This window comes from Pseudophryne corroboree, chromosome 11, assembly GCF_028390025.1.
Source record: "Pseudophryne corroboree isolate aPseCor3 chromosome 11, aPseCor3.hap2, whole genome shotgun sequence".
In the NCBI taxonomy this organism is placed as follows: Eukaryota; Metazoa; Chordata; class Amphibia; order Anura; family Myobatrachidae; genus Pseudophryne; species Pseudophryne corroboree.
Window position 1 is genome coordinate 231,763,398 of NC_086454.1, and position 144,179 is coordinate 231,907,576.

At 43.5% G+C, this 144,179-nt stretch overlaps 1 protein-coding gene across 1 annotated transcript; it reads right to left on the reverse strand.

Moving 5' to 3' along the window:
• Positions 1–29,685: 29,685 nt before the first annotated feature.
• On the reverse strand, positions 29,686–89,939 carry LOC134968720 (uncharacterized protein DDB_G0271670-like; the record flags this gene model as incomplete). Its single annotated transcript, XM_063944222.1, has 6 exons — positions 29,686–29,883; positions 32,014–32,094; positions 32,184–32,276; positions 45,657–45,779; positions 88,853–88,884; positions 89,033–89,939. Coding segments are annotated over 6 exons (1,434 nt in total), but the record flags the coding sequence as incomplete, so codon positions are not given.
• Between the last annotated feature and the right edge of the window lie 54,240 nt (positions 89,940–144,179).

Sequence of the window (144,179 nt, forward strand, 5' to 3'; positions counted from 1 at the left end):
TTAATTTATAATTCAGCAATATATTCCGAAATCATAAAGGTATCTTTAGCCTTAATAAAACTGCAAAAGTTAATGTATGTAAAATAACTATTATGAAAAGCATTATCAATAATTGTAAGGATAATGTACATGCATAATGAATGAATGTGGCTCTGGGGTATTAGCTTACATCCTGGGCTGATTGAGTAAAGAGAACTTATGCATTTTAATGAAGGAAAAATTATCACAGAGCGTACATGCGAGCTGACGACCATCATGTTAAGATGTTAAATAGATTTATCTTACATCTAGGACACAACTAGACTCAGGGCAGCGCCAAGCAGCCTAAAATATGATGTGTAAATGTGGACATGCTTTTGCTGGTTCTCTGAAAAGATAATCTTCTAATGAATACATTAATCGACTGTGTAATAGGTGGTTCACAGGGCACCAGTCTAAAAGCTGCTACTTAGAAAGAACTATGTTTTACAATATGTGTCTTGTATTACGGCTTTTTATTTAACCAGTTTCCTAAAACATAGAATAGAAAAATTAATTAATTAACTAATTAATTAATCATATTTAAATAAGCCTTAGGCCAGTGATATCCAGGGCCAAATGCATCATCACTTGGAAAGTGATAAAATGGAGAGTGAAAAAGCACCAGCCAATCAGCTCCTAACTGACATTTTTCAAACACAGCCTGTGACATGGCAGTTAGGAGCTGATTGGCTGGCACTTTTCCTTTCTCCGTTTTATCACTCTCCAAGGGATGATGCATCTAGCCCCCAGTCTTTTTAGGTTGAATCATGGTGCATGGTAGCCTTTTTTTCTTAATAAAAACCTTATTACATTGGAATAAATAGAAAATAACTGCTATGATTTCTAAAGCTGGGTACACACCTTACGACGATGTGACCCAGCAAGCCGGCAATGAACTATAACAATACATCGCATGCACCGTACATGCTAAATGATCTGCTGTATGGCGGCACAATGTATTGTTACATGCTGCATGCAGTGCCCAGTTAAACCCTGTGGATGACCCTAGGCAGTCAAAGCCTATGGGCCCACCTCGCAAATTATCTCCTAATAAGTTTTCAAATTTACCAACCAACAATCTATGTGGCTAGATGCATCATCGCTTGGAAAGTGATAAAACGGCGTGTGAAAAAGTACCAGCCAATGAGGTCCTAACTGCCATGTCACAGGCTGTGCTTGAAAAATGGCAGTTAGGAGCTGATTGGCTGGTAATTTTACACTCTCCATTTTATCACTTCCCAAGCGATAATACATCTGGCCAATGATCTGGAAACTGTAATGTGAATCTGATGTCTATGATTTATGTACTTGAAGTTGTTAATGTGTACATTACATTAATACGGAATTTTTCTCTATAGAGTCTTTGATGTAAAGTATATATGTGTGACGGACACTTTGCGGGTTTTGTGATTTGGTTTTGGATCTGGATCCCTGATTGTGTTTTGGATCTTGATTGGTTTAGCCAAAACCACTCTTTCTGGTTTTGGTTTTCATTTTGGATCTGGATGTGTTTTTAAAAAAAACACATAAGAACAGCTAAAATCACAGAATTTGGGGGTCATTTTGATCCTACTGTATTATTAACCTCAATAACATTTATTCCCACTCATTTCCAGTCTATTCTGAACACCTCACACCTCACAATATTGTTTTTAGGCCAAAAGGTTGCACCGAGGTCGCTGGATGACTAAGCAAAGCGACACAAGTGGGCGGCACAAACACCTGGCCTATTTAGGAGTGGCACTGCAGTGACAGACAGGATGGCAGTTTTAAAAACTAGGCCCCAAAGAGCAAATAATGCAAAGAAAAAAAGAGGTGCAAGATGGTATTGTCTTGGGACCTCCAACCCACCCATATGTTGTTTAAACATGACATGCACAGTTTAATAAACCCATCATTTCAGCTACAGGTGGTCCCCCTGGTAAAAGCTTGCCAGCTTCTCTGAATCATAGCTAGCTACAAACATACCACCTCCTTCTTTGATGACTTTTCACATTATGAGAAGAGAGGAAGAGGACAGTGTCAAGAAGGTGATTAAAAATTAGAGAGGCACACGCAATCAGGAACAACACAGAGGCTTTCACTTCCACTCCTATATTGGCGTGGAACAGAAAGGACTTTAACCAAGCAAATATATAATTATTAATTACCAAATTACTAGACAAACTGAAAAACTAGGGGCCAAAGCATCCAAATTTGTACCCCCTTCTCCATTCTCAGGGATTAAGATAATCTTGGATTTAATGCTGGGATGCAAATAAACTGGTGTATACCACATGAACAAGATTGGATATTTACCCCTTCACGGAGTCTGGAGACTTATTTTGTGAAAATCTTGTGGGTTTCTTTTTTTTCATATTTTTTATTGTATTTTTATTTACATATTTTGTGGCAGATGCCTTATTTTTGTTTTTCACAGCTCCCAGTTACAAGCATGTGAGCATACCTGTGTGTCTTGTTTATTTTATTCATATTTTCTTTTTAAAAGAAGCAGCCCCTTAGATGTTTAAGCAGCCCTTCCTGAGCCCCCACAGCAGCCCCAGATGGGGCAAGTTGAGTTTGGGTGGTTTCGATACAGTACTAAGAACGACTGTGCAGTGAATATTTTGTTATTGAGCCCCTGCCCTAGTGGAGTTCACCACTCTACAGTCAAAAATCATTTTATACTATAAGTAGGAATGTGAGAGGAAGCAATGCTAACCTCTGTGCCCACAGCATGCCTCAGCCTGGCAAGCCAGACATTTTCCTGGCTGCAAGCCACCGTGAGACTCCATACTGGGCCTTATTCAGTAACTGTTTGTACCTCACAGGAGCTCCTGGCCCATCTAGATGCTGCAGTGCAATGCAATGCTGATGCAATGCAATATCACTGAAACTCTGTTCTTCTAAAACCGCGAGGTCTTGCGATAACCCTACACAGCCCTTAGGAAAAGAAGATCCCTGTACAAATAATGCGCATATTCTAAATAAATAATCCCAAAATGTGGAACGTCAATAATAAATAAAAATTAAGGTTGACTAATTGGAGCCATTCATTTGAGTGAGTCCCTACAAGGAAATAACTGAGAAGAACCTCTCTCTAATGCTCCGGCATAAAATATCACTTTTACCTATTTGGCAGTTGTGCTGGATTATGATTCAGTCTCTACTGAGTCACACTGACATTGGCCACAAATGTGGTCTCTCCCCACTTTATTTAAAAACACTTTGTCAATATAGCAATTTCCATTTCCACCTTTGCGGCTATGTTTTCACAAATATGTTTGTGATGTTGAAGCTTGTTTCATATCTGTTATAGGCTTTCATTTACACTAAGGATCAAGTAAAGCAGCACCCCTGGAATTATACGGTAGCACTCCTGGATTTATACAGCATAGGCAGCACGCCTGGAGAATTACACAGCAGAGCAGACAGGCAACAGCACCCCTGGACTTAAATGGCAGTGGGGCAGCATCCCTGGACTGATAGGGCAGAGGGTCAGCACCCCTAGAATGATGTGGCAAAGAAAAGACGTGCAAGATGGAGTTGTCCTTGGGCTCTCCCACCCACCCTTATGTTGTATAAACAGGACATGCACACTTTAACAAACCAATCATTTCAGCAACAGGGACTGCCACACAAGTGTGGCTGAAATGATTGGTTTGTTTGGACCCCCATCCAAAAAAAGCAATTAATCTCTCCTTGTACAAACTGGCTCTACAGTGGCAAGATGTTATCCTCATCCTCATATTCCCCCCCCCCCCCTTCAGTGTTTACATCCTCACAGAGAAGTAATATTCAAACAAAATCACATCATATAGGTGTCAGTGGACTACTTATGCTTTTACCTAAAGTTTCTGAACTTGACAATGACTTATGATGAATGCGCTGCAGGTGACATATAAGGGAGGATGTTCCTAGGTGGTTAACGTCCTTACCCCTACTTATAATGGATTGATAAAGGCAAAAGATGGCTTGACACCTGTTGTCCGGATTTGTGGAGAAATAATTCCACACCGAAGAGGCGGCATGACAATGGGCTTTTTCATCCCATGGCCAACAACTGTCTCCACTGGTGCCTTATTCAAACAAACCACATCACCATCAGAATCCTCATCGTCAACTTACTCTGCAGTGCCAGCTACACCCATATCCTCCTCATCATGGTGTACTTCTACAGTGACATCCTCAATCTCAATATCAGCAACTGGACTGGCGTTGCTCCTCCCAACACTTGCAGAGGGCGTGCAAATGGTGGTAGGAGCCTCCTCCTCCCATAAAGTTTTGTGAAGGTCAGGCCTAGACATCGCAACCGCAGACAGTGCCAGCACCCCTGTATTTTCACAACACCTCTGTAATTTTACAGCATACAAGACAAGGCCAGTGTACATTTATTTTACTGCACCCCAGAATTTTTGCAGCATACAAGAAAGGGCGAGTGTACATTTATTTTACTGCACCCCAGAATTGTTGCAGTATACAAGACAGGGCCAGCACCCCTTTATTTTCACTGTATACAGGAGGACAGTACCCCTGCCCCCTGTACAACACAGTGACAGCCAGGACAGCAACACCCATGTACAGCTGTAGCACCCCTAACAGCACATGAAACACCAGTGACAGCCAGGACAGTGCCCCTAACATCACAGGTATACCACAATGACAGGGGCAGCACCACTACAGAGCACACATTGACCCCACCCGACACCACCACCCACAGATAGACAGAGGTCTGTCTCCCTCACTCTCCAAGTCCAGAGTGAAAATGGCGGCAACACGCTGATGTTTATATTGAATCCAAAACCCGCGAGAATCCGACAGCAAGATGATGATGTTTTGCCTCATTCTGGTTTCCGAGTCTGGCGGGAAGTCCTGAGCCAGACTCGGATTCTGGCTCGGAATGGGATGTTCGGGGGGCTTCGGTTCTCTGAGAACCGAACCCGCTCATCTCTAATGTAAAGTTTTAATTTCTTGGAGTTAATTCATTTTTTTCTATCTTTTGGAAATACTTTAAGAACGCTTATCATTTTCTTTCAAGGTCAAATCAATATTATTTTGATCCATTGTCACGGGGCCCCTAAAAAGCATGGGGCCCATAGGCCAGTGCCTACTTTGCCTGTTTGGTAATCCGGCACTGACTGCATGGTTGTGTTGTAACAACACCACAATTGGCTGTGAAAACGTCCCATTAGACATGCAGCACATCCAATGGGATGAGTCAAAGAACTACAGCAATGAATGAAAAGGTTGGACATACACTGTATATGATGTGTATGATATATAATTACAATCTGCATTGGAATGATATATCGTATGATATATTTTATAGTTTGTACACAGCTTTAGACTACAAAGACAAATTTTACATTGTTTTTTTAATGGTGCCTGAAGTTTCTTTTATTACCATATTGGAAAATATTTTGTTTTGATTTCTTTTTGTATTAAGGTCTAAGAAAAATACGCAAAAAATAAATTTTCGTGCATTTTTCATTTGTTGCAGTTATATGCATAGCACAATTCCATAAAATGACTCCCAATTGTATATTCTAGTTATTATGCATTACTTTAGATGAATATATGTACTTTACTCAAGGTCTAAATAAAGTGTTGGAATTAGGATTTAAACTATTTGTAATCCATTCAAATTGGTGGTGGTAGAGATCCATTTTAAATGTCTTTTATTATGTTTATTTTGAAAGAAACTATTTTTACTCATTCCGCACAAGCAAATTTTATAATTTTGGTAAAAATGTATGATAAAAAAATGGATACAGATATTTTTTTTTATTGCCTGTCCATTAGCTAGGAAAAGTAAACAAAATCAATAAAAAATATGTTTCCATAATTGTTACAATAGTTACTTTTATACATTTATGGATTATTTTTGAATAGTACCTTGAAATGTATTCATAATCTAGTTTATCCACCAATAGGAATGCCAAGTATGCATATTTTAATCACAATCTTTGGGAGTTAGAGTGGCAGTAATCATGAATATATATTTTTTCCACTTTTGATTTAATAGATTTAAATGGGGGGGGGGGGGGGGGGGGGAGTTTAAACAGTGGAGGTTTTTTATAGAAATTATAGAAACTAAAATAAATCTTCCTTATTTGTGTTATTAGCAGATTCAGTGCAAAATTCAATAATGAATAACTGCAATCGTGTGTATTGCTAAATCCATGTAATCATGGATCTAATAGTATTGCCTGTCAAGCAGGATTGGCTCAAGCAGGAAGTCCCTGATCAACCAATAGGCTGATCAGGATGCAAGTGATGATAGCAGGCAGTGCTGGACTTCCCAGTACGCACATGAGACGCATGCTTAGTGGTGTTACTAGCGGTGGTGGAACAGCAGTACCACTGCATTAGAGTTTTTCAGTGCCCGAATACAGCTGCAGCTATTTGGACGCAGAACAAAGACTATATACTCCATGATGCATCAGAGGGAGTCTCAGTGCAGTCCAGCAGCCAGGAAGATTAGGTTTCTATTAGGAAGAGTCTTGGGAGTGTCACATGTGCAATCTGGAAAAGGAGGTTCTTAGCCCACAATAAATTAGTTAATGGGGTTTAATATGTTTAATGGGGTTGATGCAATGATTCTGACAGAGCTGTCCCTGGCTGTGGCGGGTGCCGGCTCCGGGCTTCATGTGTGAACTTGCGTGAGTAGCGAGATCCTGCACGTGTGCAGTGGAGCCGGCTGAGCAGGTTTTCACTCACCGGTCCCCGGGTTCGGCAGACACAATGTTTATACATCTTGTTGATGTCACATCTTGCTTCGCCTCGGCACCGAGGTGAAGCAGGAAGTGTTGTAGCAACACGATGCGTGCCGCTTTAATACATTCCCCCTGTGTTTAAAAAATGACAGGAGCAGATTGGTTGGTAGATTATCTTTCTCTACTTCATCTCTCTCCAAGACTTACTACATCTGCCCCTCATCCTGGGATCATATGGTGATATAAAACTATTTCTGGTGGTATCAGAGAGAGGTACTCAGTTATTTTTGGATGCTGAAAACAGTATTAGAAAGTTAATGAGTGACCTGGATCTAATTAAAGTGGCTCCTTGCCCTGAGTTTATACATCAGGAACATTTTAAACATAAAGTTGTGTTATGACACCACCATATATGCCATATCTAAACTTGTATTGTATTTGCACCACCAACAGTTTGTGCTGCCTACTTTATGTCCAGCAACACCAGCCATATATGTACAAATGACATTAAAGGTGGTATGAAGCTAAAAAGAAAACATTCTATATTTTGCTGAATTATTTTGTACTAGCCCAACTTGTTCAGCTATGTTTGTTTGTTTGTTTGTTTGTTTGTTTGTTTGTTTGTTACCCTGATTTTCTGCCTTGTTTTTCTGTTTGATACATGAGATGCTTTCAGTAACATCAGTCAGTATACATTATTCGTCTGCGGGCCATAGTCTAGAGCAGGGGTTTCCAATCAAGGTCCTCAAGCCACACTGTCCAGGTTTTAAGGACAGCCATACTTAAGCACACGTATAGTTCCACAGCAACTGGATGGCCTAGAGAAACTAACCTGTGAGCAGTGGCCTGTTGGTTTATTACAGCAACAGGTTTCCCATTAGACTCTGAGCCCTGGGGTTCCTAGTATTATATTTACTGATCCCAATAATCTGTCCCTATCTAGCACACCTATAATTTGTTCAAATTTATTTTATACTTTTCTTTTCTTGGATGGACTTTATGTTGACTTTTCATCCTAATATACAATGTATGTGAATTAATAGTTGATGCCTTTTCTTATTTGATTACACTGACTTCCATTCCTTGAATTAACTCACTTATATAATTGAATCCTCTTGAAGCGATGCTTCCACTTTCAATCTTTTGTAGCAAAGAAACCACTATTAAAAAGACTCATGTTGACCAAAAATTCCAAGTTTGCTGGACTTCTCAGTTTAAAGAAGACATTGAAAATGTACAAAATCAGTTTTGTGCTTCCAGATTCATTTCTGTTCATTTTAGTTTTCTCAGTATTCTGAATGGATGTTTTTCTAATTTACTGGCACTCAGGCAAAAGACATATTGGTAAACGTATGAAGAAGTTATAAGAGTGGAGAAGGTGGAGAAGTTGCCCATGGCAACCAATCAGCTGCTTTGTATAATTTTATAGTATGTCAATTATAAATGTTACTTCAATGCTGATTGGTTGCCATGGGGTGAGCCAGGCTCACTTCTCCACTCTTATCACTGCTTCATATATTTACCCCATAGTTACTCATTGACAGATACTTATAAGAACTAAAATTTCTACCAATAAAAAACAGTATATACTGTAGAATCAAAACACTCTTCCCATCCACAACAAACCATGGACTCATATCTACATGGATTTTATCTCAGATTCACTTTGTAGTTTCACAATATTCTAAGATGGCCAATTGTTTCCCGTTTAAAGGTCTTCCTACTGCTTCTATCCTTGCATATTGTAATATTAAGGTAATTGTTTGATTACATGAGCTTCTCTCAGACTGTAGTGATCAGGTTGTAGCCAAGATTTAAAGAACATTCTGGAAAACCTCCCAGTCCAAAAAAAAATCCATCCAATGGTCTGACCCAAAGGAATTTATTAAACCATTGAGGAATGATTGAGGTCTTATACAGTATTTTAGTGCATCAACAGCACTGAAGAAGTATACTAGTGTTGGGCATATTTGCTCACAATAATCATATTTATTATTCCACTGACAAAATTCCTTTTTTTAGTATGTATAATACCCATTCTCTGTTTTGTCATATATATATATATATATATATATATATATATATTGGGATTGTGGTCACAACAGGGGCAGTGGATGTGAAAGTGACTGTTAGGCCACACAGAGAGTCCTTAATCAGGATGCTGGGAGTAATGCTAAGCGTGAGGTACAGGTTAATGCAAGAGCACAGTGGTGGTAATGCAGGGGATAACATCTAATAGGTGTCTCACCTCAGAATATAAGTACTGCATGTGTGCAGTAGAACATCAGGTTGGAGGTTGCACCTACCTGCAGACTCTGAAAGCTTTATTTGCTAAGCATAGGGTAATGTTGATGCCCGAAATCTAAAAGGATAATGCTTTTACTAACCGTGATTTGCTAGTAAAATCATTCCACTTTTAAAGTTCGGGCATTAACATGATCAGTGCTGGACTCCAGATCCCAAGGCTTAGGAAATAAGTCACTGGGTCTTAGTTCCTGGAGCGCATGCAGCATAGTATGCAGTGCAGAGTTCTGCTCTCCCAACATATATATTATTATGAGCAGAACAGTGAGCAACTGGTAGTGCTGGATACTGAGGAGGGATACTTAGACTTGGCTGACTACGCATCTGATGATTGTCCTGCTTGTCTGACATCCAAGTATTGCTGAATGCATTGACTGAATGCATTGCAATTTAAAATAATTTGTTACATTTCGGTCCATGTTCATGACGTTATCAGGCCTCCTACTTAAGCTATTCTGCCTTTTCACAAGACTGTTTACCTTAACTTAACTGAACTCCTGTACCCTGGGGTGGGCTGTACCAGGTGATAGAGTGGCATATACCTTACCTGACATTATCAAGGTTAGATCCAGGAATGTGAAAACTGAGATGCTGCCCTGCCCAAGGGCCTCACAGGGCAGTGGAACATAAAGAGCAAGGACCTTTTTTTCCTCCTCTGCTTTTCTTTAATCTAGGCAGTTTGTGCACTGGTCATTGCTTAGCTTCATTGTGACTTACCTCATGGTCAGCTCAGCTGTGTATCCTGATGACTTCAGACTTCTTAGCACCTTTCGGGAACATACTCAAATAGCAAAGTCACAGAAAAGGAGCCACAGCACTGCTATTACTCTTTTTAAATGGATCTCTCAGCCGTGTATTATAAACTTATACCAAAATGTTCCATATGATCCAGATAGTTCATCAACCGTGAATGAATCTCAAATAAAATCCTTTATTCTTAAAAAACATTCCTTTTTAAAACTCATAGGGTGCAGTTCGGGTTTGACGGTATACAATCCTGGATTTCAGATGCACATAGAATAGAGGTCACCAGATCCTCGGGACGCCGTTGTTAAAAAACGGTGCTTTCAAAGACAGGATTTACTTTACCCGCTGACGCCAAATCTCCACCACTAGCTGTCCTCTGACTGTGAGTCTCTCAGCGCTGCAGCCACGCCAGGCTTCTCTGCTCCTCCTATGAACAAACAGCAACCAAATCCACCTGCTGCCAATGCGTTTCTACCTTAATAGGGTCTTTGTCATGGTGCCTTGACAAAGACCCTATTAGGGTAGAAACGCGTCAGCAGCAGGTGGATTTGGTCGAAACTGGTCTGGAGGTAACACAGTCTTACTTAAAAAAATTATAGGATTCCATCATTAACCTATGTGAACAGTATGTTGTTTTGAATTATTATAAAGTAAAGCACTTTGGCCATAAATATAGACACCTGACAGTTGTTTATCGACCTATTTCCTATGCATGTAGAAACATGGTGATAAAAGAAATGTCTGCTCTAGTGTAGATATGCATGGCTTTTCCTTCTGCCTTTGATCATGCATGTCCTCAGAGTCAGGTCCTAGATAATGACCCCTGTTGCATAGAGATCCCCACTACATCTGTAAATGACGCATTGGGATGTTTTGCTTGGTGGAAGTCTGCTTCCCAAGCAAAATGAGGGTTTTATTTACTCATTGAGTAGACAACTGGCTGGCTAACAGGACTCAGTAAGGAATATACAGTACTGGAGTGAGAAGCCCCCAAAGCATGGGCATAGCTACCATAGGTGCAGAGAGTGCATCTGCCATGGGGCCCAGAGCTAGAGGGGCCCACCTTCCCTGTAAAAGTTACATTTGTTATATACCATTGGATGGAACATAGGGGCCCATAGAAACTTTTGGCTTGGGCCCTCCAAATATATCTAGTAACCCCCCTGGACCTGCTCATTGTACTGTGGTTTAAAATGAACTGGAGGGCATTATACTATTACATAATATGAACTGGGGCACTGAAATGTGGCACAATATGAAGTGGAGGCACTATAGTGTGGCATTATATGAAGTGGGGCAGCACTGTAATGTGGCATAATATGAACTGGGGTCACTATATGTTATGATGTGAACTGGGGGTAGTGTGTGACAAAATTTGTACTGGCAGCCCTACAGTGTGATATAACGTCAACTATGGCACATGGCGGGACATAATATTAACAACTACTGGGGAGAGGTGTCTCTCTAGAAGAATTGGGACAGGGGCCCTGTCAAAATGTTGCTTTTGGGGCCCACAAAGTTCTGGCTATGCCCCTGCCCCAGAGAATTTACAACTTGCTGTTTTTTTTATTGCACCTAGTAACTTTGTTGCTTTAGTTTGCACTGTGAATAATAAACAGCACCATTCAAGCTAGCTGAATTCATATGTCTATTGTATATAATATCAAAACTTTGTCATGTGTATAATATGACACATTCCAAAGGTATTCAAGAAAAGACAGCATATCATGCACAAATGTCAAAGCACATCTAACCCAAAAAAATTGACTAATTAGTACTCTCACAGCCCAGGTTTATAGTACACTGAGGTTGATGTATCAAGCGGCAAAAAGAGCAAAGAAGTTGACCAGTGGAGAAGTTGCCAATAGCAACCAATCAACTTTGAGGTAGCATTTATCAAGTATATTCTGTAAAATGATAGGTAGATGCTGATTGGCTGCAATGGGCAACTTCTCCACTCTTTTCACTGCTTTATACATGAACCCCACTATGTCACCTCTCCCTGGTCGGTACTGAATTCTATAAAGATTTACCTTCTCATTAATCTCCTGGTGCTATCATTAGGCAGGTCTACACAGTCGTGTATTGGACAGCTACTTACTGGTCGATCTCCAAGATACCACCCTTCAGAATGGCATGCCCATATTTCATGATAATATTATAAAATGAAGTCTATGTATATGAAGGATGAGCACCTCCAATGGAAAAATCAAATAACAGGATTGGTTTACAGAAGAAGTGTTTACTGGTATATGACACACATTTTTAACTTAATTCATTCATACACGAGGTCAGTATCTTGTCAGCGGAGAACATTAATAAACAAAAAGGAGGCTGAACATTTTGATAAATTGGCTGTGTATTAGGGCAGTTTTAGCAAAATTACTTCACCCTGAAGACACTACTGAATGCGCAGAGATATAAAGACAAACACTCAGACCTGATTAGAGGAAGGGGTGGGTGAGACAGTTTGGATGGGGTCTAGCCAAGCAGACAGTGAAGAATGACTAAAACGCAGAAATTAATTATTGCGGAGGAACCTTTTTTTTTGCTACGGGTGGACTTGTGTAAGGAAGGCCTCCCAGGTTCCTGCAATCTTTCATTGTCAGGAGACGCCAAAAGATTGATTCAATTAAGATTAGCAGCGTTGGGGACGTGGCAGAGGATTCGTTTAGATTAGAATTGTCTTTCTGAGAATCTTTAAGAGCTTCTGACCCCTCCGCGGTCGCCAATTTCTGCAATGAGATTAGAAGACGACATTGTGTGGTGTTAGACTCTGCAGGCACAATTCTACTAAGGAATGCAATGTCCTATTTATGACAGTTTGTAGCAAGTAACCAGCCCTCTGTAATTACTTACATTATTTAATTATTTTCATGGCTGATTTAAAATGTATTTTGATAAGAGGTATTACAAGGAATTAAAATGAGCTACCTACTGATAATACAGTTTCTAAATTTATTTTTGTGTGATTAAATATGCAAATCAGGTAAATATTTTCTTTTTACAGGAATCTTTAAGCTTAACATAGGGCTCCAAACATTTTGACTTGCTGCAGGTAAGATGGAAATGTATTGTCTTATCGTTCCTTGAATGTTAGAACAGCTGTTTAATCACAGAATTAATCACTGCATGCTGCTAGCTGCATAGTCTCGTGGTTCTTCTTCCCATATTCTTAATCCATGGCTTTAATAAACATTAGCAAAATTTAAGTTGCAGAAGATTTTTTGATACTTCATCTGTTTGTTTATATTTACGTTTATATAAACCATTTAATGTGAGCAAAAAAATGTCCTTTATTATGCAGTATGTTCATTTGCAGTATATAAGGAGCAGTGACAGCCTTTGAAATAGCTCATCATTACAGCTGAGTAGGCGAGGCCAAGGTTACAAAACTGATTTACGTCAGTAAAAAAAAATAATTAGTACATTTTCCATGCAGAATACTTTGTATGTTTTGTTTAAAATACAGTACAGCTTTACATTTGTTTAGCTCTGTTCGAATTTAACTCTTGTAGTACCAGCCCAATTGGGATTACGTACGATTTACCAGCAGACAGAATGATGGCTGCCAATATCCTGACAGCAGCACCTCGCCCGCCAGAATGCTGGCAGTGGGGCAGGCACTAAGAATCCCCTTGCAGGATCTTTTCCCACTCTATGGGTTTCTGGCTGTCGGCATTGGCAGCTGTTGGGATTTCGGTGTCGGTATCCTGAACGCCGGGATCCCGACAACCGGTATTTTAACTGCAACCCCCCAATTGTATGTTTTAAGAGTATCCCTTGAATTACAATATCTTGCTCTATTCTTGCATAGAAATGTTTGTAATATATTTTTATCCCACTGAGAAGCCATCTGCTGAGGTCTGTGTACCAATATATTTCCGTCAGGTTTCCTAAATTTGCATTTCCAAGTTTGTGTACTTGCACATTTATAAAATGAAGTTAACAAGCCTGGGAATCCTTCTGAAAGAGGCCTCCAAACTAGCAGATGTACAGTAAGAGTGGTGAAATGAGGCTGAGAAGCCAAGCTGCAAGCGATGTGCGTCGGCTTTTAAACCCAAACAGCTGACTTCTTGGTCTATTCTTATAATAATAATAATAATAATAATAATAATGATAATCATTTTATTTATATAGCGCTCTTTCTCCAATAGGGCTCAAGGCGCTTAACAGATACATAGCATAATATAGAACAGAAAATAATGAAGTACAGAACAGCTTTTCATAAAATACAGAAGCATGAATATACTAAAAGGGACATTATGGAAATGCTTGAGTAAACAGAAAAGTCTTGAGTCTACTTTTGAAGGATTCTATAGTTGGGGCCTCTTGCACTGTGTGGGGAAGTGAGTTCCATAGAGTTGGAGCTGCATGACTAAAAGCTCGACCCCCAGATGAATTACGGGAGCTTCTAGGTACTGCTAAAAGTCCTTCATCTACAGATCGCAGTAATCGAGTGGGGCAGTATGGGATCAGAAGCTCCTTCAGGTACCTTGGGCCCTGGTCATGTAATGCTTTGAAGCTCAGTAAGCCAATCTTGATGATGATTCGCCATCTTAAAGGCAGCCAGTGAAGGGAGTAGAGGATGGGTGTTATGTGGCTAGAACGGGGCTGGTTGGTTAACAGCCTGACAGCTGTGTTTTGCACCAGCTGTAAGCAGTGCAATTATTTTGCTGGGAGACCAAGGTAGAGGGCATTACAGTAGTCTATTTGAGATGATACAAATGCATGTATGACTTTTGGCAGATCATCTGAGGGAATTAAGTGCTTGATTCTGGCTATGTTCCTCAGGTGAAAGAATGAGGATTTGATTGTGGCTGATATCTGATGTTTAAGTGTCAAGCCACCATCCAAGACAACGCCAAGATTCCGCACACGATGGTTTGTAATTCTGAATCCCAGAGTGTAAGTCCAGTTGGTTGGCTATGCTGCAGTCTTGTCCTTTGATGTTGCGGTCCTATCATAAGGGCCTCTGGTTTATCCGGGTTCAGTTGCAGCCAACTGGTGCTCATCCACGCCTGGAGCTCAGCTAGACAGCCATTTAATGTTGCTTTTGGGTTATCAGTGCCTGGAGCAAAGGACAAGTACAGTTGTGTATCATATGCATAGTAGTGGTAGACCAGGCTATGGCGCCTGATTATTTCACCCAGCGGGAGCATGTATACTGCAAAAAGCATGGGGGATAGTATAGAACCTTGTGGGACACCACATGGCAATGGCACTGATGGTGATGAGTATACTCCAGACAATACTCTCTGTGACCTGCCTGTGAGAAATTATTTGAACCAGCTTAGGACTGTGCCATCCAGTCCACAGAAATGTATCAGTCGCTCAATCAGCAGCCCATGGTCCATGGTATCAAATGCTGCAGAGAGATCCAGAAGAATTAATATTGAACAGTCACCTCTGTCTCTTGCCATCAGAAGATCATTTAACACACACACCAGGGCTGTTTCAGTGCTATGTCTTCTCCTGAGTCCTGATTGGAATGGATCATAAATTTGCAACCACTTTCTCAATAACCTTTCCTAGGAAAGGAAGGTTTGAAACCGGTCTGTAGCTGGTCATGCAGTCGGGATCTAAATTAGGATTTTTAAGAAGAGGTATAACAATTGCTTCCTTGTGTGTTGCTGCAGGTTTTTAGTTTTTTAAGAGTTAAAAAAAAATAACACGTCTCTCTCCCTTCAAAGTGTCAGCAGCACTAGCATTCAGTGCAGAGACTGGTAATGGCAAAAAGCCACTGGGTTCCACTGATAAAAGTGTTTACCAGTATTACACTTTGAAAGGATGAGCTGAGGAAAGTATTGCAGGGGCAAAAAAAATCCATTTAGATTGACACATGAGTTGCGGAATCATGCTGTGAATGACACGGTTGGTTGTATTGCTCTGGTCGGTCAAAGCATCAGGAAAACCACTTTTATTGGTTAGAATTAGAAATAATAAAAATGGTATTTATATACCTTTTTTTTATATTTGCATATACAAAACATAAGATAAGTGGGGGGAGCTGCCATCTATGATGATGCACTACTATGCAAAGTATTATGCTGCTGGATTCATTGCCATTATGTTGCACACCGCACTTTAAATTGTATTAAAATAATGCATTCCCTTTTTGCTATTACTGAGTGGTGTGCTCGTTTATATGTGGACTTCTACGTATATTGGATTATTTATATATATATATATATATATATATATATATATATACTCTTTCCTTTTTCTTGCGGCCCACACAAGACTAAGACATTGATAATTCGGTCCAGTTGGGATTTTTGACATGCCTGTTCTAGACCATGCGGAGCCTAGGGCCTACATTTTCATTGGTGAGCCCCATAAAAAAAAATACAACCGAACTGCTTAGTTCTGTCTCCTGTTAAGGTAATTTTGTATTTTATTCTGTAAATGAAAATATGAAGCACTTTGAATCCTTTTACTATTATTACTATTATTATTATTATTTTTATTATTATGTCTCAGATTAAGTATATGAATGTAAAGCATTGTTCCTCTGTCCGTTGCCTTTTATAAACCAGACTGCATACTCTTTCCTGTATTTTGTGTCTTAATTCAAGAATAGTGTACTAAGTACTTTAGTTACAATAAGTATTTTACTGACCCCTCTATACCTTACACTACATCACTATTCTTTCTATACCCTACATTAAATCACAACTCCTTCTATTCCCTACAATACATCACTAGCCCTTCTATAACTGCCACTTCATCACTACCCTTTCTATACCCTACACTACATCACTTCCCCCTCTATAATCTACACCACATTACTGACTCTTCTATACCCTACACTACATTACTGACCCTTCTATAACTGCCACTACATTACTGACCCCTCTATACAGTACACCACATTACTGACCCTTCTATAACTGCCACTACATTACTGACCCCTCTATACAGTACACTACATTACTGACCCTTCTATAACTGCCGCTACATTACTGGCCCCTCTATACACTAAATTACTGACCCTTCTATAACTGCCACTACATTACTGACCCCTCTATACCGTACACTACATTACTGACACTTTTGCAACTGACACTACATTGCTGACCCCTCTATCCCCTACACTTCATTACTGACCCCTCTATACCTTACATTACATTACTGACCCTTCTATACCCACCACTACATTACTGATCCCTTTATTCTTTACACTACATTACAGACTCCTCTATACCTTACACAACATCACTATTCCTTCTATACCCTACACTACATCACTACTCCTTCTATTCCCTACACTACATCACTAGCCCTTCTATAACTGCACTTCATTACTACCCTTTCTATACCCTACACTACATCACTTTCCCCTCTATACCCTACACCACATTACTGACTCTTCTATACCCTACACTACATTACTGACCCTTCTATAACTGCCACTACATTACTGACCCCTCTATACAGTACACTACATTACTGACCCTTCTATACAGTACACTACATTACTGACCCTTCTATAACTGCCGCTACATTACTGGCCCCTCTATACACTAAATTACTGACCCTTCTATAACTGCCACTACATTACTGACCCCTCTATACCGTACACTACATTACTGACACTTTTGCAACTGACACTACATTGCTGACCCATCTATCCCCTACACTTCATCACTGACCCCCTCTATACCTTACATTACATTACTGACCCTTCTATACCCACCACTACATTACTGATTCCTCTGTTCTTTACACTACATTACATACTTCTTTATAAACTACACTACATTACTGACCCCTCTATTCTTTATACTACATTACAGACTCCTCTATAACCTACACTACATTACTGAACCACCTTGTTAATAAGTATCCCCTTATATAACTGTCATTATGCAATGCAAACACCTCCCGTCTCCCCAGTACCTCCAGACAACCACACCTCCCCCTTCACCTTTTTTTCTGTAGACACCTTTACACTATAACCAACATTACAGTGCTCTGTGCTCATCAGCTCCTCAGTGTTTTGCTCCAGGTAACTAATCCCAGTGTTCTCGCTCCATTATTCAGACAGCGTTGCAGCACTGCCAATGTTTAGCGATGCAGGAAGCAGGGCACCTCATTACAGTAATGACACTGCTATCAGGGGCTGTATGCAGGGCCCGGCCCGAGCCTAAGATTTTTTCGAAAGCAAACCTAGAGTTTGACGCCACTTAGTGGACCCCAATACCACAGACACACATATATTCCACCCTGTGTGAGATAATAAATAAACAAAAAGACTAAAAATTGGAAATGCGTCCTTTTAGTATGGTGCACTTTGCACTTTCTGTTTGGTTCCAGTGGCAGCTTAGTAGTCAAATCCAATGGTTTACATCAGTTTTGAATCTAGAAGTAAAAGTGACATGAAAAAAAGCGCTTCCTAGTGCAATAAGTACAAATTCCCACAGTGAAAAAAAAAAGTAATGAGATGCACACGTACCATGTGTGTAGGCAAAAAGTTGTAATGTTTCCATAGCATACAATTAGGTAATATTTAAAACATAATTTATTAAGTGCATGTCCAAACATACATTTAAGTTTAAAATATGAAGTTTATCTGGATGTAGCAGGAATGACAGCAACAAAACCTTGAACAATCCAACTGGAGGAATCCCTCAATGCGTTTCGTCCATCACAATTACTAGGACTCCTGATTTCTTTATACCGTATATCTTATTAGCTGCATAGTTGGGTTACTATTGAGGGCATGATGGGACCTGTAGTGCCCATGTCCTGCCTGTCAGACCTGTTTCCCTCAATACAGCTCAATTAATACCGTTACCTTATCCTCTATGACCTGTGCAAAAAGTACTTTGTCTTTCTTTCTGAACTGTTGGATGTATGGGCAATGCATTGAGAATAAGGCTATATTCCAAAAGCAGTACAGGGATGTACTATTACTTACTATAGTGTTAGTGCCCATGTTGCCACAGCTGTGTTGTGTCCAGCAGTGGCCTGGCGTCCTCTGCTAGCTGGCCCTGTATGCATCAGCGTAGTCAGCATATTGGTCGGGCCAGTCCTGGCTGTATGGTCACTGCCCTTTTTGAGCATCAGCTAGAGGGCAAACCAGGGACCTCACCAACATCCTAGTCTTTCCACCCCCTCTATTAAGTACAGACAGTAGGGTGGGATAGAGCAGAGAGGCAGCAGCTGAGCAGCTACATGGAACAGGAGGGGAGGTGGAGCCATGGGATGGACTAAGGGGTAGGAGTAAGCAGAGAGGCAGAAACTAAGCAGCTGCATGGAACAGGAGGGGAGGTGGAGCCGTGGGACAGACCAGCCGTGGGCAGAATTGAGCAGAGGACTGGGATGGACATAGAGTCAGCAGCCAGCACCTGCATGGACCTGGAGGTGGGGTGCAATGCATCAGAGACTGAGGGGCTGGGCTAACTACATCTGTGCAGTTGCAGATTACAGCACTCTGAGAGATGGCCCTGTCAGACTGACACTTGAGCTGCCATTTATGCCCTGCTATGGTGTCCCCAGTCCAGACTGTCAAAGCTTAGTGCTAGTAATCAGTACCATCTTACCAGCTGTGTTGGCCCCTGGGCAAAGCAATGCACGGGGGCCCCTACCCATCCTCCAGCGGTAGGGGAGGGGGTGCTATCAGTGGCAGCTTTGATGGGATACGGGCGGTAGGGGGTGTTCTATCTTATGCTCATTAATTTCTGATAATTACCCCTTTACTGCACAGTTGGTAGGAGATGGGGCAAAAGGAAGAACACCTAACTGTAGAAAGGAGCATTGGGCTGAATGAAGTAGCCCCGGTTCACAACTTCCAGGGTGGTAGGGGTTGCGTAATATGCAGGGGAGGTGTGGATGGCGGAGTAGGCTTAATATTCATAATTTTCCAGTGGGAGGCAAGCTTGCTTGTCTACAGATATCTCCAGTTCCAGGAAATAGATTTCTTAGCTTTCAATAGGATAATATAAAACTGCATACCAGGCGTGTGGAGCTGGAGCAGTGACCAGCTGTTGGGCGGCTGATATCTCTGGTTCTGGGCATAGTAAAGACAAGCTGTCAATGTCCACCAAAATGGGCGAGGTCCAGCTTTTGGAGAATACCCTCAGAAAAACTCTAAGTCAGACAGAACCCGAGATATCTGGCTGGGAAGAACAACTAACAAGCTTGGATGGGGACCACTGCTTAGAAGTCAGATATCACCGGTTCCCCTGGGACGATTTTCAGTAATCGTGTACCCCTGAAAGAAGGGGACCATCTGCTATCAGCCTAGGGCCCTTATACTCCTGAGGCCCTTGGGCAACTGCCTATTGAGCCCACATGAAAAGACAGCCCACTTTTTTTTTATGGCTGTGAAAGATAGTACTGGTAATACTTTGGGAAAGGGAGGGAGTCAGGATTATTTTAGTATTTAAAGGCATCACTATTTTTATGCCATTTTTTTCTGGCGCGATTTTTGGTAATTAATAAATTCATACCTTATCATATCTGGAGACTTGGATCCTAGAAATGAAAAAAGAAAAAAAGAGAATCAGGAGGGCAACTGCTGCAAAATATTTTTTATAATGGCACTTTTACAACTATTAATCAGCTATTAAATTCCGCAATTTGTAAACATTAACCCTTTATTACCCATAATTATAATTATAATTATTATTATTATGATAATGATGATGATGATTATTATTATTATTATTATCCTTCATTTATATGGCACCACAAGGGGTCTGCAGCACCTTATATAGTACATAAATAGAAACAGAATGAACAAAACCACAAAAAAGTGACTTACACAGGCGTACAGAACATTAAAGGACATGGACATAGTTTATAAGGGATGTTACCAGGATCCCCGGCACCCTGGGATGCCAGAAGTCAGAATACCGACAGCAGCATCCTGAAGCTCAGGGTCAGTGGCGCACACAGGGGGGGATTCTGAGTACCCAGAAACCCCCCCTGACAGACCAATTTTGTTCCCTCACACAATAGAGCCACCTGTCGCGGCCCGTGATTAAGCTCCGCCCCTCAAACATTGGCTCCACCCCCTTTTCAACACCCGCAAATCGTGGGTTGTGCACTGTGCAGAGAGCGCCTGACCTTGATGTGTTTCCATGCTACTGTGATGTGATCTCTCATCGGTCATCCTTCTCCAGGGGAAGTCAATGCTGCTGCTGTGTGCTCATGCTACCATTTCCCAGGGGTACAGTACTTTATTTAATTCCTCCTTGAGTACAGTTTCAATCGTTAATATGTGTGTGTGTATATATATATATATATATATATATATATATATATATAAAACTGGTATGGTCGGCACTCCCTTCACATTAAACAACTGCCCCGGTGCCTTCCTTTCAAAGCATATACAAACTGGTAGTCTTCTAGAGAGGGGTATGCATCCTTCCAGTCTCAATCCATAAAGAACCAGGCGGCACTCCAGAGGAATTGTGAATAACAAAGTGTAATGAGCAAATTAGTCAAAGAGGTGGCATAACTCAGCCAACGTTTCAGCGCCACGCAGGGCACTTTTCTCAAGGCTGTATGTAGGGGTCCCTGCCTCCGCTGCTTGGTCCGCTGAACCTGGCGGAAGAACAATAAGTGAAATGGCAACATGAATTAGTTAATGCCCTGTGATCAACAACAAATATATGGTGTCAATAATAAATATCCTGAAGTGTGTAAAATATCTATGCGTGTAGAACGTGTCTAATATCCACCAGAGCAGAAATTAATTATGTCGTGACTCAGATGATGGTGTAAAAAGTGCATAATATAAAACAGTTAAAAACAAAGGTAATCCAATAAACCAGCAATGTTGACAAATGCTATAGGGACTGTGTTAGTAAAAATTACATAGTAATGCTGACCCTATCGGGTCTGAGAGACATAGAATATTACATATTAGATAATGGCTATATGCGACTGCTGGCTGCTCAACCATATGCAATACAAGTAAATGGAGGTTATAACATGATGTAAATCACCAATATTATCAATAATGATGTTATATAAGAGGGATTTAAACGTCAATTGCTGTACGTATCAAAATAATGTGTCATGATCTGGGTCCCTTTCACTGGCTATTTGTAGGACACTATACCAGTGGCATCGGTCCTATACGTGGTGATCGATTCATAAGAATGTCAGTGCAATATACCAAGTATGGAAAGAATAGTATCAACTATGTTGCAGTATATATGGCTATTTTTGGCTCGGAGTCAATTCAAGCCAAGACGTTGCTATACAAGTAGTATATAGACGATCTGTTACTCTTTTGGACTGGCACTGCGTCAGAACTGGCTGATATGTGTACTGGTATTAACAACAGAGACACTCCGATTAAATTAACCATCGAATCTAGTCAAACCACAATACATTTTCTGGACGTTAAAATCGACATAACTGAGGGAACAATTGCCACGTCTGTATACCACAAACCCACGGACCGAAATACTTTATTAATGTATAACAGCTTTCATCCTCCTGCATTAAAAAAGCGGCTCCCAAGGTCCCAGATGTTGCGGGTCGCCAGAATTATGAGTGATAGAGATCATCTTGAAGATGCACTCAATCAAGTATCCCTACTATTTCAGCAAAGGGGTTACGACAAAAGACTGTTGGAACGAACCAAGCAGGAAGTTTTGACGATTCCTAGGAACAAGTTATTTGGCTCCCTGAGAAGACAGACTGACAAGAAGGTACCCTTTATTACACAATATACTATAGCCAGTTCAGTCATCACCAGGGCAACAAGAGCACTGTGGCCCATTGTGAATACGGATCCATCACTACCATGTTTCCATAACACATCCATCATGCCATGTTACAGCAGAGGGCGCAATTTGCGCGACATGATCGTGAAAACGGATGTCACACAAAACAAGTTGATGTGGCACAAGCCGGGGTGCCAACATTGCCTTTCCTGCACAACATGTAAACTCATGGACACAGGTTCCGTTTTTATTCATCCAAAGACTAAGAAGAGCTACAAAATTAAACATCATGTCACCTGCACTTCACAATTCGTGATTTATGTCATTTCGTGTCCATGCAATTTATTGTACGTGGGACAGACTATACGCACCTTTCGTGAGATAATGGCTCTCCATCGGTCTGTCATTAAGGCAGCCTTAGATGGCAAACCAAATGAACAGCCAGTGGCCCGCCACTTTAAACAAGCAAAGCATCAATTGCATCAATTAAGACATATCATTGTGGACCACATACCGTTACATACGAGGGGAGGCGATCGAGCTAAAGCATTAGCACAAAGGGAAATTGAGTGGATACATCGCCCGTCGTCTCTTGCACCTGAAGGACTTAATCATATTGCTTGGAGTGTGTTTCTTTAACTATGATGAGACTGGTTGTACACTATGTCTTAGTAACATAACATATATACTGCAACATAGTTGATACTATTCTTTCCATACTTGGTATATTGCACTGACATTCTTATCGATCGATCACACGTATAGGACCGATGCCACTGGTATAGTGTCCTACAAATAGCCAGTGAAAGGGACCCAGATCATGACACATTATTTTGATACGTACAGCAATTGACATTTAAGTCCCTCTTATATAACATCATTATTGATAATATTGGTGATTTACATCATGTCATAACCCCCATTTACTTGTATTGCATACGGTTGAGCAGCCAGCAGTCGCATATAGTCATTATCTAATATGTAATATTATATGTCTCTCAGACCCGATAGGGTCAGCATTAGTATGTAATTTTTACTAACACAGTCCCTATAGCATTTGTCAACATTGCTGGTTTATTGGATTACCTTTGTTTTTAACTGTTTTATATTATGCACTTTTTACACCATGATTTCACGACATAATTAATTTCTGCTCTGGTGGATATTAGACATGTTCTACACGCATAGATAATTTACACACTTCAGGATATTTATTATTGACACAATATTTGTTGTTGATCACAGGGCATTAACTAATTCATGTTGCCATTTCACTTATTGTTCTTCCGCCAGGTTCAGCCGATCAAGCAGCGGAGGCTGGGACGCCCGCGGTTGCCTAGTTATCAGATGATGTCACTTCCTGGTAACGAGTCAGGCGAACTTACCGGAAGTCCCGCCGGACGCCGGCTCCCGCTGTTCCAGCGCACGGTCCGATGCACATCAGCACATAAAGGTATGTTTGTTCACATTGTTGAGTTTGTTTGTACCACTGCATACAGCCTTGAGAAAAGCGCCCTGCGTGGCGCTGAAACGTTGGCGGAGTTATGCCACCTCTTTAACTAATTTGCTCATTACACTTTGTTATTCACAAGTCCTCTGGAGTGCCGCCTGGTTCTTTATGGATTGAGAGTGGAAGGATGCATACCCCTCTCTAGAAGACCACCAGTTTGTATATATATATATATATATATATATATATACACACATATATATATATATACACACATGTCACATATATATATATTTTTTTATTATTATTATTATTATTATTATTATTTTTTTCTCAAGATTGTTTTTCCGGCAGTCTAAGAGACAAATTAACAAATTATAGCAACTCGTCGGGTGTCCATCTACCACCTAGCGGAGTGTAGTATATGTGTGTATATATATATATATATATATATACTGTATACACTGCTCAAAAAAATAAAGGGAACACTTAAACAACACAATGCAACTCCAAGTCAATCACACTTCTGTGAAATCAAACTGTCCACTTAGGAAGCAACACTGATTGACAATCAATTTCACATGTTGTTGTGCAAATGGAATAGACAACAGGTGGAAATTATAGGCAATTAGCAAGACACCCCCAATAAAGGAGTTGTTCTACAGGTGGTGACCACAGACCACTTCTCAGCTCCTATGCTTTCTGGCTGATGTTTTGGTCACTTTTGAAAGCTGGCGGTGCTTTCACTCTAGTGGTAGCATGAGACGGAGTCTACAACCCACACAAGTGGCTCAGGTAGTGCAGCTCATCCAGGATGGCACATCAATGCGAGCTGTGGCAAGAAGGTTTGCTGTGTCTGTCAGCGTAGTGTCCAGAGCATGGAGGCGCTACCAGGAGACATGCCAGTACATCAGGAGACGTGGAGGAGGCCGTAAGAGGGCAACAACCCAGCAGCAGGACCGCTACCTCCACCTTTGTGCAAGGAGGAACAGGAGGAGCACTGCCAGAGCCCTGCAAAATGACCTCCAGAAAGCCATAAATGTGCATGTGTCTACTCAAACGATCAGAAACAGACTCCATGAGGGTGGTATGAGGGGCCGACGTCCACAGGTGGGGGTTGTGCTTACAGCCCAACACCGTGCAGGATGTTTGGCATTTGCCAGAGAACACCAAGATTGGCAAATTCGCCACTGGTGTCCTGTGCTCTTCACAGATGAAAGCAGGTTCTCACTGAGCACGTGACAGACGTGACAGAGTCTGGAGATGACAAGGAGAACGTTCTGCTGCCTGCAACATCCTCCAGCATGACCGGTTTGGCATTGGGTCAGTAATGGTGTGGGGTGGCATTTCTTTGGGGGGCCGCACAGCCCTCCATGTGCTTGCCAGAGGTAGCCTGACTGCCATTAGGTACCGAGATGAGATCCTCAGACCCCTTGTGAGACCATATGCTGGTGCGGTTGACCCTGGGTTCCTCCTAATGCAAGACAATGCTAGACCTCATGTGGCTGGAGTGTGTCAGCAGTCCCTGCAAGACGAAGGCATTGATGCTATGGACTGGCCCGCCCGTTCCCCAGACCTGAATCCAATTGAGCACATCTGGGACATCATGTCTCGCTCCATCCACCAACGCCACATTGCACCACAGACTGTCCAGGAGTTGGCGGATGCTTTAGAACAGGTCTGGGAGGAGATCCCTCAGGAGACCATCTGCCACCTCATCAGGAGCATGCCCAGGCGTTGTAGGGAGGTCATACAGGCACGTGGAGGCCACACACACTACTGAGCCTCATTTTGACTTGTTTTAAGGACATTACATCAAAGTTGGCTCAGCCTGTAGTGTGTTTTTCCACTTTAATTTTGAGTGTGACTCCAAATCCAGACCTCCATGGGTTAATAAATTTGATTTCCATTGATAATTTTTGTGTGATTTTGCTGTCAGCATATTCAACTATGTAAAGAACAAAGTATTTAATAAGAATATTTCATTCATTCAGATCTAGGATGTGTTATTTTAGTGTTCCCTTTATTTTTTTGAGCAGTGTGTATATATATATATATATATATATATATTTATGTATGTATAATGTGTATAAATGTATGCATGTGTGTGTATATACTATATATACTGTGTGTGTGTGTGTGTGTGTGTGTGTGTGTGTGTGTGTGTGTGTGTGTGTGTGTGTATATATATATATATACAGTGTGTATATATATATATATATTTATTTAGTGTACCGTGTGCACCACACCAATTGCACCCATTATAGAAACGCCAATGCATGTTTAATGTTTAAAGGACCAGGTATATACTGATTCACCTGAGTCTCAACCCACATGCTTGGCTCCACCTCTCTCTGGAAACCCCCCTTGCAAATCCTGCATTTGCACCTGAGGGTCCCAATACTTACTACAGTATAGCTTCCTTAACCCTAACTCCCCACCCCCTACCCCCGCAGCCTAACCCTCCTCCAAGCCTAAACCTGATTTCCCGTTTATGAACATTTCTTCAGCAGTCATAATACTTAAATAAGCAGCAGGGCAGCAGAGCTTACCTATACCATCATCTACATGTGTAGGGTGCAGATGACGGTATAGGTAACGGTAGTAAAAGCACATAAGGGAAGAGGATATACTTATGCAGATATTGACAAGGTTTTCCCTACAAAGATAAACAAATCTATCCATAAAATAAAAAAAGAAACACTACGGTATCTGTTGTAACACTTCACTCTTTCTCCACTTCAGAAATGGAGAAGAGCTGTAGTGCAAGGACTTTGATGACGACAAGAGGATTTCAGCTGGGTTGGCTGCGAAATCCAACAGTCAGAAGACTGACAGTGGAATCCCAATGGATTGTGGGTATTTCACCCTACCCCTAATCCTTACCCTAACCTACCTCTCCCGCAGCCTATCCCTAACCCACCTCTCCCGCAGCCTAACCCTAACCTCCCACTTCCACGTCCTAAACCTAATCCTCCCCCTAGTGCCTAGTCCTATCCCTAATCATGGTACTTACCTCCGGGATCCATCGGGATTCTGACTGCAAGGATCCCGCTGACAGTCTTCTGTCGGGTTGCTGACTGCTGTGATTTTGACAGCATCCTTATCAGCTTGCTCAGCCTCCGCAGTAGCCCTGTGATACGTGAGTTGGTTTCATTTTAAAGATGCCAACCTATTGAAGGATGGAGGCATGTGAGCTTAATAGGAACTGCAGCACATGGTGTGTGGAGTGAATGAATGTAGTTGGATGCGTAGGAACATTGGGGGTCATTACGAGTTGATCGCTCGCTAGCAACTTTTTGCAGCGCTGCGATCAGGTTCAAACTCGGCAAAAGTGTGCATGCGTATGGACCGCAATGTGCAGGCACGTTGTACGGGTACAAAGAGGATCGGTGCTGGGCGATGGATTTAACGAAGAATCCACTCGCACAGCCGATCGCAAGGAGATTGACAGAAAGAGGGCGTTTATGGGTGTCAACGGACCGTTTTCTGGGAGTGTTTGGAAAAACGCAGGCGTGTCCAAGCGTTTGCAGGGCGGGTGTCTGACGTCAATTCCGGGACCAAAAAGTCTGAAGTGATCGCAGCGGCTGAGTAAGTCCAGAGCTACTCAGAAACTGCAACAAACTTTTTTGTGCCGTCGGCTACAAAATCGTTCGCACACTTGCAAAACGAAAATACACTCCCCCATAGGCGGCGACTATCTGATCGCATCACAGCAAAAAGTTGCTAGCGAGCAATTAACTCCAAATGACCCCCATTGAGTCATTAGTGATAAAGTAAACGTGGAAACATTGCTACTCCTTCAAACCTCAGCAATTGTTTTTTAGTCGATTTACAGGAATCTCCAACTTTTTAATATATTGAGACTGGCATTCCCAAGTAAAGGGGCATTTTTTATCAAATGGTGAAAAAAAGCCTTATTGCCATCATCAACCGGAGTTTATGATAAATAATAGTGTTTTTTCATTGAGTCTGCCATTACTGAACCTAAAGCTTAGTACACACTAGATTATATGTTGCCAGATCCCGTGGATCGAAGCGACATATTGGGTACATCATCTAGTGTGTACCCATGCTATGTGAGCTCCCGCAGGTCTGATGGGGGATGTCGCTAGCAATGACATGCTGGAGAATGCAGCATGTCACGAGGCTCTTCGCTGTCAGACCCGGCATTGGCGAATGTGTATGCACTTTTTGTTATTTTTTATTTTTATTTTTTTAGCAAACAAGGAATACAGAAAAATGGATGGAGGATTGGGAAACAGGGAGGAGAAATCCAACAGTCACAAATAAGCATTATATACACATATCTGCCTGTATTTATGATTAATAAATAAATAGGTAAATAGGCCCCATTGGCTGGAGGTGTTCCATATTAGTGCACTTTTAATCCTCAAGTCTTTGTATATCAACAAACAATGGCAAATCTCTCCTGTAAGTGGGTTCAGCAGGGTATGCAGTACACATGGGCACCTGGGTCCAGGGGGACCCACATGACACACCCTGCCCCCACTGAATATATCTACTATGTGCTATCACGAGGGGGAGGACCGCTCAGACAAATCACACAGGCACCCTCCCCTAAGATGACTCTCTCTACAAACATACTGTACATATACAGTACAGCTGCAAAACTACATATATAGAACAACTATATTTGGATACTGGAATTAAACCTGATTGGTTCATATTATGCTAATTTAAAGTCTATTGAAATACGTATGATTTCTATAGGAATCCTATACGCTGATGCCAGTTCATTTTTCCTTACATAACTAGCAACAATATTATACTAAAATATCTAGTAATAATGCATCTATTTACATTGTAAGCATAATATCCGGTGAAAAGAAGATAAATAAAATAGAACTTTGCTGTAACGGAATAACTATCCAACAAAGTAAAATGTGGATACATTATGTATGTTGTATATGACCAATTCTTTATGATATAATAGTTTGATCTAACACTGCACCTGAGAAAGTCATTTACCTCATAGCTTCTTTCTCGCCATGAAAATCTGTTGTCGAATATTTTTTTCCTTTTCAAAGAGCTTTTTAATTGGTGGCTTTAATCCATGGCTATAACAAAGATTTGGTAACTTCTGTCACTCAAAAAAACAAAAAGCTATTTATTTCTCTAAATACGTGTACTTATATACATAAGAACACATTCTTCACAGTTCCTTGTAATTTTCCCCCCGTAACGTTTTCAGCAGGACCCTAATATGCCCAGGCCCCCTGGGAGGAACGATATTCAGAATGCTACTCCTTCTCATTGTTGCATTATGTCACATTACTGACGGCTCCATTGTCCCTCTGCTGAAAGCGGAGGCTTTTTCAACACATCTACTGATTTTTCTCTGTACAGGGCCATCCTATTGATCCATTCACACAGCCTCCGCATCCCATAACACATTGCTATACAGCATCCTACACATTTACCACTGCTTGATTTGGTACCAAGGGCCTTACACCTGCAGCTTTAACAAACGGCGTAGAGGTTAAAAATTATTGTGAGCCATTTAACGGGTGGATTCAAAGGTCACTCTATTGTGCTAGGCGGCAGAATAATACAGATTGATAGTTTGTTACAGCTATCCGTCCCATTTACTTGTGAAACTTTCTCCACATGACCTTTTGGTGTCAAAACATCCTGACTGCCGGCCCTGTGTTGCCATTTCAAAAGGGGCTTAATTATTGGTCTTTGTTATTAAGTGCACATTGATTGGGTAATCTGGCTACATAATGTGTGATCATTAGGGGTCACAAAACAGTTATTCCAGGTTAAAAAGTGAATTGGCCTCGTAACCAGATACTTCAAGTTTGGCCTTTGAAGATTTTTTAATTGTGTTGGTGAGAGGATTGCTATTGAATGTTAGTGTAAAAAGGACATTAGAAAAGAAATCAAACAGCTGATGTCCATAAAATGTCCTACTTATTTTAGAATAATATGTGGTATAAACTGTGGAACACTTTTTTGAAAGAAAATGTTGACTATTGGAATAAGAGGAATGGTTAAAAGTTGATGCCAGCAAGCCAAAATAATTTATATCAGAGAATGTCTGGCCTTAATAATGATGAACATTTTTCAAAGTACTCAAGCCAAATGATTCATTTTCAGTATTTAGAGGTAATTATCAGCAGTCTCTGTTCAAAGACCCATTTTATTAAATACCAAAGGTATTATACCAAAATATGATACAATGTGTTTCATTACACAGATGTTTCTATTCCGCTCAGTGTATCAGATGCGGAAGAGGCCATTTGTAAAAAGACTGATTGTTGCAATGTACAGTATAACATGTATAAGATGCATTGTGTGACTGACAGAAATGATTTTGAAAACTGGTGGATGAAGCCAGAACAGGGGATTCAACAGATGGCCATTAGAGAAATCTTCCTCTATATAAATATTCATTCTTAGGCTGGTTGTCCTTTTGTCCCTTCATTTAATAACTAAGGGGTTCATTCCGAGTTGTTCGCTCGGTAAAAATCTTCGCATCGCAGCGATTTTCCGCTTAATGCGCATGCGCAATGTCCGCGCTGCGACTGCGCCAAGTAAATTTGCTATGCAGTTAGGAATTTTACTCACGGCTTTTTCATCGTTCTGGCGATCGTAATGTGATAGACAGTAAATGGGTGTTACTGGGCGGAAACAGGCCGTTTTATGGGCGTGTGGGAAAAAAACGCTACCGTTTCCGGAAAAAACGCAGGAGTGGCCGGAGAAACGGAGGAGTGTCTGGCCGAACGCTGGGTGTGTTTGTGACGTCAAACCGGGAACGACAAGCACTGAACTGATCGCAGATGCAGAGTAAGTCTGGAGCTACTCAGAAACTGCTACGAGGTGTGTAATCGCAATATTGCGAATACATCATTCGCAATTTTAAGATGCTAAGATTCACTCCCAGTAGGCGGCGGCTTAGCATGAGCAAATCTGCTAAAATCCGCTTGCGAGCGAACAACTCGGAATGACCCCCTAAGAGCGTAATTTGAGACCTGATCTAACTCTCTCTGCACATGTTATATCTGCCCCACCTGCACTGCACATGGTTTTGCCCATTAGAGAAAAAGTTTGCTGCTGCGATTAGGTCTGAATTAGGCCCTAAATTTGGTATTTTAAAAAAAGACTTAAAAAGCTGCACTACTTATAAAAAAGCATTATATGTACATTTTGCCATTGTTCCACACAAGAGGTACCACCTCTGTATTGTGAACTTAGCATATAGTGGGACTGATTGGATGCTAATGGCACAGCGCTGCGTCTTTGTACACAGCGTCTGTGCGAAAATATGCAAAAGCCACAGGAGGTGTCTTGTGTATAAAGACTCCCACTGCTGACTTTTGTGATCAACTGCTGTGTCTGAAGACGCAGTAACCGATCACCTACCTTAACATCCACAGGCCTTCTGACATCTGAGTAACCCACAGGATATTGGGATTTCACTGGCCCTGCTTGCACAGAAAATGGGGCTGACATGTCCCTGTTTTCTGCAACACTCTACCTTCCTGCCCCCAAATGACTGCAGACTGTCACTCACCTGTTGTGTGCAGCCGCACTGCGTCCAACGTTATAGGACCAGATCTGCACATATATTTATTACCAGTTATTTATATAGCACACACATATTCTGCAGCTCTTTACAGAGAATATTTGGCTATTCAAATCAGTCCCTGCCCCAGTAGAGCTTACAATCTATATTCCCTACCACATGTACACACACACACACACACACACACACACACACACACACACACACACACATACATTCACGTTAGTTGGGAGCCAATTAACCTACCAGTATATTTTTGGAGTGTGGAGGGAAACCAGAGTATCTGGAAGAAACCCACACAAACACAGGGAGATTATACAAACTCCACACAGTTAGGTCCATGGTGGGAATGGAACCCAGGACCTCAGTGCTTTGAGGCAGCAATGCTAACCATTACACCATCCATGCTCATGCGTAGTGTTGCTACTGTGCATGTGCAGATCACAAATATCTGGATACTTGCTTTGAACATCGAATTAGCATCCACCTCTGAATCAACCCCAGAGTCATTGGTGCAGGAGATTTACATTTTATTTGCAGTGAAATGTTTACTCTCTTGAGGATGAGCGCTGTTTCTGAAATATGATTTTGCATGCAAGACCGTAGTTTTGTGTCCATACTTAGCCAAGCATTCTGAAATGCACCAAAATGTTATGAACATGATCAAAAACATCCCAAAATAAAGCTGTCCTTTAATATGGGAGCTAGATGGCACCACTAACCGTCATCCAATGTCTCACAGAACATCTCTCTTGCATCTCATTAGTCTCAAGGCGAGTGGGTTGTTTATCTCGTTTAGGCAGCGCCTCTGTTATCTTTGGTGTGAAATTTAGCTTGACAACAATTAATGCTTTCTAAGCAGGGCTCAGTATACAGAGGGTTTGTGTAATCTGCAGCAGGAAGCCAGAGTGTCTTCAAAGCCTTCTGTACTGCAGACAAAGATGTAATGCTCCATTGTGTACAGTGGCAGTGGAAGGGTTAATTATCAGAATGTAAAATATTCATATATGATTGATCCTCTTAGTTTAGCACATTCACTATAAGCTGTGCAGTTTCAGACCTAATTTTACTCATAGTAAGCTTAATGGGTGAAGCCAACTGGGTAAGGCCTATTGTCATAAAATATGCCACACAAACACTGAAGAATGAGTCTTGTAACAATGTAATTTGCAACTTGCATATACATACAGACATCCTCATATACACACACACACACACACACACACACACACAGCCACCCCCATATACACACAGACACATACACACACACACACACACACACACACACACACACACACAGCTACCCCCCATATACACACAGACTTCCTCATATACACACACATACAGGCACTCCCATATACACACAGACATCCTCATATACACACACTCACACACACACACACACACACACACACAGCCACACACACAGACATCCTCATATACACACATACAGCCAACCCCATATACACACAGACATCCTCATATACACACAGACATCCTCATATACACACACACAGCCACCCCCATATACACACAGACATCCTCATATACACAGTCACCCCCATATACACACATACATCCTCATACACACACACACACACACAGCAACCCCCAAAATACACACAGACATCATCATATACACACACACAGCCACCTCCATATACACACAGACACCCTCATATACACACAGACACCCCCATATAGACACAGACATCCTCATACATACACACACACACACAGCCACCCACATATACACGCAGACATCCTCATATACACATGCATACAGCCACCCCCATATACACACAGACATCCCCATATACACACAGACACCCCCATATACACACACAGACATCCTCATACACACACACACACACACACAGCCACCCACATATACACACAGACATCCTCATATACACAGTCACCCCCATATACACACAGACATCCTCATACACACACAGCCACCCACATATACACGCAGACATCCTCATATACACATGCATACAGCCACCTCCATATACACACAGACATCCCCATATGCACACAGACACCCCCATATACACACACAGACATCCTCATACACACACACACACAGCCACCCACATATACACGCAGACATCCTCATATACACATGCATACAGCCACCTCCATATACACACAGACATCCTCATATACACACAGACATCCCCATATATACACACACACAGCCACCCCCATATACACACAGACATCCTCATATACACACAGACATCCTCATATACACACACACAGCCACCCCCATATACACACAGACATCCTCATATACACAGTAGAGATGAGCGGGTTCGGTTCCTCGGAATCCGAACCCGCCCGAACTTCATGGTTTTTTTCACGGGTCCGAGCGACTCGGATCTTCCCGCCTTGCTCGGTTAACCCGAGCGCGCCCGAACGTCATCATGACGCTGTCGGATTCTCGCGAGACTCGGATTCTATATAAGGAGCCGCGCGTCGCCGCCATTTTCACACGTGCATTGAGATTGATAGGGAGAGGACGTGGCTGGCGTCCTCTCCATTTAGATTAGAAGAGAGAGAGTGAGATTGATTTGAGACAGAGACACTTGATTTACTGGAGCTTAGGAGTACTGTAGAGAGTGCAGAGTTTAGTAGTGACTGACCACAGTGACCACCAGACAGTGCAGTTTTATTTAATATAATCCGTTCTCTGCCTGAAAAAAACGATACACAGTGACTCAGTCACATACCATATCTGTGTGCACTGCTCAGCCCAGTGTGCTGCATCATCTATGTATATATCTGACTGTGCTCACACAGCTTATAATTGTGGGGGAGACTGGGGAGCAGTGCCAGTTATAGGTTATAGCAGGAGCCAGGAGTACATATTATTAAAATTAAACAGTGCACACTTTTGCTGCAGGAGTGCCACTGCCAGTGTGACTGACCAGTGACCTGACCACACTGACCACCAGTATAGTTAGTAGTATACTATATTGTGATTGCCTGAAAAAGTTAAACACTCGTCGTGTGACTTGTGTGGTGTTTTTTTTTTTATTCTATAAAAAACTCATTCTGCTGACAGACAGTGTCCAGCAGGTCCGTCATTATATAATATATACCTGTCCGGCTGCAGTAGTGATATATATATATTTTTTATATCATTATTTATCATCGAGTCGCAGCAGACACAGTACGGTAGTTCACGGCTGTAGCTACCTCTGTGTCGGCACTCGGCAGTCCATCCATAATTGTATACCACCTACCCGTGGTTTTTTTTTCTTTCTTCTTTATACATACATACTACATCTCTTTATCAACCAGTCTATATTAGCAGCAGACACAGTACAGTAGTCCACGGCTGTAGCTACCTCTGTGTCGGCACTCGGCAGTCCATCCATAATTGTATACCACCTACCCGTGGTTTTTTTTTCTTTCTTCTTTATACATACATACTACATCTCTTTATCAACCAGTCTATATTAGCAGCAGACACAGTACAGTACGGTAGTCCACGGCTGTAGCTACCTCTGTGTCGGCACTCGGCAGTCCGTCCATAATTGTATACCACCTACCCGTGGTTTTTTTTTCTTTCTTCTTTATACATACATACTACATCTCTTTATCAACCAGTCTATATTAGCAGCAGACACAGTACAGTAGTCCACGGCTGTAGCTACCTCTGTGTCGGCACTCGGCAGTCCATCCATAATTGTATACCACCTACCCGTGGTTTTTTTTTCTTTCTTCTTTATACATACATACTACATCTCTTTATCAACCAGTCTATATTAGCAGCAGACACAGTACAGTATGGTAGTCCACGGCTGTAGCTACCTCTGTGTCGGCACTCGGCAGTCCGTCCATAATTGTATACCACCTACCCGTGGTTTTTTTTTCTTTCTTCTTTATACATACATACTACATCTCTTTATCAACCAGTCTATATTAGCAGCAGACACAGTACAGTAGTCCACGGCTGTAGCTACCTTTGTGTCGGCACTCGGCAGTCCATCCATAATTGTATACCACCTACCCGTGGTTTTTTTTTCTTTCTTCTTTATACATACATACTACATCTCTTTATCAACCAGTCTATATTAGCAGCAGACACAGTACAGTACGGTAGTCCACGGCTGTAGCTACCTCTGTGTCGGCACTCGGCAGTCCGTCCATAATTGTATACCACCTACCCGTGGTTTTTTTTTCTTTCTTCTTTATACATACTACATCTCATTATCATCCAGTCTATATTAGCAGCAGACACAGTACAGTACGGTAGTCCACGGCTGTAGCTACCTCTGTGTCGGCACTCGGCAGTCCGTCCATAATTGTATACCACCTACCCGTGTTTTTTTTTTTCTTTCTTCTTTATACATACTACATCTCATTATCAACCAGTCTATATTAGCAGCAGACACAGTACGGTAGTCCACGGCTGTAGCTACCTCTGTGTCGGCACTCGGCAGTCCGTCCATAATTGTATACCACCTACCCGTGTTTTTTTTTTTCTTTCTTCTTTATACATACTACATCTCATTATCAACCAGTCTATATTAGCAGCAGACACAGTACGGTAGTCCACGGCTGTAGCTACCTCTGTGTCGGCACTCGGCAGTCCATCCATAATTGTATACCACCTACCCGTGGTTTTTTTTTCTTTCTTCTTTATACATACATACTACATCTCATTATCATCCAGTCTATATTAGCAGCAGACACAGTACAGTACAATAGTCCACGGCTGTAGCTACCTCTGTGTCGGCACTCGGCAGTCCATCCATAATTGTATACTAGTATCCATCCATCTCCATTGTTTACCTGAGGTGCCTTTTAGTTGTGCCTATTAAAATATGGAGAACAAAAATGTTGAGGTTCCAAAATTAGGGAAAGATCAAGATCCACTTCCACCTCGTGCTGAAGCTGCTGCCACTAGTCATGGCCGAGACGATGAAATGCCAGCAACGTCGTCTGCCAAGGCCGATGCCCAATGTCATAGTACAGAGCATGTCAAATCCAAAACACCAAATATCAGTAAAAAAAGGACTCCAAAACCTAAAATAAAATTGTCGGAGGAGAAGCGTAAACTTGCCAATATGCCATTTACCACACGGAGTGGCAAGGAACGGCTGAGGCCCTGGCCTATGTTCATGGCTAGTGGTTCAGCTTCACATGAGGATGGAAGCACTCAGCCTCTCGCTAGAAAACTGAAAAGACTCAAGCTGGCAAAAGCACCGCAAAGAACTGTGCGTTCTTCGAAATCCCAAATCCACAAGGAGAGTCCAATTGTGTCGGTTGCGATGCCTGACCTTCCCAACACTGGACGTGAAGAGCATGCGCCTTCCACCATTTGCACGCCCCCTGCAAGTGCTGGAAGGAGCACCCGCAGTCCAGTTCCTGATAGTCAGATTGAAGATGTCAGTGTTGAAGTACACCAGGATGAGGAGGATATGGGTGTTGCTGGCGCTGGGGAGGAAATTGACCAGGAGGATTCTGATGGTGAGGTGGTTTGTTTAAGTCAGGCACCCGGGGAGACACCTGTTGTCCGTGGGAGGAATATGGCCGTTGACATGCCTGGTGAAAATACCCAAAAAATCAGCTCTTCGGTGTGGAAGTATTTCACCAGAAATGCGGACAACATTTGTCAAGCCGTGTGTTCCCTTTGTCAAGCTGTAATAAGTAGGGGTAAGGACGTTAACCACCTCGGAACATCCTCCCTTATACGTCACCTGCAGCGCATTCATAATAAGTCAGTGACAAGTTCAAAAACTTTGGGCGACAGCGGAAGCAGTCCACTGACCAGTAAATCCCTTCCTCTTGTAACCAAGCTCACGCAAACCACCCCACCAACTCCCTCAGTGTCAATTTCCTCCTTCCCCAGGAATGCCAATAGTCCTGCAGGCCATGTCACTGGCAATTCTGACGAGTCCTCTCCTGCCTGGGATTCCTCCGATGCATCCTTGCGTGTAACGCCTACTGCTGCTGGCGCTGCTGTTGTTGCTGCTGGGAGTCGATGGTCATCCCAGAGGGGAAGTCATAAGCCCACTTGTACTACTTCCAGTAAGCAATTGACTGTCCAACAGTCCTTTGCGAGGAAGATGAAATATCACAGCAGTCATCCTGCTGCAAAGCGGATAACTGAGGCCTTGACAACTATGTTGGTGTTAGACGTGCGTCCGGTATCCGCCGTTAGTTCACAGGGAACTAGACAATTTATTGAGGCAGTGTGCCCCCGTTACCAAATACCATCTAGGTTCCACTTCTGTAGGCAGGCGATACCGAGAATGTACACGGACGTCAGAAAAAGACTCACCAGTGTCCTAAAAAATGCAGTTGTACCCAATGTCCACTTAACCACGGACATGTGGACAAGTGGAGCAGGGCAGGGTCAGGACTATATGACTGTGACAGCCCACTGGGTAGATGTATGGACTCCCGCCGCAAGAACAGCAGCGGCGGCACCAGTAGCAGCATCTCGCAAACGCCAACTCTTTCCTAGGCAGGCTACGCTTTGTATCACCGCTTTCCAGAATACGCACACAGCTAAAAACCTCTTACGGCAACTGAGGAAGATTATCGCAGAATGGCTTACCCCAATTGGACTCTCCTGTGGATTTGTGGCATCGGACAACGCCAGCAATATTGTGTGTGCATTAAATATGGGCAAATTCCAGCACGTCCCATGTTTTGCACATACCTTGAATTTGGTGGTGCAGAATTTTTTAAAAAACGACAGGGGCGTGCAAGAGATGCTGTCGGTGGCCAGAAGAATTGCGGGACACTTTCGGCGTACAGGCACCACGTACAGAAGACTGGAGCACCACCAAAAACTACTGAACCTGCCCTGCCATCATCTGAAGCAAGAAGTGGTAACGAGGTGGAATTCAACCCTCTATATGCTTCAGAGGTTGGAGGAGCAGCAAAAGGCCATTCAAGCCTATACAATTGAGCACGATATAGGAGGTGGAATGCACCTGTCTCAAGTGCAGTGGAGAATGATTTCAACGTTGTGCAAGGTTCTGATGCCCTTTGAACTTGCCACACGTGAAGTCAGTTCAGACACTGCCAGCCTGAGTCAGGTCATTCCCCTCATCAGGCTTTTGCAGAAGAAGCTGGAGACATTGAAGGAGGAGCTAACACGGAGCGATTCCGCTAGGCATGTGGGACTTGTGGATGGAGCCCTTAATTCGCTTAACAAGGATTCACGGGTGGTCAATCTGTTGAAATCAGAGCACTACATTTTGGCCACCGTGCTCGATCCTAGATTTAAAACCTACCTTGGATCTCTCTTTCCGGCAGACACAAGTCTGCTGGGGTTGAAAGACCTGCTGGTGAGAAAATTGTCAAGTCAAGCGGAACGCGACCTGTCAACATCTCCTCCTTCACATTCTCCCGCAACTGGGGGTGCAAGGAAAAGGCTCAGAATTCCGAGCCCACCCGCTGGCGGTGATGCAGGGCAGTCTGGAGCGACTGCTGATGCTGACATCTGGTCCGGACTGAAGGACCTGACAACGATTACGGACATGTCGTCTACTGTCACTGCATATGATTCTCTCAACATTGAAAGAATGGTGGAGGATTATATGAGTGACCGCATCCAAGTAGGCACGTCACACAGTCCGTACTTATACTGGCAGGAAAAAGAGGCAATTTGGAGGCCCTTGCACAAACTGGCTTTATTCTACCTAAGTTGCCCTCCCACAAGTGTGTACTCCGAAAGAGTGTTTAGTGCCGCCGCTCACCTTGTCAGCAATCGGCGTACGAGGTTACATCCAGAAAATGTGGAGAAGATGATGTTCATTAAAATGAATTATAATCAATTCCTCCGCGGAGACATTGACCAGCAGCAATTGCCTCCACAAAGTACACAGGGAGCTGAGATGGTGGATTCCAGTGGGGACGAATTGATAATCTGTGAGGAGGGGGATGTACACGGTGATATATCGGAGGATGATGATGAGGTGGACATCTTGCCTCTGTAGAGCCAGTTTGTGCAAGGAGAGATTAATTGCTTCTTTTTTGGGGGGGGTCCAAACCAACCCGTCATATCAGTCACAGTCGTGTGGCAGACCCTGTCACTGAAATGATGGGTTGGTTAAAGTGTGCATGTCCTGTTTATACAACATAAGGGTGGGTGGGAGGGCCCAAGGACAATTCCATCTTGCACCTCTTTTTTCTTTTATTTTTCTTTGCGTCATGTGCTGTTTGGGGAGGGTTTTTTGGAAGGGCCATCCTGCGTGACACTGCAGTGCCACTCCTAGATGGGCCCGGTGTTTGTGTCGGCCACTAGGGTCGCTTATCTTACTCACACAGTCAGCTACCTCATTGCGCCCCTTTTTTTCTTTGCGTCATGTGCTGTTTGGGGAGGGTTTTTTGGAAGGGCCATCCTGCGTGACACTGCAGTGCCACTCCTAGATGGGCCCGGTGTTTGTGTCGGCCACTAGGGTCGCTTATCTTACTCACACAGTCAGCTACCTCATTGCGCCCCTTTTTTTCTTTGCGTCATGTGCTGTTTGGGGAGGGTTTTTTGGAAGGGCCATCCTGCGTGACACTGCAGTGCCACTCCTAGATGGGCCCGGTGTTTGTGTCGGCCACTAGGGTCGCTTATCTTACTCACACAGTCAGCTACCTCATTGCGCCTCTTTTTTTCTTTGCGTCATGTGCTGTTTGGGGAGGGTTTTTTGGAAGGGCCATCCTGCGTGACACTGCAGTGCCACTCCTAGATGGGCCCGGTGTTTGTGTCGGCCACTAGGGTCGCTTATCTTACTCACACAGTCAGCTACCTCATTGCGCCTCTTTTTTTCTTTGCGTCATGTGCTGTTTGGGGAGGGTTTTTTGGAAGGGACATCCTGCGTGACACTGCAGTGCCACTCCTAGATGGGCCCGGTGTTTGTGTCGGCCACTAGGGTCGCTTATCTTACTCACACAGTCAGCTACCTCATTGCGCCTCTTTTTTTCTTTGCGTCATGTGCTGTTTGGGGAGGGTTTTTTGGAAGGGACATCCTGCGTGACACTGCAGTGCCACTCCTAGATGGGCCCGGTGTTTGTGTCGGCCACTAGGGTCGCTTATCTTACTCACACAGCTACCTCATTGCGCCTCTTTTTTTCTTTGCGTCATGTGCTGTTTGGGGAGGGTTTTTTGGAAGCGACATCCTGCGTGACACTGCAGTGCCACTCCTAGATGGGCCCGGTGTTTGTGTCGGCCACTAGGGTCGCTTATCTTACTCACACAGCGACCTCGGTGCAAATTTTAGGACTAAAAATAATATTGTGAGGTGTGAGGTATTCAGAATAGACTGAAAATGAGTGTAAATTATGGTTTTTGAGGTTAATAATACTTTGGGATCAAAATGACCCCCAAATTCTATGATTTAAGCTGTTTTTTAGGGTTTTTTGAAAAAAACACCCGAATCCAAAACACACCCGAATCCGACAAAAAAAATTCGGTGAGGTTTTGCCAAAACGCGGTCGAACCCAAAACACGGCCGCGGAACCGAACCCAAAACCAAAACACAAAACCCGAAAAATTTCCAGCGCTCATCTCTAATACACAGTCACCCCCATATACACACATACATCCTCATACACACACACAGCAACCCCCAAAATACACACAAACATCATCATATACACACACACACAGCCACCTCCATATACACACAGACACCCTCATATACACACAGACACCCCCATATACACACAGAAATCCTCATACATACACACACACACAGCCACCCACATATATATGCAGACATCCTCATATACACATGCATACAGCCACCTCCATATACACACAGACATCCTCATATACACACAGACACCCCCATATACACACACAGACATCCTCATACATACACACACACAGCCACCCACATATACACGCAGACATCCTCATATACACATGCATACAGCCACCTCTATATACACACAGACATCCCCAGACATCCCCATATACACACAGACACCCCCATATACACACACAGACATCCTCATACATACACACACACAGCTACCCACATATACATGCAGACATCCTCATATACACATGCATACAGCCACCCCCATATACACACACAGACATCCCCATATACACACAGACACCCCCATATACACACACAGACATCCCCACACACACACACACACACACACACACACAGACATCCTCATATACACAGTCACCCCCATATACACACAGACATCCTCATACACACACAACAACCCCAAATATACACACACACACAGCCACCTCCATATACACACAGACATCCCCATATACACACAGACACCCCCATATACACACATACATCCCCATATACACACACACATCCTCATACATACACACACACACATACACAGCCACCCTAATATACACACAGACATCCCCATTTATGCACACAGCCCCATATGCACACACACTCAGCACCATATGCACACACACTCAGCCCAATATGCACACACTAAGCCCCAAATGCATACACACAGCCCCATATGCACAAATACACAGTTAGTGTCCTAAACACTGCCGCCACCACTGCCACTCCTCCCTAAGCAGATAAGTAATGTAGAAAGCAACTTATAAGGAGCCTTCCGACTCCAAAACAGTACGAGCCGCTTCATGGTAGAAGTGGTTGGGGAGCAGGTGGGAGACGCCCCCCCCCCCCCCCCCCATCATTGAAGCACTGCTCATCAGAGGCAATGGAGACGGTCAGGCCGTTTGCCCCTTCAGAGGTTGACTCCATTGTCTTTGGGACTTCCACCACTGCTGAAATCAGGAGGGAGGGACTTACAAGCAATCCAAAATCCAAGTTCCCAACTGTGGAAAGCTCCGAATTGAGGGGGTCATTCAGATCTGGCGATCAGGTACTAAATGCGCATGTTTATGCACTGCAATGCGCACACGCGTTGGACAACACAGACGGGCATGGCCGGCCAGCAATGGGATGGTGCGAAAATTCAATTTACACGGGTGTTCACAAGGTGACTGACAGGAGGAAGCCATTTGTGGGTGGCAACTGACTGTTTACTGGGAGTGGTCGGGAAAACGCTGGCATTCCCAAGCATTTTCAGGGAGGGTGTTTGACATCAGCTCCGGCCCCAATCAGCCTGATATGGTCGCACTGTAGGAGTAAGTCCTGGGCTGCGCAGTGACTGCACAAAGTGGATTTTAGCAGCTCGGTGTACACATAACATCGCACACTTGCACGGCGAATATACACTCCACCTGGAGGCGGCGACTATCTTAACGCAGCACAGAAAAATTAGCAACCCACTGATCAGATCTGAATGACCCTCTGAGTTAAGATTTTTTTAAACCAAACCACACATCTCTAATTATATTGCAACACACTGTATCCAGACTATGCTTATCCGTACCTTTCCTTCCCTGTCCCCCCTTTAAGCGGAAGAAGTCGCAAGTATAAAATGTACAAAGATGTAGGAGGACACATATTTTCGGGTGCAAACATAAAACTAACTCAGGCCCACTATGAGTCAGACACGTTTTACTGTACAGCCGTGGCGGTCTGCACTAGCTCTGCAGAGTCAGACACAACTCTGCTAAGTTTCACAGCTACGGAAGTAGCATTGATAGGGATCACAAAGACAGTTGATCTTCAGATTGCTCTTGTGTTTTAGGGGTCTATTCATGCAGCAGTGAAAAGCCCTGTTTTGCGTTAAACAGGGCTTTTCTCTGCCTACTGCAATTTACAGAGCGGGTTACCGTGGAGAAGTCTCTGACTTCTCCAGCGGTACTCCCGCTCTCTGCCTGAATCGCATCACCATACCTTTGTATGGTGAGTGCGATTCATGAAGGTGCGGAAAGCTCTGCATTCCGCTTCTCCACGGAGTTCAGGTTCGCCATCTCAGGATGGCGTAACCTGAACTGTAGTGCGGAGACATCAGGGAAGCTCAATGCTTCCCTGATCGCTGCTCTGCACCTCGCGCTGGCTTCGCCCCCCGACCTCCCAGCAACCACTGCGGCCGGCCGGGAGGTCAACACCCTGCGCATGCGCAAAGGGACCCGCCGCTGTACCCCTCGCATCGCTGGGAAGGACCGCTGGAGATGACCTCACCACAGGAGCCCCAGACACCGCAGCGCATCGTCGGAAGGGTAAGTATACATGAATTGCTACTTATCACAGCTATACATCGCATCGAAGCAATGCGATGTATAGTGATAAAAGTAGCAATTCTGTTTTCGTTTTCTGTATGAATAGACCCCTTAGTATCCAACCTAGTAGTGTATCTTATGGACCCTACACACTGGCAGATAAAACAGAACGATATGATCGTTCTCGTTCATAAATGAACGAGAACTTGTGCATTTCGTTCTGTGTGTAGGCACCAACGATTAACGATGTGCGGCCCCTCGATTGTTAATCATTAGTGCCCCGTCGCTTATGCATGCAGGCAGTGGCGGATCCAGGGGGGGGGGCACTCGGGCCCGTGCCCCCCCTGTCATTTGTGGCTTCCCCCCCTTGTCCCCCGTCCACCCCCCCCGCGGCGGCGGCGCCGCACAGGGAGATGACGGGCGCCCGCTGAGATTGTGTTACCAGCAAGCGCCCGTCTCCCTGCACAGCGGTAGCCGGAGGCAGGAGCTCAGTACTGAGCTCCGGCTTCCGGCGCTGTCACTGCGCCGTGCGCTATGGGAGAGACGTCAGTCATGACGTCTCTCTCATAGTACTGAGGAGAGGACGCCAGCCAGAAGTAGGACTGCAGCGGCGCGGGAACGGGGCTCGGTAAGTATTATGTTTTTTTCTTCCTTAATGCAGCGGGGGCATCTCCTGGGGGAAACTACGGGGGGACATTACTACTGGGGGGGCACCAACAAGGGGCATTACTACTGGGGGGGGCATCAACAAGGGGCATCACTACTGAGGGGGGGCATTACTACTGGGGGCATTATAACTGGGGGCATCACTACTGGGGGGGCAGCTACTGGGGGCATTATTACTGGGGGGGCAGCTACTGGGGGCATTATTACTGGGGGGCACCTACAGGGGGCATTACTACTTGGGGGCTAAACTACAGGGGCATTACTACTTGGGGGCTAAACTACAGGGGGAGCCAAACTACTGGGGGCATAACTACAGGGGCCAAACTATTGGGGGCATTACTACTTGGGGGCTAAACTACAGGGGCATTACTACTTGGGGGCTAAACTACAGGGGGAGCCAAACTACTGGGGGCATAACTACAGGGGCCAAACTATTGGGGGCATTACTACTGGAGGCTAAACTATAAGGGGGGCATAACTACAGGGGCTAAACTGCAATGGGGCAAACTACAGGGGGGCATTACTACTGGTGGCTAAACTATAAGGGGGGCATAACTACAGGGGCTAAACTACAATGGGGCAAACTATAGGGGGGCATTACTACTGGTGGCTAAACTACTGGGGTCATAACTGCAGGGGCATTACCACTGGGGGCATAATGACTGGGGGCATTACTACAGGCAACATTACTACTGGGGGCAATACGGGCATTGCATAAGGGACACCACTACTATGGGGTCTATATAAGGGGCACTACCAGTACAGTGGACATTGCATAATGAGCGCTACAACTGTGGGCATTGTATAAGAAGCGCCACCTCACATGCACCGAAGCTGCACGCAAATGTACTTGCCCCTTCCATGGTGCCCCCCCTATCATTTTCTTCTGGATCCGCCCCTGCATGCAGGCCAATATGGACGAGATTGTCCATATTAGCGTGCAGTGCTATGGAGTCGGGTGATGTGGGGAGTGAAGAAACTTCACTCCCCCCATCACCTCCCCCCCCCCCCCTGCCGCCGAGTTGCCCGTCGGCCGTATCCACGTCGGGCAGCTCGGCAGCGGATCGGTATGTGTGTAGGGCCCATTACAGTAATGAGAGAATCCCCCTATCTATGGTGAATAACTGTCCATCTTCACTGTATTGTCATACCACCCACTGTTTTTCCATCACCAGCAGCAACCATTGTCATTAGTATCAGGACTACACACCTACACAACACTCCAATGACTCTGCGACACAGTAGACCAGTTCCATGAGACTGCCTGGTAGTGGAAAGAGTGATCCATCCATAGATTTATCAATCCATCCGCAAATTCCGTCTCCCTCCTTATGCACATGCATGATGCAGCTCGTGTGCAGTGTGCGATTGCTTTCTTCGGTACAGGCGCAGTTTGCACATATCAGCAGGAGCTGTCCACATTTGAACTTACATCCAACTCAGAATCAGACACAATATGTGTTGTGGTAATTGGTTGATTGCAGCATAGATCTGCCAGTCTATAGGACAATGTTGTCCTTTTTGTATAAGCAATGAGCCAAAAGATGACCATCTTCTGTTTAAAAAGTAAAGAATATGTTAAAGTACAGAATAAAAAATGTAAAAGTGATGTGTCAAGGAGTATTGTCAGGTGTAAACTTACCCAGGTATATTTAACGGAATGATCCTGGATTGTACAGACCTCAAGCTTCATCTATTCTCCCTCAGGGACTCTCTATAATGAAGCATCCTGCATTGTGCTGTAATCAGCTTGCTCTACACGCTTAACTTCCTAACGAGAGCCGTGTTTATACAAGTGTATAAAACACATCTGTCCAGGCGCTGGGACCTCAGTGCTTGTGGCCGATTGAGCGCCTGAAAGTTAAATTAATGGTAAAGAGTTTAATTGTGAGTAAACAATAGCACATTAACGAGCGTTAAGTACAGCAGTGGGGACTGGAAGCGGCTGTTTGGGCACAGATGTGGCTTCTTTGGAGCATTTTCTCTGTCTTAATTATCCGATTTTGCTTTGTTTTTCTCATGACATACTAATCTATCAGTAGGCTTACATTAACCCCTCTATGGCTGAGGCACTATTAACAACTTGGATTTTTGTAATTGCTGGATACCTATTGCTAGTCTTGGATATAAAGAAAAAATGTACCGCACTAACAAAATAAGTCATATTTGTGCCTATAAAAGGAAGTGTTAGTTTTTTTGTTATGACAAAAGTGCCCTATTACCAAGAAGTATACTGTACTTGCTTCTATACATAGATACATTTTTGTATCGTACCATGTACCTACCCAATATCTGTATGCCTGCCGTGCACCCAGCCCCTATCTGTATGCCTGCCATGCACCCAGCCCCTATCTGTATGCCTGCCGTGCACCCAGCCCCTAACTGTATGCCTGCCGTACACCCAGCCCCTATCTGTATGCCTGCCGTGCACCCAGCCCCTATCTGTATGCTTGCCAAACATCTACCCCCTATCTGTATGCTTGCCATACATCATCTACCCCCTATCTGTATGCTTGCCAAACATCTACCCCCTATCTGTATGCTTGCCAAACATCTACCCCCTATCTGTATGCTTGCCAAACATCTACCCCCTATCTGTATGCTTGCCATACACCTACCCCCTATCTGTATGCTTGCCATACACCTACCACCTATCTGTATGCTTGCCATACACCCACCCCCTATCTGTATGCTTGCCATATACCCAGCCTCTATCTGTATGCCTGCCGTACACCCAGCCCCTATCTGTATGCCTGCCGTGCACCCAGCCCCTATCTGTATGCTTGCCAAACATTTGCCCCCTATCTGTATGCTTGCCAAACATCATCTACCCCCTATCTGTATGCTTGCCAAACATCTACCCCCTATCTGTATGCTTGCCAAACATCTACCCCCTATCTGTATGCTTGCCATACACCTACCACCTATCTGTATGCTTGCCATACATCATCTACCCCCTATCTGTATGCTTGCCAAACATCTACCCCCTATCTGTATGCTTGCCATACACCTACCCCCTATCTGTATGCTTGCCATACACCTACCACCTATCTGTATGCTTGCCATACACCCACCCCCTATCTGTATGCTTGCCATATACCCACCCCCTATCTGTATGCTTGCCATACACCTACCACCTATCTGTATGCTTGCCATACATCATCTACCCCCTATCTGTATGCTTGCCAAACATCTACCCCCTATCTGTATGCTTGCCAAACATCTACCCCCTATCTGTGTGCTTTCCAAACATCTACCCCCTATCTGTATGCTTGCCATACATCATCTACCCCCTATCTGTATGCTTGCCAAACATCTACCCCCTATCTGTATGCTTGCCATACACCTACTCCTTATCTGTATGCTTGCCAAACATCTACCCCCTATCTGTATGCTTGCCATACACCCACCCCCTATCTGTATGCTTGCCATACACCTACCACCTATCTGTATGCTTGCCATACACCCACCCCCTATCTGTATGCTTGCCATACACCTACCACCTATCTGTATGCTTGCCATACATCATCTACCCCCTATATGTATGCTTGCCAAACATCTACCCCCTATCTGTATGCTTGCCAAACATCTACCCCCTATCTGTATGCTTGCCAAACCTCTACCCCCTATCTGTATGCTTGCCATACATCATCTACCCCCTATCTGTATGCTTGCCAAACATCTACCCCCTATCTGTATGCTTGCCATACACCTACCCCCTATCTGTATGCTTGCCAAACATCTACCCCCTATCTGTATGCTTGCCATACACCTACCTCGTATCTGTATGCTTGCCACACACTTACCACCTATCTGTATGCTTGCCATACACCTACCACCTATCTGTATGCTTGCCATACACCCACCCCCTATCTGTATGCTTGCCATACACCTACCACCTATCTGTATGCTTGCCATACACCCACCCCCTATCTGTATGCTTTCCATACATCATCTACCCCCTATCTGTATGCTTGCCATACACCTACCCCCTATCTGTATGCTTGCCATGCACCTACCCCCTATCTGTATGCTTGCCATACACCTACCACCTCTCTGTATGCTTGCCATACACCTACCCCCTATCTGTATGCTTGCCATACACCTACCCCCTATCTGTATGCTTGCCATGCACCTACCCCCTATCTGTATGCTTGCCATACACCTACCCCCTATCTGTATGCTTGCCATACACCTACCCCCTATCTGTATGCTTGCCATGCACCTACCCCCTATCTGTATGCTTGCCATGCACCTACCCCCTATCTGTATGCTTGCCATACACCTACCACCTATCTGTATGCTTGCCATGCACCTACCCCATCTGTATTCCTGCTATGCACCCTCCCAGAGCTGGATTAATCCTTTGGGGGGCCTGGGGCACATAGAACAGTGGGCCTTAAAAAGTAACATTTAGGACACAGGGATCGTGTCCTTGTGTGCAAGCTTTAAGTGTATACATAAAAAGGCCCCCATATCATGTCACATAGTCTATGTGAATCACTTCCTCGGCTGCTGGGCTGCTCCCTGCATCTCATGCAGCTTGTAAGAGCATATTCCTGCAGTCCCTAGCCCTATTCCCTACCCCTAACCCTCATACTCCTCCTAGTGATTAAGCCTAAACTTCTCCCACCAAATTATAACCCTAACCTCCCCTCCCCCCCTTCCCTGAGCCTAACCCTCCCAGTGGCACCTAAACCTTACCGCCTGCATTCTGAGAATATTGATATTTCATATGATGACATTTAATTTGTCAACACTGCAAACATATTGACATTATGAGGATGTCAACATGGTGCCGGTTGACATGTTGGTCTATGTCAACATTCTATTGTCATCATTGTGGTGTCAGCATTATGAATGTTGACATGATAACTGTTGACCATGTAACTGAATAGACAAGTGAATACCAGTTCCTTAATCTTTAAGGAACTTAATAGGTTGTTCAGTCAGGTCTTTCACGAATGCTTACCATTATTTACAGAATCCTCCTTTACTACCATAACAGAATAAAGCTAGGTGCACGTTATACAATTATTGAGCCGATTTGCCAATAATTGGGTTCTTGGCCAACTTTATTGTATAGTGTGTACGAAGGATCATTTTGGTATTCCGCCAATAATTCTGGAAAATCTTGCCCACACACACGAGCGATGGATTTAGCAATCTGTTGTCCCAAACCAAAAATCGCGGACACAATATCCCGATGTTGAGCAGTGTGTGTGCATTCTCAATGCCCATATTTCCTATGTTTTCCTGTCACTATGTCATCCTCCTTGAGGACGGATATATGCAAATGCAGTTTAATGTGGCAGAAAATTGGTAACTTTAAAAAAAATATATTATAGCATGTAGATTAAATATTGGTGCCTACAATTTCCCGAAAAAAATCAGCCGATTGTCTGGTCGACCCCCCAAAAAAATCTAACAGTGTATACCTAGCTTAACTCTTTGTTTACTATGATTATTATTTAAGTGGTTGAAATATAAATGCAATTTTTGTGTAGATTATTGCTGTCTGTAGTTTCAAATTATCCTGGTCTATCATTGTGCAGAGTTTTTTGTCATCTTTGAATGCAAGGTTTCCTAAGGGAGGTACAGTACCACTTCTTTGTCTAAAGTATTGCCAAGTAAACCCTCTGCCACCTCTTTCCTCACCGCGTCCAGTTCCTCCAGGAGTGTCAGCCAACATACACTTTACTCGTTAACACAGCTACACCACTGTCATTTTCTATTTTATTTTTATTGCAGACTTGTATTCAAGAATTCTCAAGGACATCATAAGTGTTGATGTAACTGTGAGCATTTTCTTCCCATGGAAGGAGAAGCAATCTCTCCAGGATTACCAAATGTTAATAAAGTATATATTTTACATTGACAATACTAGAAACATTTACTGATACAGGTTGAGTATCCCTTATCCAAAATGCTTGGGACCAGAGGTATTTTGGATATCGGATTTTTCCGTATTTTGGAATAATTGCATACCATAATGAGATATCATGGCAATGGGACCTAAATCTAAGCACAGAATGCATTTATGTTTTATATGCACCTTATACACACAGCCTGAAGGTAATTTTAGCCAATATTTTTTATAACTTTGTGCAATAAACAAAGTGTGTCTACATTCACACAATTCATTTATGTTTCATATACACCTTATACACACATCCTGAAGGTCATTTAATACAATATTTTTAATAACTGTGTGTATTAAATAAAGTTTGTGTACACTGAGCCATCAGAAAACAAAAGTTTCACTATCTCACTCTCGCTCCAAAAAGTCCGTATTTCGGAATATTCCGTATTTCGGATATTTGGATATGGGATACTTAACCTGTAGCATACATTTTCCAAAGGCACATTAATATGGCATCCTTTCTTTAAGAGGCCTATTCAATATCCTTAAAAGTAGGGGTGCGGGTGGCAACTAGGGAGTTCCAGAACTCACGAGTGAGCTGCAGCTGGGAAAGGGAAATGGCTGCAACACCGACTCCACCCCTAACTCCGTTATTTCTCCCAGTAGTTGGTTGGCGTCTGCAGAGCTAGTTCTCCTTTAGCAGCAGCGTTTGAATGGGCGAATTAGGCCCACCCAGACTTCGATGCCCCCCAGGTCTTACGAGGTAATAAGGCACCAACCCAGACTGAGAGAGAATAAGGGGAGAAACTAGCTAAGTCTAATGAGACTACAAATGGGAGAGAAATAACCAAATGAACATGAGTGCAACAATGCACAGGTTTGAATATAATCTTAATACAAGAAATACGTATATACTACAAAGCACAGGATGTTATTAACAACAAAACCGTATATACATGTACAATACACAGGATGGTATGAATAATAAATCATAAAGCAGTGTGTTCCTAAAGAACTTGGCAGAGCAAGGCAGGGTACAGATAACAAGAGTACATAGCTGCAGGAGACCCCTGGATTCCAGGCAAGGCAGGACAAAGCAAGACACGGCAAGGTAAGGCTGGAGATGTCTGAAAGTACTTCCAGGCTAGGTCTCCCATACACAATCAGGAACTCAGGTGACAGGGATAATGTGCTCTGGACTCTGGCATGACAGGACACACAGGATACAAACTGGACCGGTTATCACAAGCACTGCAATTGCACCAACTGCACAGGATCAAGATTCCACCATAGGACAGGGACCAGGCACAGGTACATACAGGAACCAGTAAACTATAGCCGGCCTCAGATGAAGGGCAGGCTCAGTAATAAAGAAAGTAAGCCCCAATCAGGATGGCTGGAAGCCAGACACAAGGTAATGGCCTAATTATTTAACAGGTGAGACTGCACAGACCACACATACAGGATACAGGCTGCAATTACACAGACTCACCACATAATGGCCTAAACAGGCACATGAGAAAACCTGGAATGTGAACAGAAATACATAAACAGAATGTAAACAGGAATGAGCCACAGCGGTGGCTCATGACAGTTTCACTCCTACAGTAGTACCATTGATAGAGATCACAGAGATAGTTGATCTTTGGATCATCTGTCTCGGCACTGGAATAATGTTGAATTGCGCTGATGTTTTAGTATCCACTGCTACTACTTACAGTAAGTTGGATACTATTAGCAGTGCTTAATGAATAGGCCCCCAATGTGAATACAGAGAATATAATGGTAGGAATGTCAATATAAGAGCAGCTAATATAGTACACATAAATGGTTTATGAACAGTCAGACGTAAGCATTTCTGCAATTCACATATATGCAAACAATACATGTCATAGGAAAAAGCACCATGGCCATAATGTAATAGTGTACAATGTGGAAAAAGTACATACAGTATTTTACAGTGTTTGTGCTGCATAGTGTAGTTATTTCAAAGGTAAGTCCAGTTTAGAGTTGTCTGTAAAAAAAAAAAATGCTTTAAAACCCATGGAAAATCCATGAAAAAAAATCATCGCTCTTGTCAAATTAAAACTTTCCGCTCTTGTGTCTTTATTTATGAGCTTTGGACGCAAATCTACATCTTTACAGGTGGCCCAAATGTCTACTGACAAACAGTTCAACCCAAGTGTAATTTGGTAGCGTCACGATTATATTTCATGATTACGTTGTTCTATTTATCTATATATCTATAGAAAGATACAGTAGAATTTTAATGTAGTAGCAATAAGAATAGCTACTAAATGGGTTAACTGTATGTATATATCAGGTGAATGCAATGTGACATTGTTTGAATGTCATTATACATGAATAAAAAGAACGTACATTTATATATTTATGTCTTTCTAATCTTCATATTTTTGCACTATCATGACCACTTAAAGGTCTTTTTTGTACCTGAACTATTGCAAACTAAAAAGTATAAGAGGTGGGAGGGTATGCAAGAGCAGGATAAGTATCATTGCTTTACATCGATGATGTACCACAGCAAGCCCCTTTAAGGGCAGCTGCGTGACATCACATGCAGCGGCTCCAAGTAAAAAAAAATGGTCGGCGAAGGCAGGGGTCAAATAATTAAATTGTGGACACCTTTGTGAGGCAGCACCATACATGCTGGAAAGCCTTGTCCTGTGCTGAGCAGCCCTCAGCTTGTGAGGAGATGGCCGCAGATCTTGCTGCATATGAAGTAGTGATGTGCACTGGAAATTTTTCTGGTTTTGTGTTTTGGTTTTGGATTCGGTTCTGTGGCCGTGTCTTGGATTCGGACGCGTTTTGGCAAAACCTCCCTGAAAATTTTTTGTCGGATTCGGGTGTGTTTTGGATTCGGGTGTTTTTTTCAAAAACCCCTCAAAAACAGCTTAAATCATAGAATTTGGGGGTCATTTTGATCCCATAGTATTATTAACCTCAATAACCATAATTTCCACTCATTTCCAGTCTATTCTGAACACCTCACATCTCACAGTATTATTTTTAGTCCTAAAATTTGCACCGAGGTCGCTGGATGACTAAGCTAAGCGACCCAAGTGGCCGACACAAACACCTGGCCCATCTAGGAGTGGCACTGTAGTGTCAGACAGGATGGCACTTCCAAAAATAGTCCCCAAACAGCACATGATGCAAAGAAAAAAAGAGGGGCACCAAGATCGCTAGATGGCTAAGCTAAGCGACCCAAGTGGCCGACACAAACACCTGGCCCATCTAGGAGTGGCACTGCAGTGTCAGACAGGAAGGCACTTAAAAAAATAGTCAGCACTTAAAAAAAGTGGTCAGCAAAATTCTGCACTGTCCTCCTACTATAATACTGCGCACAACTACAATGTAGCACAGATATGGATAGTATACTTGACGACACAGATGTAGAGCAATGGACTACTGTACCGTACTGCTATATATATATATACTGGTTGACAGCAAATTTCTGCACTGTCCTCCTACTATATACTGCGCACAACTACAATGCAGCACAGATATGGATGGATAGTATACTTGACGACACAGAGGTAGAGCAATGGACTACTGTACCGTTCTGCTATATATATATATATATATATATATATATACTGGTGGTCAGCAAAATTCTGCACTGTCCCCCTACTATATACTGCGCACAACTAAAATGCAGCACAGGTTTTGATGGATAGTATACTTGACGACACAGAGGTAGAGCAATGGACTACTGTACCGTACTGCTATACATATACTGGTGGTCAGCAAAATTCTGCACTGTCCTCCTACTATATACTGCGCACAACTACAATGCAGCACAGATATGGATGGATAGTATACTTGATGACATAGAGGTAGCGCAATGGACTACTGTACTGTACTGCTATATATATACTGGTGGTCAGCAAAATTCTGCACTGTCCTCCTACTATATACTGCGCACAACTATAATGCAGCACAGATATGGATGGATAGTATACTTGACGACACAGAGGTAGTGCAATGGACTACTGTACCGTACTGCTATATATATACTGGTGGTCAGCAAAATTCTGCACTGTCTTCCTACTATATACTGCGCACAACTAAAATGCAGCACAGGTTTGGATGGGTAGTATACTTGACAACACAGAGGTAGAGCAATGGACTACTGTACCGTACTGCTATACATATACTGGTTGACAGCAAAATTCTGCACTGTCCTTCTACTATATACTGCGCACAACTACAATGCTGCACAGGTATGGATGGATAGTATACTTGACGACACAGAGGTAGAGCAATGGACTACTGTACCGTACTGCTATATATATACTGGTGGTCAGCAAAATTCTGCACTATCCTCCTACTATAAACTACAATGCAGCACAGATATGGATGGATAGTATACTTTATGACACAGAGGTAGAGCAATGGACTACTGTACCGTACTGCTATATATATACTGGTGGTCAGCAAAATTCTGCACTGTCCTCCTACTATATACTGCAATTTAGCACAGATATGGATGGATAGTAAACTTGACGACACAGAGGTAGAGCAATGGACTACTGTACCATACTGCTATATATATACTGGTGGTCAGCAAAATTCTGCACTGTCCTCCTACTATATACTGCGCAAAACTACAATGCAGCACAGATATGGATGGATAGTATACTTGACGACACAGAGGTAGAGCAATGGACTACTGTACTGTACTGCTATATATATACTGGTGGTCAGCAAAATTCTGCACTGTCCTCCTACTATATACTGCGCACAACTACAATGCAGCACAGATATGGATGGATAGTATACTTGACGACACAGAGGTAGAGCAATGGACTACTGTACCGTACTGCTATATATATACTGGTGGTCAGCAAAATTCTGCACTGTCCTCCTACTATATACTGCGCACAACTAAAATTCAGCACAGGTATGGATGGATAGTATACTTGACGACACAGAGGTAGAGCAATGGACTACTGTACCATACTGCTATATATATACTGGTGGGCAGCAAAATTCTGCACTGTCCTCCTACTATATACTGCGCACAACTACAATGCAGCACATATATGGATGGATAGTATACTTGACGACACAGAGGTAGAGCAATGGACTACTGTACTGTACTGCTATATATATACTGGTGGTCAGCAAAATTCTGCACTGTCCTCCTACTATATACTACAATGCAGCACAGATATGGATGGATAGTATACTTGACGACACAGAGGTAGAGCAATGGACTACTGTACCGTAAAGCTATACATATACTGGTGGTCAGCAAAATTCTGCACTGTCCTCCTACTATATACTGCGCACAACTAAAATGCAGCACAGGTATGGATGGATAGTATACTTGACGACACAAAGGTAGAGCAATGGACTACTGTACCGTACTGCTATATATATACTGGTGGTCAGCAAAATTCTGCACTGTCTTCCTACTAAATACTGCGCACAACTAAAATGCAGCACAGGTTTGGATGGGTAGTATACTTGACAACACAGAGGTAGAGCAATGGACTACTGTACCGTACTGCTATACATATACTGGTTGACAGCAAAATTCTGCACTGTCCTTCTACTATATACTGCGCACAACTACAATGCAGCACAGGTATGGATGGATAGTATACTTGACGACACAGAGGTAGAGCAATGGACTACTGTACCGTACTGCTATATATATATACTGGTGGTCAGCAAAATTCTGCACTATCCTCCTACTATAAACTACAATGCAGCACAGATATGGATGGATAGTATACTTTACGACACAGAGGTAGAGCAATGGACTACTGTACCGTACTGCTATATATATACTGGTGGTCAGCAAAATTCTGCACTGTCCTCCTACTATATACTGCAATTTAGCACAGATATGGATGGATAGTAAACTTGACGACACAGAGGTAGAGCAATGGACTACTGTACCATACTGCTATATATATACTGGTGGTCAGCAAAATTCTGCACTGTCCTCCTACTATATACTGCGCAAAACTACAATGCAGCACAGATATGGATGGATAGTATACTTGACGACACAGAGGTAGAGCAATGGACTACTGTACCGTTCTGCTATATATATACTGGTGGTCAGCAAAATTCTGCACTGTACTCCTACTATACACTGCGCACAATTACAATGCAGCACAGATATGGATGGATAGTATACTTGACGACACAGAGGTAGAGCAATGGACTACTGTACTGTACTGCTATATATATACTGGTGGTCAGCAAAATTCTGCACTGTCCTCCTACTATATACTGCGCACAACTACAATGCAGCACAGATATGGATGGATAGTATACTTGACGACACAGAGGTAGAGCAATGGACTACTGTACCGTACTGCTATATATATACTGGTGGTCAGCAAAATTCTGCACTGTCCTCCTACTATATACTGCGCACAACTAAAATGCAGCACAGGTATGGATGGATAGTATACTTGACGAAACAGAGGTAGAGCAATGGACTACTGTACCATACTGCTATATATATACTGGTGGTCAGCAAAATTCTGCACTGTCCTCCTACCATATACTGCACACAACTACAATGCAGCACATATATGGATGGATAGTATACTTGACGACACAGAGGTAGAGCAATGGACTACTGTACTGTACTGTACTGCTATATATATACTGGTGGTCAGCAAAATTCTGCACTGTCCTCCTACTATATACTACAATGCAGCACAGATATGGATGGATAGTATACTTGACGACACAGAGGTAGAGCAATGGACTACTGTACCGTACTGCTATATATATACTGGTGGTCAGCAAAATTCTGCACTGTCCTCCTACTATATACTGCGCACAACTAAAATGCAGCACAGGTATGGATGGACTTGATGACACAGAGGTAGAGCAATGGACTACTGTACCGTACTGCTATAGATATACTGGTGGTCAGCAAAATTCTGCACTGTCCTCCTACTATATACTACAATGCAGCACAGATATGGAGCGTTTTTCAGGCAGAGAACGTAGATATTTGCAGCACACTGAGCACAGATATTTGCAGCACACTGAACACAGAAACGCAGCCACGTCCTCTCGCTATCATCTCCAATGCACAAGTGAAAATGGCGGTGACGCGCGGCTCCTTATATAGAATATGAATCTCGCGAGAATCCGACAGCGGGATGATGACGTTCGGGCGCGCTTGGGTTAACCGAGCAAGGCGGGAAGAACCGAGGCTGCCTCGGAACCGTGTAAAATGGGTGAAGTTTGGGGGGGTTCGGATCTCAACGAACCGAACCCACTCATCTCTAATATGAAGCGATCTACTTTCATCTCGGACTAACCCCCTTAATATGTTATTATGTTGTGTTTGGATAGGGTAATGTGACACCAGCAGGGCTGCCAACAGATGGGTCAGGCCCTGACACTGGCCTATTTATAATGGCTGCAGTGTGTGTGGTGCACATGGGCCCCCGGAGTCCTGAAGGGCCCACACCACATACCCTGCATTCATTATTTGTAGTACTTATAGGCCCTCATTCCGAGTTGATCGTAGCTGTGCTAAGTTAACTCAGACATGCGGGGGGGACGCCCAGCACAGGGCTAATCCGCCCAGCACAGGGCTTGTCCGCCCGCATGTCAGTGCCGCCCCCCCCCCCCCCCGCGCAAATACAAAAGCATCGCACAGAGGCTATGCTTTTGTATCTGAGGAGTAACTCCCGGCCAGCGCAGCTCACGCAGCCGCCGCGCCCCCCCCCCCCCCCCCCAATGGTCCGGCCACGCCTGCGTTGGCCGGACTTCTCCCCCTAAATGGTGGCTAAGCACCGCCATTCAGCCCCCTCCCGCCTAGCGACCGCCCTTGTCTCAGAGGCGATCGCTATGTAACGATGACTGCCATGCACCGGCGCACTGCGGCATCGGCACATGCGCAGTTCCGACCCAATCGCATGGCTGCGAAGAAGTGCAGCGTGCGATCGAGTCGGAATGACCCCCATAATGTATTATATTACAAAAATATGTAATATATATATTTGTAATACCAGCACAGTAGCAGCACTGCAAAATCACTGGGAAAATGGACGCTGCACCATTTTCACAGAGATCTGCGCATGCGCTGTAGACTCAGGGACCCCTAGGGACCCTATTACCCAGAGCTAAACGATGCCACTGGCTAGAGGGACGGGGCCCAGACGGAGCCTGCAAACGAGCCTCCTCCTCTCTAGATATGCCCCTGGCCCTGGTACTAGTGTGGGGCATGGTCACGCCCCATTAGCGGCCTTCTGCAGAACCTGCGCAGTGGCGGGTGGCAAGATGGGAAACATAGTTGTGCCTCCCTAGCAGGCAGGCATATTTTGGGGAGGTAGTTACGTGAACCGCCGGTTACAATACCTGGGAATATAACCTGTGGCGAGTGCAGTTCGCCACTGAGCCCACAACACGGCGAGCGCAGCAAGCTTGCAAGGGGTTCACTCTGCTCGCAAACTCCCCCCCTCCCCCTCTCCCTTGCTGGCTATCTGCAAGCCAGTATTCCGGTGTCATACCCAACCCCATATTTTGTACCAGCCCCTCTCAGTAAACGCAGCTGCACCCCAGGACAATAATTGAATTTTCCACTTGATCTTCATTCTTTTGGACTTCTTATGTGACCTGAACCAGACCTTCATCATTGGACTGAACACGCATGGTTAATATTTGGGTCATCTCCAATACAACTGTAGATCCATCTGCTAAATATAGGACCCCATTCTTCAAGCCTGGACAGCAACGTACAGCCAGGACCCATCATCCAAAGTTCATGATTGAACCTTCATCATAAGGTTGTATACAAGGAACAGGACACACCAACTTAACTGTAGAGATGAGCGCCTGAAATTTTTCGGGTTTTGTGTTTTGGTTTTGGGTTCGGTTCCGCGGCCGTGTTTTGGGTTCGACCGCGTTTTGGCAAAACCTCACCGAATTTTTTTTGTCGGATTCGGGTGTGTTTTGGATTCGGGTGTTTTTTTTCAAAAAAACCTAAAAAACAGCTTAAATCATAGAATTTGGGGGTCATTTTGATCCCAAAGTATTATTAACCTCAAAAACCATAATTTCCACTCATTTTCAGTCTATTCTGAATACCTCACACCTCACAATATTATTTTTAGTCCTAAAATTTGCACCTAGGTCGCTGGATGACTAAGCTAAGCGACCCTAGTGGCCGACACAAACACCGTGCCCATCTAGGAGTGGCACTGCAGTGTCACGCAGGATGGCCCTTCCAAAAAACCCTCCCTAAACAGCACATGACGCAAAGAAAAAAAGAGGCGCAATGAGGTAGCTGTGTGAGTAAGATAAGCGACCCTAGTGGCCGACACAAACACCGTGCCCATCTAGGAGTGGCACTGCAGTGTCACGCAGGATGGCCCTTCCAAAAAACCCTCCCTAAACAGCACATGACGCAAAGAAAAAAAGAGGCGCAATGAGGTAGCTGTGTGAGTAAGATAAGCGACCCTAGTGGCCGACACAAACACCGTGCCCATCTAGGAGTGGCACTGCAGTGTCACGCAGGATGTCCCTTCCAAAAAACCCTCCCCAAACAGCACATGACGCAAAGAAAAAAAGAGGCGCAATGAGGTAGCTGACTGTGTGAGTAAGATAAGCGACCCTAGTGGCCGACACAAACACCGGGCCCATCTAGGAGTGGCACTGCAGTGTCACGCAGGATGTCCCTTCCAAAAAACCCTCCCCAAACAGCACATGACGCAAAGAAAAAAAGAGGCGCAATGAGGTAGCTGACTGTGTGAGTAAGATAAGCGACCCTAGTGGCCGACACAAACACCGGGCCCATTTAGGAGTGGCACTGCAGTGTCACGCAGGATGTCCCTTCCAAAAAACCCTCCCCAAACAGCACATGACGCAAAGAAAAAAAGAGGCGCAATGAGGTAGCTGACTGTGTGAGTAAGATAAGCGACCCTAGTGGCCGACACAAACAACGGGCCCATCTAGGAGTGGCACTGCAGTGTCACGCAGGATGTCCCTTCCAAAAAACCCTCCCCAAACAGCACATGACGCAAAGAAAAAAAGAGGCGCAATGAGGTAGCTGACTGTGTGAGTAAGATAAGCGACCCTAGTGGCCGACACAAACACCGGGCCCATCTAGGAGTGGCACTGCAGTGTCACGCAGGATGTCCCTTCCAAAAAACCCTCCCCAAACAGCACATGACGCAAAGAAAAAAAGAGGCGCAATGAGGTAGCTGACTGTGTGAGTAAGATAAGCGACCCTAGTGGCCGACACAAACACCGGGCCCATCTAGGAGTGGCACTGCAGTGTCACGCAGGATGGCCCTTCCAAAAAACCCTCCCCAAACAGCACATGACGCAAAGAAAAAGAAAAGAAAAAAGAGGTGCAAGATGGAATTGTCCTTGGGCCCTCCCACCCACCCTTATGTTGTATAAACAGGACATGCACACTTTAACCAACCCATCATTTCAGTGACAGGGTCTGCCACACGACTGTGACTGATATGACGGGTTGGTTTGGACCCCCCCCAAAAAAGAAGCAATTAATCTCTCCTTGCACAAACTGGCTCTACAGAGGCAAGATGTCCACCTCATCATCATCCTCCGATATATCACCGTGTACATCCCCCTCCTCACAGATTATCAATTCGTCCCCACTGGAATCCACCATCTCAGCACCCTGTGTACTTTGTGGAGGCAATTGCTGCTGGTGAATGTCTCCACGGAGGAATTGATTATAATTCATTTTAATGAACATCATCTTCTCCACATTTTCTGGATGTAACCTCGTACGCCGATTGCTGACAAGGTGAGCGGCGGCACTAAACACTCTTTCGGAGTACACACTTGTGGGAGGGCAACTTAGGTAGAATAAAGCCAGTTTGTGCAAGGGCCTCCAAATTTCCTCTTTTTCCTGCCAGTATAAGTACGGACTGTGTGACGTGCCTACTTGGATGCGGTCACTCATATAATCCTCCACCATTCTTTCAATGGTGAGAGAATCATATGCAGTGACAGTAGACGACATGTCCGTAATCGTTGTCAGGTCCTTCAGTCCGGACCAGATGTCAGCATCAGCAGTCGCTCCAGACTGCCCTGCATCACCACCAGCGGGTGGGCTCGGAATTCTGAGCCTTTTCCTCGCACCCCCAGTTGCGGGAGAATGTGAAGGAGGAGATGTTGTTGACAGGTCGCGTTCCGCTTGACTTGACAATTTTCTCACCAGCAGGTCTTTCAACCCCAGCAGACTTGTGTCTGCCGGAAAGAGAGATCCAAGGTAGGCTTTAAATCTAGGATCGAGCACGGTGGCCAAAATGAAGTGCTCTGATTTCAACAGATTGACCACCTGTGAATCCTTGTTAAGCGAATTAAGGGCTCCATCCACAAGTCCCACATGCCTAGCGGAATCGCTCCGTGTTAGCTCCTCCTTCAATGTCTCCAGCTTCTTCTGCAAAAGCCTGATGAGGGGAATGACCTGACTCAGGCTGGCAGTGTCTGAACTGACTTCACGTGTGGCAAGTTCAAAGGGCATCAGAACCTTGCACAACGTTGAAATCATTCTCCACTGCGCTTGAGACAGGTGCATTCCACCTCCTATATCGTGCTCAATTGTATAGGCTTGAATGGCCTTTTGCTGCTCCTCCAACCTCTGAAGCATATAGAGGGTTGAATTCCACCTCGTTACCACTTCTTGCTTCAGATGATGGCAGGGCAGGTTCAGTAGTTTTTGGTGGTGCTCCAGTTTTCTGTACGTGGTGCCTGTACGCCGAAAGTGTCCCGCAATTCTTCTGGCCACCGACAGCATCTCTTGCACGCCCCTGTCGTTTTTTAAAAAATTCTGCACCACCAAATTCAAGGTATGTGCAAAACATGGGACGTGCTGGAATTTGCCCAGATTTAATGCACACACAATATTGCTGGCGTTGTCCGATGCCACAAATCCACAGGAGAGTCCAATTGGGGTAAGCCATTCCGCGATGATCTTCCTCAGTTGCCGTAAGAGGTTTTCAGCTGTGTGCGTATTCTGGAAACCGGTGATACAAAGCGTAGCCTGCCTAGGAAAGAGTTGGCGTTTGCGAGATGCTGCTACTGGTGCCGCCGCTGCTGTTCTTGCGGCGGGAGTCCATACATCTACCCAGTGGGCTGTCACAGTCATATAGTCCTGACCCTGCCCTGCTCCACTTGTCCACATGTCCGTGGTTAAGTGGACATTGGGTACAGCTGCATTTTTTAGGACACTGGTGACTCTTTTTCTGAGGTCTGTGTACATTTTCGGTATCGCCTGCCTAGAGAAATGGAACCTAGATGGTATTTGGTACCGGGGACACAGTACCTCCAACAAGTCTCTAGTTGGCTCTGCAGTAATGATGGATACCGGAACCACGTTTCTCACCACCCAGGATGTCAAGGCCTCAGTTATCCGCTTTGCAGTAGGATGACTGCTGTGATATTTCATCTTCCTCGCAAAGGACTGTTAGACAGTCAATTGCTTGGTGGAAGTAGTACAAGTGGTCTTACGACTTCCCCTCTGGGATGACCATCGACTCCCAGCAGCAACAACAGCAGCGCCAGCAGCAGTAGGCGTTACACGCAAGGATGCATAGGAGGAATCCCAGGCAGGAGAGGAATCATCAGAATTGCCAGTGACATGGCCTGCAGGACTATTGGCATTCCTGGGGAAGGAGGAAATTGACACTGAGGGAGTTGGTGGGGTGGTTTGCGTGAGCTTGGTTACAAGAGGAAGGGATTTACTGGTCAGTGGACTGCTTCCGCTGTCGGCCCAAGTTTTTGAACTTGTCACTGACTTATTATGAATGCGCTGCAGGTGACGTATAAGGGAGGATGTTCCGAGGTGGTTAACGTCCTTACCCCTACTTATTACAGCTTGACAAAGGGAACACACGGCTTGACACCTGTTGTCCGCATTTCTGGTGAAATACTTCCACACCGAAGAGCTGATTTTTTTTGTATTTTCACTAGGCATGTCAACGGCCATATTCCTCCCACGGACAACAGGTGTCTCCCCGGGTGCCTGACTTAAACAAACCACCTCACCATCAGAATCCTTCTGGTCAATTTCCTCCCCAGCGCCAGCAACACCCATATCCTCCTCATCCTGGTGTACTTCAACACTGACATCTTCAATCTGACTATCAGGAACTGGACTGCGGGTGCTCCTTCCATCACTTGCAGGGGGCGTGCAAATGGTGGAAGGCGCATGCTCTTCACGTCCAGTGTTGGGAAGGTCAGGCATCGCAACCGACACAATTGGAGTCGGACTCTCCTTGTGGATTTGGGATTTCGAAGAACGCACAGTTCTTTGCGGTGCTACTGCTTTTGCCAGCTTGAGTCTTTTCATTTTTCTAGCGAGAGGCTGAGTGCTTCCATCCTCATGTGAAGCTGAACCACTAGCCATGAACATAGGCCAGGGCCTCAGCCGTTCCTTGCCACTCCGTGTGGTAAATGGCATATTGGCAAGTTTACGCTTCTCCTCCGACAATTTTATTTTAGGTTTTGGAGTCCTTTTTTTACTGATATTTGGTGTTTTGGATTTGACATGCTCTGTACTATGACATTGGGCATCGGCCTTGGCAGACGACGTTGCTGGCATTTCATCGTCTCGGCCATGACTAGTGGCTGCAGCTTCAGCACGAGGTGGAAGTGGATCTTGATCTTTCCCTAATTTTGGAACCTCAACATTTTTGTTCTCCATATTTTAATAGGCACAACTAAAAGGCACCTCAGGTAAACAATGGAGATGGATGGATACTAGTATACAATTATGGATGGACTGCCGAGTGCCGACACAGAGGTAGCTACAGCCGTGGACTACTGTACTGTGTCTGCTGCTAATATAGACTGGTTAATAAAGAGATGTAGTATGTATGTATAAAGAAGAAAGAAAAAAAAACCACGGGTAGGTGGTATACAATTATGGACGGACTGCCGAGTGCCGACACAGAGGTAGCTACAGCCGTGGACTACTGTACTGTGTCTGCTGCTAATATAGACTGGTTGATAAAGAGATGTAGTATGTATGTATAAAGAAGAAAGAAAAAAAAACCACGGGTAGGTGGTATACAATTATGGATGGACTGCCGAGTGCCGACACAGAGGTAGCTACAGCCGTGGACTACTGTACTGTGTCTGCTGCTAATATAGACTGGTTGATAAAGAGATGTAGTATGTATGTATAAAGAAGAAAGAAAAAAAAACCACGGGTAGGTGGTATACAATTATGGATGGACAGCCGAGTGCCGACACAGAGGTAGCTACAGCCGTGGACTACTGTACTGTGTCTGCTGCTAATATAGACTGGTTGATAAAGAGATGTAGTATGTATGTATAAAGAAGAAAGAAAAAAAAACCACGGGTAGGTGGTATACAATTATGGACGGACTGCCGAGTGCCGACACAGAGGTAGCTACAGCCGTGGACTACTGTACTGTGTCTGCTGCTAATATAGACTGGTTGATAAAGAGATGTAGTATGTATGTATAAAGAAGAAAGAAAAAAAAACCACGGGTAGGTGGTATACAATTATGGATGGACTGCCGAGTGCCGACACAGAGGTAGCTACAGCCGTGGACTACTGTACTGTGTTTGCTGCTAATATAGACTGGTTGATAAAGAGATGTAGTATGTATGTATAAAGAAGAAAGAAAAAAAAAACACGGGTAGGTGGTATACAATTATGGACGGACTGCCGAGTGCCGACACAGAGGTAGCTACAGCCGTGGACTACCGTACTGTACTGTGTCTGCTGCTAATATAGACTGGTTGATAATGAGATGTAGTATGTATGTATAAAGAAGAAAGAAAAAAAAACCACGGGTAGGTGGTATACAATTATGGATGGACTGCCGAGTGCCGACACAGAGGTAGCTACAGCCGTGAACTACCGTACTGTGTCTGCTGCGACTGGATGATAAATAATGATATAAAAAATATATATATATCACTACTGCAGCCGGACAGGTATATATTATATAATGACGGACCTGCTGGACACTGTCTGTCAGCAGAATGAGTTTTTTATAGAATAAAAAAAAAAACACCACACAAGTCACACGACGAGTGTTTAACTTTTTCAGGCAATCACAATATAGTATACTACTAACTATACTGGTGGTCAGTGTGGTCAGGTCACTGGTCAGTCACACTGGCAGTGGCACTCCTGCAGCAAAAGTGTGCACTGTTTAATTTTAATAATATGTACTCCTGGCTCCTGCTATAACCTATAACTGGCACTGCTCCCCAGTCTCCCCCACAATTATAAGCTGTGTGAGCACAGTCAGATATATACATAGATGATGCAGCACACTGGGCTGAGCAGTGCACACAGATATGGTATGTGACTGAGTCACTGTGTATCGTTTTTTTCAGGCAGAGAACGGATTATATTAAATAAAACTGCACTGTCTGGTGGTCACTGTGGTCAGTCACTACTAAACTCTGCACTCTCTACAGTACTCCTAAGCTCCAGTAAATCAAGTGTCTCTGTTTAAAATCAATCTCACTCTCTCTCTTCTAATCTAAATGGAGAGGACGCCAGCCACGTCCTCTCCCTATGAATCTCAATGCACGTGTGAAAATGGCGGCGACGCGCGGCTCCTTATATAGAATCCGAGTCTCGCGATAGAATCCGAGCCTCGCGAGAATCCGACAGCGTCATGATGACGTTCGGGCGCGCTCGGGTTAACCGAGCAAGGCGGGAAGATCCGAGTCGCTCGGACCCGTGAAAAAAACCATGAAGTTCGGGCGGGTTCGGATTCCGAGGAACCGAACCCGCTCATCTCTACTTAACTGTACCATTTTAATATGAATGTGCAATCCATATTTATCAAGGGGTGATTATTAGCTATCACTGTTTATGCTATTTGATTTCGGATTATTTGGCTGCGTATTTTAGAAGTTAACATATGTCTGAATTTTTAACAGATGATCTATCGAGATATTTATACAGAAAGAAATGTAACAATTTATATTTATATTAATAAATTTTATAAAATTCAATTTCACATCACTTGGTTTTAAGTCTTTTCCTCAAAGAAGCACAGTGTACTTTCTTTGTTTTATTGATTATAATTTTGGGATTGACTACCCCTGTGGTCGGCACAGTAGCTTGGTGAATACTGCCCATTCTAGCGCCGGTCTCTGAAATATTGTATTATTTATTTTCTTTTGCACCTCTCAGTAAATGTGTTTTTCCTGAAGCAGTCTGTATAAAATGAGAATAGGCAGCCACAACTTTATATGAACAAACTAGAATGTAAATGTTTTCATTGCTATTTGTTGGAGACGTCAAGCCACAAACACCCAGTCAGAAGTAGCTAAATAGTTCTGCTTATAGTCATCATCACCATCATATATATTTATACCAGCTATCAGAGTAGTCTTCTGACAGGAGTATCGGCATTTGAGTTGCAATTACGTGAACATGGCCTCATTAGTGATATTATTATTATACTCGGTAAGTCACTGCGGACTCCTTGTGATGCCATATAAAAAAGTATATAAACAGACGGGATACATACGATATGCCGGCAGATGGGATGCCGGTTGTCAGTATCCCGACAGCGGCATCCCATCTGTTGAAATACTGGTGGTGCGGCAACGAGTCCCCTCGTGGGCTCTCTGTGCTCGCCATGCTTCCATCCCAAAGGTGAGCTTTGCTCATCACAGGTTCTGTTCATCAGTGCCGTAACTAGACATTTTAGCACTAAGAGACAGAATTAGCACCCCCTCCATATACAAATAAGGGTATGTGGTTTCATGGGTAAGGGGAGTGGCCACAGAGCTCCCTTTTACATATTATGCAGGTAGAGTCCCGCTTTTACACATTACGGCAGGCAGAGTTCCCCTTTTTTTACACATTACAGCAGCAGAGTCCCCCTTTTCACACATTAAGAAGGCCTCGGAGTCCACCTTTGTTACAAATTAGGCAGGCAGAGACCCCTTTGTTTATACATTAGGCAGGCAGAGTCCCCTATTTTAAAAATTATGGCAGGTAGTCCCCCTTTTTTTATTTACACATTATGGCAGGCAGGTCTCCTTTTAATGGGAGAGAGAGAGACTGTTATACTCACTCTCACCTGTGTCAATGGCAGAGGAGGCAGAGACCCAGGAGCTGGTGGCTGTGGCAGCACTCATGAGTCCCCTGTAGAAGCGGCGGCAGCATTCATGAGTCCTCTATAGAAGTGGCGGCAGTGGGAGACAGGCAACAGTGGAATGCGGCACTCAGAGTCCCTTCAGAGGCGGCGGCTCTGGCAGGCAGAAGGAGACAAATGGCAGCGCTGGACTGTCTAGTGAGTACTGACAGTGGCTGCAGCCGTTTGGGGTGGGGGGTGTGCTGCTGATGGTGCGTCTTCAGTGCATGTGCGCTGCGGGCAAGGCACCATCGGCACACACCTAGTTATGGCCTTGCTGTTCATGGATGCACCAACCGAGAGGGAAGTACAGGCGGGTGTCAGGATGCCGGCTGTCTATTTCTCGACAGCAGTTGGGATTTCGGCGTCGGTCTCCTGAATGCCGGGATCCCAACAGCCGGTAAACTGACAGCTTCCCAAACAGACACAGTATGAACAAAACAAGAAAAAAGAGACAGTGCAACATACCCCATTAATCCTTGTCTTCCTAATCCTTTATTCTGTCCCCTGATACCACCTCTATCCTTCTCTCCCAGTCTCCTACATCTTATCCTCTCTCCTTTCCTCTGTCTCCCATCCTCCCCTCTGCCTCCCTTCCCCTCCTCTTCTGTTTCCCCGTTGCAACTTACTTCTGCCCCTTCACAGGTTCTCTACCCCACCACTCAACCCTGCTCTCTCCATCCTCTGCCTGTCACCTCACCTCTTCTCCACCACTATCATACTTAAGAATGAGCTGGTTCGGTTCTCAGAGAACTGAACCCTACCAGACTTCACCACCCGAGCCCGGATCCGAGTCAGGCTCAGGTTTTCCCGCCTGACTCGGAAACCAGAACAAGGCAAAACGTCATCATCCCGCTATCGGATTCTCGCGGGTTTTGGATTCCATATAAGGAGCCACACCTCGCCGCCATTTTCACTCCGGCATTGGAGAGTGTAGAGAGAGAACGTGTCTCCATCCTCTCAGTGTCTTCAGTGTCCATGTCTTGTGCTGCATCTGTCCAGTCACAGTGGTTGTGTCGTCTGCATCCATATGTCCAGTGCTGCTGTATAAGTCCCTTACAGTGTTGCTGTGTTGTGCTGCATCAGTTCACTGGTGGTGTATTGTGCTGCATCAGTTCAGTCACAGTGGTGGTGTCCTTTGCTGCCATATGTCCAGTGCTGCTGCATATGTCCAGTCCAGTGGTGCTGTGTTGTGCTGCATCAGTCCAGTGGTGGTGTCTTGTGCTGCATCAGCCCAGTCACAGTGGTGGTGTCCTCTGCTCCTATATGTCCAGTGCTGCTGTATAAGTCCAGTCCATTGCAGTGGGGCTATGTTGTCCTGCATCAGTTGAGTGGTGGTGTCCCTGTGCTGCCATATATGTTCAGTGGTACTGCCGTATATGTCCAGTGATCCTGCCATATATATGTCCAGTGATCCAGCCATATATGCCCATTGATACTGCCGTATATGTCCAGCGGTACTGCCGTATAAATCCAGTGATCCTGCTGTATAATTCCAGTGATCCTACCATATAAGTCCAGTGATCCTGCCGTATATGTCCATTGATACTGCCGTATATGTCCAGCGGTACTGCCGTATATGTCCAGTGGTACTGCCGTATATGTCCAGTGGTACTGCCGTATAAATCCAGTGATCCTGCTGTATAATTCCAGTGGTACTGGCGTATAAATCCAGTGATCCTGATGTATAATTACAGTGGTACCGGCGTATAAGTTCAGTCCAGTGATACTGCCGTATTTGTCCAGTGATACTGCCGTATATGTCCATTGATACTGCCGTATATGTTCAGCGGTACTGCCGTATAAATCCAGTGATCCTGCCGTATAATTCCAGTGGTACTGGCATATAATTCCAGTGATCCTGCCGTATAATTTCAGTGATCCTGTCGTATAAATCCAGTGTTCCTGCAGTATAATTCCAGTGATCCTGCCATCTAATTCCAGTGATCCTGCCATATAATTCCAGTGGTACTGACGTATATGTCCAGTGATACTGCCGTATATGTCCAGTGGTACTGCCATATAAATCTAGTGATCCTGCCGTATAATTCCAGTGATCATGCCGTATAATTCCAGTGTTACTGGCATATAAATCCAGTAATCCTGCCGTATAATTACAGTAGTACTGGTGTATAAGTACAGTCCAGTAATCCTGCCGTATAATTGCAGTGATCCTGCCATATAAATCCAGTGGTAATGGCGTATAAATTCAGTGATCCTGCTGTATATGTCCAGCGGTACTGCCGTATATGACCAGCAGTACTGCCGTATAAATCCAGTGATCCTGCCGTATAAATCCAGTGATCCTGCCATATAATGCCAGTGATCCTGCCGTATAATTCCAGTGGTACTGGCATATAAATCCAGTGATCCTGCCGTATAATTACAGTGGTACTGGCGTATAAATCCAGTCCAGTGATACTGCCATACATGTCCATTGATACTGCCGTATATGTCCATTGATACTGCCGTAAGTGTCCAGCGGTACTGCCGTATAAGTCCAGTGATCCAGCCATATAAATCCAGTGATCCTGCCATATAAATCCAGTGATCCTGCCATATAATTGCAGTGATCCTGCCGTATAATTCCAGTAGTAATGGCATATAAATCCAGTGATCCTGCCGTATAAATCCATATAATTCCGAATATGTCCAGTACAGTGGTGCTGCCATATAAGTTCAGTGGTGCTGTCCTGTGCTGTATATTATTTACTCCAAATAAAGGGGTTATTAATATTTAATCCTAATAATTTTCACAGGGTTTGCCCTCTGTGGTCTAGAGGTACGCTTTCCTGTACCGCATACTGGGGGTCATTCCGAGTTGTTCGCTCGCTAGCAGATTTTAGCAGCATTGCACACGCTAGGCCACCACCCTCTAGGAATGTATTTTAGCTTTGCAGAAAAGCAAACGAAAGATTAGCAGAATTGCGAATAGAAAATTCTTAGCAGTTTCTGAGTAGCTCGAGACTTAATCCTACACTGCGATCAGCTCAGCCCGTTTCGTTCCTGGTTTGACGTTACAAACACTCCCACGTTTTATCCTGGCGCGCCTGCGTTTTTCTGCACACTCCCAGAAAGCGGTCAGTTTCCGCCCAGAAACACACACTGTCAATCACACTCCGATCACTTCAATGATGAAAATTCTTCGTTCGGACATGAGTAAATCTACTAAGTTTGGAACTAAAATACTTAGCACATGCGCACTGCGTACCATGCGCATGCGCATTTTCACCTTAATCGCTCCGTTGCGAAAATCGTCAATGAGCGAACAACTTGGAATGACCCCCCTCTGTTATATAACTCCCGAAAAAATATGGAGAACAAAAATTTGGAGGATAAAATAGGGAAAGATCAAGAACCACTTCCTCCTAGTGCTGAAGCTGCTGCCACTAGCCATGACATAAACAATGAAATCCCATAAACTTCGTCTGCCAAGGCCGATGCCCAATGTGATATTAGAGGGCATGTAAAATCCAAAAAGCCAAACTTCAGTAAAAAGACCCAAAAAAGAAAGTTAAATGGTCTGAGGAGAAACATAATCTTGCCAATATGCCATTTACAACACGGAGTGGCAAGGAACGGCTATGGCCCTGGCCTATGTTCATGACTAGTGGTTCAGCTTCACGCGACGATGGAAGCCCTCATCCTCCCACTAGAAAAATTATAAGAGTTAAGCTGGTAAAACACAGCAAAGACCTGTGCGTTCTAAAATGGTATCACAAATCCCCAAGGAGAGTCCAAGTGTGTAGGCGATTGCGATGCCTGACCTTCTCAACACTGGACGTGAAGAGGTGGCTCCTTCCACCATTTGCACGTCCTCTGCAAGTGCTGGAAGTAGCACCCACAGTCCAGTTTCTGATATTCAAATCGAAGATGTCACTGTTGTAGTACATCAGGATGAGGATATGGGTGTTGCTGGCGCAGAGGAGGAAGTTGACGATGAGGATTCTGATGGTGATGTGGTTTGTTCAAATCAGGCACCAGGGGAGACACCTGTTGTCCGTGGGATGAATAAGCCCATTGTGATGCCTGGGCAAAATACCAAAAAAGCCACCTCTTCGGTGTGGAATTATTTCTCCTCAAATCTGGACAACAGGTGTCAAGCCGTGTGTTGGATATGTCAATCAGTAATAAGTATGGGTAAAGATGTTAACCACCTAGGAACATCCTCCCTTATACGTCACCTGCAGCGCATTCATCAGAAGTAAGTGTCAAGTTCAGAAACTTTTGGTAAGAGCGTAAGCAGTCCACTGAAACCGAAATCCCTTCTTCCTCTTGTACCCAAGCTCCTGCAAGCCACACCACCAACTCCCTCATCGTCAACTTCCTCCTCAGTCAGGAACATCAGTAGTCCTGCAGGCTATGTCAATGGCAAGACTGAGGAGTCCTCTCCTAACCGGGATTACTCCGGAGGATCCTTGAGTGGTATGCCTCCTTTTGTTGCTGCCGCTGCTGTTGTTGCTGCTGGGAGTCGATCGTCATCCCAGAGGGGAAGTCGGAAGACCACTTGTACTACTTGAACTAAGCAATTGACTGTCCAACAGTCCTTTGTGAGGAAGATGAAATATGACAGCAGTCATCCTTTTGCAAAGCGGATAACTGAGCCCTTGACAGATATGTTGGTGTTAGACATGCGTGCGGTATCCACCATTAGTTCAGTGGAACTTAGAAAATTGTTTGACGTACTGTGTCCATGGTATCAAATCCCATCTAGGTTCCGCTTCACTAGGCAGGCGATACCGAGAATGTACAGAGATGTCAGAAAAAGTGTTCCCAGTGTCCTAAAAAATGCAGTTGTACCCACTGTTCACTAAACCACGGACATGTGGAACAGGGCAGACTAAGGACTATATGACTGTGACAGTCCACTGGGTAGATGTATGGTCTCCAGCAGCAACAACAGCAGTGGCACCAGTAGCAGCATCTCACAAACGCCAACTCGTTCCTAGGCAGGCTATGCTATGCATCACCGCTTTCCGTAAGAGGCACACCACTAACAACCTCTTACGGAAACTGAGGGACATCATTGCACAATGGCTTACCCCAATTAGACTATCCCATGGATTTGTGATATCGGACAACGCCACCAATATTGTGCATGGATTACATGTGGGCAAATTCCAGCACGTCCCATGTTTTGCACATACAATGAATTTGGTGGTGCAGAATTTTTTTAAAAATGACAGGGGCGTGCAGGATATGTTGTCGGTGGTCCTTGAAATTGCAGGCCACTTTCGGCATTCAGCCACCGCGTGCTGAAGACTGGAGCGCCATCAAACACACCTGAACCTGCCCAGCCATCACCTGAAGTAAGAGATGGTAACGAGGTGGAATTCAACACTCTATATGCTTCAGAGGATGGAGGAGCAGCAAAAGGCCATTCAAGCCTATACATCCACCTATGATATAGGCAAAGGAGGGGGAATGCACCTGACTCAAGCGCAGTGGAGAATGATATCAATCTTGTGCAAGGTTCTCCAACCCTTCGAACTTGCCACACGTGAGGTCAGTTCAGACACTGGCAGCTTGAGTCAGGTCATTCCCCTCATCAGGCATTTGTAGAAGCAGCTGGAGAAATTGAAGAAATTGAAGGAGGAGCTAAGATGGAGCGATTCTGCAAAGTATGTGGGACTTGTGGATGGAGCCCTTCATTCGCTTTGCCAGGATTCAAGGGTGATCAATCTGTTGAAATCAGAGCACTGCATTTTGGCCACTGTGCTCGATCCTAGGTTTAAAGCCTACGTTGTATCTCTCTTTCCGGCAGACACAAGTTTGCAGAGGTTCAAAGACCTGCTGGTGAGAAAATTGTCAACTCAAGCGGAACATGACCCTTCAACAGCTCCTCCTTCACTTTCTCCTGCAACTGGCAGTAAAAAGAGGCAATTTGGATGCCTTTGCGCAAACTGGCTTTATTTTACCTAAGTTGCCACCCCTGCAGTGTGTACTCCGAAAGAGTGTTTAGTGCAGCCAGTAACCTTGTCAGTGATCGGCGTAGGAGGTTACTTCCACAAAATGTGGAGAAGATGATGTTCATCAAAATGAATTTTAAATTTCTCCAGGAAGACCTTTACCAGCAATTGCCTCCGGAAAGTACACAGGTACCTGTGATGGTGTATTCCAGTGGGGACAAATTAATACTATGTGAGGAGGAGAATGTACACACTGAAAGGGGTGAGGAATCGGAGGATGAGGATGAGGTCGACATCTTGCGTCTGTAGAGACAGTTTGTATAAGGAGAGATTGATTGCTTTTTTTTTGGTGGGGGCCCAAACAAACCATTAATTTCAGCCACAGTCATGTGGCAGACACTGTCGCTGAAATGATTGGTTTGTTAAAGTTTGCATGTCCTGTTTATACAACATAAGGGTGGGTGGGAGGTCCCAAGGACAATTCTATCTTGCACCTCTTTTTCTTCTTTGCATCATGTGCTGATTGTGGACTAGTTTTTTAAAGTGCCATCCTGTCTGCCACTGCAGTGCCACTACTAGATGGGCCAGGTGTTTGTGCCGCACACTTGTGTCGCTTAGCTTAGCCATCCAGCTACCTCATTGCACCTCTTTTTATTCTTTGCATCATGTGCTGTTTGGGGCCTAATTTTTGAATAGTGCCATCCTGTCTGACACTGCAGTGCAACTCCTAGATGGGCCAGTTGTTTGTGCCACACACTTGTGTCGCTTACCTTAGTTATACAGCTACCTCATTGCACCTCTTTTACTTCTTTGAATGATTGGTTTGTTAAAGTGTGCATGTCCTGTTTATACAACATAAGGGTGGGTGGGAGGTCCCAAGGACAATTCTATCTTGCACCTCTTTTTCTTCTTTGCATCATGTGCTGTTTGGGTCCTAGTTTTTTTAAGTGCCTTCCTATCTGCCACTGCAATGCCACTCCTAGATGGGCCAGGTGTTTGTGCCGCACACTTGTGTCACTTAGCTTAGTCATACTGCCACCTCGTGCAACCTTTTGGCTTAAAAACAAGATTGTGAGATGTGAGGTGTTCAGAATAGACTTGAAATGAGTTGAAATGAATGTTATTTAGGTTAATAATACCGTAGGAGCAAAATTACCGCCAAATTCTGTGATTTTAGCTGTTTTTATGTTTTGTTCAAAAATCATCCAGATCCAAAACCAAAACCAATACACGAAAGGGTGGTTTTGGCAAAACCAAGCCAAAACCAAAACACGAGCAAGGAATTAAAACAAAAAACAAAACACAAAAAGTGCCCGCAGCACATCTCTAATCATACTGCACTCCCTCCCTGCCTCACTCTTGCAGTCTCCCTTCCTAGCCAAGGACCCAGCACCATCATTACAATCTCTTTATCCATTCCTTCCAAATTAATCTTACCTCAACGCTACAGCAATCCTGATAATCTCATTCACATCTCTCCAACAAACTCCTACCCCTACCCTGTGCCCTCTGGAATATCAGATCTGTTTGCAACAAACTGGCCCCCACTCATGACCTTTTCATTTCCAATTCCCTGCATCTCCTGGCCATTACAAAAACCTGGATTACTCCCTATGACACCACTTCTCCTACTGCTCTCTCTGTTGGGGGCCTCATATTCTCACACACACCCCGACCCGGGGGTCGCCATAGGGGTGGTGTTGGGATCCTTTTACCCTCTAACTACACATACCAACTTACACCTCCAGAACCGTCCCTTACATTCTCTACATTTGAGGTTCATGCTATATGCCTCTGCCAACCTACCAGTGCCGTAACTAGGCATTTTAGCGCTGTGTGCAAGAAACAGCATTGGCGCCCCCTCACCCCCATGTAAGACAGGGGCAGTGCGCGGAGCAGGCGCGTGAAAAATATAGAGCGGCGTGGCTTCATGGGGAAGGGGCGGGGCCACAAAATAATACCAATTCATACTACGGTGCACAGTAGTCTCTATTATTCAAATTACAATGCACAGTAGCGCCACTATACCAGGTAGAGCCCCTTTTTACACATTACGGCAGACAGTCCCCCTTTTTACACATTATGACAGACAGTCCCCCTTTTTACACATTACAGCAGGCAGCGTCCCCTTTTTACACATTACAGCAGGCAGCGTCCCCCTTTTTACACATTAAGGCAGACAGTCCCCCTTTTTACACATTACGGCAGCCAGCGTCCCCCTTTTTAGACATTACGGCAGCCAGCATCCCCCTTTTTACACATTACGGCAGTCAGCATCCCCCTTTTTACACATTACGGCAGACAGTCCCCCTTTTTACACATTACGGCAGCCAGTCCCCCTTTTTACACATTGTGGCAGCCAGAAGAGAGATAGAGAGAGAGAGAAACAGAGAGAGAGAGAAAGAGAGAGATACTTACCATCTCTCCCCACTGGCAGTCAGGCTCCTCGTGCAGGCAGATCAACTCCCGGGCAGCGGAGAAGGAGGAGGAGGGAGGGGGACTGGAGCCGCATGTAATTGGTAGAGGCGCCGCTGCAGCAGCCCTCTCTCATTCCGCAGTGGCTGCCCGCCACTGTGAATGCTGGGATGTGGAAACCGCATCCCAGCATTCACAGCAGCGCCGGGCAGCCAATACGGAAGGAGAGGGGGCTGCTGCAGTGGCGCTACTACCAATGACATAGCGCTGCTGCGGCTCCAGTTCCCCTCCCTCCTCCTCCTTCCCTGCCTCCGACGCTGCTGCTCTCCTCCAGCGCGGCGCACGGCACAGAACAGGTGGCTTGCAATGAGTCAATTTGACTCATTACAAGCCGTTGGCCGTGCGCCCTCAGGGCAACTGCGCTGTGTGCCAGGCACACCTGGCACACAGGTAGTTAGGGCGCTGCAACTTACTAATCTTTGAGTTGCTGTCATTTACCGTCCACCTGGCATTTCCTCCAAATTCCTCGACAACTTTGCTTCCTGGCTACCTCACTTCCTCTTTCTAACATTCCCTCCATAATCCTAGGTGATTTCAACATCCCTATCGATAACCCCACAAAATCACCTGCCTCTAAACTCCTTAACCTCACCTCTTCACTTGGTCTCTCCCAGTCAGGGGCAAATGGAGGATTTAGTCAGGGGGGGTTCCAGGTGTATATGCATATTTATTTTATATATATATATATATATATACATATATATATATATATATATATCTCACACAAATTCATATATACATAAACATACATACACAAGCACACAAACACACATACTTACATAAATACATGCCTACAAATACATACAAACACGCAAACTTCATATACAGTATACTGTACATACTGTATATGTTATACATACCAGGCACCAGAGTCTGGGAGGCAGAAGCAGACTGGCAGCAGTCACTGTGAGGACAGAGGGAGCTGCTGTGGCAGCTTCCCCCATCCCCACCCCACCCACCCCCAACACATGTACGAGATACATGCTGTATCATTCGATCTAAGGAATATTGGGTCATTTGGATTTAAAAAAAAAATATATATATATATATATATATATTTATATATATATATATAAGTATGTATGTATGTATATATATATATATATATATATATATATACACTGTATGATGTTAGTCCGGCACTCCGTTGCCTTCAGTGTAAGAGAGATATAAACATGAAGGATGTTGTGGAACTCAGAGACTTGTGATGGAGAAACATATTTAAAAAAATCGTCACATCAGCATATCAACGTTTCAGGTCCCATATACAAACACACACATGTGTGAAGGCAGGGATTCTTTTAACAAAATAATCCAAACACTTCTGACAATCCCCCCCTTTCACACACACTCCCCCATAGCATCGCGTTTACCTGGCTGGCATCCTAGGATTGGGAGGAGCGGGTGCAGGAGAGAGCTATTGAGGCTATTGACACCTCATCCCTATTCTCCCTGTTTGACTCTCCTCTACTCTTCTCTCTCTCACATGCCCTGAACAAGCCACATCCCTATACAATGCATCTCTTACTTCTGCCCTTGACTCTGTTGCTCCACCAACCCCTATTCAACCCCGCAGATTAACACCTCAACCCTGGCACACCAAATGCCCCAGATATCTTTAAAAATGCTCACGTACTGTCGAGCGACAGTGGAGAAAATCACGCTCTAAGGCAGACTCCCTCCATTTCAAATTTATGTTCTCATCTTTCAGTGCTGCCCTTTCCCTCGCTAAACAATCACATTCAAAATTCTCATCTCTACTCAGTCTTCCAACCCCCAGCGCCCCTTTGCCACTGTTAACTCCCTCCTCTGCCCACCACTATCTCCTCTCCCTTCCTCATTGTCTGCTCTTGACTTTGCCACTTATTTCACATCCAAGATTGACTCCATACGTTAGGACATCACATCCAACCAGACCAGCCTGCCCCTGTACAGTGGTGCCCTCGGCAGCTGCAGAGTGTGCCCATACATTTAGATGGTCCTGGTGATGATGATGATGATGATGATGATGATGATGATGATGATGACTATAAAGCTAAATATAATGATGTGCCTGCAGAGATGCGCATAATTCATATACGCATTTATATTTTTGCATATAATGAGGGAGCTGTGTTCAACTCATTATCATGCCTTATAACTTTCCTTGCACATGGTATCTTATATATCTTCAGAGTTCCTTTTATATTTTACTTGAATAAACACAAATAAAACATTGCTCCCAGTGGACAAATTATGTAAAAAAATAAGTAAATAATAAACTACTTATTCACTTCATCATAGTAACTTTTGAATATGGCTAATTTTACAAATGTGTCTAAGCCTAGTTTTCTCTACAACAGGTATATAATTATTGGCTATATAATACACAACTGATGTCACTATATGTATAAACTCTTTAAATACAATAATATCGTTATAAACTTTGAGGTCTGCAGTAATTGGTTATATTGTAAAATCAGAGTTCTGATGTCCCCACGTCAGTGGTCATTTGGAAAACTTGTGTATTGCAAGGAGCAATGCATCGCCTGCTGTAAATTATTATGATCATTAGAAGTCATATTAGATTTCTGCAACTTTTAATCTAGCAACAAAATTCTTTATTGATTTCTATTTTCTAATGTTTTATTAACAGTAGGGAGTGCATTATCCTGCACCCAAAATTGAGATTTGAACAGATGAAATTCACCAGCAAATGTGTCTGTTTTTAGGGGTAAATACACATTGGCTTTACCCCTGTTTCCAAACTACTGCTATCAACGAGTTCTGCCAGTTGCTGAAAAAGCATCCTGGAAGTTACAGTTCAACGGAAAGTTTGAGAGTCTCAGGTATCCTACTAGTATAACTGAACTTCTGCCGCCTAAGGTCAGATTCATATAAATCATGTGATCATGGACAAGTGTGTCTCATCCAGCATGCTATGCGGAAGGTGCACATACCAGAGAACCTGTTTATTCTTCCCTATAGTCTTAGTTGGAATAGATATAGACTCAACCATTCACTGTGGAAGGACAAATCTACTAAAAATCTTAGAGTACAAAAAGTAGATCCAGGTAACATCTAATGAGAATTACAAATGGCACCGAATGCATCTTGACTTAGTTATCAGGAAATATACTAAACAGTTACAATGTTTAGGAGTCCATAAATTATTATTATTTATTATTATTATTAATATTATTATTATTTTTTATGTATATGGCGCCACAAGGAATCCGCAGCACCCATTACACAGTACATAATCAAATGAGCAAACAAGAAAACAGCACTTAAGGGGGGTACTCACGGAGCGATCACCGCTTAAAATCTAAGCAATCTGACTAGATTGCTTAGATGTTAAGCAGTGATCTCTACGTGTGTACCCCCTACAGCGATAGCGATGCACAGCCCCGCGCATCGCAGTCGCTGGTGCTAGATTGGCCTGCATGCAGGCCAATCTAGCGGGTCACTCACTTCACCCGCTGGGTGAAATGAGCGGCCCCCCCGCACGCTCAGCACACATCGCGCTGTGCTGAGCTGGGATAGAGATGTGTGCTGAGCGGTTCGCTCAGCACACATCTCTCCCCACATCTGCCAGTGAGTAATGGCCTTTACATTTCAAGACAATATAGGACAGATATGGAAAACCAGGGGTTAGGTGCCATCAAAGGGAGTATGTAGTATAAGATAGTATAAGTAAGAAAAGGAAAGTCACATGAGGAAAGAAGGCCCTGCTCTTGCGAGCTTACAGTCTAAATACTGGATTTCTTGGATAGCACTTGATATGCCGTCTGTCAGGATCCCGGCGCTCAACATACCGGTGCCGGAATCCTGACAGCTGGTATACCGACAACTATTTTCCCTCTTGGGGTGTCCACCACACCCCTGGAGGGAGAATAAATAGTGTGGCACACATAGCGCACCACTGTGCCCACAGCGTAACGAGCCCGCAAGGGGCTCTTTTACACTTGCTCTGCTGCCAGTATACCGGCGGTCGGGATCCCGGTGCTGGTATGCTAGGCACCAGGATCCTGAGCGCCAGCATACCGTAGTAGACCCGGATTTTGTTATGTAGAACTGTACACTCTAGTGTCAATAAGGGTACATTTCTAATGCTTTCATTTCTGTCTCAGTTGTGAGGTGACCAGGCTTGTATTAGTAGAAAGCCACAAAGCCCAGGTCCTACACGAGCAAAATTGCAGAGGGCAAAATGGAACACATTGGTTTTCATCACTAATCCCTGGCCTGTCAGAATAAAAAGAAAATCAGCAATCATTTAAATGATCGATATAAACTTGTATTTGTTTGTTTTTCTCTATGTGGGGTGGGGCGGCGGTGGACTTTGAAGCTCTGTGTCCATGAAGATTAGGGTGTAGGCTGGCACAACAAATGTGGCCTAGTGGAATACAAATGTAAATCCAGGCCTGGAGGGGACATGTTTTTTGACTAATATGCCTGGTGTCTGTCTTGAATCTTTCCTTTGTTAGTTGCACTGTTGCTGCCTATCTGCTATCTAACATGGCCCAAGGCTCTCATCATTTACCTACTTGGTATCTAAACAGTAAGTGTGATGTTACTAACTAGGAATAATAAAATCTATGCACTTTTATAGTAAAACTTAACGTTTTCCATGTATAATTTGCCTCTTCAGATAGAAATTTGTCAATTGAGGGGGGGTTTTCACTGTATAATTTATAAAGGTTTTAACATGAATTTCTGTTGATATGACCAGCAGCTGCTTGCTGCTAACGACTATAACAGAGTTTAGCCAAGCAGGGGTCCATAATCGCACACTCCACAGACAGCACTCCTCCTGCTGCAAGCACTGTGGGCTATTCTTACACTTCATTTGTTTGGCCACCTATCTGAGCTTGGCAAATAAAGAATTATTCAGTGTCAGATTAGCTTTCAGTTAAAGATGGATGCCCAATCCAGCAACTAAACACAAATACTACAATGTTTTCCTGCTCTGTGTAAGCACTGTCATAATTTATTACATAATATGCTCATTTTAATACCCATCATGTCATATACACTAAATGTAATAAATATATACTTTTTCATTTGTTATATATACGATAGATAGATAGATAGATAGATAGATAGATAGATAGATAGATAGATAGATAGATAGATAGATAGATAGATAGATCTTTTGAATTTGAATTTTTGAGTAATAAAAGGAGGTAAGAGTACAGAAGATAAAATAGAGATAGCAGGGTTTGAATACAAATCTTAGCTTGACCTAAAAATTACTTGTAGAACCAAATACAGTGCTTGATACAATGCAGCACAAAACATATTCGACTTTTAAATGCCCCTTTTATTAAATAGTAAGTTAAAAACAAGCACAACCTCTAAGAATCTATAGCAAAATTGTATCTTACAGGATGAAATATGTGCAGTTGTCTAATTAAAATTAGGATATTTCCAGGGACAAACCTTTAAAACCTAGAACTGATTCTCTCTCTCTCTCTCTCTCTCTCTCTCTCTCTCTCTCTCTATATATATATATATATATATATAGCAAACTGGTCAGCTGCACTCCTTACTGGGAACAAGTAATAGACAGGCAAACAGCCGGTGCCCTCCAATGAAGAAATGATCCTCAAATATAATCAAATGTGTTTCAGGCGGCACTCACAGCTTGAAGAAAGAACCACAGGAATCAACCTGTGGTTCTTTCTTCAAGCCGTGAGTGCCGCCTGAAACACATTTGATTTTATATATATATATATATATATATATATATATATATATATACATACATACATACATACACTGAAATGCAAGCTTTTTGTGTATTCCAAAAACATGACAATATCACAGAAACAGCACGCATGAAACACAACTGGGGTATATTTATTAAGCAGTATATTTTCAAAACTGTAGATTTTTGCAAATTTTGTCTGTCAAATTTCAAATTTTATTTAATTCAAAACAAGCGTGACTTTTGAAATCACTATTATTTCCCTTTTAAATATGGCAGGCAATATCTGCAAAAATCGAGGAATTTGAAAATCCAGTGCTTAGTAAATATACTCCTAAATCTGAAAACCATATACATAATATACTTGTTAACTGATATTAACTATATTTATTCTATTTATTAATTTTGTAACATAAATGTTTTTAGACAAATCATCACAAAAATGTCTGCTGTGCCAAAATAAAAAAGCCTAGCATAGTTTACAAAAGTTAACAAAAAAAAAAAAAACCAGTGCGGTAATTAAAATTCCTCAAGTCCAAAGCTTGACAATGGTTAGCACTGGTTAAAAGCTCCCAGGGTGTTTAGACCCCAAAGAAAACAACAAAAGGTGTTAATAGCTTTTACTCTGAAGCACCACGCTGATACATTACCCATTATACTTATCCACACACAGGGAAATGACAAACAGGTTTGATCAATTAGATTTTAATGCAAAGTGGAACTGGGAAAGAAAGGCAGTCGGCTCAGAAGACCTTTTAGTTGCTAATGTGTCTGAAAAAAAAGCACTTAATTGAGGTCGTAATAATATTAGCAGTTATCATCATCAATAATTTGGCTTTATTTATTGCTACATGGGAAAGCCTGTCAGAAAGCAATGGTATGGTCTTTGTTCTGCGTGTTAACATGAAGTTAGCTGATGGATGAATGGGGAATATTTCAGCAGCTGCTTCAGACAGTCACATTGGATGAAAAAAAATGTTAATTTACTTCTTTTAACCTATTGTACACAGATCCTCAAGACTATGTGAGTTCTGCATAAAAAGAAATACTTTAAATCTTGTTTGAGATCAAAAAGTGGGTTTAACTGATCGAAAACAAGTTACACTATTGTATGAATATTATTTATGTAAACTGTTCTTAGTGATGTGGTTAAGCAGGTATTGAATTGCAAACATTTGTGTATAAAAAGTAAAGGGGCCCTACTCATTAGACGATGCGCCGCCGAGGTGCCTGACGGCCGAAACGGCCGACGAGCGACCCGGCGGCGGGGGGGGGGCAGTGACGGGGGGAGTGAAGTTTCTTCACTCCCCCCGTCACGCGGCTGCATTGAAGTGCAGGCAAATATGGACGAGATCGTACATATTGGCCTGCATGCACAGCCGACGGGAGACCAGCGATGAACGAGCGCGGGGCCGCACATCGTTCATCGCTGGAGTCTCCACACTGAAAGATATGAACGATTTCTCGTTCATTTATGAACGAGATCGTTCATATCTTTCAGAAAATCGGCCAGTGTGTAGGGCCTATAAAAATATGCACTGAGAATAGATTCTACCAATGGAGACCTGCACCTTGGCTTCAATGTTTTATATCCTTAAGAATGATCCAGGTCTGTATTTCAAATCTGTCACTGCTTTCAGAATTCTTCTGTTATGATTATTTTGACTGGTCATAACAGTAATACAGAAAATGGCAAAAAGATATCAGGAGATTAGATCACAGGCGGAGATGTAGCAAGGTACCATTTCTTTGCAGCTGAAAAATTGCCATCATTAGGATCAGAGCCAGATTAACAATGGGTCAGATGGAGCTCCAGCTCCAGGCCTCTACATAAAAATAGGCCCATCATCATGGCAGCATGATAATCACTAGCCACCAGCTGGCCACATGGCCGGCCATAAATCATAACTATTACAATTGCATTTCTAATTTTCTCATAAAATTATGCAATTTTCTTTATATTTTTACATATATAGGAAGACATTGGCGCTGATAGTGTAGGGGTGTACACGCCCACATGGCTCTTGACACACCCACACAGCATTGATCACACCTCCCCCATTTCTCACAATAGGCCCTTGAATATTTTCAGCTCCAGGCCCAGATGGCCCTTAATCCGGCCCTGCTTAGGATGCAATTTCCAACACAAACCAGATTTTTTTATTTTATTTTTTATTAATCAGAGTAACATTTCTTACAATCAGTAAAGGTTTAAAAAGATGCAAACAGAATGGGGTCTACAACTGATCACAATCAGCTTACTGCAAATCACAACCGTTTTAATAAAAATCATTTATTTGCAAACCAAACATAGGGCCTGATTCATATTTGTTGCATATCTATTTATTTATTAATTTATTAACAGTTTCCTATATAGCGCAGCAGCAAATTCCGTTGCGCTTTACAATTGGAAACAGTTATAAAACAATTGGAAACAATAGTGAAAAAACAAGACTGGATAATAACAGTCATAGAGGTACTGTAGGAAGGCCTTGCTCACAAGCTTACAATCTATAGGGAAGAAGGCATTGATATACAAGGATAGGTGCTATCTGTTGCATAAAGGTCCACCAGATTGCAAAGGTTCTAGGTGGGCTGTATGAGATGGTCACACAGCAATGGTGGCCCGGGGTCAGGAGGATGGGAAAGTGAAGAATGAGAAAGTATGTGAAGATATGAGTGGACACTACTGTGGGGAAATGCAATTGCGATCTTCTAGGCTACGGCACTGTTAATTTATTTTTATTTATTACCAGTTATTTATTTATCGCACACATATTCAGCGCTTTACAGAGAACATTTGGCCATTCACATCAGTCCCTGCTCCAGTGGAGTTTACAATCTATATTCCCTACCACATGTACGCGCACACATTCACACTAAGGTTAATTTTGTAGGGAGCCAATTAACCTATTAGTATATTTTTGGATTGCGGGAGGAAACTGGAGTACCCGAAGGAAACCCACGCAAGCATGGAGAGAATATACAAACTCCACACAGTTAGGGCCATGGTAGGAATTAAACCCATGACCTCAGTGCTGTGAGGCAGTAAAGCTAACCATTAGCAAGTTAAGCTTCCGTCCTGAAATGAAAAGAGACACCCATTGCAGCAATCGCAAACTCATTCGCAGTTGCATACACTTTTTACGTATAGCTCGTGAATATGAGCTATACGTAAAAATGAGGAACATCTGGGCTAAGGGTTGGTCTATGGTTACACACACTGGACACAGCAGTAGTGATCCAGACACTATGTTTTTGCTTGTACGAGCTCGCAGCCATCAGCAAATACATACCTCAAAATGGCCATGACATGCCTGCATTTTCCCAACCACTTCCCGTAAACTAGATGTTAACACCACCAAACGTTCTTTTCCTGTCGCTGACTAATCCATGAAATCCTCATTGTGACTGAGATCACAGCAGCACCTTTGTGTATGCACATTGCGCTTGCAGCACATGCGCAGTCTGCTGATAATGCTCCATTGCATGATAATCAGCTATTGCATACAAACATGAATTAGGCCCTTAATGCAAAAAATGTTTGCTCTTGATTTCATCATTTGCAGTATATCCAATATTGAGATGCTTGTATATATAAAGAAATCCTTTTTGGAGCATTATATTTGTAGGTCCTATTGGCCTGGTATAAGTTTACCTGTTAATGATGGTGATTGTTAGATCTGCGCTTTGGAGGCCTAAATGTATTTTTGTGGCTACCATGTGGCAGCAGTTAAACTTGAAAACCTGTTACCAGGTGGCCAATAGCCTTGTACATTTATAGTTCACAGTTATTAACCCTTAGCAGTTGTAACAACATTTATTTAAAATTTTTCTATTTTCATTTTGATATTGCTATTTACATTATTTTTATATATTATATGTAATGTGCATTTCACTAGGAATTAAGCTTCTTCGTGTATTAAGTATTAATCGCCTGCTCATCCAAGATGTTTTAAATTTTGGGGCGACGATAAAATAACCTGCAGCTAATCAGATGTCAGTATATTCTCAGCAGCACATAAGATTTGTGGATGTATGTAATGGGTGGCGTTATTATATGATGAGGTCCATAGAACCATAGAGGAAGATACAGAGGCTGATTTACTAACCACAAAAATTGTAGACCCACACTGCTTCCTTATTTCTGCAGTGGTGCCTAAATGTTCACCAAATGCATCTCAAGGAGCCCACCCACTTCCCGGACTTTATAAACACCCATGTGAAAGTAAAGGCCCCATCCACTAGTCCGATTTGGGCAGTTTTCTTCAGATTTCGACACATCTGACCGTCATATCTGAAGATAAGTGTCACATCGGATGGCTCTTCCGATCCGATGCGCACTCCCGTGTCAGATATATCTGAACTACAGATCTCTGAGGCTGCCCCAACTATTTATCTGAATCTGAAGAAAACAGGTGCACATCGGATTGTTTTTTTTTACTTCAGATGTATTTGATCAGATTCATCTAAAGCGTCACTTGACTGGCATCTCCCTAGCCACTCCCACCCACCAAGAGGGGGAACAGCGGCAGCAGCAGCATCAGATCAATCGCATGTAGCATGTGTGCATCAGATATATCTGATGCGATCTGGCACATGATATATCGCATCAGATATATCTGAAGTGAATGTAATTAAAATTAAAGCCAGGGTCTGATCCAATTCCCGGGACGCTCTCGGGAGAGTTCAAGAGAAATCTGATGCTATCTGCAGTTCAGACAAGTCTGAGTAGTGGATGGCCACCTTAAGACATGATTACACTTCTTACAGGTTTACAGATGTTCTGAATAATGTGCATGGTGTAGACAATAATAATGTTACTGTTTTACTTTTAATATAGGATAATAAGCCTTCCTTAAACTAACTTTTAACTTTTTCCATGAAAATACCACTTGACTTATTATTACACGACCTAAACTTATCTTGTGAGTGAGGGAACATAGATCTTGTGTTTGTTAAATGTCACTTTTGTTTTTGCATCTTTTTGCAACACTGTTTAAGCTGCGGCTGGAAATTACTTTCCTCACTGAAGTGCAACTGAATAGTGTAAAATGCATTTTATTACAACTATATAACAGGAACAGTTCTGTGTCAGATCCAAGCAGGTGCAGAAAAAGGCTTTTTGCACAGAAAATGCCACTGTATAGCCTCACTTAATGCACATCTGCAACGCTACCATTTTATTTAAAATAATCCAATCCATATTCATTTTTAGTTACTGTTACATTATCAAACTCACACAGAAACCAATCAGAGTCTAACTTTACATTCTCACCCTTTTATCTATTGAAGGAATGTAACTATAACCTGTAATCAAGCCACTTAGATGTGAACAAGCACTGAAAGAGGATTAAACATTCCACATTCCTGCAATTAATGCATATGGAAGTACATAGTTTTTGTACATAGCACAAGCACCTGTGTGGCTTCACGGCTAATCTCTTGTTCTCACTGACTCATACAAGTAACTACATATATAATAGTCCCATCTCATAGTTCTCACACACGTACTGGCTTATCATGATTTGCTATCTCTGAAATTCTTTCTATAATCACATGTTGTGATAAATGTACCATGCAATAATAACACTACTACTACTGCTGCTGCTGCTAGTACTACTACTACTACTACTACTACTGCTACTATTACAAACACTACTACTAGTAGTGCTTCTATTACTATAACTGCTGCTGCTACTACTGCTACTAGTACTGCTGCTGCTACTACTATTACTAGTACTGCTGCTGCTGCTACTAATACTACTATTACTACTGCTGCAACTACTACTACTACTAATACTACTACTGCTGCTGCTACTACTAATACTATTACTACTACAGCTACTACTGCTACTGCTGTTGCTACTATTACTACTGCTGCTGCTACTACTATTACTAGTACTGCTGCTGCTGCTACTAATACTACTATTACTACTGCTGCAACTACTACTACTACTAATACTACTACTGCTGCTGCTGCTACTACTAATACTATTACTACTACAGCTACTACTGCTACTGCTGTTGCTACTATTACTACTGCTGCTGCTGCTGCTGCTACTACTACCACTAGTACTAGTACTTGGTACTACGACTACTACTACTACTACTAATACTACTACTGCTGCTGCTGCTACTACTAATACTATTACTACTACAGCTACTACTGCTACTGCTGTTGCTACTATTACTACTGCTGCTGCTGCTGCTACTACTACCACTAGTACTAGTACTTGGTACTACGACTACTACTACTACTACTACTACTACTACTACTACTACTACTGCTATTACTGCTATTACTACTACTGCTGCTACTACTACTGATGCTGCTGCTGCTGCTACTGCTGCTACTACTACTGATACTACTACCATTACTACTACTACTGCTGTTACCACTACTACCAGGGCTTCCATAAGAAATTGTGGGGCCCAGGACTGACAAAATAGACACCCCCCCCCCCCCCCCTCCCAAAAAAAAAGGATTCTGTCACACCACGCCACCCCTATGTGATGTCACACATTTTGACATTACATACAGGTGGAGCATTGCGGACCTGCAGGAATGATTCATGGAGAGCTGATGCACAGGGAAGGCTTGTTTTAGGAAGTCCTCCCTGAACATCAGTCCGTTTTTGTTGCACAGCCTGGTGCAGCTACTACTACTACTATTACTACTACTGCGGCTACTACTAGTACTGGTACTACTACTACTATTACTGAGGCTTCTACTGCTGCTGCTGCTACAACAACAACTACTACTACTACTACTACTGCTGCTGCTGCTGCTGCTACTACTACTGGTGCTACTACTACACCTGCTGCTGCTACTACTAGTACTACTACTACTACTACTACTACTACTACTTTTACTATTACTGCTGCTGCTACTACTACTACTATTACTACTACTGCGGCTACTACTAGTACTGGTACTACTACTACTATTACTGAGGCCTCTACTGCTGCTACAACAACTACTACTACTACTACTGCTGCTGCTGCTGCTACTACTACTACTGGTGCTACTACTACACCTGCTGCTGCTACTACTAGTACTACTACTACTACTACTACTACTACTACTACTACTACTTTTACTACTGCTGCTACTACTACTATTACTGCTGCTACTACTATTAATACTACTACTACTATTATTACTACTACTACTACTACTGCTGCTGCTAGTACTACTACTGCTACTGCTGCTGCTGCTAATACTACTACTGATACTACTACTACTACTGCTGCTGCTACTACTACTGATACTACTACTGCTGCTGCTGCTGCTACTACTACTAATACTGCCCCAGCTACTACTGCTACTGCTGTTGCTACTCTTACTGCTGCTACTACTACCACCACTAGTACTGGTACTTGTACTACTACTACTACTATTACTACTGCTGCTGCTGCTACTAGTACTACTACTACTACTACTACTACTACTACTACTACTACTACTTTTACTACTGCTGCTACTACTACTACTATTACTGCTGCTACTACTATTAATACTACTACTACTATTATTATTACTACTACTACTACTACTGCTGCTGCTGCTACTACTACTGCTACTGCTGCTGCTGCTGCTGCTAATACTACTACTGATACTACTACTACTGCTGCTGCTACTACTACTGATACTACTGCTGCTGCTGCTGCTGCTACTACTACTAATACTGCCCCAGCTACTACTGCTACTGCTGTTGCTACTCTTACTGCTGCTACTACTACCACCACTAGTACTGGTACTTGTACTACTACTACTACTACTACTATTACTACTGCTGCTGCTGCTACTAGTACTACTACTACTACTACTACTACTACTACTACTTTTACTACTGCTGCTACTACTACTACTATTACTGCTGCTACTACTATTAATACTACTACTACTATTATTATTACTACTACTACTACTACTGCTGCTGCTGCTACTACTACTGCTACTGCTGCTGCTGCTGCTGCTAATACTACTACTGATACTACTACTACTGCTGCTGCTACTACTACTGATACTACTACTGCTGCTGCTGCTGCTACTACTACTAATACTGCCCCAGCTACTACTGCTACTGCTGTTGCTACTCTTACTGCTGCTACTACTACCACCACTAGTACTGGTACTTGTACTACTACTACTACTACTACTATTACTACTGCTGCTACTGCTGCTGCTGCTGCTACTACTACTACTACTACTACTACTACTACTATTACTACTGCTGCTACTGCTGCTGCTGCTGCTACTACTACTACTACTACTACTACTACGGATACTACTACTACTGCTGCTACTACTACTACTATTACTAACACTACTACTACTACTACTGCTGCTGCTGCTGCTGCTGCTGCTGCTACTACTATTGATACTACTACTACTACTACTACTACTACTACTACTACTACTACTACTACTACTACTACTACTACTGCTGCTGCTGCTACTACTACTACTACTACTGCTGCTGCTGCTGCTGCTACTACTACTACTACTACTACTACTACTACTGCTGCTGCTGCTGCTGCTGCTGCTGCTACTACTATTGATACTACTACTACTACTACTACTACTACTACTGCTGCTGCTGCTACTACTACTACTACTACTGCTGCTGCTGCTGCTGCTACTACTACTACTACTACTACTACTACTGCTGCTACAACTACCACTACTACTACTTATAATAATAATAATAATAATAATAATAAAAAAACATATTTGCATTTAAAACATAGGGGGTAATTCAGAGTTGATTACAGCAGCAAATTTGTTAGCAGTTGGGCAAAACCATGTGCACTGCAGGTGTGGCAGATATAACATTTGCAGAGAGAGTTAGATTTGGGTGGGTTATTTTGTTTCTGAGCAGGGTAAATACTGCCTGCTTTATTTTTACACTGCAATTTAGATTTTAGTTTGACCACCCAACCCCCCGCAGTGCACATGGTTTTGCCCAACTGCTAACAAATTTGCTGCTGCTATCAACTCTGAATTAGGACCATAGTTTGTAAAACATTTTTATTACCTTTATATATTACACCAATTATGCAGTGACACCAACAATAACCTATATATTATACAATAACACCAACAATAAACTACAATCAAAAGATGAATTAAATAGATATATTAATAGGGAAACACATATAAACGATTAAAGACAAATGGCCTGTTTTATGACTCATATTCTATGAAAACTCTTATACATTCCACCTGACTACTTGACTCATGCAGCCCTTATCTCTGTGTAACTAAAAACAACATCCCAGGAATTTAGCCTCTGCTTCCTGACTGTCAAATAAATATTATCTGTGCCCAGCCATAATGATGGACATTGAAGTCGTTCCCAGCAGGAGTACGACCACCAAGGCCTGCCTACTTGAAATACAGTTTGGGAGATTTTTTTTTACCATCATTAAATTTTTATTGTTTTTCTTTCCAATAACAAAAAGGGTAGGGTACAAAAGAAAGAGGGAGGGGGGGGAATAATAAACATTTATAAACAATTAGGGGGGAGAGAAACATCTATAATAACAGATTCACTTTGCATCCAATTAGTACATGACATCTGCATATAAATACACAAGCATATAGCAGTACTGAGAGATTGGAGTATTTAGGGACTAATGTCCGGGGGATCATTCGGTTCGTTTAAAGGGAACTGGCTGGGGCTAGGACTGGAAATAGTCGGTACGGGTTGGGGACGGGCTCTACTTGATTCATATTCCCGCCATAATGACCAATCTGGTAGTTTCGCAGAAGGGAGAGGTGACATTGCCACAAACTGTGTTTCCATTTCACAATGAAATTCAATTTTTTGAATAACTTTCGAAATATGAGGCAATGTAGACTGTTTCCAGTTTTGTGCCAGAGCGGCTCTTGCCGCTATAAGGATGTGACCCAATACATATTTGTGACGGGGAGATAGAGTATTCGGCATCAAATGGAGCAACGCCATACTAGGAGAGGGGCTTAGGGACATATGAAGAACGTTATTTATTAATTCAAATATAGCTGCCCAGAAGGGGGCCAGTAAGGGACAGGTCCAAAAAAATGTGGAAAATATCACCTACTTCCCCACATTGCCTCCAACAGAATTTTGAACATGAGGGCCAAAACACATGAAGTCTATCTGGGGTGAGATAAAGTCTGTTCAGCAACTTTGAGTGCATCTCAGTGTGGTTAAGGCACTTAGACATAGTGTGTGTGGATAGGTAGATGTTACTCCATTGGGAATCTGATAGTCTGAGGTCCAAGTCCCTCTCCCACTTAATCTGTGCTTTGACCTTAGGGTTGGGCAGTAGGGCCACGAGAACGTTGTACCAAAAGGATATATCTCCCTTAGAGTCTGTCACATTCAGTCTAGCGTAAACCCGGTGAGTATATGGGTGGACCTCTCTAGTAATAATAGGAAGCGAGCTCCACCAATGACTAATTTGGTAATAGCTCAGTCGTGAGGAATCAGGTAAGGAAAATTGAGTTTGCAGGGCAGGGAAGGGTATCATTACTGACCCGTCTAACAAATCACTCAGTTTGGAGAGGCCACATAAATGCCATCGGGAGATATTCAAATTTGGGATTAGTTTCATCAAGGCATGGAGAGAAATAGATTTAAAGGTAGGTGGTGCAGCAGTCAGTTTCGCAGTTAATTTGTCCCATGTTTGCAGTGAAGTGCGTGTAGATGGAAGTGTTGATAGAGAAGGTGGGCGAAGGCTCTTAGGGGTATGTAGGATGTCCCCCAACGGGTAAGCCGTACACGCTTGTCTTTCCAGCTTAGCCCATCCCAGGTTTAATCCAGCTGCCCCAAACATCCTTACATGTGCTAATGTACACGCCTCATGGTAAAGTGCAAGGTCTGGCATCGCCAGTCCTCCCAAAGCCTTGGGTAGGACCATTCGAGTGCGTGCTATTTTAGGGGCCCGGGCTGCCCATATGTACTTTACCATAATGGCCGTAAATTTGTCAATGTATCGTTTGGGAAAAGAGTAAGGTATCGTTCGGAAAAGATACATCAACTTGGGAAGGAGGGACATTTTGAACGCAGCTAAGCGTCCAAGCCAAGAAATATCATAAAGCGCCCAGGATCTGGTTAAAATTGTGAGTGAGATAAGGAGGGGATTAAGATTTTCCTCCAGTACCGTGTCTATTTTAGGGGATATAGAAACACCTAAGTAGGTAAGAGACGAAGTTTGCCAGTTATAGGGATATTTTGATTGAAGGGTGGCAAGAGAATCAGAGAGGTTAATTGGCAGAGCATCCGTTTTTGCAGTATTGAGCTTGTAATAAGAGGCTCTACTATAATCATCTAATAAGGAGTGTAAGTGGGGTAGGGACTCTATGGGATCTGTGACAAATAGCAAAACATCATCAGCGAAAAGACACAATTTATGCGACTGGGGCCCAAGGGAAACACCAGGGAACAGGGGGCTGAGGCGGATTTTCGCTGCCAGAGGTTCTATAGCGAGCGCAAATATTAGCGGGGACAGGGGGCAGCCCTGTCTCGTGCCGTTGGTAATGGGAAATACGTCTGATAAGAAGCCATTGCTAAACACCCGAGCCGAGGGGCAGTGGTATAAAGCAAGCATGCCGGAGAGAATACGCCCGCTGAAGCCAAATTTAGATAAAACAGATTTCATATATGGCCAACCCAACCGATCAAATGCCTTCTCCGCATCCAGGGATAGCAGGAGAAGGCCCCGATCAGATGGTAAAGAATCAAGAAGATCAAAGACTCTGCGGGTGTTATCCGACGCCTGCCTTCCCGGTATAAACCCCACCTGGTCCTGGTGGATCAAGGTAGGTAAGAAGAGTTTAACTCGGGTGGCAATAAGCTTGGCAAATAATTTAATGTCGCCATTCAATAACGCTATGGGGCGGTAATTCTGGCACGAAGAGGGGTCCTTCCCTGGTTTAGGTAACGTCACCACCTGTGCCTCCAGCATCTCCCTGGGGGGGGTACCCGTCTCGGTTATGTCATTAAAAACGTTGGTCAATGTGGGTGTTAGAAGTCCCTGATACATTTTATAAAAATCGTTTATGAAACCGTCTGGTCCCGGAGCTTTACCTGAGGGCAGCGACCGTATTGCCTCCATAACTTCCTCCAAGGCCCAGGGAGCATTCAAAAGCTCTACTTGGGCCTCCGACAAAGAAGGGAGGTGCAAGGAACTTAAAAAACTATCAATGGACGCTGCTGTAGGTTGTTGGGTGGTAGGGTCCGACGAGAGATTATACAGTCGGGCATAATAATGGGCAAATTGATTTGAGATATCCAGGGGATTGGAAACTTTTAAACCGGAGGGGGACATCAGGAATTTAATTTTATTCCGAGCTTGTTGGGAACGTAATTTTCGAGCCAGTAATCTGCCCGGTCTATTACCCGCTATATAAAATCTCTTACGCAATCTATTCAAAGCTTGTTGTGTTCGGGCCATTAAGAGTTTCTGCAATTGGCCCCGTATCTCGGCAAGCTCCTTTCTAACAGACAGAGACGGGGTTTGTTTGTTTTGGTCTTCCAAGCATTTTAATTTAGCTTCCAAATCGTTTTGTAATTGAGCTGATTGACGCTTTAGTAATGCCCCAGCTTGAATAGCCGCTCCCCGAACTACAGCTTTTAAGGCACACCAGTGGTTACATGTGGACGTGTCAGAGGGGGCATTGGACAGTAAATAGCCTGATATACTATCCTCAATCATCTTTTTAGATACATGGTTGGAGAGCAGGTGGGGGGATAGTCGCCACGGGTGGGGAGGTAGGGACTGTCTATCAAGATCCCACCGGCAAAGTATCGGGGCATGGTCTGACCATGTTATGGGGAGGATGTCCACTGAGCGGATGTGCTGCAGAGTCCATTTGTCACAGAAAGTGATATCAATGCGTGAGTATGAGTTATGTACCGGTGAATAAAAGGTGTAATCCCTTGCTGAAGGATTCTGGACTCTCCATATGTCGTATAGGTCAAATTCGTTCACTAACGTCCTGAACCCAGTGGAAGTTGGAGAGGGGGGGGCCGAGCGTAGTGGAACACCTCTCGGAGATCTATCCAAGGTTGGATCTAAGACTAGGTTGAAGTCTCCTAAAACTATCAAGGAACCTTTACGAATTGCTTGAATTTTGGTGAATAATTTGCGCAAAAAGGGAAGTTGGTTGGCATTAGGGGCATATACCGATACTATCGTCACCAGTTTATCAGCTAACAGGCCTTGCACTATGAGGTATCTGCCATTTTTATCAGACGCCTGTGCTTGCAACACAAAGGGTGTTTTTGCACCGATTAGAATCGCCACCCCATTACGCTTAAACGGGCCATTTGCAAAAAACCGCTGGGGATATCTTTGGTCGCCAAAGACCGGGGGTTTCAAAGCTGAGAAGTGGGTCTCTTGTACCGCTGCAATATCCACCTTCTGTTTAAAAAAGTATGTAAGTGCCAATCTCCTCTTATTAGGGGAGTTTAACCCCTTAACATTCAAAGATAAAATCCGAACCATGGTTTAGATAGATGAAATGCATGTCAGCAGTCTCCACCAATCGTACAGTGAACCACCGGCCTAACTCATTACCAAATAGTAGATGTTTCCCAGGAAAACATAGCTGACAAAAAAGAAACAGGGGAAAAGAGGTACATGGGTGTAAACTAAAATTGGGCATAAATAACAGGGGAATAAACCAAGAAGGCCCTGTATATCGGGCCTGCATAGCTACTGCAAGGGGAGGAACAGGTGCAGTAGAATAACAAGAGGGAGGGGGTGATGTGGCCTGACGCCACCACTCATGCCACCCGTTTATATACTATTAAAATAATTCCGATTTATCACATTCGGGACAGCTAATCAACCGAGGTGCTTAGAATTAATAAGTAACATAACCTAAACAGCAATTAAACAGAACCTTTAGGCAGAGAGAGAACGTAAAAACTCAACACATACATCACATTGACATATCAAAAATTACTTTGTGCACGATTGGGTCGTCGTATAACTCACATAGTCCCAGGGGATAGCCCCAATCGCAAGGTATAGTCCTGAACAGGAAACGACCAACAATCCGGTGTAATCAAGATATTTTAGCCAACAGAATGGGTCAAGCGATTCAATGAGTAGACCACTCGGCTCGTATTCCAGGGCGACTGCCAAGGCCCTGGGGCTGTTTAACGGAGATGTCCCAGTCCGACAGTAGTTTGATACCGGCATCCAGAGAGGAAACAACATACGAGGATCCGTCGCTAGTGATGATCAGCTTCACCGGGAAACCCCATCTGTAGGGTATGTCGTTAGCACGTAGTGCTGTCGTTATCGGAGCCAGGTTTCTTCTTTTCGCCATTGTTACAGCTGAGTAGTCTTGGAAGATTTGGAGTCCTCCCAGAACATCAGAATCTCCTACATTTCTTGCCGCTTTAAGAATCTTTTCTTTGGTAGAAAAGAAGTGGATGCGTACTTGCGTAGTAGAGTGTCTCTGGGAAGATCGTTAGAGACCGTACGCGGGCGAGGCAAGCGGTGTATACGGTCGATAAGTAAATCACGAGTGTCAGCGTCCGGCAACAGCTTGCGAAAAACGGTCATGGTGTAGCCTTCCAATTCCGAGTTAGTCACAGAGTCCGGAATGCCTCTTATTTTAACGTTGTTCCGGCGGGAACGGTCCTCCATATCCGCCATCTTATCTCGTAGCGCGTCCAGGTCGGCCCTCTGCTGGTCATGTGCGGTGATGAGATCGTTGTGGGATGACACAAGTTCCTCCATCTTATGCTCCAAATGATCTGTACGGTTTCCAACCTCGGTTAAGTCTGTCTTGACTTCTCTAATAGCCGCTGTAAGATCGGTAGTTAAATCAGATTTAAATGCCACCAGAATCTGACATAGAGATTTCACCGTCAGGGGCGCCTCAGAGTCCACATCTATGCCAGCAATCGACATGGTGCCCAGTGAATTACTTGATTTCAGAGGGGTCGAGGCAGTAGCTGGCGTTCTCCCCGCGGGGAAGATGAGGTCGGAGGAGACTTCTGCTTAGGAAAAGACACTTTAGATGGCAGCGCTCCTTTTACCTTTTTAGGTGCCATGACAGACGAGTACAGAGGTAGTTGTAAAGGACCAGGACAGGTGTAGCGGTAGGTTACTTTATTCACAGAGATGCGGAACACGGAGGACCGTCAGGTGTTAGACACAATCAAGCATGAGTGGTGGGGGAGGGCAAGAGAGGGTCACATCAAAGATTCACTGCAGTATCCCACCAAGCTGCCTGCAGCAGAGCCAGTTTGTAGCAGATGTTGATAAAAGGTGCACTCACCCAGCCCCTGAGCCCAGAGGTGTCGAGTATGCAAATGTTAATAGATGCCAGCTCCAGGGTCAGCAGGGATATTCCAAGATGGCCGCCACGGCCTCCAAGTGCTGAATCTGCTGCTTTAGTAGCCCCCTGTGTGGACCTCTTCAGGGCAGATATTCCGCCTCCAGCTCCGTGCCCAGAGGTCCAGGGGTGTTTACAGGCCCTGTAGGCAGTCTGGGAGGCGTCCGCGGCCGTTCCCCTCCGGTGCGTGACCCGCGCGCCCTCCGGAGCTCGAATCCCGGGTGCGGCGCGCACTCGAGCCCCCGGCTTCCGGACCCGGCTAGGCCGCAACCCGCAGAGACGTACAGAGACGTCTCCCGGCTCCGCAAGTCAGGCACAGGGGGGGCCTAGGGGGGAGACTATGCAGCTGTGGTGGTACAATAAGGGGTTAGTGCAGGAATAAAGCCTGTTTTTAATCAGCTGAGGTGGGAGCCCAGTGCAAGAGCTTCCAGTCACCTCACAGGCCACGCCCCTCTCCCAGTTTGGGAGATTTTTAATTTTCTTATCACAATTCTACATATCCTAATAGGGTTTAAGCGTTAAAACAGATCTGGGCAAAAACATTTCCATTTCTCTCCCTTCAGTCTCTTATCCGGTCTCCCTTGCTTGAAACAATTTGATACATTCAGATGTGACCGTGATTACTACCACGGGAGAGGCATAATGTTGTTTTACGAAGATACGAGAGGAGAGCTTTTGGTGTTTTATGCAACAAGATTTATTTGACTCAAGGGGGTATATTTACTAAAAATGGTATTTGTACCGATTTGGAGTGAGAATCATCACGAATGACAAAGGTTACTTTCGGTCAACCGCTGACCGCAAAGTTCCCACCATTGGATACAATGGAGCGCATAGGCGCTACATTGTATCACTGCCGTGTGCTGCCTGACAGACACTACAGGAGCACACAGCCAATCAGGAGGGCGCCACGACGTGGCGCTCCCTGATTGGCAGAAGGGACCCTCTTTGACAGGAGTCAGGGGGGGTCCTGGCAGTCGGGGAAAGGGGTCCCATGTGTAAACATGGGGCCCCTTTCAGTGCGTGGTCGGGTTTCCGTTTTTTTGTTTTGCCAAGTATGTGGATTATACAAAGAATACAAGATTCCCTGGATTATGTGAGCATAATTTTTTCAACAGGTACCCCTAGGATTCTACATGGAGAAGAGGACCGAGCCTTGTGTGAACATAGGTAAGTATGTATGTTTGGAGGTGTGCATGTATGTAATAAACTTATACTGTCACGGTGTGTGTGTCCTGTTTTTTGGGGGGTATTTTTTTAGTAGTAGTACTACAGGTACCAGCGGGCCCGGTTTTCCACCGCATGCTGATACTTGTGGTTCTCCAAGTACCAGCTTGCTGGGACTTGTAGTACTGCTACTAAAAACAATATTCAATTTTTTTTCAAAAGGCTATCAGCCCCCCATCCGCTGCCCTTGGATGGGGGGGACAGCCTCGGGCTTCACCCCTGGCCCTTGGGTGGCTGGAGGGGGGGACCCCTTGATGTAAGGTGTTCCCACTCCTCCAGGGTACCCCTGCCAGGGGTGACTAGTTGGGTATGTAATGCCAGGGCCGCCGGGACCAGTATAAAAGTGTCCCCCGGCTGTGGCATTATGTACCTGGCTAGTGGAGCCCGGTGCTGGTTTCAAAAATACGGGGGACCCCTACGCTTTTTGTCCCCCGTATTTTTGGAACCAGGACCAGGCGCAGAGCCCGGTGCTGGTTTATGAAATATGGGGGAACCCCTGTCATTTTTTCCCCATATTTTGTCAACCAGTACCGGCTCAAAGAGCCCGAGGCTGGTTTTGCTTAGGAGGGGGGGGGACCCCACCCATTTTTTTTTTTAAATTAACACTTTCCCACGCCTTCCCACTGATAAACATGCACGGATCTCACGGATCCGTGCATGCCTATCAGAACACGGTAAAAAAAAGCAGGTCTATTTTTAAACTGCTTTTTTTTACGATTTGTATTTATTCACGGCAGTGTTTGGCTATTGCCGGCAGTGTTTGTGAAATACATATTTTAGTAAATTACCGAGTTCTATCAAATTACAGGCGTATTTGACCGATGGTCTATTCATTCGTATTTTTTTTCTTGGACTACAAAAAAAATATGAATGCCCTCATCACTGCCGAGAGTTGTGCTTAGTAAATTCCCGAGATGACACTTTGAAGAAAAAACACCAAATCGGTCAAAATCGGGAGCGTAGTAAATATACCCCAAGGTGTATACAACGTGTAAAAATAACATACATAACAATATTATTTAGTCATTTCAAACTAATGAAAACATTGAGGATCTGCTCAATGGGGGTAATTCCAAGTTGATCGCAGCAGGATTTTTGTTAGCAATTGGGCAAAACCATGTGCACTGCAGGGGAGGCAGATATAACATGTGCAGAGAGAGTTAGATTTGGGTGGGGGGTGTTCAATCTGCAATCTAATTTGCAGTGTAAAAATAAAGCAGCCAGTATTTACCCTACACAGAAACAAAATAACCCACCCAAATCTAACTCTTTCTGCACATGTTATATCTGCCTCCCCTGCAGTGCACATGGTTTTGCCCAATTGCTAAAAAAAATCCTGCTGCGATCAACTTGGAATTACCCCCAATGTTTGTCTCACCCCTTGGATTTAATAGATAATTTTTGTTTTCCAAAATAATTTACTGGGTTGCATAGTTTCTACATTCTTCTGATATCAAGCAATCATACAGTAGTTAATTTACACAAGAATGTATAATTTTATGAATTTAAGCCAAACTTTCAAAGGGAAAACAACATAATCAGCTGGCACACACCTAGTTACGGCCCCAATGCCAACTAAAGAATATAGGGGGTCATTCCGAGTTGATCGCACGTAGCAATTTTTTGCTGCCCATGCGATCAACTAGACCCAGCCTATGGGGGAGAGTTTTTGTTGCATAGCAAGGCTGCGAACGTTTGTGCAGCCGAGCTATGCAAAAACATTTTGTGCAGTTTCTGAGTAGCTCTGGAGTTAGTTTCCTGCTGCGATGTCTTCAGCCTGTCAGGTCCCAGAATTGACATCAGACACCCACCCTGCAAACACCTGAACACGCCTGCGTTCGCCGCACCTCTCCCTGAAAACGGTCAGTTGATGCCCTGGAACGCCTCCTACCCGTCAACCTTCTTGCGATCGCGGGAGCAATTGCTTTCTTTGTTCTTCTAGTCATTGCCCAGCGATGGCCGTCGCTGGGCAATGACGCGCCTGCGCATTGCGGCCGCCGCGCATGCGCAGAACCGACCCATTTGCACCGCTGCGAAAAACAGCATCGTACGAATGGGTCGGAATGACACCCCTAGACTAAAAAAAAAAAATATTTTAAAAAGATTTTCATCAATCAAATCATAATAGTTTGAAAATGGAATAATTCTCCTTTAACAATAGCATCGGTCAGTCGGTCTATCGACTTTTAAGAGAATTTGCTGTTACCAGACTACTTTGTTTCGGTGGCCTGGTAAAAATAAGATTTTAAACCTACCGGTAAATATTTTTCTCCTAGTCCGTAGAGGATGCTGGGGACTCCGTAAGGACCATGGGGCATAGACGGGCTCCGCAGGAGACATGGGCACTATAAAGAACTTTAGAATGGGTGTGCACTGGCTCCTCCCTCTATGCCTTTCCTCCAGACCTCAGTTAGAGAAACTGTGCCCAGAGGAGACGGACAGTACGAGGAAAGGATTTTTGTTAATCCAAGGGCAAGACTCATACCAGCCCACACCATCCACACCGTATAACCTGGAATATACGAACCAGTCAACAGTATGAAACAAAACAGCATCAGCCAAAGACTGATCAAAACTGTAACATAACCCTTTTGTAAGCAATAACTATATACAAGTCTTGCAGAATTCAGTCCGCACTGGGACGGGCGCCCAGCATCCTCTACGGACTAGGAGAAAAAGATTTACCGGCAGGTTTAAAATCTTATTTTCTCTTACGTCCTAGAGGATGCTGGGGACTCCGTAAGGACCATGGAGATTATACCAAAGCTCCAGACCGGGCGGGAGAGTGCGGATGACTTTGCAGCACCGATTGAGCAAACATTAGGTCCTCCTCAGCCAAGGTATCAAACTTGTAGAATTTAGCAAAAGTGTTTGAACCCGACCAAGTTGCCGCTCGGCAAAGCTGTAATGCCGAGACGCCCCGGGCAGCCGCCCAAGAAGAGCCCATCTTCCTAGTGGAATGGGCCTTAACCGAATTTGGTAACGGCAATCCAGCCGTAGAATGAGCCTGCTGAATCGTGTTACAAATCCAGCGAGCAATAGTCTGCTTAGAAGCAGGAGCGCCAACCTAGTTGGCTGCATACAGGACAAACAGAGCCTCTGTTTTCCTAACCCGAGCCATCCTGGCTACATAAATTTTCAAGGCCCTGACTACATCAAGGGACTTGGAATCCTCCAAGTCCCCCGTAGCCACAGGCACCACAATAGGTTGGTTCATATGAAACGATGAAACCACCTTAGGCAAAAATTGAGGACGAGTCCGCAATTGTGCTCTATCCACATGGAAAATCAGATAGGAGATTTTGTGAGACAAAGCCGCCAATTCAGACACCCGCCTTGCAGATGCCAAGGCTAACAACATGACCACCTTCCAAGTGAGAAATTTTAATTCCACCGTTTGAAGAGGCTCAAACCAGTGAGATTTCAGGAACTGTAACATCACGTTAAGGTCCCATGGTGCCACTGGAGGCACAAAAAGAGGCTGGATGTGCAGCACTCCCTTTACAAAAGTCTGGACTTCTGGGAGAGAAGCCAATTCCTTCTGAAAGAAAATTGATAGGGCCGAAATCTGTACCTTAATGGAGCCTAATTTTAGGCCCATATCCACTCCTGTCTGTAGAAAGTGGAGAAAACGTCACAGATGGAAATCTTCCACAGGAGCATTCTTGGCTTCAAACTAAGATACATACTTTCTCCAGATACGGTGATAATGCTTCGTCGTCACCTCCTTCCTAGCCCTTATCAGAGTAGGGATGACTTCTTCCGGAATGCCTTTCCCAGCTAGGATTCGGCGTTCAACCGCCATGCCATCAAACGCAACTGCGGTAAGTCTTGGAACAGACAGGGCCCCTGTTGCAACACGTCCTCTCTGAGAGGAAGAGGCCACGGATGTTCTGCGAGCATTTCCTGAAGATCTGAATACCAGGCCCTGCGAGGCCAATCTGGAACAATGAGTATTGTTTGCACACTTTTTCGTCTTATGATTCTCAATATTTTTGAGATGAGTGGAAGAGGAGGGAACACATAGACCGACTGAAACACCCATGGTGTCACCAGGGCGTCCACTGCTACTGCCTGAGGGTCCCTTGACCTGGTACAGTACCTCCGAAGCTTCTTGTTGAGGCGTGACGCCATCATGTCTATTTGAGGAAGTCCCCAATGACTTGTTATCTCTGCAAAAACTTCTTGATGAAGTCCCCACTCTCCTGGATGGAGATCGTGTCTGCTGAGGAAGTCTGCTTCCCAGTTGTCCACTCCCGGAATGAAGACTGCTGTCAAAGCGCTTACATGATTTTCCGCCCAGCGAAGAATCCTGGTGACTTCCGCCATCGCCACTCTGCTTCTTGTTCTGCCTTGGCGGTTTACATGAGCCACGGCTGTGACGTTGTCTGACTGAATCAGAACCGGTAGGTCGCGAAGAAAATTCTCTGCCTGACGCAGGCCGTTGTATATGGCCCTCAATTCCAGTACGTTGATGTGCAGACAAGCCTCCTGGCTTGACCATAGTCCCTGGAAGTTTCTTCCTTGTGTGACTGCTCCCCATCCTCGGAGACTCGCATCTGTGGTTACCAGAGCCCAGTCCTGAATGCCGAACCTGCGACCCTCTAGAAGGTGAGCACTCTGCAGCCACCACAGGAGAGACACCCTGTCCCTGGGGGACAGGCTGATTTTTTGATGAATGTGTAGATGGGACCTGGACCACTTGTCCAGAAGGTCCCACTGAAAAGTCCTCGCATGAAACCTGCCGAAGGGAATGGCCTCATAGGACGCCACCATTTTCCCCAGTACTCGAGTGCATTGATGGACCGACACACTTTTCGGTTTCAACAGGTCTCTGACCAAGTTCTGGAGTTCCTGGGCTTTTTCCATCGGGAGCAAAACCCTCTTTTGTTCCGTGTCCAGAATCATGCCCAAGAAAGTCAACCGGGTCGTTGGAACCAACTGTGACTTTGGTAGATTTAGAATCCAGCAGTGTTGCTGCAGAACTCTTAGGGAGAGTGACACGCTTTGCAGCAACTGTTGTTTCGATCTCGCTTTTATCAGGAGATCGTCCAAGTACGGGATAACTGTGACTCCCTGCCTGCGCAGGAGCACCATCATTTCCGCCATTATCTTGGTGAAAATCCTCTGGGCCGTGGAAAGCCCAAACGGCAACGTCTGAAACTGGTAATGACAGTCCTGTACCGCGAATCTCAGGTACGCCTGATGAGGAGGCTATATGGGGACATGAAGGTATGCATCCTTTATGTCTAGTGACACCATAAAATCCCCCCATTCCAGGCTGGCGATAACCACCCTGAGCGATTCCATCTTGAATTTGAACCTTTTCAAGTACAGGTTTAGGGATTTTTAATTCAGAATGGGTCTGACCGAGCCATCCGGCTTCGGGACCACAAACCCGGCGAGGAGGCACGTCTTCGAATTCCAGCTTGTAACCCTGGGATACAATTTCCATTGCCCAGGGATCCACCTCTGATTGAACCCAGATGTGGCTGAAGAGTCGAAGACGTGCCCCCACCAGGGCGGACTCCCTCAGCGGAGCCCCAGCGTCATGCGGTGGATTTAGTAGAAGCTGGGGAGGAATTCTGCTCCTGGGAACTAGCCGTAGCCAGCAGTTTTTCCCCCTACCCTTACCTCTGGCGAGAAGGAAGAGCCCCGACCTCTTCTGGACTTATGCGACCGAAAGGACTGCATCTGATATTGTGGCGTTTTCTTTTGCTGTGAGGAAACATAAGGTAAAAAAGTAGATTTACCTGCAGTAGCTGTGGAAACCAGGTCCGTGAGACCTTCCCCAAATAAGTCCTCACGTTTGTAAGGCAAAACCTCCATATGCCTCTTTGAGTGTCCATCACCCGTCCATTGTCGGGTCCACAGGGCTCGCCTAGCAGAAATCGCCATGGCGTTGGCTCTCAAACCCAGCAGGCCAACGTCTCTCTGAGCATCTCTCATATATAGGACTGCGTCTTTAATGTGACCCAAGGTCAATAAAATGGTATCCCTATCCAGGGTATCAATGTCAGCTGACAAGGTATCCGTCCAAGCCGCCACAGCACTACAAACCCAAGCCGACTCTATTGTCGGTCTGAGCAAGGCACCCGTATGTGTATAAATTGACTTCAAGGTAGTTTCCTGCCTGCGATCAGCAGGATCCCTGAGGGCTGCCGTATCTGGAGACGGCAGCGCCACCTTTTTGGACAAGCGTGTTAACGCCTTGTCCACCCTGGGCGAGGATTCCCACCGTACCCTGTCCTTTGCCGGGAAAGGATACGCCATAAGAATTCTCTTGGAAAACTGCAGTTTCTTGTCTAGATTTTCGCAAGCTTTTTCAAATAACTCATTCAGCTCATGAGATGGGGGAAAAGTTACCTCAGGCTTCTTTTCCTTAAACATGTGTGCCCTCGTGTCAGGGACAGAGGGGTCATCTGTGATATGCAAAACATCTTTTATTGCAATAAGCATGTAATGAATACTTTTGGCCACCCTTGGGTGTAACCTCGCATCATCGTAGTCGACACTGGAGTCAGAATCCGTTTCTGAGACCCAGAAGGGCCCTGTGACACAGTTAAAGCCATGGATTGACTCCCTGCTTTATCCCTGGACTCTGCTTTGTCCAATCTCTTATGTAATAAAGCCACATTTGCATTTAAAAAATTCCACATATCCAACCAGTCAGGTGTCTGCGTTGCCGACGGAGACACCACAATCATCTGCTCCACCTCCTCCCTAGAAGAGCCTTCCGCTTCAGACATGCCAACACACACGTACCGACACACACACACACTCAGGGAAATAACTATATGGAGACAGTTCCCCAATAAGGCCCTTTGGAGAGACAGAGAGAGAGTATGCCAGCACACACCCAGCGCCACCAGACCCTGGAATAAAATCCCAGTTAGGACAGCACTTTTATATAAAAATATATAATAACACTCACTGCGCCAATTACATGTGCCCCCCCCCCCCCTCTTTTTTGCCCTCTGTGACTGTGTTCAGCAGGGGAGAGTCCGGGGAGCCAGCTTCTCTGCATGAGCTGTGGAGAAAATGGCGCTAATTAGTGCTGGAGGATCAAGCCCCGCCCCCTCAGCGGCGGGCTTCGGTCCCGCTCAAATAATCAAAAAACTGGCGGGGGTTAATAATATACTGCCTCCGCAGTATCTGTACATCTGCCAGTGTGCCTTGAGGCTATTAATTGCTGCCCAGGGCGCCCCTCCTGCGCCCTGCACCCTTACAGTGCCCACTGTTGTGTGTGTGTGTGTGTGTGTGTGTGTGTGTGTGTGTGTGTGTGTGTGTGTGTGTGTGTGTGTGTGTGTGAGCAATGGCGCGCAGCGTTACCGCTGCGCATTACCTCACTGAAGAACTGAAGTCTTCTGCCGCCTTTGAAGTCTTCTTTCTTCTTCTACTCACCCGGCTTCTATCTTCCGGCTCTGTGAGGAGGACGGCGGCGCGGCTCCGGGACGAACAGCGACCGACCCTCTGGAGCTAATGGTGTCCAGTAGCCTAAGAAGCAGAGCCTATCACTTAAGCAGGTCTGCTTCTCTCCCCTCAGTCGCACGATGCAGGGAGCCTGTTGCCAGCAGTGCTCCCTGAAAATAAAAAACCTAACAAAAATTCTTTTTCAGAGAAACTCAGGAGAGTTAACCCTGTAATGCACCCAGTCTCCTCTGGGCACAGGATCTAACTGAGGTCTAGAGGAGGGGCATAGAGGGAGGAGCCAGTGCACACCCATTCTAAAGTTCTTTATAGTGCCCATGTCTCCTGCGGAGCCCGTCTATACCCCATGGTCCTTACGGAGTCCCCAGTATCCTCTAGGACGTAAGAGAAAATCTGTTGGATCTCACGTTACTACTTTTTCCTTTGTTATATAGTCCAGTTTCAGTACTTATTATTTATTGATGTATCTGGCATAGCAATATTCATTTCTGATTCTGAGCAGCTATTCTGTATATTCATGTCATTTTCACTTTAGACAACTGAGGAATGTATCAAACCTTCCAAAGAGTGGAGAAGAAGTCAAGTAGAGAAGTTGCCTATAACAGCCACTATCAACAACTAGCTAGTATTTATCAAGCACATTCTATAAAATGATAGGTACAAATTGGTAGAAATTGATTTTAGGGCAACTTCTCCACTTCTCCGCTATTTAAGAAGTTTGATACATTTCCCCCCAAGATGAGTTATTTAATTAGGGGAATAGTACATGTGTCGTCCTTTCTTATTTCATTATTTTTACACAGAATAAAACATAGATTAGAGGTAAATTCTGCTTCAACAACATTAATGTCAGCAGAATGTAGCAATGTAGCGATATTAAAGAAATGGGTGAAACAAGACGGCTTCTCTTGAGCTAGATGTGACATGAGCACGGCATGGATGCTGAGAGAGCTAGGCTTAGCTCATTTCACAGATTAGCTGTGAGGGTGGAGGGTCAGCAGCCATCAATAGTCTGATCTCTACAGCAGTTATTATGTCTCACAGCTCCTGTGCAGAGTCGGGAAGAGTTTGGTGTGCTCACTTCTTGACTAATTGTCAGGCCTCAATTACATTCACGTGCAAGAAGTTAAAGAGCAAGTAATGCAACTAATGGACAATAATATATATGCAATCTTGTGATCCCATTAATGAAGCAGAAGTCTTGTGAGTAGGTGGCACTTCATTATCTTAAATCATTATGGGGCTGTAAAAACATCATGGCTTGTAGTCTTATGGCTAAAGGTGGTCATACAAGTTGTGATCCTGCCATTTAATCCAAATACTGAGCGTTGAGACTACTTCTCATGTTGGCCACTCACGTGGGTGGTCCAACTGGACAGAATTAGGTGTTTTGTGCTACGGCTAAGTAGTCAGCAATATCTATGGCCTTCAAGAGGTTCTATAAGCCCCACTGTGTCCGCTTTTGAGTCTAGCAATATTCAGGGCTCCCATGTAGTCATTTATTGGGTCCACATCAAGCTGCAATCTCAGTCCCGAGAAGAACCAAAGCCTAGTGGGTTGTGAACTTGCAGACAAATAGAAAGCTATTGGTTTGCACTTTTCACCTGCAACAATATGGCTCAGCAAGTAGACAGGCCATTATTATGACTCCAGGCCAAAAACTGCCACCCTTACCACTGAACCTGACCTTTATTGCCTCCTTAAGAGAAGTGCTTGGTGCAGATTGCAGGTCACTTAAATCACACACTGGCTCACCAGTGTGTTGTGCATACCATCATTTCCTTATCCACTGTCTTAAAGCTGTAGTATATGTCAATCCATTTGAAGGATGAAATACTAACAAGGTGCTGTAGATCTATAATATGCATTTTACAATCATTTTGAAATGCTTAACCTTATGTGTCCTGTCTTTTGGCAACACATGATGCATTCAATTATATACTAACAACATATTTTGATAATATAGAAAACATCAGACTATAAAATATACCTGAAAATATCAGTACGCTTGGAAAACCCATTATTCTACTCAGACGTTACATGAAAAATTGAATGTCAGCGTGTGTAACTGATAGTCTACAGCAACTGCAGTAACTATAGGGATGCAGAACTGTCAATCACAGCTGTGACCCCAGAAAAATGCAGTAAAACCGATATCAACTACTATTTTAGAGTTTAGTTGTCAAGTAAACACAGAGCTCTATTTTCCTGAACGATTTAATGGACATCTGTAAATTTTAACCCAGGCACTTCAATTATGATAAAGTAAGGTTTTTGTTGTAAGTACAAAGATTATGTAGCCTTGAGCATGGCAAGGGAATCTGTCCCATTCCGAGCATTTGGCAGTTTTACAGTTGTCTGCCTGCAGAACTTAGGTAACAGCACAGTGAACACAGTACAAGGATTATCAAAGAGAAGCAGGCGCCTGAAAAATTAGATCAATGTGGTGCAGTCGTTTCGTATTATTATTGATGCAAACAAAAGGCTCAGATACATATCTATGTGCTCGAATCTGCTGCTCCCTGTGGGCTCAGTGCATACACACATCCCTCTGTGGTTCCCCTAATCCTGGATAACTTATAATAGAATCCATACCTGGGACATACTATGAGAGGGCACCATGCTGAGACTCTGAGAGCACTCAGCAGCTGCTGGCAGGATATCTTGAGATCACTAAGTGTACGTCCAAATTGGATACAGACTGTGACCATAACACCCACAAGCTCACTGATCGAAGCAACCCATTTAAACCCCAAGAGTGACATCCGTGCATCCACATTTATAACATCCGTTCCCGCTACAGTATTTAACCATTTCCACACTAGTATGTGCCTACAAATAATGGGTTGGTTTTTGTTTTTTTTTGCTCTTAAACTTTTCTCATGTTAACTCTGTTAACTTTAACCATTGCATTTTCTAGGGATTCTGTACAATACATCACACACTATTATGCAATACAGAGAGCATTCTAGTTACCGAAAATTCTATTGACTTATTTACCATGCACAGAACATACCAGTGTGATTGGTTTATTGAATGATTGGTCTATTAATCAACCTATTTTTATTAGAGGTGTACAGTTCGGTTTTCCTGACATACGAACACACCCAAACTTAGTTCAGAATCACTTTGGAGTTCTAAATGGAGCCGAGTACCAGTTCGGATCTGTTGGCAGTTCAGAACTCGGATTTAAAAACTAAACTCGCAGTTTCGATCGCATGTAAACAGGTCCAACTTACATGATTATGGCTATTTTTATCACTTTTTACAACAATGTTTATAAATTTTTATCGATTTTAATAGAATCTAAAACTGAACAACAAAACTCCAATTGTTAGAAACTGGTGGCCCAGTGCAATTTGATTGACCTGCTAACCCCAGGTCATTAACTTTTTGCAGCTGATTGTTATTATATCCAAAAGGGTTTTTTATAACATTTGATATTAGCGCCTGATAAAAAAGGTTTTTTAAAACTGAACAACAACCAAATCCGTACCAGAACACTTGAGGTGGATTTGCCAAAACCAAAACATGATGATGAATTAAAACCAAAACCAAAATATGGGGGTTTGCACAAATCTCTAATTTGTACAGGTTGAGTATCCCTTATCCAAAATGCTTGGGACCAGAGGAATTTTGGATATTGGATTTTTCCGTATTTTGGAATAATTGCATACCGTAATGAGATATCATGGTGATGGGACCCAAGTCTAAGCACAGAATGCATTTATGTTTCATATACACCTTATACACCCAGCCTGAAGGTAATTTTAGCCAATATTTTTATAACTTTGTGCAGTAAACAAAGTGCGTGTACATTCACACAATTAATTTATGTTTCATATATACCTTATACACACAGCCTGAAGGTCATTTAATACAATATTTTTAATAACTTTGAGTATTAAACAAAGTTTGTGTACATTGAGTCATCAAAAAACAAAAGTTTCACTATCTCACTCTCACTCAAAAAAGTCCGTATTTCGGAATATTCTGTATTTCGGAATATTTGGATATGGGATACTCAACCTGTATTATAAAACACAAATGGAGTATTTTCTGTAGACATAATTAAATGGTCTGTATTTTACCCTAATTCTGCTAGTGTTGTCTCAGTTCAGTCTGCATATAGAGGATATCAATTATATATAAGCAGTAATCGATAAGATGGTAGCACTATTGTACTTAATAAATACGGATAAACTCAGAGAGGTGAAAGATATATAAATATATATATATATATATATATATATATATATATATATATGAAGCTGGAGACAGGCGGCACTCGCGGGACTTGCTCACAAAGTACACGGGACAGCACCCGTGGATATCCACGGGTGCTGTCCTGTGTACTTTGTGAGCAAGTCCCGCGAGGGCCGCCTGTCTCCAGCTTCATACTGTTTGGTGTGCATACACCTAGGAGGGCACCAGGGCCAGGTGACTGTGTATTAGAGAGTGCCGACCATTACCACATATATATATATATATATATATATGTTAAAAAAAACAAAGAGGCAGTGCTCAAGACCACAGTCAGATGTTACCGGGTGAAGACAATGCTACCGGTGACGTCAGGGAACCCGCCATAACGCATTTCGTATACAACTCATCAGAGCCCTCTGACGAAGTGTATACGAAACGCATTAGGGCGGGTTCCCTGACATCACCGGTAGCATTGTCTTCACTCGGTAACATTCGACTGTGGTCTTGACGTGTCTGAGCCAGCGATGAGAGAGCTGACAGTGCGGTGCAGGGATCCTGGAGGACACGAGCGGGGAGCAGTTGGAGCATTGCCCGGTGCAGCATTGCATTTAAGCCATGTGGTAATCAGCCCACAAAGTTTTATTTTATGGTACGGGAAAGGATAGACCTGATGGATATTTTACCTGTTTTGTCCTAATAAATCTTTTAATGCACTATGGAGCGCTGCCTCTTTGTTTTTTGAAATTGTGACCAATTGGACTTCGGGTTTGAAGAGTGTCAGCTGCGGTCCACCTGCCTTTTGAATTATTGGATGGACATATGTGCGGTTATATATAGCTAAAGGTGGAAGGACTTTGTATCCCACCGGACTTTGGTGATAAAAGTGCTTAAGGCACGGTATTTAGCGCACTGTAATTCCTGTTTTATAAAAGATATATATATATAAGGCCTCCACATGGACCAAATGACTCCATTGTGTTCTGCAAGCTGTCACAAAAGTGAAAGTGATAATGCAGGCATATGTTACAGCCTGCTGATATGAATGTTTCACACTTGCTGCATATGAGAGAGGGTGCTGGGGAGAGAGAGAGTGGGGGTAGGGGTAGATTTTTTGGTGCGGCAGTTGCCAGTTATAACAACCTTTCATATTCAAAATTGACTGGATTTTCTATCCATTCGCTTGATTTCCACTTACTGTTAAATTAATCTGTATATATAAAAGTCTAACGCTGCTCTTCACCTCTGTGGTGCCGCAGGCGACCACTGGAGGGCGCCCGACGGAGCTCCGTTCTGTACACACATACACACCACCCTATGGGGGTAATTCCAAGTTGATCGCAGCAGGACATTTTTTAGCAGTTGGGCAAAACCATGGGGGTCATTCCGAGTTGTTCGCTCGGTAAATTTTTTCGCATCGCAGCGATTTTCCGCTAAGTGCGCATGCGCAATGTCCGCAGTGCGACTGCGCCAAGTAAATTTGCTATGCAGTTAGGTTTTTTACTCACGGTTTTTTCTTCGTTCTGGTGATCGTAATGTGATTGACAGGAAGTGGGTGTTTCTGGGCGGAAAATGGCCGTTTTATGGGTGTGTGTGAAAAAACGCTATCGTTTCTGAGAAAAACGCGGGAGTGGCTGGAGAAACGGAGGAGTGTCTGGGCGAACGCTGGGTGTGTTTATGACGTCAAACCAGGAACGACAAGCACTGAACTGATCGCAGATGCCGAGTAAGTCTCGAGCTACTCAGAAACTGCACAGAGATGTCTTTTCGCTATATTGCGAATCTTTCGTTCGCAATTTTAAGAAGCTAAGATTCACTCCCAGTAGGCGGCGGCTTAGCCTGTGTAAAGCTGCTAAAAGCAGCTTGCGAGCGAACAACTCGGAATGAGGGCCCATGTGCACTGCAGATATAACATTTGCAGAGAGAGTTAGATTTGGGTGGGTTATTTTGTTTCTGTGCAGGGTAAATACTGGCTGCTTTATTTTTACACTGCAAATTAGATTGCAGATTGAACACACCACACCCAAATCTAACTCTCTCTGCACATGTTATATCTGCCTCCCCTGCAGTGCACATGGTTTTGCTCAATTGCTAACAGTATTCCTGCTGAGATCAACTTGGAATTACCCCCTATGTACATACACACCCTATGCACACTGCAAACCCCACCATATACTGCCCCTATATACACTGCGCCACCATCCTCTTCCATATTCTGCACACCCCACCATATACTGCCTCTATATACACACTGCAGCCCCATAGCTCCATTCTCCCTATACTGCACCTATATACAGGACACCTCCTTCATCCATATACTGCTCCCGCTATATGCCGCATACTCTGCACGCCCTCCTCCATATACTATGTGGCAACACCAGGTTACTTACCATCATGAGACTCAGCAAAAAATAGCAGCAGTAACCAGGAAATGGATGCAGGAACCACCAGACACATGTAGCCACTTACTGGTGGGGGAAGAAGGTGTATCAGTCCGGCAGAAAGGGGTGAGACCCTGTGGGTGGTGAGCAATGTGGTGACAGGGAGGAGGAGTGGTCGGCACTGGGGCTGCAGATTATGTGGGTGAGGAGGAGGCAGATAACCGGTACAGCTGTTTTAAGTATACTGCACTGGCAGAGGGGTGAGGTCCTGTGCTTGCCCCTCCCACACCCCACACAGGCTATGCCCAGATGCCTTTTTGGCCTGCTTCTGGTGGTTACTGGTGTCCTCTACCCCCAGTCTGACCGAGAGCTGGGCAGGGACTGTTGAGCTTACATATGCTAGTACTGGTGTATGTAGTGCAGCATCATTATAGCCTGCCCATTACAGATATACAAAATATACATATATATATTGTACTCAGCGATTTCTGCAGCACTGCTGCCATCAAGATTCCGGAGGGGTAAATATTAAAAAAAAGGGGTGCATCATGTGCGGTGTGGGGCCCCTTGGACTCAGGGGCCCATGTGCTCCCATTATACATATGTAAGTGGATGTTAGTGGTAAGGTTGGGTGGGGGGGGTGAGAAAGAAAGACATAGGCTATACGGGGAGGGGAGGTGAAACAAAAATCTACAATGCTGACACAGTACGGTAGCTATCAAATGATGGGTCAAAATGCTAATATTTATTATATATATATAAGGCAACAAACGAGGCGGCACTCGCAGTCTTTGAAAACCAAAAGTGACTTCAGTGCATAAAGTGCAGAATCAACGTTTCGGGGTACTAAACCCCTTCTTCAGAATAACATACAATGCAACACAAACACAATTTATAGGTGCACTCACCCCCTGAAAAGCCCCCATGCCTGGGTCCCGGTGGCCACGCCGTTTCGGGCCCGACATCCGTTCATCCGGAGTGACCACTTCCGCCGGAAGTGAAGTCGTCTGATGACGTTGCGGGTCCCGGTCACGTCATAAACATAAACAGAATTCATTTATAGACATGCCGCTGGTTATCTCACAGCAGGTTTAGCACAAACACAATGTAAGACATCAACTGCTGTTACAGTGCAAAAAAACATGATAAGAGAGCACCACGCTCATGGTATGAAGTGCTAAAACAACCAACAGTGCTTAAACATAAACTAGAAAGTGACAAACCCCACACAAGAACCTGTAGTATCATACCCTATGTATGTGCATAAGTGTAAAACATGCTAGGACCCCCTGCCATAAAAACGGGAGATAGCAATAAAGAATGATTAAAACATTGCTTGAAGAAATTTTTTAGTATGCATATGTGTATAGTGACAGCCAACCTGATGTGTGACCAGAGGCACGTAATACAACATGGAAGTGCCCATTTCAGTAAAATCCATAATCACCATAATAACATACCCACGTATATAAACATAAGACATATCTACCCCTGGCAATACTGCAACTTACCCCTAAACCACCCAATATATACATTGTTAAAACCAATTTTTCCTAAAACACAGGACACATGTGAAGCACATGTAAACTCTACACAGATGAAGAAGGCATGGTAGTACCCACTATATAAATATAGCACAATTAAATCAATTATCAAATATATTTAAGGCACTACTTGCTAACTCCTGACCCTTCAGTTCCACCAAATTTATAGAAAGTAACTCAGGCCCAGTGTTTCATTGAGCCCCTTCGGCCGTAAGGTATCGAGCCTGAAGATCCAACGGGCCTCAAGTTGGAGCAATTTGAGGGGCCTATTCCCTCCTCGAATCGACTCCGGCACCTGATCAATGACCCGATATTTGAGGGTTGCCATACCATGTTTAAAGTCTAAGAAGTGGCGTGCCACCGGTTGGTCACTCGACCCGGTATTAATGGCTGCTCTGATGGCCTGTCTATGTTGCGCCATCCTGGTTTTAAACTGGCACTCTGTCTTGCCAATATAATAAAGTCCGCATGGGCATATAATAGCATAAATAACGAATTTAGAATGACAAGACAGAGGCCAGTTTATCGTGAATTTTTTTTACCAGAATTAGGATGTACAATCACATCACTTGGAGACATATAGCTACATGTTGTGCATCCAATGCACTTATAGCAGCCATTAGGTCGACTTAAGAAATGTTGGGGGGCCTGTTTCTTGAATTTACTGAGATCTGTTTTGACCACCAAGTCCTTAATGTTTTTCCCTCTTCTGTAGCTTGGCATAATCCTGGTGTGTTTCAGAGATTTCAAATCAGGATCTGAGGTGATCATGGGCCATAGTGCTTTGGCCCTTTTGCTGGTGTGATGGCTATTAGTGTCAAACGTGTTAACCCATGTTGATGATCTGCTGGTCTTTTGGACTGGTAGTGAACAGATGCTCTGTGAAGTAATTGCAGCACAGAACAATTCCTCCAGTCCTATTAAACTTACTATGAAGAGTAGTCATACACAGATTGAATTTTTGGATATATCCATCAATATTCAGGAAAGAAAGATCAGCACAAGTCTATATACCAAACCCACAGACAGGAACACCATTCTCAGTTACAACAGCTTCCACCCAGCTCCAACTGTCCTAGGTCTACCTTATTCCCAGTTCCTGCGTGTGTGTAGGATCACCAGTTCTGTTGCTGAACGTGATAAACAACTTGATACCATGGAAGGTAAATTCCTACAGAGGGGGTATCCAAGATCATTGATAAAAACAGCTCGGGCCAAAGCAGTGGCCCACAACAGGTGCAATTTGTTATCGAGCAAAACCCCCCAAAGGGTAAATGATAGGATTCCATGGGTTAACAGTACATTTCTTACTTGACACCACTTCTCTCCTTAATAAGTTAACACAGATTGGTGTTTTACCAGCAGAAGTATGGCTAATTACAGCCGATGTCTCCAGTCTGTATACCATAATCCCCCATGAGGAGGGGATCAGGGCAGTTAAGGAGTTATTGTTACAGCAGGGGAATGTTGAGGAGTCATATGTTGAGATTTTGTTGACTCTATTGGAGATTGTATTAACATGCAATTTTTTTCTGTTTGATAACAAAATGTATCTCCAGACCACTGGCTGTGCTATGGGGTCCTCTGTGGCCCCTAGTTATGCTAACGCATTTATGTTTTATGTCGAACAGAAAATTTTCTTTGAAGACCCTGCTATTTCGTCATGTATCTTGTTTTATACCAGGTTCATAGACGATTTATTTTTTATGTGGACACGAGAAGGGTTTGAAGACATTATGTCTAGACATAATGCGTCTAATTCTCCAGTTAAATTTACTTACTTGATGAGTCAAGATGAGATTGCGTTTTTAGACGTTAAAATTAAAAATTACAATGGCACTTTAGTAACCACATTGTTCACTAAGAACACTGATAGGAATACCCTGTTACATTTTAATAGTTGCCATCCAATGCATGTAAAGAAGAGTTTACCTTTTTCTCAGATGGTACGGATCAGGAGAATTAATACTAATGAGTTGCTTGCTGCCTCTCAAATTGATAATTTAATTAAAAAATGTTTATTGAGGGGGTACCGGCTTGCAGATCTTATTGAGGCTAAAGAAAGGGCGATGGCATTGAATAGGGATACCCTTCTACAGAAACAAGTACCTAAGTGTGAAACCAATAAATTTAATTGGGTTAATCGTTTTACCGCAGCTTCTCCAATTATTAATGCGGTGTCAAAGAAATTATGGCCTGTCATAGCCTCTGACACTGAAGTTGGTTTACAAGGTAGCAGTCTCAGACCATGTTATTCCCGTTCTAAAAATCTTAGAGATTTATTGGTGAAAACCGATATATCTAGTGATCTACCTCACACCAAGCAACATTTTTTATCTGTTGCCCGTAAAGGCTGTTTTAAATGTTCTTGCACAACATGTAATTTTTTGATCTCTGGTGACACATTTTGTCACCCCCATTTAGGTACCAAATACAAGATCCGTTACCATCTTACATGTGAGAGTACCCACGTGGTGTATCAATTGATTTGCCCATGTGGGCTCTCCTACATTGGTAAAACCCAACGTAAATTTAAGGAGCGTATGGCGGCACATCGCTCCTCAATTCGTTTGGCCCTAAATAAAGGTACCAGTGAGCAACCGGTTGCCCGACATTTTGTCGAAGCCCGACATCCACTAAATTGTCTACGATATAGAATGATTGACCATATCCCTTTAGACCGTAGAGGGGGTAATCGTAACTTGAAATTATTAAAGAGAGAATCGGAGTGGATTCATAGGTTGGATGTTATACATCCAAAAGGGCTGAACGAGATGAATTCATTTGCAAGTTTCCGATAATATCATGGATCTTATAAGATGTGTTATTTATGAATACTATCTCGATGTGGGAATATGTTGTTATGAATTATTTATGATGAGTATATTTTGTGCCCTGCAGACATGTGTTCCTTTAGGGTTGCTGTATAATATGAATTTATTTAATAGCTGGTTCTTGTTTGTGCTTTAAAATGTTGTTTTCAATTATGCAAGTACATGCATTAAGGCTTGGTTTTGATATTTTTATCAATCGGGATATACATAATATTTTCACCTTGGTCTATTTTGCTGTATCCTGTATGTGTTTAAGTATAATTGAAGGCACCCTATCATATTACTGTGTTACCATGGTGATGCAAAGCGGCTTCGTTTGCTTTGTTGCTTGATTACGCGTATGACGTGCGCCGCGTTTGTACGCGGTGACGTCATGTAGTACGCGTCAGAGGTACGGGCCGGGTCTCCCGCGCCCGGAAGCGCGTGCAATCACGGGGCTGCTGGTGGTGGTTTGGAGGGGATATAAGGTGAGTTGTTGTATGTATTTACATGTTTACCTGACGAAAAACTCAATTAGAGTTTGAAACGTTGTATAGTCAAACTGCTTCCTGTCGTCTTTTTGCTGCCAAGTGGTTGTGAGTGCCGTACCTTTGTTTCCCTACATGCTTTTTTTGTAAGGGCACCAAACCCAGCTACATTATTTCTCGTGGAGTGCCGGGCCTGCTGCACTATATATACAGTATATATATATATATATATATATATATATATATATATGTATATATATATGTTTTTTTATATATATATATATATATATATATATGTGTGTACAGTGGGGATTGAAAGTTTGGGCACCCCAGGCAAAAATTAATTTTAATGTGCAGAAAGAAGCCAAGGAAAGATGGAAAAAAAACTCCAAAAGGCATCAAATTACAGATTAGACATTCTTATAACATGTCAAAAAAAGTTTGATGTTATTTCCATCATTTACACTTTCAAAAGAGCAGAAAACAAAAAATGGCGTCTGCAAAAGTTTGGGCACCCTGCAGAGTTAATACCTTGTACTGCCCCCTTTGGACAGCTGAGACCTGGCAGTGTCATGGATTGTTTTCAATCATCATCTGGAAAGACCAGGTGATGTCAATCTCAAAGGTTTTAAAAGGCCAGACTCATCTGACCTTGCTCCAACAATCAGCACCATGGGCTCCTCTAAGCAGTTGTGTAGAACACTGAAACTGAGAATAGTTGATGCTCACAAAGCAGGAGAAGGCTATAAGAAGATAGCAAAGCGTTATCAGATGCCCATATCCTCTGTTCGGAATGTAATTAAGAAATGGCAGTCATCAGGAACAGTGGAAGTTAAAGCAAGATCTGGAAGACCAAGAAAAATATCAGACAGAACAGCTCGCAGGATTGTGAGAAAAGCAAGTCAAAATCCATGTTTGACTGCACGACCGCTCCAGGAAGATCTGGCAGACACTGGAGTTGTGGTACAATATTCCACTATAAAGAGATACTTGTACAAATATGGTCTTCATGGAAGAGTCATCAGAAGAAAACCTCTTCTACGTCCTCACCACAAAAATCAGTATTCGAAGTTTGCAAATGAACATATAGACAAGCCTGATGCATTTTGGAATAAAGTTCTGTGAACCGATGAGGTTAAAATAGAACTTTTTGGACAGAATGAGCAAAGGTACGTTTTGAGAAGGAAGGGCACAGAATTTAATGAAAAGAACCTCTGTCCAACTGTTAAGCATGGGGGTGGATCAATCATGCTTTGGGGTTGTATTGCAGCCAGTGGCACAGGGAACATTTCACGAGTAGAAGGAAAAATGGATTCAATAAGATTCCAGCAAATTTTAGATGCTAACTTGATGCCATCTGTGAAAAAGCTGAAGTTAAAGAGAGGCTGGCTTCTACAAATGGATAATGATCCTAAACACACCTCAAAATCCACGGTGGATTACATCAAGAGGCGTAAACTGAAGGTTTTGCCATGGCCTTCACAATCTCCTGACCTCAACATAATTGAAAATCTATGGATAGACCTTAAAAGAGCAGTGCGTCACAGACAGCCCAGGAATCTCAAAGAACTGGAAGACTTTTGTAAGGAAGAATGGGCGAAGATACCTCAAAAAAGAATTGAAAGACTCTTGGCTGGCTACAAAAAGCGTTTACAAGCTGGGATACTTGCCAAAGGGGGCAGTACAAGGTATTAACTCTGCAGGGTGCCCAAACTTTTGCAGACGCCATTTTTTGTTTTCTGTTCTTTTGAAAGTGTAAATGATGGAAATAAAATCAAACTTTTTTTGACATGTTACAAGAATGTCTAATCTGTAATTTGATGCCTTTTGGAGATTTTTCCATCTATCCTTGGCTTCTTTTTGCACATTAAAATTAATTTTTGCCTGGAGTGCCCAAACTTTCAATCCCCACTGTATATATATATATATATATATATATATATATATATATATATCAGAACCAAGATACCAGGTGGCATTATAACGCACATGCTGCTACCATCGTAATCTTTTTGATGATAAAACAAAAAACCCAGATTTCTTATAACATTATAATCAGTACCACCCAACCCCTTCCCTACCCCACCTATCCTAATCGGTTCCTGTGCTGCTAATGATAATAATAATAATAATAATAATAATCCATGAGCTCTGGTGGCATTATAAAGGCTCCCTAATCCCTGTTGTTATGAAAATCACACTACAGATCTTTGATGGCGTTATTATGCATATGTGTATTGGTAATAAAATCAGACCTCAAATAATTAGTAATATTATAATAAATTGCAATTTCCACACTATTGTGAATGCCATTCTGTGACTGACCTGGAAATATCACTCCCAATTGAGTTGTAGCGATTAACCCACACTGATTCAGGTTCTCTATTAAAGTATGGAGAATGAACAATGGGGCTGATTCAGACCTAACACACAGCAGCGATCACGTCTGAAGTGCATATGCGCCGGCGCTGCAGTGCGCCTGCGCATGCCAGACAGCTGACGGTTGGCATAGCCCTGCGATCGCCTCTGCCTGATTGACAGGCAGAGGCGGTCGCTGGGCGGGAGGGGGTGGGCCGGTGGCGTTTAGCCACAGTTTAGGCGGCGTGGTCCAGGGAATACAGGCATGCCCGGACCGCTGGGGAGGGGGCGGGCCACGGCGGGTGCGTGACGTCACACGCAGCCGCTGCGACCCGGGCAGCGACGAGTAGCTCCCTGCCAGCGCTCAGGAGCTGCGCTGGCTGGGAGCTACTCCTAAAGTACAAAGCATCGCCGCTGTACAATGCTTTTTTACTTGTGCGACAGGGCAGGGACTGACATGCGGGACGGACTAGCTCTGTGCTTGGCGTCCCCCCGCATGTCAGTGTGACTGATCGTAGATGTGCTAAATTTAGCACATCTACGATCAGGTCTGAATTAGCCCCAATACTTCAAGTGCAATTTTTGTTATTCTTTTTCATTAAGACCAATGTGAGTATTCTAACGTGATATGGCAATAATAAGAAGCATTAGGGAAGTTCATAGGGTAATGATGTCTTATAGAAAATCAACCAATGTTTATTTTGAAAAGAACCTCAAACATGTCTTGATGCCTGCAATACCCAGATTCACGTTGGTGGGTGTTAGTCAGAACCATCTCTGTATGAAGGTGAAATCATGTGACCATTCTTAGCAGCAGTTGTGCAAGCTCTGTCCTGTGGTTATCTATAAAACAAGGCTTTGTGTTCTCACCTGAGAAAAAAGATTAAAATGTAGTTAGACAGGTAGTGAGGTTTATATGTTTTACAATTGAAAGCATGTGGCTTGGTTGATGTCAGATCCCAAATATTGTTGCCCAGATAGAGTCAAAGATTTATGGTATTAGATTTTATATGACATGCCATGACAAAGATGCTTTGAATGTTAGCTTCTTTTGTTTTATAAAGTTATTATTTTGTTCTAGCAGGACAAATACTTTTATGTTGAATGATGTGTCTAATCAGGTTAGTTCAGCCCAGGTGTCCACCCAGAAATTAATTAAACTTTTATACAGAACAAGCCTCAAGCAAATGGAGGAAAATGCATCTGAGATAAAGGAGATAAATTGTAATAATATAGAACAGTTATAGATCATAATAATATGATAACGCACAGTGCATGTTCTACCATTTTTGGACTCATTGGGCAGTATTCAATTCTTTTCGCCCCCTTCCACACCCATTCTGTTTCTGCTGACGGGTGTGGTATAATCATTTCAGCTCGCTACCCCCCAGGTAGCAAGGGCACCCAACCCTTTACGCAGCTAAACCTGATTACTGTGGGCGCAATATGATCAATAATGGGGATCACTTCAGAAAGGATTTGGGCCTGATATATCATTTGAATACGCCCATTGACTATAAACTCTATTTTTATCTGTTTTATTGATAGAGGCTAGCGTTGCTGTTGTAGCAGAACGTATCCTTTCAGGCATCTTTAACAACCTATGGGGCAGATGTATTAAGCCTGGAGAAGTGATAAAGCAGTGATAAGTGGAAAGTGAATACACAATCATTACAGGTTTGAAAAATGACAGTTAGGAGCTGATTAGCTGGTGCATTATCACCTTCCATTTATCACTGCTTTATCACTTCTACAGACTTAATATATCTGCCCCTCTTTACTTTTTGTGGCCAATGTAGAATTGAATCCAAGTTGGCCCTAATTGCTCCCATGTGTGAGCAGAATAGAGGGCTTGTGTTAGTACAGGTGTACCGATGAGATGCATTTGGCCAGCCTTAAACAGAGCAAGACTGAAAAAATGAAGTACTTTACTCAAGATTGGTCCTTCTGTATGTTTTCTAGCATTAAGAAACAGTTTGATAAATTACATTGAGTAGGTGACTTAAATTATAATACAAGTGTATATATTTTCAGAACTTGTTCAACCACTCCTTCTCCATATCTAGACACACCTCCAAGGGAGATAGTTTATATACCATACCGGGACATTTCCTTGGAGGCCACCTGGTGCCTACTGATGTCTCTGATTCTTGGTAGCTCCCACATCTTTGTGCCCTCTTCTCTCTCCCATGTGCCCCTGGCTCTCTGCCACCAGCAATTTCCGCCTCCTCAAGTCAGTACCACCTCTCCCAAAGATGCCTGTCCTTTAGTTTCAGTAGTATCAGTAGTAACTGCAGAGCCCAGTCCCCAGCTCACACACCATAATAGAGGAGATGGATCGCTTACAGATGCCCACTGTGCAGTCAAAATGCAGTCCTTGATAAGAGACATCACCTGCACCCTTTTATTCTAAGGGCCGTCGTCCCATGTGTATGTTGTCATCTGGGCAGAGAGATAAAGATAGGGCTTCATGAACTCTGATATAGGGTGCAGGCACATAAAGAGGAGATTCTGGAATCTGCAGAAGGTGTTCATTGTCTGTTAGATGAAGGTGCATGGAAATAAATAGAGGGATTTTAGGGATGTAAAGATGGTGTGAATGCTGAGTACAATGAGGATGCGGCCAATAAAGTTGGAACTTCAGAGGTGTGTAGATGGGGTTTGATGGGGTTTGTAGAAAAATGGGGGTGCAGGAACATAAGGGGAGTTTCAAAATGTTGAATTAGCGCTTATGATGCATGAATAGATTGGAGAGACAGTGACAATGGGTTTAACCTAGGAATATAAGTAGTAGGCAGGAAAGGATTGCCTATATACCTTAACAGGACTTTGTAACGCATGGTGGGCCCTAGAAAGTTCAATGTATTGTATAGTAGTTACTGTGATGCTTTATTTATTGTTTGCTGGATCCTAAAATACTCTGTGTATTGTATATAAGTTCATATAATGCTCCCTATATTGTACGGCTATCATCAAGATGCTTTGTGTACTGTATGGTGGTAACTAGGATGTTATCTGCATTTTATAGTTGATCTGTACAATAGAATGTTCAGTGTATAATATATTGGTCATTTAGATGCTCTCTTTATAGTATACTAGCTGTTCTCCCCGTTCTTCAAATGGAAGTTTCTGCTTTTCACAGTTGTACATATAAAACTGAGTGTTAATAATCTGGTAAATCTATAGAGATGTAAATTTCGGATGTTTTAATGTAAGTAAATATTAATACATGGTTCTTGGCGTTACCTGAGAAGCACCTGTAGCAGATACGGTAAAAAGTGACAGGACTATTTTTGTAGTTTATTAAGTTCTACACAGTAGAGGTGCAATCCAAATTTTGTTCTGATTGTCCGTTTGGGCACTATCATTCACTCATCGGTAATGATGTCATTATGTCAACCCCCTTTTCATCCCTTTAGGGGAGGTTTATTAAAATTCTAATTACATAGTTTTCCTATTTTCCACCTAAAGAATGCCTATGTCAAATTTCAGCTTCCTGACATATCAGGAAGAGAATTAGTGATGAGTGAGTGAGTGCTTTTATATTCATATATATAGATCAGGATACTTTGGGTGCAGTTAAGCAGTTGGAATGTGATTGATTGAATAATTGATTGATTTGCATTGCTAGGGAAAATGTATTTTTCCTCTGCCTACTTTTAAGTTGTATCTGACTACATATGATTTGGTCCAGCTGATATGCAGCCATTTAAAAAAAGGTTTCAGGGACACTCTAAGTTCCCAATCTGGCCTTGCCTACCTCGACTTACACCTTCCCTTCTCTTCCCCTTTATCGTCAGGGTCCATGAAGGTTTATCCTTTGATCTTTGATACAACCTGTATGCCAACAATACCCAAATGTATCTCTTCTCCTCTGGACTTCTCTCCCTCAATAGTCTCACATGTCACATCCTGTCTGTCAGCTATCTCACCCTAGATGGCACAAAACATCCTGAACACAATATTTAAAAACTGAATTCATTGCCTTCCCTCAGACAATGCTATCACTACTACAGCCCTCTCCCTCTCTGTTGACAAAATCTCACTCTACTTCATTCTCGATACCCCATGTCTAGGTGTTACCATTGCTGCCTTTCCTTTTCCCTTCACATACAGTCCATTTCCCAACCCTGCTATTTCCTCATCTTCAATATTTCCAGAATCAGACCATTCCTCCCCTTGAAGCTAATATAACTCTCAGTCATGCTCTCATAAACTACAATCTGCTCACTGCTTTTCTTCCTAACTCCTGCCTTGCCCCTCTTCAATTTAGCCACAACTCTGCTGCCCGCTTCATTTTTCTCTCATCACTCTACCTTTGCTGCAATATTTTCCCTCCCACTCCTCTGGCTCTCTATACTACTCAGAATTAAATTCAAACTTCTTTCTCAAACCTACAAAGCTCTCAACCTTGCTGCTCCTCTCTACATTTCCAGTATCATTTCCTCACATACTTAGACCCTCGCTCTGCTGATTAATCACACCTTGCCACATCGCTGATCACCACTTCCCACTCATGCATTCAGGATTTATCCTGGGCTTCTCCTAGCTATTTCTTCCAGCCTTCAAGCGTGCTCCTAAAACTATTTTTTTTTTCATTCTTACCACCTCTTCATTTAATTCTGCAGTCTCTGTAGTCTCCTTATTGTTTCTACCCTCTCCCCTTTGTCATCTCTAAATAATTATGTGACTTACACATTATAATTAGGCATATATTACCCCCTTGTATGGTGCTACAGAACACTTGTGGTGCCTTATTAATGATAGATAATAATAACAACTATAAGCAAATGACTAGTTAAGGCTTACATTTTTTCAAATAATAAACTACAATCAGTGCCGGATTACCAAATAGGCAGTGTAGGCATCAGCCTATAGGCCCCACACCTTTTAGGGGCCCTGCAACAATGGATCAAAATTATTTTGATTTGACCTTGAGAGAAAATTACATTCTTAAATTATTTCCAAAGGATAGAAAAAAAATGAATCAACTCAAAGAAACAAAAACTTTACATTAAAGACTATATAGAGAAAATACTGTATTCATACCCATTAACAATTAGTACATAAACCAAAAGCTAAAAAAATAAACTAGTACATAATAACAAGTACATAAACCATAGACATAAGATTCGCATTAAAGTTTTCCAGATCATAGACAGTTAGCTGGTTAAAATAAAAAAAGTATTAGTAGATCATTTGCAAGGGAGGCCCCAAGATTTGACTGCCTAGGGGTCTCCACAGGGTTTAATCCGGCCCTGACTACACTGACAGAACTTCAACAGAACTTCATAGGGATTACTGAGCTTTAGAACACTGTGAATCAGGTAAGACATTTAAGACTAAACAAACTTGTGTGATCACATACTGTATGTTTATTTTTAAGCTATTTAATGCTAATGAAACAATTCAAATGAACTTTTCATGTTCATTAAAATTGTACTAGTACCTTTGCTCTGAATCTGTGAATTCTATAACTGACGAACCTTAGCAAGAAACAGAATATCAGCAACAGACATTACAAAAAAGTCATGTCAAAAGGTGTATATTCCTCATTGGAAAGGGAGCACAGAGGTTTGCTGCTAAAACAGCATCTTATGCCAAGTTCACGTTCAACATATGTCACTGTATTATAGTGCACCTATCCATCACTCTGGACCTTTTGTGAATGTACCAAATCTGACAAGTACAACATTTTTCTAAGACAAGGCTCTCTAATCCTATTACTCATTCATCAGTCTGTGGATGATAGGGGGAAATCGGATCGAACTCAGCCAAAAAGAGCAGCCAGAAGCTTTCCCTGCCACTGTGATGCTCAGCTTAGCTGGGGCACAATAGGTGTGTAATTTAAGGTTTTTGTTGAACTCAAATCCAATCACATACTTGAGTGGAGGATCATAGTCAAACACACGCGAAGGGAATGAGATAATTCCTGCCTCACACATCCACAGAAACTAGGCTTTGATTTGATCAACCTTCCACTCAAAACTCCTTTCTACTCTCGTCCCTTTCTTGTATTGAAATTCTTCTTTAGCCGTCTCAGGAACGCCTCTCATGGATAGCGTGAAATGAGGTGACTCTGTTGTATGTTCATTATTTGTTCTGTAATCCTGATGAGGCTTTTTCCAGCATCATCCTTCGCCCCAAGGATTAATTTTTTCTCAGCAGTGGTTTATAAACTATTTTTTAAGGATAATGATCAAAGCATTTTACAAACAGGTTCGGTGCCATTTCGGACATCAATCCAATGTTAGAAGTGTTCTGGTATTATAAGAGTTATTATTTAGTTAACATTTTATGTATTGGTTTTTTTTTTATTGTATTATACTAAGCATTTTATGCATCACTGCAACATATGGGCTAAAACAATAAATAAAGGTACATACTGTAATATATTATCAAAGACCTCTTTCTTGAAGCCCATTGGCTGAAAAATATTTTGACCTTAAATTTGAAGTTATCAAATTTAAGGTCAAAATATGGTCACAGGCCCAAGAAAAATATAGTCATTAAGGTAAGCTTTATGCTGATTCGGGCATACTGTACACAAAACTTTTTAAATATGCAAGAAAATAAAACATCCACCTAAAAGTTATATAATGAGGAGAGGACATTTGTTTAAGAGGAAAAAAATAAAGGGTTTAAATTAGTCCAAAATATGACATGCCTTTTGCTCAGTCTTTTTAAAGTCTGTTAGTGAAAAAAAAAAAAAATAGGAATCTAATGGTCTAGTCTTATTCAATGATGCCTATTCAATTTGATGGTCTCCCTGGCTGCCACTAGATGGCACCCATTGGAGAAATTCAATTGTTGCTCCTTTCAGGTGCACATGCAGCCAGGGAGACACATTTCAGCTTGCAGCTTCCTGAGGTGCAAGCTGGAATGTGTGTAAATTCTCTAGTTGCGTTTGAGCATCTTAACCTGTACTTTAGAGGGGTTTAGATGCTTTGTGCAGCTTAACCCAGTACTAATGGGCACGCATGTGTGCCCAACGGGGACAACAATTGAATAGCTGTGGTGGGTGCCAAACATGTTTGGATGCCCACAACACATTTTGAAATGGCACCATTATGTCAATCTAGGCATATGTTTCCTTCTTGTCTGTGGTTTGCTTTTTATGGATTCTTGTCCTAGACATACTGTATCTACTGCTTATAGCAAACAGGGTAAATGAACCCCCAAGTTTACAGTGCTTACAAAATTACCCTATACATGCAATATCTGAGTAATATCGGGCAAGTGCGATCATGTGTAGCCCCCAAACAATCCCCATGAAAATAATATTCCAATCAAAATTGATGGGGTCATTATCAGAAATGGTAGATGTGTACAAGTGGTTGTAAGACAACATCTGTTGACCTGTGTGTGCAGTCATCTTCGAACCACGCTAAGGGGCCTATTCATCATATTAATTATCGGTGGCTGGATGGACCCCGATAATAAAGTATCCAACTTGCTGCAAAGACCAGCTGAAGATCAACTTTAGTAATGGTGAAACTTAGCACTGTCTGGCTCGACTATGCTAGTGCACATGTATGAACTGGGGTTTACACATGCACACAAATACCCTGTGTCTAGAGGATTACACATGCACACAAATACCCTGTGTCTAGAGGAAGGAGCTGAACAGGGGCAGAGGGATCCAATTGGATCCCTCTTCACAACCCTGGGTTTGGCAACCTCAGGGTGTGGGAACAAATGCTATCTGAAGATTGTGAAGGTTCCTACTGTTAAGCTGTGAAAATATAGTAATTTCAGAGCTTAATGAATTTAGATCAACATACTAGTGGTATAGGGACAGTGGGCCAGACTGGGACTAAAAAGTAAGCAAGACATATAAAAAAAATAGTTAAAAATATTAATTTGCGCCTACTTTTATAGAAATTAAGGGATGATGAGTAGACACCCCAGTGTCACAGGAAAAGATCCAGTTTCTCACCCAAGCACTAAACCACTGTATCTCATCTAATTTTCCTAATTACAACCTGCCAAGATAATGTTTGGATATTATAAGATATTTTTAAAGGGCGGAACATGGAGCAGTGCTAGAAACTTGAAGAGCATATAGCCATCGAGTTATTATTTCATGCCCTGCGTCACTTATTATCTCATGGGAAATAATGCCACTTTATGTTTTTCTATGATGCTTCCTGTTATGATTTTCTATACAAGAGTTTCATCTAAGCTACAAAAATTATTCACTGCTCCCAGATGAATCAGTTCCATGAAATAACATAAGGTGAATGTGCACAAATATCACTTGATGAAATCACAATTAAATGCTGTGTGAACACAGGTCTGGGAGGAAGTATCAAACCTGAAGCTCAACTTTACAAAAGAGTCATTAATCGTAATAAAGAACACATTGGGGTATGCACTACAACGGAGTCCACAAAGTACAAGCTATTGCATGGTGGATACCTTTTGGCTAGGATATACTGGCCACTCCAGTGCAACTTTTTATTTGATTATTTAAAAAAAATGGATTTAGGCCTCATATACACAGGTGTTAATCTTAACCACCTGACACATGCATTTTTAATGTGATTTAAAGCTGATTGACTACAAAATAATGTTAACTGGCAATATTATTAACACACAGTTTCTGACAATTGTCAATTTCTCTTTGCTTTGTATCAGTTTCCAAGTTGCCTGCAGCTATTTTGTTTCATGGAAAGTCTCATTAAGTACACGGTATATACAGCAAAGTATTGAGAACATGCACCTTATGTTCTGTAAGGACAATTTACAACCTTTTGTTTTTCCACCTCTGGCATATGGTCCTTAAAAGTGGCCACTTTATTTAACAAATGTCTGGTGCTTTCTCCAGAAGGTTGGAAGAGATCGCTAATAAACATTATTTAACTGGTGCACCAGTATGTAAAACTATCTGCAAGCATAGAGACTTGTTGACATAAGGTACGTATGTGTTATTGTAGGGATGTGCGGCGGGCACTTTTTGTGTTTTGAATTTTGGTTTTGGTTCTGGTTCCATGCTCATGTTTTGGATCTGGATTGGTTTTGCCAAAACCACCCTTTCGTGTTTTGGTTTTGGATCTGGATGATTTTTGAAAAAAACATAAAAACAGCTAAAATCACAGAATTTGGGGGTCATTTTGACCCTACGGTATTATTGACCTCAATAACATTAATTTTCATTCATTTCAGTCTATTCTGAACACCTCACACCTCACAATATTGTTTTTAGGCCAAAAGGTTGCACCAAGGTGGCTGGATGACTAAGCTAAGTGACACAAGACTGCGGCACAAACACCTGGACCATCTAGGAGTGGCACTGCTATAGTAGACAGGATGGCACTTAAAAAAACTAGGCCCAGAACAGCACATCATGCAAAGAAGAAAAAGAGGTGCAATGAGGTAGCTGTATGAGTAAGCTAAGCGACACAAGTGTGCGGCACAAACTCCTGGCCTATCTAGGAGTGGCACTGCAGTTGCAGACAGGATGGCACGCAAAAAAACTAGGCCCCAAACAGCACATCGTGCAAAGAAGAAAAAGAGGTGCAATGAGGTAGCTGTATGACTAAGCTAAGCGACATAATTGTGCGGCACAAACAACATGGGACGTGCTGAATTTTGTCCAGATGTAATACACGCACAATATTGATGGCACATGAGAGCGTACCCCTAAATCACACACACACACGGCACAGCCTGTAAAATGTATTTGGATAATAATAACCTTTTTATTTGGAGCTATTATAATAATATGCAGCACAGGCGAGCGTACCCCTACACCACACAGGGCAAATCCTGTAAAATTTATTTGGATAATAATATAAGTAATGTATATAACCCTTTTATTTGGAGTAAATAATATACAGCACAGGACACCACCACTGGACTTATGGCAGCACAAGACACCACCACTGGACTTATGGCAGCACAAGACACCACCACTGGACTGGACTTATATGGCAGTACCACTGGACTGGATTTATATGGCAGTATCACTGGACTTATACGCCAGTACCACTGGAATTATATGGCAATATCACTGGAATTATATGGCAGTACCACTGGACTTATACGGCAGTACCACTGGACTGGATTTATACGGCAGTACCACTTGACTTATACGCCAGTACCACTGTAATTATACGGCAGTATCACTGGAATTATACGGCAGTACCACTGGACATATACGGCAGTATCACTGGACTGGATTTATACGCCAGTACCACTGGATTTGTACGGCAGTACCAGTGGACATATACGGTATATAGATGACCTGTTTTTTATTTTTGGTGGTGATAGGGATATCTCTTTTCTCTCATTTCATGACACAGATGAACAATAATGAATTTAATTTATGTTTTACATGTAATATGGAGAGGAGGTCTGTTTCCTTCATAGATATATCCCTCTCAGTGGAGGACAATATAATTTTTACACAAACGTCTAGGAAAGATGTAGACAATTTAAATTTTCTACATTATAACAGTTCCCATTATAGACCATGGGTTCAAAATATTCCCAGGGAAAAATTAAGATGCCTAAGGAGAAACTGTACCCATTCGGATACTTTTGAAAAATAGGCAGAAGAGCTGTTGACAGCTTTTAAGAATAAAGGATATCCTAGTGACTTTCTAACCTCAGCCTTTACTGAAATAAAGAATTTAGAAAGAGAGGATATCCTTACATATAAGGAGAAAAAGCCCACTGAAAATAATAATGACACGCTTCTGTTTGTGTCAAAATTTAATCGATCATCAAAGCAGATTAAAAATATTATTAAGAATAATTATCCAATCCTACAGACAGATCCTCTTTTGAACACGTGTATTTCTACCAGGGCCGTAACTAGGTGTGTGCGGATGGTGCTTTGCACACAGCGCATTTGTGCTGTGGGCCCACCATCCGCATCCACGCCAAGTGGCTGCCGGCGCTGTCATCTGTAATGTATAATAGTAGTGTTGCGCCCGGCTCCTTCTCTGCCAGGCGCACTGCTGCTAATACACATTACAGCTGACAGTGCTGGGCAGTCGGGTCTCTCTCTCTGCAATGTGATCCGCCCCCCTCCTTTCCTGCTGTGTCTGTAATGGGACTTCCGGTTACTGGAGCCGGCTGCTGCGGAGGCTGAGCAGTGAAGTGTGCCACGCGTAGCTGCTAGGGAGGAGGGGGAGGCAGTATGTGATGACAGAAGTGGGGGCAAAGGTGAGCGCAAATCTTCTTTACATACTACGTTCTTCACCTTCTGCTCTTCACCTTGACCTCTGTGCCACTGTGACGCTCTCTTCCCTGCTCCGTTTCCTGCTGCTATGTTATGAGAGAGAAGCACAGTGTTCGTGGAGGAGTCTGTTTGCTACGTTCTGACATTGGTACATTACTTATATTGGCAAACACTTCTGTTACCATATCAAGTAGTGACATTTTTCTAAAGTAATAACTTATTTTTACCTCCAGCATTGTACTGTTTATTTTTATGTGTTCCCTTGGTGGTGACTGTGTAGTGGAGATCAGGGTCATAATGAGGTGTGGGCAGATGGCGCTTCGCAGATACTGTGCATTTGCGCTGTGGGCGCACATCTACCCTCCGTAATGTGTAAAAGGGGACTCTGCCTGCCGTACTGTGTAAAAGGGAGCTCTACCTGCCATCATTGTAAAAGGGGACGCTTCCTGCTGTACTGTGTAAAAGGGAGCTCTGCCATACTGGCGTAATGTGTGACAGAGTCTCTACCTGGTGTAATGTGTAAAAGTGGCTATACCTTGTGTAATGTGTGTAAATGGCGCTACTGTGCGGCATAATTTGAATAATGGAGGCTACTGTGCAGCGTAATATGAATTGGTATTATTTTGTGGCCACACCCTTTTCCCCACAAAGCCATGCCCCTATATGTTTGGCGTATGCTTCGGCGCACAATGGCCCTATTTTAAATATGGGGGGGCAACGATGTTGTTTCTTGCACACAGCTCTAAAATGTCTAGTTACGGCACTGATTTCTACCAATCCAAATGTGGTTTTTTAAAAATCTGAAAACCTCAAACACTGGCTTGTACCCAGCTTCTTTTGTGATAAAAGAATAACCAATGGCTCTATAAAACGGATCCTCTATGGACGAGTCTCCTATGAACTGGCTATCATCTAAAATAAAGGGGTGCTTTAAATGTGGCTCAAGATCCTGTATCACTTGTTCTTTTATTGGTAACAAAACTAGATATTTCAGTTCATCAAATACTAAGGAACAATTTGAAATTAAAACATACATCAATTGTAAAACCACTTTTGTGATCTACATGCTGCGATGTAATTGTGAACTTGACTACGTTGGTAGAACTACAAGGTGTTTAAAAACCCGATTCCTAGAACATAGGAGAAACATATTGAAAAGATCTTGCATCAATGGAGTTTCAAAACACTTTGTGGAACAACATGATGGGAATCCAAAAAGTCTCGTCTTGACAGGGATCGAATGGGTTAAACCCACTGCAAGAGGGGGTGATAGGTTTAGAATATTGGGCATACAGGAGAATTTTTGGATCCATACATTGAGGACACTCGTACCCTAGGCACTCAATGAATACATTGAGATAGATCTGTAATCATTTTCAATCCATCATGGTGTTCCGCAAAATTTATAACAATATACTGTATGTGTCTCTCCAGCCCTTTATCTTATAGTCAGTATCCGGTCTAAACAATAGATTTAGATAGCTTTATTTCTGTATAGTTAGAATAGATTGTGGGTACCAACCAGTTAGGTTGTCCTACCACTTTCGTGTCTATTGCACTCGTCTGTTAAACTTTATCCTATCCTTGGATAATTTTTCAAGCAGCATAAAATTATACTTATTCAGTTACCCATCCCTGCTGGTTAGGAATATCCTGTATAGTATGGTGGATAATACATATATGGACCATCCAGTAGGAATGAGTAGCGAGAGATTTAAATATGATAAATAATAGAAAATAAAAAATAAAAAATAAATAATCTAAATACTACAGGGATTTTTAACACCATATACAAAATAATATAATAAAAAATCTTTAATCATGTGGTATTTCATTAAGGTCAAAAAACTATGTTTATTTATTTTATTAATTATTAATTATATTTCCCTTTAAGAATAATGTCCAATATGTGAATAATGTCAACTTTACATGTACCTAGTTCTCTATGCTTATGAAACGAAAGGGTGAATAGTATAGGTCTTTATGTATGAATCTAGGGAAGAACATTCAGTTTAGAATGAGTTAATTCTCAAACTCGTATTTTAGAGTCTTAAAAATATGTGAGTCACTATATCAGCCATTTTTACCTCAGATCTTTTTAATGTGTATATGTTTTATGTATTTATATATGAGTTCTGTTATTTCATTATTATTTTTTTATTATACGGAATATCCGTCATGTAATGATTAAATCTATTATACTTTGTGTAGCCTGATTCAGAACAGATTGAATATGTGGTGAATACACCAGCTAATTAATAGTACCACCCTGAAGTCATGACAGGTGTGTGGAATTTAACATATAAATAGGTTCTCTCTAACCAATAGGAGTATCACTTATGGAAAAAGTAACAGGAAGTTACGAAACACGTCTAGGACTCCTATTGTAACAATACTGAGCTCTGGGAATCCCGTCCGGTATCCACCAGTCATCATCGTCTTATATCACTGGCTCTGCAGACGGATACCGTCAGCCGTACTAGACACTACCGCCATTAAGCCGATCCAGTCTATAGACACCAAACGCTGCCGGCCACAAGCAGCTTGAGCCCGGGGACGCTAGGGCTTAACCACCTCCTCATATCTGCAATCAAGTCCCCGACACAAGCGACAAGCGGGATAGAGTGAGTAGCAGCAATTACAGATGGCACTTTAAATTCTATACATGCGCCAAATGGGAAACGTGTGAGCACTTTCATTTGTTTCTAGCCGGTTATACTGCTCCAATTCTTTTATCATTTACGGGACCCCAGCTCAAAATCAATGAAATCCATTTGGAATAACTGTCTCAATTGGGACTGAACTTTATATCTCAATTCATTTATTATTGAGAACATTTATATACTTGAATTAACTGAGCTGATACATTTTAGTATACAGCAATTTGACTGTCAGTTACAATTGAATCTATTAGGTGTTGTCTAACTCATTTTCAGGCTATAGTCTATTTTATATGTATATATATATATGTGTGTAATAAATACTTATTTTTATTATATTGGCTTTTTATCATATTTAACTGGTTTTCTAGCGCGACCCTTTTCAATTAATTATATAGGGCGGCATCACTGACATATACGGCAGTATCACTGGACATATATACGCCAGTATCGCTGGATTTATACACCAATACCACTGGACATATACGGCAGTATCACTGGAATTATATGGCAGTACCACTGGACATATACAGCAGTAACAGTGGACTGGATTTATACGCCAGTACCACTGGACTTATAGGCAAGTACCACTGGAATTATACAGCAGTATCACTGGAATTATACGGTAGTACCACTGGACATATACGGCTGTATCACTGGACTGGATTTATACGACAGTACCACTGGATTTATATGGCAGTATCACTGGAATTATACAGTAGTACCACTGGACATATACGGCAGTATCACTGGACTGGATTTATACAACAGTACCACTGGACTTATACGGCATGACCACTGGACATATACGGCAGTATCAATGGAATTATATGGCAGTACCACTGGACATATATGGCAGTATCACTGGACTGGATTTATACGCCAGTACCGCTGGAATTATACGCCAGTACCACTGGAATTATACGCAATTATCACTGGAATTATACGGCAGTACCACTGGAATTATACAGCAGTACCACTGGACATATACGGCAGTATCACTGGACATATACGGCAGTATCACTGGACTGGATTTATACGCCATGACCACTGGAATTATATGGCGGTACCACTGGACATTTACGGCAGTATCACTGGATTTATACGACAGTACCGCTGGACATATACGGCAGTATCACTGGACATATACGGCAGTATCACTGGACATATACAGCAGTACCACTGGACATAAGCAGCAGCACAGGGACACCACCACTGGACTGATGCAGGATAACACAGCGCCACTGCATTGGACTGGACTTATACAGCAGCACTGGACATATGGCAGCAGAGGACACCACCACTGTGACTGGACTGATGCAGCACAAAACACCACCACTGAACTGATGCAGCACAACACAGCACCACTGGACTGGACATATACAGCAGCAGCACTGTACTTATGGCAGCACAGGACACCACCACTGTGACTGGACTGATGCAGCACAATACACCACCACTGAACTGATGCTGCACAACACAGCACCACTGGACTGGACTTATACAACAGCACTGTACATATGGCAGCAGAGGACACCACCACTGTGACTGGACTGATGCAGCACAATACACCACCACTGAACTGATGCTGCACAACACAGCACCACTGGACTGGACTTATACAGCAGCACTGTACATATGGCAGCAGAGGACACCACCACTGTGGCGGAACTGATGCAGCACAAGAAACTACCACTGTACTTATGCAGGACAACACAGCACCACTGAACTGGACTTATGAAGCAGCACTAGATATATGGCAGCAGAGGACACCACCACTCTGACTGGACTAATACAGCACAATTCACCACCAGTGAACTGATGCAGCACAACACAGCACCACTGGGCTGGACTTATACAGCAGCACTGGACATATGGCAGCAGAGGACACCACCACTGTGACTGGACTGATGCAGCACAAGACACTACCACTGAACTGATGCAGGACACTGAGGACGGAGACACGTCCTCTCTCTACACTCTCCAATGCCGGAGTGAAAATGGCGGCGACGCAAAGCTCCTTATATGGAATCCAAACCCCACAAGAATCCGACAGCGGGATGATGACGTTTTGCCTCATTCTGGTTTCCGAGTCAGGCAGGAAAACCTGAGCCTGACTCGGATCCGAGCTCGGGTAGTAAAGTTCGGGGGGGTTCGGTTCTCAAGGAACCGAACCCGCTCATCTATAGTTATTAGCCCTTTACAAAATGAGGGTTTTTTATTTATGTTCTGCGGCATTACTAGCCTGTCCTTATAAATGCTTAAAAAAAGAGTATAGAGACTTTGAGCCCATCAGTCCCTCAGATCTGGTATACACTTTCCAATACAAATATCAGAATTGAAGGGTCATCTAATTTCCAGGACCTCTCTACTTCCGTACAGAGAGACAAGAGAACTCTATTTATGGAATGCATGCTCCCCGTGTAGTTCAGGCCTCTTTTAAAGTGCTGCTGGATAAAAATAAATAGATACAGTACACAACACTACATGTCCCAATGTGGATCTAGCTAGGTCACAAATAGTTTGCAGTCTAAAGCTGTAGGGTAATGAAAGGAAATGATTCACCGCTGCATTTACAAATTATTGTAGTATTAGTATCTAATCTCTTTGGGGGTAATTCCAAGTTGATCGCAGCAGGATTTTTGTTAGCAATTGGGCAAAACCATGTGCACTGCAGGGGAGGCAGATATAACATCTGCAATCTAATTTGCAGTGTAAAAATAAAGCAGCCAGTATGTACCCTGCACAGAAACAAAATAACCCACCCAAATCTAACTCTTTCTGCACATGTTATATCTGCCTCCCCTGCAGTGCACATGGTTTTGCCCAATTGCTAAAAAAAAACCTGCTGCGATCAACTTGGAATTACTAGTGATGAGCACCGGAAATTTTTCGGGTTTTGTGTTTTGGTTTTGGGTTCGGTTCCGCGGCCGTGTTTTGGGTTCGAACGCGTTTTGGCAAAACCTCACCGAATTTTTTTTTGTCGGATTCGGGTGTGTTTTGGATTCGTTTTTTTTTTTTCAAAAAACCCTAAAAAACAGCTTAAATCATAGAATTTGGGGGTCATTTTGATCCCAAAGTATTATTAACCTCAATAACCATTATTTCCACTCATTTTCAGTCTATTCTGAACACCTCACACCTCACAATATTATTTTTTACATGCAGAATTCTTGGCGCAACATTTAAAGACAAAGACTGATGTCAGACTGAAAATAACATTTAATATCAAGTTAAAAAATAGTTTAATAAGCATAAAATTAAATTAAAAAATGATAAGTTCATTCAATGGATATAGTCCACTCTGTAATGAACCAATTCAAAATTAAAAGTCAATGCCTCAACGGCAAAAATTGTCCTGAGACCTGGTATCCTTAGCCAAATAGGCTTTATGATGTATTTTATTAAACCAGTCTATAGCAGTATTCCAACGGTACAGCCTCTTGTCTTTCTACACTTTGCTCTGTAAATAGCTTAATCCACATTGGGAACTTTTCCGCAGCATACAGTCATATAGATAACTTTATGGGGGTAAATCCACTATTTTTCTGGTGACACTTTAGCCGATTACAGCGCTCATGTACCTGTTACTGGTAGTATGGTGGATCCCCCGTCTCTGCCGTCCTCGTTCCCCTCTGATAATGTCAGCCGCCTCCCAGAGCCGCGGTGATCCGTCGTTCTACACAGCTGGCAGTCTGTGGAACGCACCGCTCTGGCTTCCGGTTTCGCGGTTTCCGGCTTCCGGTGACGTTAGCCGGCGTGTGTGTGTGGTCCGTAGAAGATTCGGGCTCGTACTTGCTGTAGAACAGTGGTGCAGCTTCCAACGCGTTTCCCCCCTTAGGGGCTTCGTCAGGGATAGCTGCTTCCAAAATGTAGTCCTCTTTTAAAGGTTACATTAATTGATCCTAATTCCACCTCAGTGTGCTCATTCCAAAGTATTATTAACCTCAATAACCATTATTTCCACTCATTTTCAGTCTATTCTGAACACCTCACACCTCACAATATTATTTTTAGTCCTAAAATTTGCACCGATGTCGCTGGATGACTAAGCTCAGCGACCCAAGTGGCCGACACAGTGTCACGCAGGATGGCCCTTCCAAAAAACACTCCGCAAACAGCACATGACGCAAAGAAAAAAAGAGGCGCAATGAGGTAGCTGTGTGAGTAAGATAAGCGACCCAAGTGGCCGACACAAACACCTGGCCCATCTAGGAGTGGCACTGCAGTGTCACGCCGGATAGCCCTTCCAAAAAACACTCCCCAAACAGCACATGACGCAAAGAAAAAAAGAGGCGCAATTAGGTAGCTGTGTGAGCAAGATAAGCGACCCAAGTGGCCGACACAAACACCTGGCCCATCTAGGAGTGGCACTGCAGTGTCACGCAGGATGGCCCTTCCAAAAAACACTCCCCAAACAGCACATGACGCAAAGAAGAAAAAAAAGAGGCGCAATGAGGTAGCTGTGTGAGTAAGATAAGCGACCCAAGTGGCCGACACAAACACCTGGCCCATCTAGGAGTGGCACTGCAGTGTCACGCAGGATGGCCCTTCTAAAAAACACTCCCCAAACAGCACATGACGCAAAGAAGAAAAAAAAGAGGCGCAATGAGGTAGCTGTGTGACTAAGATAAGCGACCCAAGTGGCCGACACAAACACCTGGCCCATCTAGGAGTGGCACTGCAGTGTCACGCAGGATGGCCCTTCCAAAAAACACTCCCCAAACAGCACATGACGCAAAGAAAAAAAGAGGCGCAATTAGGTAGCTGTGTGAGTAAGATAAGCGACCCAAGTGGCCGACACAAACACCTGGCCCATCTAGGAGTGGCACTGCAGTGTCACGCAGGATGGCCCTTCCAAAAAACACTCCCCAAACAGCACATGACGCAAAGAAGAAAAAAAAGAGGCGCAATGAGGTAGCTGTGTGACTAAGATGAGCGACACAAGTGGCCGACACAAACACCTGGCCCATCTAGGAGTGGCACTGCAGTGTCACGCAGGACGGCCCTTCCAAAAAACACTCCCCAAACAGCACATGACGCAAAGAAGAAAAAAAAGAGGCGCAATGAGGCAGCTGTGTGACTAAGATAAGCGACCCTAGTGGCCGACACAAACACCTGGCTCATCTAGGAGTGGCACTGCAGTGTCACGCAGGATGGCCCTTCCAAAAAACACCCCCCAAACAGCACATGACGCAAAGAAAAATGAAAGATGGAATTGTCCTTGGGCCCTCCCACCCACCCTTATGTTGTATAAACAGGACATGCACACTTTAACCAACCCATCATTTCAGTGACAGGGTCTGCCACACGACTGTGACTGAAATGACGGGTTGGTTTGGACCCCCACCAAAAAAGAAGCAATTAATCTCTCCTTGCACAAACTGGCTCTACAGAGGCAAGATGTCAACCTCATCATCATCCTCCGATATATCACCGTGTACATCCCCCTCCTCACAGATTATCAATTCGTCCCCACTGGAATCCACCATCTCAGCTCCCTGTGTACTTTGTGGAGGCAATTGCTGCTGGTGAATGTCTCCACGGAGGAATTGATTATAATTCATTTTAATGAACATCATCTTCTCCACATTTTCTGGATGTAACCTCGTACGCCGATTGCTGACAAGGTGAGCGGCGGCACTAAACACTCTTTCGGAGTACACACTTGTGGGAGGGCAACTTAGGTAGAATAAAGCCAGTTTGTGCAAGGGCCTCCAAATTGCCTCTTTTTCCTGCCAGTATAAGTACGGACTGTCTGACGTGCCTACTTGGATGCGGTCACTCATATAATCCTCCACCATTCTTTCAATGGGGAGAGAATCATATGCAGTGACAGTAGACGACATGTCCGTAATCGTTGTCAGGTCCTTCAGTCCGGACCAGATGTCAGCATCAGCAGTCGCTCCAGACTGCCCTGCATCACCGCCAGCGGGTGGGCTCGGAATTCTGAGCCTTTTCCTCGCACCCCCAGTTGCGGGAGAATGTGAAGGAGGAGATGTTGACAGGTCGCGTTCCGCTTGACTTGACAATTTTGTCACCAGCAGTTCTTTGAACCCCAGCAGACTTGTGTCTGCCGGAAAGAGAGATCCAAGGTAGGTTTTAAATCTAGGATCGAGCACGGTGGCCAAAATGTAGTGCTCTGATTTCAACAGATTGACCACCCGTGAATCCTTGTTAAGCGAATTAAGGGCTCCATCCACAAGTCCCACATGCCTAGCGGAATCGCTCTGTGTTAGCTCCTCCTTCAATGTCTCCAGCTTCTTCTGCAAAAGCCTGATGAGGGGAATGACCTGACTCAGGCTGGCAGTGTCTGAACTGACTTCACGTGTGGCAAGTTCAAAAGGTTGCAGAACCTTGCACAACGTTGAAATCATTCTCCACTGCGCTTGAGACAGGTGCATTCCACCTCCTATATCGTGCTCAGTTGTATAGGCTTGAATGGCCTTTTGCTGCTCCTCCAACCTCTGAAGCATATAGAGGGTTGAATTCCACCTCGTTACCACTTCTTGCTTCAGATGATGGCAGGGCAGGTTCAGGCGTTTTTGGTGGTGCTCCAGTCTTCTGTACGTGGTGCCTGTACGCCGAAAGTGTCCCGCAATTCTTATGGCCACCGACAGCATCTCTTGCACGCCCCTCTCGTTTTTTAAATAATTCTGCACCACCAAATTCAAGGTATGTGCAAAACATGGGACGTGCTGGAATTTGCCCAGATTTAATGCACACACAATATTGCTGGCGTTGTCCGATGCCACAAATCCACAGGAGAGTCCAATTGGGGTAAGCCATTCTGCGATGATCTTCCTCAGTTGCCGTAAGAGGTTTTTAGCTGTGTGCGTATTCTGGAAAGCGGTGATACAAAGCGTAGCCTGCCTAGAAAAGAGTTGGCGTTTGCGAGATGCTGCTACTGGTGCCGCCGCTGCTGTTCTTGCGGCGGGAGTCCATACATCTACCCAGTGGGCTGTCACAGTCATATAGTCCTGAGTCTGCCCTGCTCCACTTGTCCACATGTCCGTGGTTAAGTGGACATTGGGTACAACTGCATTTTTTAGGACACTGGTGAGTCTTTTTCTGAGGTCTGTGTACATTTTCGGTATCGCCTGCCTAGAGAAATGGAACCTAGATGGTATTTGGTACCGGGGACACAGTACCTCCAACAAGTCTATAGTTGGCTCTGCAGTAATGATGGATACCGGAACCACGTTTCTCACCGCCCAGGATGCCAAGGCCTCAGTTATCCGCTTTGCAGCAGGATGACTGCTGTGATATTTCATCTTCCTCGCAAAGGACTGTTGGACAGTCAATTGCTTGGTGGAAGTAGTAAAAGTGGTCTTACGACTTCCCCTCTGGGATGACCATTGACTCCCAGCAGCAACAACAGCAGCGCCAGCAGCAGTAGGCGTTACACGCAAGGATGCATCGGAGGAATCCCAGGCAGGAGAGGACTCGTCAGAATTGCCAGTGACATGGCCTGCAGGACTATTGGCATTCCTGGGGAAGGAGGAAATTGACACTGAGGGAGTTGGTGGGGTGGTTTGCGTGAGCTTGGTCACAAGAGGAAGGGATTTACTGGTCAGTGGACTGCTTCCGCTGTCGCCCAAAGTTTTTGAACTTGTCACTGACTTATGATGAATGCGCTGCAGGTGACGTATAAGGGAGGATGTTCCGAGGTGGTTAACGTCCTTACCCCTACTTATTACAGCTTGACAAAGGCAACACACGGCTTGACAAATGTTGTCCGCATTTCTGTTGAAATACTTCCACACCGAAGAGCTGATTTTTTTGGTATTTTCACCAGGCATGTCAATGGCCCTATTCCTCCCACGGACAACAGGTGTCTCCCCGGGTGCCTGACTTAAACAAACCACCTCACCATCAGAATCCTCCTTGTCAATTTCCTCCCCAGCGCCAGCAACACCCATATCCTCCTCATCCTGGTGTACTTCAACACTGACATCTTCAATCTGACTATCAGGAACTGGACTGCGGGTGCTCCTTCCAGCACTTGCAGGGGGCGTGCAAATGGTGGAAGGCGCATGCTCTTCACGTCCAGTGTTGGGAAGGTCAGGCATCGCAAACGACACAATTGGACTCTCCTTGTGGATTTGTGATTTCGAAGAACGCACAGTTCTTTGCTGTGCTTTTGCCAGCTTGAGTCTTTTCATTTTTCTAGCGAGAGGCTGAGTGCTTCCATCCTCATGTGAAGCTGAACCACTAGCCATGAACATAGGCCAGGGCCTCAGCCGTTCCTTGTCCGTGTGGTAAATGGCATATTGGCAAGTTTACGCTTCTCCTCTGACAATTTTATTTTAGATTTTTGAGTCCTTTTTTTACTGATATTTGGTGTTTTGGATTTTACATGCTCTGTACTATGACATTGGGCATCGGCCTTGGCAGACGACGTTGCTGGCATTTCATCGTCTCGGCCATGACTAGTGGCAGCAGCTTCAGCACGAGGTGGAAGTCGATCTTGATCTTTCCCTATTTTTGGAACCTCAACATTTTTGTTCTCCATATTTTAATAGGCACAACTAAAAGGCACCTCAGGTAAACAATGGAGATGGATGGATACTAGTATACTTATGGATGGACGAGCGACTGCTGACACAGAGGTAGCTACAGCCGTGGACTACCGTACTGCGTCTGCTGCTAATATAGACTGGATGATAATGATATAAAAAATATATATATATCACTACTGCAGCCGGACAGGTATATATTATATAATGACGGACCTGCTGGACACTGTCAGCACTGCAGACTCCTAAAGTAAGCTACTAGTATCAAGAAGATAGAAAAAAAAAACACCACAGGTAGGTGGTATACAATTATGGATGGACGAGCGACTGCCGACACAGAGGTAGCTACAGCCGTGGACTACCGTACTGCGTCTGCTGCTAATATAGACTGGATGATAATGATATAAAAATATATATATATATCACTACTGCAGCCGGACAGGTATATATTATATAATGACGGACCTGCTGGACACTGTCAGCAGCACTGCAGACTCCTAAAGTAAGCTACTAGTAGTATCAAGAAGATAGAAAAAAAAAACACCACAGGTAGGTGGTATACAATTATGGATGGACGAGCGACTGCCGACACAGAGGTAGCTACAGCCGTGGACTACCGTACTGCGTCTGCTGCTAATATAGACTGGATGATAATGATATAAAAAATATATATATATCACTACTGCAGCCGGACAGGTATATATTATATAATGACGGACCTGCTGGAAACTGTCAGCAGCACTGCAGACTCCTAAAGTAAGCTACTAGTAGTATCAAGAAGATAGAAAAAAAAAAACACCACAGGTAGGTGGTATACAATTATGGATGGACGAGCGACTGCCGACACAGAGGTAGCTACAGCCGTGGACTACCGTACTGCGTCTGCTGCTAATATAGACTGGATGATAATGATATAAAAAATATACATATATCACTACTGCAGCCGGACAGGTATATATTATAATGACGGACCTGCTGGACACTGTCAGCACTGCAGACTCCTAAAGTAAGCTACTAGTATCAAGAAGATAGAAAAAAAAAAAAACACCACAGGTAGATGGTATACAATTATGGATGGACGAGCGACTGCCGACACAGAGGTAGCTACAGCCGTGGACTACCGTACTGCGTCTGCTGCTAATATAGACTGGATGATAATGATATAAAAAAAAAATATATATATATCACTACTGCAGCCGGACAGGTATATATTATATAATTAATGACGGACCTGCTGGACACTGTCAGCAGAATGCGTTTATAGAATAAAAACACCACACGACGAGTGTTTAACTTTTTCAGGCAGACAATCACAATATACTGGTGGTCAGACAGTGGTCACTGGTCAGTCACACTGGCAGTGGCACTCTGGCAGCAAAAGTGTGCACTGTTAAATAATATGTACTCCTGCTACTGCTCCCCAGTCTCCCCCACAATTAAGCTGTGTGAGCACTGAGCACTCAGCACAGTCAGATATACATAGATGATGCAGCACACTGAGGCTGAGCACAGATATGGTATACTGTTACTGTGTCACTGTGTATCGTTTTTTTCAGGCAGAGAACGGATTATATTAAATAATAATATAATAAAAAAACTGCACTGGTGGTCACTGGTCAGTCACTAGTAAACTCTGCACTCTCTGAGTACTCCTAAGCTCCAGTAAATCAAGTGTCTCACTCTCACTCTCTCTCTTCTAATCTAAATGGAGAGGACGCCAGCCACGTCCTCTCCCTATGAATCTCAATGCACGTGTGAAAATGGCGGCGACGTGCGGCTCCTTATATAGAATCCGAGTCTCGCGATAGAATCCGAGCCTCGCGAGAATCCGACAGCGGAATGATGACGTTCGGGCGCGCTCGGGTTAGCCGAGCAAGGCGGGAAGATCCGAGTCTGCCTCGGATCCGTGTAAAAAGGCTGAAGTTCGGGGGGGTTCGGATTCCGAGGAACCGAACCCGCTCATCACTAGGAATTACCCCCTTTGTTTTCACTTCTGCTAACAATAGGTTTAAAAAGACTCCCAAATTATGCTGCTGTCAGGAGAGGAAAATAAATATTGGTTTGTGCATGGGATAACATTGGGGATGTTCTGAGCAGGTAAAACATGCTCCTACAAGTTCAGATTAATAGATCTGTCCTAGAGTGCCCTAAGATCGCAAAGAAAGTCAGTCCCAGAGCTTATGGCAAGTAAACATATTACAAGGGGATGTTTCATTTATTTAATTAATCTGATAATTTTGTCATCAGAACAAGATATTACATGCGTGTACACTTCAGAATGGGAAAAGTTTTTGCAAAGCTTTTGACAAATTCCTGGAGAGCCAAACTGAAGTTTTGACTGAAGATGATATGGTTATTATGAGATTAAAGATGGATTTAAGAAAGGTGAAAGTCACAATACCGCCTCAGCCTGTAATCCAAGCAGATGCTAAAACTTGTCAGTAGTTTACTCTTTATAATACAAAAAAAGGATTTTGTATTTAAGAGAAAGTATCGCTAAGTGTCTTGCTGAATGAAATGGGTTATTATAATCACCATTCAACACTTATTACAGCTGAAAACTATTTTCTTTAAAAGAGAGAAGTAAAGTTGGCAAGCTGTATATGTTAATTTGTGGTTATCTACTGGCAATATACTCTGTTGGGGTCATTCATTATGTAGAAAGAAACCGTTGTTAAACAATGCATTTTATTTTGTACAAATGCAAATATTTTTTCTGCTACATG